The 140,526-nt window shown below is 42.6% G+C and overlaps 2 protein-coding genes across 18 annotated transcripts; one reads left to right on the top strand and one right to left on the bottom strand.

The window, feature by feature from the left end:
* Window positions 1–58,724: 58,724 nt before the first annotated feature.
* CAST (calpastatin) lies at window positions 58,725–120,237 on the top strand. Of its 13 annotated transcripts, XM_083403870.1 has the most exons (34): window positions 61,097–62,266; window positions 62,501–63,157; window positions 71,789–71,848; window positions 76,453–76,524; window positions 86,168–86,227; window positions 91,139–91,204; window positions 92,302–92,352; window positions 93,733–93,789; window positions 93,879–93,992; window positions 94,539–94,640; window positions 94,719–94,781; window positions 95,094–95,192; window positions 96,562–96,642; window positions 96,730–96,783; window positions 98,139–98,237; window positions 98,339–98,434; window positions 100,122–100,223; window positions 101,343–101,426; window positions 102,909–102,956; window positions 104,198–104,302; window positions 104,736–104,837; window positions 106,397–106,498; window positions 107,604–107,705; window positions 108,142–108,225; window positions 108,910–108,957; window positions 109,178–109,273; window positions 110,302–110,412; window positions 111,221–111,322; window positions 112,190–112,282; window positions 112,857–112,901; window positions 113,509–113,598; window positions 115,650–115,721; window positions 116,987–117,047; window positions 118,918–120,237. In XM_083403870.1, the coding sequence occupies exons 2-33, from the start codon at window positions 63,128–63,130 to the stop codon at window positions 117,035–117,037; spliced, it is 2,541 nt and encodes an 846-aa protein (XP_083259996.1). In that variant the 5' UTR covers window positions 61,097–62,266; window positions 62,501–63,127; the 3' UTR covers window positions 117,038–117,047; window positions 118,918–120,237. The 13 variants fall into 13 exon arrangements, with proteins under 13 accessions (XP_083259988.1, XP_083259999.1, XP_083259997.1 ...); XM_083403862.1 differs by lacking the exons at window positions 61,097–62,266; window positions 62,501–63,157 and adding an exon at window positions 58,725–59,080; XM_083403867.1 differs by lacking the exons at window positions 61,097–62,266; window positions 62,501–63,157 and adding an exon at window positions 58,770–59,080 and having other exon boundaries at window positions 98,342–98,434.
* ERAP1 (endoplasmic reticulum aminopeptidase 1) lies at window positions 116,878–138,945 on the bottom strand. 5 transcript variants are annotated; one of them, XM_083403845.1, is made up of 20 exons: window positions 138,497–138,945; window positions 136,531–137,079; window positions 135,986–136,124; window positions 135,412–135,546; window positions 133,875–133,995; window positions 133,560–133,714; window positions 133,320–133,433; window positions 131,046–131,177; window positions 130,512–130,643; window positions 130,286–130,363; window positions 129,132–129,289; window positions 128,373–128,452; window positions 127,882–128,065; window positions 125,798–125,954; window positions 124,928–125,112; window positions 123,667–123,828; window positions 122,197–122,337; window positions 122,023–122,104; window positions 121,327–121,512; window positions 116,878–117,014 (listed from the first exon to the last, which is right to left on the bottom strand). In XM_083403845.1, the coding sequence occupies exons 2-19, from the start codon at window positions 136,998–137,000 to the stop codon at window positions 121,351–121,353; spliced, it is 2,787 nt and encodes a 928-aa protein (XP_083259971.1). In that variant the 5' UTR covers window positions 137,001–137,079; window positions 138,497–138,945; the 3' UTR covers window positions 116,878–117,014; window positions 121,327–121,350. The 5 variants fall into 5 exon arrangements, with proteins under 5 accessions (XP_083259971.1, XP_083259973.1, XP_083259972.1 ...); XM_083403847.1 differs by having other exon boundaries at window positions 138,776–138,929; XM_083403846.1 differs by having other exon boundaries at window positions 138,456–138,815.
* Window positions 138,946–140,526: the final 1,581 nt, after the last annotated feature.

The following is a 140,526-nucleotide window of genomic DNA, read 5'->3' as shown; positions in this document are numbered from 1 at the left end:
TAGGTTTAGCTGTGGTGGTGGTGATGAACTGTCACCCTTTTGGCCTAGGAGTAGGATGACACATGGCACCACTTAATGCAAATTAGTTCATCCTAAAGGGTGCAATCCTATCCTCACTGTTTCATGGGTCAAGGGGAGTTGAAGTGAAATGGAGGCTGCTAATTCCTGTTGAAAGCCTGCAGAAATGCCCCTGTATGCTGTACAAAAAGTCCACGGAGCCCCTCCATTGGGAAAATTATTTCCCTGAATCCTAGGCTGAAAGTGGGCAGCATGAATGGAGGAACCCAACTACACCAGATCCTGGTCTCTCCATCCCATGAACTTGCCTGTGAACACAACAGAAATCATGCCAGGATGCCAGGACAGGGCATGGAGAGAGTTATTTCCCACCCTTTGACTCTGATGGGAGGGAACAAGGTTGGAAGAAGATTGCAGCACCCACCAAACTTTTCTGATGGTTCCCCCCGAAGGTAGTGGGAATGGTTTGGACTTGGGATGGAGTTCTGGGCCTGTGGATACTTAGCTATTGGATTTCTCAGAAAAGCTTATTTGGTAACGTAGTTTTGTACCATTTAGTATTTGCAGTTGTGGTGGTTAAATGATTAAAATGTGTGTGTGGGGGGGTGTTAAAGGGATTCAAACCACCATTTAGGATTGTTAGTCAGGGTAGTGGTTATTCTATTAGTCTTGTGAGAGAGAGAGAGAGAGAGAGAGAGAGAGAGAGAGAGAGAGAGAGAGAGGCAGGCCCAGGCAAGGACAAGACAGACACTAGTTTCTGGGCATATCAGAAAATCAGCTAGTAATAGGGAATATATATTTGCAGATGAAGTTAGGGGCACTGAGTATTATTTTTCTTCATTTACAACACAATCCTATGCATGCATAGTTAGAAGTAAGTCTCCAGTATATTTCATCGGAAAGCATAAATAAGATTACAGCATTAGTCACTGCACAAATCCATTATAATAATTTTAAACCTAAAAAATTAAGAAATATGTAATGATGGCCTTTTTCATTAGCATGGAATATTCCATGCAGCATACAAGGGATTTAAGGGTCTTTTTTTATTTTGGTACACTATAGAGGAAAGAAGATTGCCTTACTCATGCAAAACTTCCATGGCAGATTTCAATTCTTGGACATCAGTGGTCCAGAGCACTACTATTGTTACTATTAGTACTATTCATTTCATTTCTATACTGCTTTATGTTTTTAAGAAAAAGATATCCAAGTGGTTTGTAACCTACTTTAAAAGAGCAAATAAAACATTCCAGAATAAAACCTTACAAAAAATGAAATATAATCATATATAAATATATAAATAACAGGAAACTTAAATTACCTGAAAGTTTTCAAAATAAAACATTACAAAAGGAGGTCAAATATAGAAAACACATTTAAAACAGCATCATTAGCCAGAGAACAAAATATTATCTTAAACATACAACATAGGTCCATAGTCTAGGACCTTGGTGTTTGAATGAAGCAAAGGAAAACAAATATTCAACATACCAGGGTTAACACATGTCAAGTAATTAAGGTAATCATGTCTACTTTGGAATCAGTTTCCCTCAACGGCTGGTAAATGCTCTCTGCTCAGCAGCAGTATTCTCTGATGGGTAGCAAATCCATCAAAGGTTCTTTGTCAAAGTTTCCTTTCCAACATTATTGATTCCAACTCCTTGTCTCTCACGCATGCTAGAAAGGCAATGCTCAGTTTCCTGGGAGGGTAGATTACCGTATTTTTCGCTCTATAAGACGCACCAGACCACAAGACGCACCTAGTTTTTGGAGAAGGAAAACAAAAAAAATAATATTCTGAATCTCAGAAGCCAGAACAGCAAGAGGGATCGCTGCGCAGTGAGAGCAGCAATCCCTCTTGCTGTTCTGGCTTCTGGGATAGCTGCGCAGCCTGCATTCGCTCCATAAGATGCACACACATTTCCCCTTACTTTTTAGGAGGGAAAAAGTGAGTCTTATAGAGCAAAAAATACAGTATTTGCTTCCAGTGAGTGTCTAGCCATCACACTGGCAATGCTCTTGGTCTTGCAATGGAAGTTTAATCTGTGGCCAGAAACGGAACATTCCCTGCTCCTGCTGCTTTTCTTAAAAGCAAAGAGGGCCTCTGGTACTTGTTTCAGTATTACAATGACGGATAGTGGTGGTACCTTTTGTTCTCTCCCATGGGGCAAATAGCAACTTTGGGCATGTGTTGGTAGTGATTTTCATTGGGGAAAACAGCACAAGGGAAAGGGACCACTTCCTCTTGCTGTTTCAATTTCTTATCTGCCATTCATCCAGGGCAGGTTACTGTAATTTTTTAAAAAGCAATATTAAAAACAGTGTAAAACCAATTACAGTCACAAGACAGCTTGGGTCTTGAAAATGTATCTCCCAGATGTTAAAGGCCAGAGTAAAAAAATGAGTCTTCAGAATATGTGAGTCATCATAATGATGGTATCAGATGCTGCTATGTGGAGAGAGCCTTTCACAGCTTGGGGCTACCACAAAGAATGTCCTGTCCTAGTCTACCCCCTCAACTTCTGAGGGTAGTGTAACTACCAAGAGAGCCCCCTCTGCTGACGGTAACATCCAAGAGAGGGAAAGAGGCAGGTTCTCAGATATTTGGGGCCTTAGTCATTTAGGAATTTAACCACTAGTGTGAGCATCTTAAACTAGACACAATAATGAACTGGCAACTCGTTAATTACAGAAGCACACTGGCCACAATACAATCCCCTCTGCTATTAACCTAAAAAACCCCAAACACCTATGGAATTCCTGATCACAGATTTCCTGTGTCACTGTGAGCGGCACCCTTATTGGATTATATATTTTTGGCTACGCTGACAGTGATTTGTTTTATTTATGCCCACAGATAGATACAGCTATCACTTCTCTCCCCACTCTCTCTCACACAGCTAAATTGAGATGTGCTGGTGGATTCCTGGTGTCACCTCCTCTAGAGGAACTTACACTTCTGTTTTTTAAAAAAGACACAAATGCACCTCAGCTCCATGCTAAAAAAAATGGGAAAACGTTTGTTTTCTGAATACAAACAGAACGTTGCAGCATGAGACATGCCTTAAGTTAATGTAGGAAGAGCCTGCAGAGAATTGGAGGACTCTTAGACTGCTTACACATTACATGATATTCTGAATTCAATGCACTCTGAAATATAGTTTTTTCTTTCTACTTAGTCCCTGAGCCTACTTTATTACATATCTTATGTCCTTGAAAAGTCCTTTTTCATAAACTGAGTTCCATTCAAAATATGAAAAGCACAATGCAGATTCATCTTGCATTATTTCCTAGTGTGTCCCATTGAAAAAGTATGGGAGCAGTAACAGGTATATAGATCCATACCTATTTAATGACATTGTGGTTGGGTGTTTACCAAGATCACAGTTCTGAAAAACTTCTTCAATCAGCTGCACAGGGAGGAAAAGCCATGGATAACCAAATCAAAGAGAAGTTTTTCAAATGTTTATCCAGTAACAGCACCCACCCTTTTGCAGACATGCAACATTCTGTGATGAGAAAATCTACTCAGTTTTGCTGCAGATAGTTAAATGTGCACACTGTGCACATTCTGTAAAGGGACAGAAACATTATTCACTTCAACTAACACTGTAGTTGACGCAGTGTAGTTGACACTGTAGGGATGCGGGTGGTGCTGTGGTCTAAACCACTGAGCCTAGGGATTGCCGATTGGAAGGTTGGTGGTTCGAATCCCCGCGCCGGGGTGAGCTCCCATTGCTCGGTCCCTGCTCCTGCCAACCTAGCAGTTCAAAAGCATGTCAAAGTGCAAGTAGATAAATAGGTACCACTCTGGCGGGAAGGTAAATGGCATTTCTATGTGCTGCTCTGGTTTGCCACAAGCGGTTAGTCATGCTGGCCACATGAACCGGAAGCTGTACGCCGGCTCGCTTGGCCAGTAAAGCGAGATGAGCGCCTCAACCCCCGAGTCGTCTCTGACTGGACTTAACAGTCAGGGGTCCCTTTTCCTTTAACACTGGAGTGGATTAGCTCCAAAGTTGCCATGTGACACATGGAAGGGAGGAGTTTGGTTTGGGTGAAGAGTTCTAGGAATGGAGAGGAGGAAGGGAACCCTTCATTCCAACTTTCCCCTGCAGCCTCTCACATTACCTTCCACACATTCTCAGAGGGTTCTCCTGAGCAAGGCAGCAAGGAGATAAAGGTTGCAGGGAGAAGACGGGGAGAGCCAAGGCCTGAGAGAACGGGGCTTCAGTCGCAGAAGCCTGGATCCAATTCAGTGCCCAGATCACTGGATTATGTATATAATCGGATGCCTGTAGGTGGGAGCAAGTACATCATAAATGTGATGAATAGCGACATTGGCTATTAGCTCCCAACGTTTTTGACCTTTAAAGTTGTAAAAGGCTTGAATCCAAGTTATCTTCCCCTGTTAATATGTGAGCCTCCTGCTGTGCTTAGGCTTTGCTCCAAGTAGCATTATTTTTAAACCTCTGCTGGCAGGTCCATGCCTAAGCAGGTACAGGGCCCAGAACAAATCACACGGTGTGATCCTTCATTGCTTTCGCCTCCCCCTTATCTCTGCATGGGTGGGTTTTGGTCTGTCAAATTTCAGTGGTGCTCTGTGCGAGCCCAAAATTTGGCACTCCTTGCCTCTTGGCTTCTGTTCTGCTCAATTTACTATCTCATAATTGTGGCACCCTGCAGCCCCCCCCCCCCGAGAATCAGCACCCATTGCAGCAGAACTGGTTGCTCTGCCCTAAATCCGCACTGGTCTCTGCCCCCCCCTCCTCTTGAGGGCAATGGTGGCAGCAGGATCTCCTCTTCCTTACCGACTTTCCTTTTTGCTGTGGGAGGGTCATCACTTTAGTGGTGGGGGCCTCTTCCCTTCCCCCTACATCTGTGGTTCCCAACAGGGGGACAATTCAATTTTTAAGGGGGAGCAATTCACGAATGAGTTATTAACAGTTAAAGACCTTTTAGGCTTCCTCCACATGAATAGGAGTTCACTTTTTGAATAATAAAAATTATATATCACAGGGTGGGGGCATCAGGATTTTAGAGATGGCCAAAAAAAAAAAAAAAAAGGTTGGGAACCACTGACCTATATTCTTCCCTGCTTTGTTGCATGTTTAGTGCTACCAGAAACCTCTGCTCCCATTGTCTCCCTCCTTGCCTTCCTCTAGGACGGGATGAGGTGGGGAGGCTTGTCAACATGGTGAGGATATTGGTGTGGCTACTGGCACCTGGTTTGGTGCCCCCTCCCAAAACATGGGCTTTTTGATCTCCAATATTGACTTGGCCCATTGAGCTACGGTTTCATTCAGAAGTCCATTTTGGTTTCTCTTTTTTCTAATCTTCAGTTCACATCATTTTTCTTTTCTGTTTTTAATGAAAAAGAGGCCTTACGGAAATCTATCAGCATGTTAGTGTGAATTGCCCATATTATATATACTTCGTAGGCAATCTTTCCTAATATACACATTTTTTGCAAAGCAATTTCCCCTAATATAATGCATTATTGTATGTTGTTTTTACTAATATATGCATTTGTGTGCACACAATTACCCTAGTATATGCATTTTTGTATGCATTACTATATTGCAAAAGTGGAGAAGTGTGAATCTCAAAGGATGTCTGTGTCTGGTTTCACATATTCTAAAAATACAATTTTGGTAGACTTGCCTTTAAATTTAAACCAAATTGAATTTCCCTACCACAAACATGGAAAGAAGCCCTTATGCACCGTGTACTAGTAAAGGTAAAGGGACCCCTGACCATTAAATCCAGTCACGAACAACTCTGGGGTTGCAGCGCTCATCTCGCTTTACTGGCTGAGGGAGCCAGCGTTTGTCCGCAGCCAGCTTCCGGGTCATGTGGCCAGCATGACTAAGCTGCTTCTGGCAAACCAGAGCAGCGCACGGAAATGCCATTTACCTTCCTGCAGGAGCGGTACCTATTTATCTACTTGCACTTTGACGTGCTTTCAAACTGCTAGGTTGGCAGGAGCAGGGACCAAGCAATGGGAGCTCACCCCGTCGCGGGGATTCGAACCGTTACCTTCTGATCGGCAAGCCCTAGGCTCTGTGGTTTAGACCACAGCACCACCTGCGTCCCTTCGTGTACTATTACAAACCACCTAAGCTAGCATTTGATTTTTTTTGCTTCAGAAATAATGTCCCCAGACTCCTTTCCTGCTGCCTTCTTTATGACTGAATGTATAAACATAACCCACATAGCAGCATCAAGAGATGCATTTCTGTTCCATAAATGTTGCTGCACTGTTCTGAGCAATAGGTTTGTTTATGCTGTGGAATACCCAGTGGTATTGTCACTAAGCATATTCTACTGTAGAGTAACTGATGTTGTGGGTGGGAGGGGAAGGAATAATCACAGCACAATCCTATATATAGTCAGACTCGTCAGTTTGAGCATATTCCCAGGTAAGTAGATATAGGACTGCAGCCTAACGTGATTAGAATCCCAGTTCAATAGTAGAGTAAAATTAGATTCACAAAGGAGATGTTTGTGAGGTTAAAATGGAAGAAACAGGACTATAGTTCCTGAACTAAGAACTGTGAATCAAACATATTTTCTTTAGGGAGTGGATCCTGCAATATGGATCCAGTCTGCAGTGTACAGTCTAGCTAGACTTTTGTTAGTTGAAAAAACCTTCAAATATTTTGGAGAGATTTGACTCTCTCAACCTTCCATCACAAACTTGATTCCACCAACAACTTGTTCTAGGGCACAGAAATTTGGGCGGGTGCAGATGGCTTGGCAAGCAGAGGTGCTCACTTGACCTCCCAATAGGTGAGCTGCTACTGCTGCTTACTGAGAGGGGCAAGGCAGCAGTGAAGTCAGCGTGGTGCAAATGCACCAGCAGAGCAAATTCTGTGTTTCTGCCACTGCAAATGCACCACACCAACCTCCCCCACTGTTTTGCCTCACCTCTTCACACAGCAAGCAGCAGAAACTCACCTGCAAGTGCTTCATCACTCTGTCCACTACTGAATTCAAGGTACAGTGGTACCTCAGGTTAAGTACTTAATTCGTTCTGGAGGTCCGTACTTAACCTGAAATTGTTCTTAACCTGAAGCACCATTTTAGCTAATAGGGCCTCCTGCTGCTGCCGCACTGCCGGAGCATGATTTCTGTTCTCACCCTGAAGCAAAGTTCTTAACCTGAAGCACTATTTCTGGGTTAGCAGAGTCTGTAACCTGAAGCGTATGTAACCTGAAGTGTATGTAACCTGAGATACCACTGTATCTAGGTATTTCACCTCATTATATAGGTTTTTTCCCTATGTGGCCAAAGTGGATGAAATTTACAGACACAGGGGCCCTTCCAGAGTGACTTAAGGTTGCTAAATTGTTGGTGGGTACATCCAGAGGGTTTCATACCAAACACCTTTAAAGTTTGACCTGTCCATCAAAATGAAAGGCTCCGCCCCCCACTTTATCCATCCATCCCCTCTTGAGCTCTGGGTGTTTCCCCAGTAAGCTTGGTTTTCTTTTAGGCTGGGTGATGTGGGTGGCTGTATCTATTTCTAATTATTGAATCATCCACTGCCAGGAGCCCCTCTGCTCCTCATTCGCATATCCCTTGCATTCATCCCCCTCAAAAATGGGCATTCCTTGGAGTGATGCACTTCTGCTCCAAGCAAGTATTGAAGTTGACACCTTGGGAATGGGACATCTCTGTCATGTGCTCATCCATAGACCTCTCTGCTTCTCTCAGCTTCTCCAGGTCATCTACGCTGTCCTCAAGGCAGTCTTCTTTGACCTGCTCCCTGTCTTAATCATAGATGTATCCCACCCTACCTAGCTCTATCTGGAAAAGCCCTAATATATCAGAGTAGTGTCAGAATTATATAGTATGTTTTCTATGCTGAACACCAGTTACTAATGTGGGTGTTTCATTTCATTTTTATTTTTATTTTTTTAAAAAAAACAACCTACGATGCAGCATTTGAGTTTAATTTACTAAATCCAACGAAGAAGTACAGTAGATGAAAAACCTAATTGGTGACTGAACAGTTTTCAGCAGTTGCTCATTTACTATAACTATTTAAATACCTAAAAGGGCTATTCAGGCTAAATTTAATTCGTCTGCACGCTGAAGAACTCTTTAAAAACCTGAGCACTTTTCCTTTTTCTCCCCTTCTAGCACTCACATTCCCAAGTAATTGAAAGCTAATAAAAGAGAGTTTGTATGTGTAGGCAATCACAAAGAATATAGGAAACACCTGTTTTTACTTCCAATGACTGTCTGCAGGACTAATAGTGAGCGTTTATTTGGAGACGTTACATTAGCTTGTGTAATAGCGCATGACACGCTTTCAGTTTTACTGCAGGCAAACAGCAAACATAGCTAAGAGTATGTGAGTAAATGAAACACAAACATGTCCTCCAAGCCAGCCATGCAAATGAATGGAAGTATAATGACAGCATATATTACCTCCTCTGTCCACCGTGAGTTGGCAGGAAACAGTTGGTGAGCGACCCTCATTTTTCCATTCTTCACAACCTGTCTGCAGCTGTTTACCGAAACTCTCAGGTTAATTCAACCAAAAGGCAGGGATAGTGTGCAGGCAGGACTACATGAAACACACACACACACACACACACACACACAAGCATCTTTAGGGTAAAGAACAGCAAACTGAAAGGCAGCTGTTCTGCACAATGTTTCCCTTGCTCTTCCCTCCCCACCTTTAAATACAGCTCAATCTACTTTACAGCCATGCTAATGATAGCTGTTTATAATGGACAAAACCTCATGAGCATTTACTTAACCTAGAGCTGATTCATGCATCACAGTGGAGTGGCTTGGGGACACTCATAGCAGTTAGCAGCCAGCAGTTCCGGAAAACAATAAACCTGATATTGTCTCTTCCGGTTGTGTGCTGGTGTTGGTCTCTAAGCCACTGATAACAGATAGCACTAAGTACTAAATACACACACACACACACGTGTGTGTGTTAAAGCTATGGTTTCCCCAGTAGTGATGTATGGAAGTGAGAGCTGGACCATAAAGAAGGCTGATCGCCGAAGAATTGATGCTTTTGAATTATGGTGCTGGAGGAGACTCTTGAGAGTCCCATAGACTGCAAGAAGATCAAACCTATCCATTCTGAAGGAAATAAGCCCTGAGTGCTCACTGGAAGGACAAATCCTGAAGCTGAGGCTCCAATACTTTGGCTACCTCATGAGAAGAGAAGACTCCCTGGAAAAGACCCTGATGCAGGGAAAGATTGAGGCCACAAGGAGAAGGGGACGACAGAGGACAAGATAGTTGGACAGTGTTCTTGAAGCTACCAGCATGAGTTTGACCAAACTGTGAGAGACAGCGGAAGACAGGAGTGCCTGGTGTACTCTGGTCCACGGGTTCACAAAGAGTCGGACATGACTGAATGACTAAACAACAACTAAATACACTTTTTTAGGAAGTAAGACTCAGTTAACATAACCTCTGAGTACACTTCCTGAGTGTTGTGGCAATGTCACAAATGACCGGAGGCCTCAAAGCAGGGTAAGATGGTCATTTTAGTGATCAAATCTACCCAAAAGTGAATCTGGTTCTAAGTTTGGGATTTCTAAGTTTCAGTGAAAGTCAGTTCAGTTAGGGGTATGTATGTGTTCATTTTGTAACAAATGAAAAACTGATATGAAAGTTCAGTTTTCATTAGTTGTTAAGTGAATGCCAAAAATAATGAATAAATACAAAGGGACTCTATTGTCATTAGGCAAATAAAATGGAAGTTAAAATAATGCGTCCATCTCTGAGAAGGATGGATGGGGTAGGTATTTTAGATAGTCCTATCAGGTAACCTCATCAAAGAAGAAAAAGCTATGTAGTAGAACAACCAACGTTGTCTGCTTTAGATGTCTGTGCCCAGAAAGCAGATGAATCGCCTTAGAGAGCCACAAACACTTTTGAGCTAGAGCTCAACATTTTGAGCTCACCAGCTTGAAGCATGGCAGCAGAGCCAAGTTCATGATCAATATGCCAAGCTTACACTGATAAAGGAGACAAAGTCTGAGCATGGGCCAAGGTGATGTGATGAGAACCACAAGCACTACCTGAGCAGAGACAAGCAGTGAGGCCCACCCCTACTTCACAGCAGACATGCATTGGAATGTGCAGCAATTTGCTACCTTCCAAAGAAATGGGTTTTTATCTTATGGTAGGTTTACAACTGCTAGAGAACATTTGACTATTTAACAGAAAAGGGGGTTGAAAATGCACAGAACATGTATTTTAAAAAATCAAATAATTGTTTAGGAACCCTTCCTCCCCGCAATCCACATTAACCATCAACCTATATAAAATAAAACAAAAATGCAGCTGCTGTTTACTATTGGAAATTCAATTCCAGACCAGTGCCTAAAATCATACAAATGAATAATCCTCTTTAGCCTGGAAATACCTATGAGCTAGTTAATTGCCTCTCTCATCTTTGAAAAGAGCTATTATGTTCAGTGTGTTTTTCTAGGCTCTTTTCCACATGCTAATTCTTTTGTCTTTTGTTTGCTGTCTGTGGCATGTTTGAACAGAACTCCATTAACTGATCTGTTCCGTTCAATTAAAAGGATGAGCCCTGATTCAGGCTTCTGGGAAGAATCCTGTTTCAGTGTTTACTGTTCAAATAGTCTAAGATACATCTTCAAGATGAATTGAATTACAAAATTTATGATGCTTTATGGCTAGCTCGGGTTATATGCTTTTTGACCAAGAAAAGTCCAGTTGGCTTCTGATGCTTTTTGTCATTTTCAGTTGTAAATTATCTTTTTATTGGAAAAAGAAATAATAAAGAATAAATAAAAAGAAATAATAAATAAAGTTTCAGTGGATACATTTTCTCTTGCTTTCCTGATTCTGTCTTAGTGAAAGTGCTCTTTTCTTTTTTACAAAGTGAACTCCAAAAAATTAGGTGGTCTCTATGTTCATAACATGGTTAATGTAAGATATCAAAAAATATGTTCATAATCCTCATAATTCAGAGGGGACGCTACTTCATATGCGGTGGATCTGTAACAAAATTAAGAGCTTCTGCGACATGGTATATGAGGAGTTGAAAAAAATATTTAAACAAACTTTTGTAAAAAAAAAAAAAACAGAAGCATTTCTATAGGGCATAATAGATTCAGACATCGCAAATGAAAATAAGAGAATATTCCTTTATGCAACATCCGCAGCAAGAATACTAATTGCAAAAAAACCTGGAAAAGTGAAACACTACCAACAAAAAAAGAGTGCCAAGAGAGATTATTTGATTACCTTGAGTTGGCAAAAATGACGGATGCAATTAGGGGACAGTCTAAACAAAAATTTCAAAAAGAGTGGGGAAAGTACAGAGATTGTTTTTTTTAAAAAAAAAAAACACAGTACCTTCAAATTAAAACCTGGACTTGCTTCAAATATGTTTTGCAAAACAAAACAAGGTTTACAAATACATATGGAGAAGGGTAGAAAAGACGAAATGAGAAAGAAACAGTTTATCAAGTTTAAAATCAGACCGACATTGAGGAGGAAGTCTATTAGAATAGAATAAGAACTAAAGATTGAATAACATAAGTCCGTGTGCAGATACTTGTGGATTTATGGAAATATGTTTATCATTTATTTTGTGTTTTCTTTTGTAGTTTGTTTTCTAAGTGTTGTGTGTGTGTGTGTGCTGTAATAATAAGTTAATAAAAGCATTTACATAATCCACATCTACTGAGAACCTATTCAGCTATTCAGAAAAAGCAGTTTTAATGGTACTGTATGACTTCAGCATGTAGCTAGTCCATCACATATTTAAATGCCGTCAGACAATACAACTCCCTGCGCAGGGAAAGTGTGTGTGGCAAGGTGAGTGCATCCTGTCTGCCCTTTTCTCTGACAGATTGGCTTTTGATATGGGAAATATTGACACGTGCCGTTTTCTATGTGCATTTTCTAATAGGGAAGACCTCAAAAGATTATTCCACATGGAGGGATGCATAGATCAGTCAATTTAATGCCTGTGTCAGTTTTGCATGTGTACATTCATAAATCCTATTTCATTTCTAGTTTAATTCAATATATATGAAAATCCCTATATGTAGATGTCACATCTGTTTTATTTATTTTTAGCTACTGTTCATTTTGATCATCCTTTGTATATTTTATAAAACCTCTTCTTTTAATCAATAATTTTAATGGTTTAGTTCAGATTTTTGTAAACCACTTTTACAGTCAAGTGGAATATAATTTTCTTTAAGTCAATGAATCTCTATACAGTGGTACCTCGGGTTAAGTACTTAATTCGTTCTGGGGGTCCGTTCTTAACCTGAAACTGTTCTTAACCTGAAGCACCACTTTAGCTAATGGGGCCTCCTGCTGCTGCCATGCCGCTGGAGCACGATTTATGTTCTCATCCTGAAGCAAATTTCTTAACCTGAAGCACTATTTCTGGGTTAGCGGAGTCTGTAACCTGAAGCATCTGTAACCCGAGGTACCACTGTATATTGTCATTGCTGGCATCCATCTGTCTTGAGAGGAAATGGAGTGCATCTCGGGGAGCGAAGTCAAGTTACTGAGTTAGCAGCACTGAAGTAACCCCCAGGGTGCAAGCCTGGGCAGTTTATATGGAGGTCAACAACAGCAAGACCTCCCTCTCAGACAACAGGATCTCCTTCTCAGCCTTGCTGATGTGGTCCAAAGAAAAGCAGAGCAATACATTTGGAACCAGCTTGGCTGCAGGAGCTGCCAAAAGGAGGCTACAAGGACAAGGTGCCATCCAACTGTCTTAGGGACTCCACTCCAGATTTGTGTAGGGCTTACTCTTTAGCCTTTTCTTCTCCCAGATATATCCCACAAGGCAGAGCAGGTTTGGATTAGAGTTTTCCTTCTCCTAGATGGACTACCTTCCCAGGTTGATGAGCCCCATCTGGCCCTCACTTCCCTCTACAGAACACGCAGAAACCACCTTCTTGACCATTGGACCCACTGTTGGTCTCATCCACTCATCTTCGCATGTAGAAGTCCCTACCTCACTGTGGGTTTGTGGCCCTTCGGCTACCCTCACCTGGTTTAGCCAGCCAGTCAAGGCCGTTTCCGGGTTATGACTGCTACTGCATGCTGACAGCTTCTAGGAGCCACAGGTGAGAACTGAGTGCTGGGTGGAGACCAAAGGTGGACCAACTACCCCAGAAGGAGCACAGCATGTCCACCACCAGAGGTACTACCTTTTCTCTATGCCAAGGAGATGCTCTACCATTAAGCTACAGTCTTTGCCCAATAGAGAGAGCAAGGAAGGATTGAGGGGGCGAGGGAAAAGGTGGTTGATGATGATGTCATGGAACCTGCGTTCGGTTTACTGTCTAGCCTGATGAAGAGGTCTGACGAACTCAGAAATCTGCACACTATTTTGTGATGCTTTGGATGGCCTAGTAAAGGCTTTGGATTTTTTTTCCTTATGGGATAGCAGGGCTACCTTTGCTTTAGTATATATGTATGAAACTAGTGCCTATGCATAGATTGGAACCAAGCATGTGTGTGTGTGTGTGTGTGTGTGTGTGTGTTGCACAAATTTCTCACACAACTAGCTAAGGTGGATGATCCCTAACAAACACTTCTCGCTTCCAAATTTACTACGGCATACTTCTTATTCTGCAATGCTCCCCCCAAACCCCCCACCTATATGGAAATAATATCCCTGTTTCCTCAATAGAAACCTTAATCTCCCAAGAGTAGTAGCAGGTGATGGAGCAAAGATATCAAAGCACGGCTTTTCTATGGATTAAGCCGATGATTAATTCATAAAGCCTTATGGATGAAAGTTATTTCAGAAACAGGCTGAGCATTCAATGGCTGCAAATTCCTATTTGCACTCACCCGCACAAAGCAGATTGCAATGACTACAATCACCCCCATGGGAACAAATGCTTGCCCTATCAGAGAATGTGCTTGGCACCTATTGAATCACAAGTAAAGAGGCAAAGTGTCATGTTCAAGATGGCAAAGAAAGTTGTAATTTTCATGGGAAAGCTTGATAGGGGACTTTTCTAGCAGTGATCCTGGGGAAAATAACAAATCTGAAGCTAATGGGGTATTTCTTCACTCAGGGACGGACATTGGTAATATGCTGCCCTGTGTAGTGGCATTGCATGGGTTCAGACCCAGGTACAAAATTTGTTGCATGAACCTTGGCTATTTATTTCTTCAGATTATCTATAACCCACTCATCGCTGTTCACACAATTCCAAAATGAAGAACGTCAATGGAGCGACGTCTTACTTAAATGCAGCTTCATATAAAATCAAACAATATACAATCAACATAACTACATCAGTCAAGTGAGTATACCTTAATCAAAGCTTGGGCTGAATAGCCACATTTTCAGCAGGCATCAAGACGTCATTAGTGTGGGTGCTGGTTGCACCTGAGAAGGGAGAACATTTCAGAGCTAGGGTGCTACTATTGAGAATGCCCTCTCACAAATCACCACATGCTATGCGTCAGAGAACTTTGACACTGTAAGAGGGGAATCACCCAATGACCTCAAAATCTGGACAGGTGTATATGCAAGAAGGTGGCTTTCCAGATATCTGAGTCCCAAGCCTTGTACTTTCTGTCCATTCGAACATTCCTCCAGAGGCACCAACTTGTGAGGGAAACTGGGGGCGCCAACATTGTGTGTGTGAAGTGCTGGTGTTCTGTCAGGACCTCAGACAAGCTAGGTAGCAGAGCCAAATATGGTGACAGTGCAGTTTCAGTGGCCAGTGGCTGCTTCCCCACTCCTTCCCCTCCATGGCAGGAGGAGAAGAAGGAGCCGGCCACTGAAGTCACACCATGCTTGGCTCCATGCTTGCCCCTGACTTTTTTAAGCATTGGGGGCCTCCTCCTCAAAATATTGGGGGGGGGGGAGGGTTGGGCCCCCAGGCATTGGTGCCCCTGCATTCTTCCATGGTTTGTTGTGAAATGAGGGGGATGATCTCTTTGTGAGAAGGGCAGGGTTCAAATGGGAGTATACTTACTATTATGGAACAGAAGGCACAACTTGCAAGTTAAATAAATTGGAGTGACTTTCCCCGTCCCTTGTTAAAAGTATTTTCTTTTTAGGGTAGCAAGACGACAGCCTTAAAAACACAGTGTATGTTCTTCATTCTGTGACCTTACCAGGTAGCTCCTTGTCCTTTTCAAGTTGTTGCCCTACCAAACAACCTTCAGAGCTCAGAGCACTTTTTGACATTTCGAGTGAAGACTCCCTTCTGAACTTGCTAGCATCCTTTTAAAAACAACGCACAAGATGCATGTGACAGTTTGTATTCTGCTTTTCTAACTTAAAAGGAATCATCCATTCTTCATCTCATATTTAAGATTTCACCTTGAATGCCCTTGACCTTTTGCTTTCTGAACTTGGCACTCAGTGAAAAACAGGGGATGTCAAACAGAGACTTGTTTGGATTGGCAGGGGTGGGAAGGCCACCTGCCCACTAAAGCAGGGGAATTTCCAGGCTTATCCATAAACCTTAGAATTTATGAGCGCCTTCAGGCTATCAGCATTTTGGAATTTTATGCTTGCACTGGTGGATTTGTTGCACTATGGCGACAGAACACTTTAATCCAGTATCACCAGTATGCAACAAATCCACTTTTTAAAAACCCATTTTTTATTTATTTTTTTGCAATTTGAAAAATGATGGGAAACGCACTGAAAAGTGTAGGATAAGCTAGGTGAGGGTAGCCGATGGGACTCCAACCCTCAGTGAAGACAGGCTCAGGCAGATTGAGTGGATAACACCAATAGTGGGTCAAGATGGTAGTTTATGCACATGACGTAAAGGGAAGCGAGGGGCAAATGGGGCTCACCCACCTGGGAAGGTATCTTCCCACCACTAGCAGCTTTGACATCATGATCTGATGTCATGATGGTGTCAGATGACTGTTAGTTGGGCACACCTGTCCAAAGTTGACCTGTGGGATGGGGAGAGGGATCTGCTTCTCTGGCATGTTACTCACAGGGAACACACTGGTGGAGCAGAACCCAGCAGAATTGAACCTTCTGCTCATCAGCTGATGAGTGCAAAATGCAATCATGCTGGCTACAGTGGTCTGCTTCGCCACCCAGCCCATCATCAGCTGATACCATTCACTGATGTCAGGTGATGGACAGGTGGGTGTGGTTTGGGGATGTTGCCCTGTGGGCCAACTTGGACCCCCTGGTGAGCCAAAATTGGACCATGGGGACATAGGTTTTCCACCTGTGGACTGCTGGCAAGACTGTCAGTTTCCCAAGAGCCAATCAGGATGAATGCTCATTGTTGCATAAATAAATCAGAATGAATGTTCAATAAAGATCAGATATAATCTAACCACTCCCTAAAATTTGTGCATGAAAATCAGGATGAATACTGAGCAAACATCTGGAGGAGTAGAAATACTGAACTCAGAATATGCCCCCTTCTTTCTCTGCGTAGTGACACCTATTATTCCCACAGTCACAGGCATATGCAATTCCAATTGGTGTTTTTTAGGGGATGGAGGGCTGATGCAATGGCAGTAGCATAGCTAGGCAGGGGTAGCGGCAGCAGGGTCTGTAGGGTGTCATGGTGGTGTTATGATGGTTGTTGGGCTCAACAACTTTGGTCTGCCACTGGGGGTTGCTATGCTGCTGAGGAATGGCATCAGAAAGCTTGCTTCTATGAAGCCATTTTGCAGGGCTTGGTTCATAGTGTCATTTCATCCACTCTATGCTTCTTATTGGGTGGACTTAATCCAGCTACCACCACCTCCGTCCTTTTATGAATGAGATTCAATAGCCATGATCATCACAGCAATATTTAATAGCCATGATCTCCACAGCAATATTTTATTTACTCTGCAGTACCAAGGCCAGGCCAGCTGTCTCATTACATAATCTGATGAAATCTCTAAAGACAGAACAATTTGCATGAAATGTACATAGAAGCAGCCAATTTACATATAGCTCTAATTGCCAAGCAAAAAGTGTTGAAAAGGAATTGTCATTTTCACTGAACTTAGTATTCAGAACGTGTTGTCTGAATACATCAATTTCTTTGTATCTCCTGTTGTCTGATTTGGAGTTGTTCGCATAAACCAGTGTGGAAAGACGTCTTTAGAATACTTCTGGAATATGAATGAGTAATCCCTGTCAAGAATTATGTTTTTTTAACAACAAGAATTAAATTCAGGAGGGAATTTATGGTTGATGGTTGCATTCTTTTGGACGCCCATTTTTAAGCGATTACATGCAGGACTGAAATGTTTAGCTGATGAATAAGTTAGATGAATCAATTAAAAATTTTGAATTCACTTAAAAAGATGTTCCAGATTAATTGATCAGGAGCTATATTTATTTTTTAAATGCAGTACATATAAATACAGTTGTACATTGGTTCTCGAACGGAGCCCATTCTGGAAGTCCGTTTGACTTCTGAAAACGTTTGAAAACCAAGGCGCTGCTTCCGATTGGCTGCAGGAGCTTCCTGCACTCAATCAAAAGCCGCAGAAGCTGCATTGGATATTCAGCTTCCAAAAAAATGTTTGCAAACCAGAACACTCACAGGCAACAAGAAAGGAGGAAGACAACTCCAGTACCAATGAAGAGGTGAGCCAATTTGGGGAATCTTTTCATATTATTTTGGTGACAGCTGTGGGGTGGGTTTTAATGGGTATGGGATGATATATTAATTGCAATTTATTCCTCCAGGCACCCACATTTGTGAGGTCAACAATTTCAAAATTCCGCCCATGGCAGCAAAATTAAAAGCATAGGAATTAGGCTATAAAAGCTTGTTTTATAATGAAATAAGCTGCCCCCCTTCTTACCCCGCTTAACAAAGAATCAGGAAACAACTTGTAAAGTAACTTTAAAAATAACATTTACCTGCTTTATAATCATTCATTGTTTCACAGCAACAGTAGCAGTAAAAACTATTCAGGCAAAATACTTATATTTACATGCCTCAGGCATTTGCCTGAGCTAGTGCAAGTGGAGACATTTCTGCTTCCTTCGCTTGTCAAAGGAAAAGAGGAACATTAAATACTCTGTGCTCCTTCCTTTCCGGGATAAGAGGGGAAATGACATTGCACAGAGCCCACTCTACCACTCTATGGTCTGAGTATGTGTCATGCTAGCTAGCAAGAATATGCAGTTGTTAGATTTGGCTGCTAATCTCCCACTACAAGTAGCATATGCTATAGCTGGATCTAAGTAGCTCAGGCAAGCTTTGACTAGATAGGCAAGAGTTTTGTGGACTCTGTGCAGAACCAAAGGGACACATATGAAGGAGGTGGAGAAAACCGATGTGAGGGAACCGTAAACAGCTAGATGAAAACCATTGTGAAGGTTCCTTTTTATGATGAAATATGGAAAGCCACAATAGTGACCATTATTAAACGACCCATTTAACATAATCCTCTTTCGAGTCTGAATTTTATTTCTAAAGAAATCAGTATTCAACGCCGAGTTTATTTCTTAAGAAAACAGAAATGCATAGAAATTAGTTATTTTCAAAAGAGTTTTGGTGCCTGTCCTCCACTGAGGCATGAAGATAAAAGAAAAGAAACCTTGGCTGTTGAGTGACTCAGTGGCAGAAAAAAAGGTCTGCTTTAATGAGAGCTACCTGCTGAAGATTTATAAGCTATTCCAGCTATTATTCCTGGTCACCAATGTGCTGTAATCTCCTTCTAGAGCAATATAATTAGCACTGCGAAAGGAGTGACCTTTCTCGAGATCTTATTTTCCATTTTGCTAAAAATATCAGTGTGATCTTGGGTGCCTAGAGCACTTTCAAGCATGACAGAAAACAGCAAACTGACGCTCAGGAGGAAAGGGAAGATCGATGGGCAAACAGTTATTGCTGCAGCCCAATTGGAGGAGGGAGAAGAGAGCCAGCCTTCATATAATCATCTGGGGTGAGGTGTGGGAGCCAAGTATTTATTTATCTGTTACTCACATCATTTCTGTCTCATATCCTTGGCCTTTAAGGACTTTTATCTATTTTATCTCCAGATGGTTTGCATCGAAATGCAGTTCATCAGCTTTATGTGACAGCCAACCAGGGCAGGGTTTCAACCAGCATTTGGCAAGCTTCACACCTTACACTGAAGCAGGGCTGGCCTATCCATGAGGTGGGGAGTCACCTCAGATGGCAGAACCCCAAGAGACCATGTTTTCCCTCCACTCTGCCTGAGATGTTGAATCAACCTCTGGGGCATTGTATGGGAGAAAGAAAAAAAACATGGCAGCCACCTAGTGGTGTTTAGTACCCATTGAGGCTGGTAGGGTGCAGTGGCGTAGCGTGGGGGGTGCAGGGGGGGCCAGCCACACCGGGCGCAACATCTGGGGGTTAGGGGGCGCAAATCCACGGGTTAGGGGGAGCAAATTACTTGCCTTGCCCCGGGTGCTGACAACCCACACTATGCCACTGGTAGGGTGGAAGGAAAGGGACCCAAACAATTGATGGAGACAAAATTAATGGCAGGCCAAGCCAGTTCCTCCTTATTTTGTCTCCAATCTCCTCTCTGCTGAATTCTGCAAGAGGCAATCCTGAGTAAGGAGAAGGAAATTGACGACCATGGGCTGGTTGTAATGAAGAAGGCAGACAGGTGGCGACTGGCTGAGGGTAGGATGAGGTTAGTGGGGCAATGAACCATGGTTGCTGGTTTGTTTTGTAGTAGTGGTCATTTCCCCAAACACACTGTGCCTTTGAAGTATGTTAGATTCCTGCTCCCACATAGTATTCCAGACGTCAGCCCAACTTCTGAGGCATTGTTGAAAACATAATGTTAGAAGTATTGGGTGGTTGCTCGAGAGCAATCAGGCAATATGCTTCAATAGTCTGTTTTAAAAGGTTTATTATTGGTGATAAAAACCGTTAGAATGCTGAACGCCTCTATTCCGTGTCTTGCTCATTCACTTGCAGAATCTGAAAGTGGGCGGTCCTTAAACCTTCCCCAGCAGAGTAGTTTTTTGACGCCCAGTCTGCACCTCCCCTCTCAGCGTGAAAGCCTACTGCGCAAGGAAGGCGTGGGTAACGGAGGACCTCTCTCCTCCCCGCTTTGCTCAGGCAAGGTGTCCTGGCACCTCCTTGCATCCTCCGAGCCCTGCATCTCCCCTCCACTAGAGGCGTGGCTGCCTTCCTCCGCTGAGGAAGTGCTGCTTCCCACGATCTTTGGGGGCTCTCTGTAATCCATCCGGCTTTCCCCCTCTCGCCCCTGAGCCGATGGCAGTTCCCTGACACATAAATTACCTGGAATTGGGAAGGTTAAATTGAAGGGGATGAGATGGCAAGAGTGCATGATGTGCCTTGCCAACAACTGTTGAAGAATGCCATATAGTGGCACCAGTCAAATATATGCAGGAAGTAGATTATATTCTTTTAGGGGGACCCTGCTCTCTACTGTTTTGCAGCAGGGGCAGAGTGTTAAACCATTGGTCTTCAGCAGATGAGTTGGAACCCAGTACTAGGTCACAATCTGACATCTGTTAACTGCTCTGAGAGTTGTTAGACAACCCCTATTCCACACAGAGTGCTACAATTTCCAGAGTGGTTTAACAATCCACCCATCTTCCCAATGATTTCTGGGAAATGTAGTTCTCAGGGAGAAATGGGGGTCTCCTAATGACTCTCAGCACCCTTAACAAACTATAGTTCCTAGAATTTTGCTGGAGAAGCCAAGACTATTCAGAGTGGCATGATTCTGCTTTAAATTTAGATGGGGCCTAACTCTGAACATATTAATTATTGAGCATTAATGGCTATTAGTGCATTTGGGTTTTTTGGCTACAGGTAACCTCTGTTTGGCAAAATATGTGGAGGCCCAAAGTTAGGAGGTTTGTTAAAAACAACAACCACAGCCCTGCTCGACCCCCAGTCTCCCACACTGAGCAAAAGCAGCCTCTGCAATTTCCTTGCAATGACAGTCTGGCACTTCAGTTTGAAGTCTCCTTCCTTGTATGCAAAGGGAAATGGTACATGCAGAGTTCTTCAAAAGGTTGGCATTGCGAAATGTCACTGTGGCTCAAAGGGTAACCGACATTGATCATCCCGGCCAAGTGGGATTATGAAAATTTGCCTTCATCTTTTCAGTTAGAAAGAACAACTGCTCAAAGCAGTATTTGTAAATAAAAGGAAATTACATGTCTCCGAAAGAGGCAGATGATATGGGGGTCTCAGGTGAAATGCCATCTGCCCTGTCTCAAATAAGTTTGACAGCACTAGCTAAAAGACAAAGTGCTTTTATAGAGGTGGTCTATGCTCACAGCTGTGTGATGCATGGTTGTTTAATGGCTGCAATATTTTTTGATATTTTCATCTCAACCTGCTCAGTTTTTAATCATTGCAAGGGTAAGTGGATTTTTAATATATATTAAATTCCCTGAACATGGCACCTTATATCACAAACAATATATACTTGCATAATAGTTGCTCTCTGGGGCTGTGCCAACAGCTGGAGCTAGGCCAGTGGTGACAAATAATAGCTGTTGCTCCTTTAGACTCAATTAAGTTAATGTAGTATATCCGTTTGTGTGTTTACTTTTGTTGCCTTTGTACTGAGAGGCACCATCCTCTGTACCTACCCCCTGTATAATATTTTTATATCAGCTGATGAAACAGATCCAGGATGAAAAAAGGAGACTTGCCTCCAACTTGCCAAGGAACTGTAAACACATGGCAAAACACACTGCTCTGTATTGTCAGCCTATCTTTAGGCATTCAGTTACAAGAGGAAAGAGATGCTCGACACACCAGTGCATTAAGGAGTAGGGGGAATATAACCAGGATGGTGTGGTGGTTACAGCGTTGGGACTCAGAACTGGGAGACCAGAGTTCAAATCCCTACTCAGCCACAAATCTCACTGGAAGACTTGGCACCAGTCACTGTCTAGACCAGTGATGGCCAAACTTGGCCCTCCAGCTATTTTGGGACTACAATTCCAATCATCCCTGACCACTGGTCCTGTTAGCTAGGGATGATGGCAGCTGTAGTCCCAAAAGAGCTGGAGGGCCAAGTTTGGCGATCACTGGTCTAGACTAACATACTTCACAGGGGTGTTGGGAGTATAAAAGGAAGAGAGAGAGAGAAATAGGTACAACATCTTGAGTTCCTTGGAGGGAAGGTGGGATCGTCATCATCATTGTTATGTACTGAGTTGAATAGGATCCAAAAGGCAGCAGTCTGATTGGTCCTAGAACAATAGGATTCAGAATGCAGCAGTCTGATTGGTCCTAGAACAATAGGGTCCAGAATGCAGCAGTCTGATTGGTCCACAGGAGCCACCCAATCCAGCTCCAGGTGGAAGTGAATCTGCAACCTGATTGGCCTACAGGTGAATCCCGGAATTAGCCAATCATGTGGGGCCCATTGTGTAAATAATGTATTTAAGCTGACATTCTGGGGGAACTTCCATTCCTCATCACCACTATGAGCTGAATAAAGAGCATGAAATCCACTCTCAACTCCGAGTATATTTCAATCATCATCATCATCGAAAGGGACATGAGAAAAGACCTACTAGATCAGGCCACTGACATACCCTCCAACAGTCCCACTTTGAGCGGGACACCCTGCAATTAGATGCCCTCTGGCTTCTGTTTGAAATTCCAGATGTCCTGGTTCCTTCTCCTCTCCCTCATCCTTGGAAGCCTCCACCACCATGGCCTCCACCACGTGGCCTTTGCCAGCCCTGCCATACCCCTGGAAGTGGGCAGGGCACATCTGGAAGCACACTTTCAGAAGCGGACACACCACTTCCGGCGGCCACAGCAAGATCGAGGAGGCCGCAAGGAGACCAAGGAAGTGGCAGTGGAGAAGGAGGAGAGAGAGAGACGGCAAAGGTCAGGCAGTGGCAGGTGGGGGACGTGGCAGCAGCACGGGGCAGCAGTGGCAGGCAGGGGGAGGGGTGGCATGGTGCACATGGTGGGTGTGGCCTGGATTTGGGTGAGAAGATGTTGGAGAAGAGCACACCCTGGAGAAGAATATAGGTGCCTCATTATCCTCCAGTCAGAGAAGGAGCATGCTGGGAGGGCCAGGTTTTGGCAGGACACATACCTATTTCACTGGAGGGGCTGCATTTGAGGTGCTCAACTGAACCCCTAGCAACTCGCTCTGCTGCAATCTCATCTTAGCCAATATCTCTCTCTTTCTCTATTTCTCAGGAGCAAGAGGTGTTCGGGGAACAAGCAGACATGCAGAACAGGGTTTGGGGCCACAGTGAGTGGCAGAGCGATGTTTCTAACTCACTCCCTGGCAATATGGAAATATGCCCTGCCCTGCCCCTGAACTATGAACTTCCCCATCTGTCCAAAACAAAGGGACACAGCTAAACTCCCTGAGGTCCTCCTTTGCAGCCTCTGGCCAAATTGTGTCTTTGTGTCCTTGGAGATCAAGTACCATAAAGTAGCCTGTTGATTCTCAAACGTGCATTGCCTTTCTGCAATATTTTGCTAACAGCAAGTATGCTGTGCCATAGAGGTTTTGCCCACTATTGTAATGTTATGCTTCCTGATTCACTTGCCTGTGGTTGAAACACGCACGATCTATCAAGATAATGGTATGAGATTGTATTGTACTGCACTGTGAGTACTTGTCACACGGGTCATGTTGTGGAATCTCAATGTCTGCCATTATTCAAGGTCACTGATTCTTTCATAAGGATTGTTGTTAATGGCCGTTGCATGTCAAGGTCCCCAAGCCACCCCTCAAATAACTCACAACACACACATAATTTTTGTTTAAGGTTTTTGGCATAATTTTGGCCACAACTTTATTGAAATACATAAATGTGAGTGGTTGCTTAGGCATGGGTTAAGACTATCTGTCCGTCCCCCCCACCTGGGGACAGAACTGAGTTGCAGACACCAACGAAAGTCAGTAAGGGAAAATAATATTGGGGAGAAATGGAGCTGAGCCACAGGCCCTCACCTCTCCCCACATGCTCCCCAGGGCTTGCCGGCCCTAGCCCCATTCCAGAGATTCGGACGAAAAATTGGCAAGCCCCTGGATTCCTTTAACGGAATTCCCTTTCTGCAGCAACCTTGGAGGGGCAGGCCCAGCCAATCCTAACCCCTCCTCCAACCAATTGATAACCAATGCCTAACCACAACCTTACAAGTTGTGACGATTTGCTACGCAGTAGGCAAAAACCAAATGACCCAGCCAATCGGCCAGATGGACAAAATTCCTACCAGGCCCCTGCCCCAACGGCAGACGACCCCATGACAGGCATAGCAAGGTCAACGCAAAACCCATAAAATTAGGGTGGGGTGGGCGGGGGATCCGTTGCACACAGCAAAGAGAAAGCACCAGCAGCATGCACATGATTTAAAACCACTGATCCCTCCCACCAAATTGCAACATAGAATTTACCCCAGCAACCCAGCCATCCAATTGTTGCCACCGGCTTCCTTAGTAATCCTGCCTGGCAGCAGAGGGGTGGCCTGGCGGACCCCACCGCAACACGCGATCTCCATGAGGGAGAACACGCCCTGTGGGATTCATAGAGTCACAGAACTGTAGAGTTGGAAGGGACCAAAAGTGTCATCTAGCCCAATGCCCTGCAATGCAGGAATCTTTAGTCCAAGGTAGGACTTGAACCCACAACCCTAAGCTTTAAGAGTCTTATGCTCTACTAACTCAAAGGACCAGGTTTTTCCCCCTGAGGGTACTCAAGCGTACGCAGTACCAGCACCATTCCCGCAAATGTTAAAAATGTGGCCCTTACTATAACAACTTCATGGTGAGTACAGGCACCTATATGGATGGATGACAACTTTTTCAGAGACTTTTGATCATAGGAAGCACATAGAGAGCATTGTTGGCTGCCTACTCTCCACCTTAGAGCAGATTTATGCCACAAGGTGCCATAGGAAGGCACTGGACATAGTGAAAGATCCATCGCATCCTGGTCACTGTCTTTTTGAGCTCTTGCCGTCGGGACGGAGATACAGGACGATGAAGACAAGAACGAGCCGTCTTAAGAACAGCTTCTTCTCCAGAGCGATCTCGGCCCTGAATGGGAAGCCCGGACTTTGAAAGTCATCTAATCTCCCTTGCTGTATTTTACTATATTGTTTAATTAGTGTTTTTATGGAGCAGCCAAGTAATTTCGTTGTCCCCGAAGGGGGCAATGACAATAAAGATATTATTATTATTATTATTATTATTATTATTATTATTATTTATTAGATATTTTTTAAAAAAACTAACTATGGTCCCTGGGAGATGAGCTTCATGTTTAGCAACAAAGACAAGTCTAGGAATTCTGGCCGTTGCTCAGATTGTATTTCCTGTTTTCATCAGATACCAGTGTGTGGGTTTCATACTGATTTAATTTCAGCTCTTCTGATGTTCTGCAGACAGAGAGAAAGTATGCCAGTTTCAGCAATTGCCTCATTCCAGTGATAAAAATAATATATGCACCCAACCAGGACACAGTTTTGCCTCTCTTTGTAAACGTGATGTTTGTAAATGTCAGCAGTGGGAAATGTTGCCTTTTCTTTTTTAACATAAATGCTGCAATTTGAAAAAATTGTTCTAGTATTTTATGGTTTGTTGTTGTTGTTAAATTGTAAGAATGATTTCAAATGTAGCATCCCATATATAGCAACAGGTAGGTAGCCGTGTTGGTCTGATGCAGTCAAAATAAATAAAAAAATAGTCCAGTAGCACCTTAGAAACCAACTAAGTTTGTTCTGGCTATACAGTAAGCTTTTGTGTGCATGCAGAAGAAGTGTGCATGCACATGAAAGCTTATACCCAGAACAAATTTAGTTGGTCTCTAAGGTGCTAGTGGACAATTTTTTTTTGGTTTTTATTTATTTATTTCATATATAGCAAGTTATTAGACCATTTGAATGAAAGTAAACTCACACTAGCCTTCCTGTGTCTAGTGCATACACTAAGGTACAAAAAAAGATTGCTTCGTCTTGCAAACACACAGGTATCACCTAGGGAAAACATCAATTGAAGCATCTTTATTAACATGCTCTTCTAAGAAAGAAATAGATGGGGAAAGGCAAGGGGTTGTCAAGGAGTGCATCACCTAACCACAATATAACGAAAATCAAGATCTTCTTATACCAACCATTCAATATTTTCAGTGGAGAGGTTATCTATAGTAATATGTTTCAATGTTGAATGTGTAAGTATATGTCTAGAGACAATGGATAAAACAAACACCGCTAGATGTACTGCTGGATAATTGGTTGTTGGTTATTGGTTATTGTATTTGTTTGTTTAAAAACCAATAAAAAATTTGCGGGGTTTTTTTTTAAATATAGAGAGTGCAGGAAAAGGGATGATTCTATGAAGAAGGCCAGTGTGTTTCAATGCTACATGTGTCAGCTGCAGTGAGCCTTGGATTCCTCGTCCATTGCTCCCCTGTGCTTGGAACGAACTAGTTCAGTTGAACATAGTTGACCAAACTAGTTCAAAAATCTCCAAACTACACATGAAAGTAGTTCCTATAATCAGCAGTTGAACTAAAGGTGAATGATCACAGACCTGTTGTGGGAGTAGGAATAGAAAACTGGAGTGGGAGAATTGAATGGAATAGCTAGAATCCTGAACAGGAACACTCTACACCACAACATTTTGTTGTAGTGTAACAAATAATGTACAGTAATGCAATTGGACTTAACTGTCTGGGGTCCGTTACCTTTTTTAATGTAACTAATGTGTTCTGAACTCTTCCGATGAATGCACTATATTTGGCCCTGAATATTATGGGAAATTGTTCCATTAGGTTTGACATGAACCAAATCATAGCTCTGTGGATTTTCCACTCATGGAGTCTTTGTAGGCCCGATATTGCTGGAACAGAGTGACCCAGATGTGGTTTTTTAAAAGTCCGCTACTGTTATTATTAGTGACACATAGATGCAAATTACGAGCTAAGGGCTTTGGCAGTGGCAAAACACACCGTGATTTCATTATGTTGTGCACAGAGATTGACACATGGAGCTATTCCAGTTGTGTCAGGGTGTTACCTGTCTTTTGTGACGGTTGCATTCATTTGGCATAAAAGATGTGAAGCTGACTTCTTGAACCGAGGAGCTTGTAAGATAAAATATGCAGACATGATGCGAGCATGTACAAGGTGCCAGCAAGAGGTTTAATACATAGCAAAAAAATAGTGAGCCTGCGCGCAAAGTAGACGTGCTACCACTGAGCTACAGCTCTTGCCTAACATAGGAAGTCCATTCCACCCAGGCAGACCATTTCTGCCTCTAGCTCAGTATTGTCTTGTTCCAACTGCCAGCGGCTCTCCAAGGTTTCAGGCAGAGGTCTCTTTCAGCAGTGCAAATGCTCTTATCACTGAGCTATGGGGTTTCTACTGAGCTACAGGGTTACCAAACAGCAGACAAGGTATTGCACACTCCCAGTCTCCGAGCAATAAGAAGCCTGTGCTTACCCAGGGTTTGGTTTCCTTGGAATGAAGGTCAATGGAAACTGTGGTGTCTTTAGGATATGTGGTTTTGTTTACACATATATACCACTTGAGCATAGGATTTGAGGGGTGGTGGGAGGGGCTCATAGCATTACCACCACAAAAGATCTTGCTCATCCATTAGTGTTTCCAAGGAAGCCCCAGTTCATACCCTTGGGTCCATCACAGAGCAGATATGCCTCTGTTTCTCCAGCTTCGGCTTTCCTCTCTCTCTCTCTCCTTGACCTATTCATAGCTGTCAACCGTCCCTTATTTGACAGGAAACTCCCTTATCCCAGAGCCGTGTCCCTCTGCTGTCCCTTATTGATGATGTCCCTTAAATTTCCCGGGTTTCAAAGGAAGCAGCTCCTCTCTCTCCCTCCCTCCCTGCCAGCCAGGGAGGAGGGAGGCTCCAACTGTGTTGCTTGGCTGTGTTGCTCACCCAATAAGGAGTCTAAGAATGACTGGGGGGTGGAGCTTGCATGCCTTGTGCCGATCAAATTGGCTGCGTTGCCTGGGGACTCGCCTTTGCTCAGCGCTTCCCAGCGGAGAGGTGACGGTGGTTTTCCTTGCTGCATCCCCTTTGCCGGGTTGCTGCGCTGTGGGAACCACCGCTTGAGGCTTCATTTGGCAGCTGGCTGGGCTTTCTGCCTTTGGCTTGGAGGGGCTCAGAAGTTGAAGATACCTGTGCCCTGAAAATCCCTTATGTTGGCTGCTGATCCCTTACTTTCGAGGCTGCTGGTCCCTTATTTTCAAATCTGTAAGTTGACAGCTATGCCTATTGTTCCCTATTTAGGATGATGTGGCATCCAGCCAGGTGAGGGGTTGTGACTGGGGAAAATGCTGGCTCCCTTCTTGGAAAGTGCCATCACTTCGTTGTCATTATGGCTACGTGGCTCCCTTTTTTGAGATGCTGATGAGAGCACTTAACTGTCCAAAAGCCATTACCTTAACAAAGAAAATTGTCTGACTGGTTCGGTAGCCTTTTCTATTGGATTCTAAACCTCACTGGATACAGAATCACAGCCTGGAAACGATCCACAGGCATCATTCAAACTTACCCCAAACCCCATGACAATAAATATAAATTGATTGGCTTGAAATTATGTATTTTAGTGCTGGTTTTATTAATTGTATTCTATTTTCCTTTTGGACGTCTTAAATGTGTAATTACTAAAGCTTTTTTGCAAGCCATTTTAAGGTGCATTTACAAAAAGTCTGGTTGGGCAGGCTGAATGTGTGAAGTTTGGGACAACCAGGCCTGACATTTGCAAAAGGTTGTAGCTCGATCAAGAGAAATACTAAAAGTAATATACAGAACAGCATGCATAATCTCTTGGGCTTCTTCCATTTTCCCTTCCCGTCCATTTCAGCATGTAATCTGAATGCACCATGGTGCGAATGAGTGAATGGAAGTTGCCTGACTTGTTCCTTTATGAGGTTGGGCATAAAATAATAAGCAAGCCACCCACTGCAAATTTAATGAGGCAATTTGCTTCATGGATCATACCCAATAAATGACACAGAAATCATTTCTTTTCTACTGATGTGTTGTAAGACGTGACTCAAAGGAAAGTGATAGGGTCTGGTTAAGGGAAGTCTCAGTTGTTATATAATTTTTTTAGCAAATGGTTACGATTGCAAAAATAGATATTTTATTAAAAGTTTAACACGTCACATGCAATGATTGCAGCAAGTACATGTAGAAAGGGGAGGGAGCCGAAGATCTCCATCTCCACATTCTTTACTAGGGATCTAACTAGATGTTCTTGCCTAGCTAGCAGCCATGTCTTGGGTATTATCAGATGTGGTTGGTGATTTTCCTTGGGACCGCACATGTGGGGAATTTTAACAATTCCTGGCAAACATATCAATGAAAAATTGCTTCAACATGAGGAGCACCAATGGGAGCTTGGTTTCTAATGCAGATTGCTATAATGGGGAGGGGGATTTTCATTGGGATCACAGATGGGGAGGGAAGGATAAACCTCCCATCCTTGCAAGCTATGGTCCCACACCAAGTATGAAAGGGGAGAGGGGGGAAACCAGCTCTTTCTTCTACCTTGAGGGAAAAAATAAAGTGATGTAAAGGAACTAGAAGGGCAAACTCTGTGACTCTTATCACTTAAGTCTATGGCTGGCTGTTGGGACATGGAATCTTAGAGAACAGTTTGAGGTGGGGAACAAAAAGGAAAATGGAAGACATAGCAGACAGGGAATTGACAGCTTCTAGTAAGTATCCTGGAGAGAGTAAAAAAAACTTTGTGACATACTTTCCTCTCATGACGTCATAGTAGCATTCACATAATTTTGTCTCTGCTTATCTTAACAGGGATGTGATTCTGCTTTCATACAGGCTTAAAAGCAATGTTTTTTTTATATTTGGCTAAGAGAATCAGTTGTTTTAATGGTGTGTTGATAAAATCTCCACCACTCATTTCATTATTGTCAATTGCTGCTGAGGATCAATCAATCAATCAATCAGATAACTATCACTAATTGTATATTCCATAAGTTTTACATAAAACATAAAACAGACTTTTCCTCTCATGGCAGTTTTTATGAAGGCTGCAGTCCTAAGTATATGTTTGGCATGGAAAAGAGATTGAGAGGAGACATGATAAAGGTAATGGTAATGGTAAAGGTAAAGGTAAAGGGACCCCTGACCATTAGGTCCAGTCGTGGCCAACTCTGTGGTTGCGGCACTCATCTCGCTTTATTAGCCGAGGGAGCTGATGTACAGCTTCTGGGTCATGTGGCCAGCATGACTAAGCCGCTTCTGGCGAACCAGAGCAGCGCACGGAAATGCCGTTTACCTTCCCGCTGGAGCGGTACCTATTTATCTACTTGCCCTTTGAGGTGCTTTGGAACTGCTAGGTTGGCAGGAGAAGGGACCGAGTAACAGGAGCTCACCTCATCGTGGAGACTCGAACCGCCGACCTTCTGATCAGCAAGTCCTAGGCTCAAATATCTAAATAGCTGTCACATGGGAGATGGAGCAAGCTTGTTTCTCCTGCTCCAGAGGGTAGGACCGGAACCAATGGAATCAAGTTACAAGAAAGGAGATTCTGACTAAACATGCAGAAATACTTTATGACACTAAGAGCTCTTCTCAATGGAATGGTGTCCCTCTGGAGGTTGTGGACTCTCCTTCCTTGGAGGTTTGTAAGGAGAGGTTGGACAGTCATCTGTCTTGGATACTTTAGCTTAGATTCCTGCACTGCAAGAGGTTGGACTAGATGACCCCTAGTGTCCCTTCCAGCTCCATAATTCTATGATTCCATGTACCAGAAAGGAAGAAACTACCACTGACCCCTGTGGGTTTTATTTCAAAATTAAGATGCTCACAATAGTGTTATCACTCTCATGTAGTATTACAGGTTTCAGAAAGTCCATTGAGCTGGTGTGTTGCAATCCATCGATGGACAACTAAGGGTGAATTCGCCTGTGCATGTTTATAACTTGCAGATTGCAACAGTCCTATTCATTCATTCATCCATCCATCCATTCATTCATTCATTCATTCATTCATGGTGAATCCAGGTGGGCTTACAGTGGAGAGAGGGTGGAGGTACATGCAAAAGCTCTGTCTCCAGTATCTCACCAAGCTCTGGTCAAGCTCTGGTGCAAAAATCTGAAGAAGGATTCTAAGTGCATTAATATGAATGCATGCGTTGGAAAATCCTGAAAGCACAGAGTTTCCATTGGTGGAAGCATTTAGCTCTGAACACAGTTAGATCATCCCTGCATACCTTCACTCTCAACACGATTCGCACTTTAAGCCTGCAGACATTCACACAAACACATACATGGGACTGTGATGTTACCTACATGGGTCTAACAGCTGCCACATATCAAATATCACCAAATGGAGTTTTTAAATAACCTCATGTCATGCCAATAACAGTATTTTTCAAAGGACACAATTCCCCCAATTCAATTGTGAGTCACTGAGGAGATATCATCAGTTCTAAGAAAGGGTGAATGTATATATAGCAGATCAGAATCCTGAAGAAAGCCCACTTAAGTAAAATTATCTTCACCTCCTGTCTGAAAGCAGGAAATGAAAGATCCATGTAATCTCATTGTACCATGAATTCCTTGGTTCATTTAGAGACTTGCCAGGTTTAGATAATCCTAGGTTCAACTGTATAGTACTTTGTTCTGCTGTGGTTCTGGCCACCTGCTCTGTGTAAAAAAATAATAATATTTACTTCTTTGGATGCAATTCTGCACACACTTAACTGGACCAAGTCTTGCTGAGCTGTGTGGTGCTTGCTTCTGAAGAGACATGCAAAATGACTGCTGTGTAAGATGCAGCCTTTTTTTCAGCACACAGCTCTGTGGGGTTTACAGCATCTGTGATTTTTCAATAGAACTGTTAAGTGATCTGCCACAGTATTTCTGATGTCCATGGAATGGATCTCTGAAAGGAAGGGGACAGTTTTGGAAGAAACTAGTAAACTATTGTGTGCGTTCCAGTTTCTCAGAACATAATGGTCAAGTCTTGGGGTGGTAGCAGTGTGATGACCTGGCTTCCAGGTTGACTGCCTGTAAAGATCTATGACACTGGAACTATGTCATCACTTGCACCCTGTGACATCTTGCTTCTGCATTTGGTTAAGCTATGAAATATTGCCTTAACAGATTTTATTTTTTTACTTTTTTCATAAAACAAACCAGCAGTCGAGGACGTGATCTAAGATTTATAGAAGTGATTATCTTCTCACTTGCTGACGTAAATTTGCCTTCTGGAAAACCCAAGTTGTGTCTCAATATGCTGCTAATGAACAATGAGTCAGAGCAACTGATGATCTCTCCCTTTCCACAAGAGTTTTATAGTAATTGCAAATGCGAAATCATGGCAACTTCTATTCTGAGAGCTTTAGAAGGGAGGATCAGGACTCTCTTTGCTATTGCAGGCTCTTTGGCTTGACGGTTTTGAATGCTCTTCAGTAACGAGTTAATTTTTTCCGTTTGATGTGATAATGTAAGATCATTGCCACCACTGACATTTAGACTTGAGAATGGTTGTTGTTGTTTTTATTGTCTCGTGAACTGACAGTGCAGAATTCCTGGATGCTTAAGGGAAGCAACTTGTTGCATTTGACATATGCATTGCAGCAAAGCTCTTCTCAGGTGTTCAAATTGAATGCATAAAGAGCTTTAGTCGGGTAATGCACACAGGCTATCCTTCCAATGACCCTATCATCACAGGAGACCTTTGCGTGCTGAGCATGGAGGTCTGAGGCAGCTTCTATTGCATTCAGGTGAACCCTGTGCTGTCAGTTCCCAGGTGTTTGGAGACATTGAAACACTGGACACACTTGGAAGCCCCCTTCAGTTCATCTGTCTCAGTGCTCGGAGTGATGCGTCAGGGATGGGGACACTCAGATTGGGACACATACACCTAAACCCATAGATCAGAATTGCTGTGCATTTCTAATAAGTCTTATAGTAGCTCACTGCACCACCTGATGGCCATGAAAAATCCTAGAATTAATGCACTCTCGCTCTCGTCCTCCCTCCCCCTTCCAATATTATTCGTAATGTATTTTTGTGAGTTTGGGGGATTCCATGGTTGAAATAGCTAGGTCAGCTTCTTGGTAATGGCCCTAAGGTATGGGTCATTAATATACAAAAGGAAGCTGCTCTGTTCCAGAGGCCAAATGGGTGGGTCCCCTTCCTCACCTGGCTGCTAGTGAGAAGGACAAGAGCCTGTGTGAGAGAGCTGGGCTAGAAGCAGACTGCAGGCAAAAGCCTCAGTGAAAGAGAGAGAGAGAGATGCTTGATTTCTGCTTGAAGCTAGGTAAAAGGTAAAGGGACCCCTGACCATTAGGTCCAATTGTGGCCGACTCTGGGGTTGCGGCGCTCATCTCGCCTTATTGGCCGAGGAAGCCGGCGTACAGCTTCCGGGTCATGTGGCCAGCATGACTAAGCCGCTTCTGGTGACCCAGAGCAAAGCACGGAAACACCGTTTACCTTCCCGCCGGAGCGGTACCTATTTATCTACTTGCACTTTGACGTGCTTTCGAACTGCTAGGTTGGCAGGAGCAGGGACTGAGCGATGGGAGCTCACCCAGTCGCAGGGATTCGAACCGCCGACCTTCTGATTGGCAAGTCCTAGGCTCTGTGGTTTAACCCACAGTACCACGCTGTGATTATGGGAGCATCAAGATCAGGCATAGGCAAACTCAGCCCTCCAGTTGTTTTGGGACTACAGCTCCCACCATCCCTAGCTAACAGGACCAGTGGTCAGGGATGATGGGAGTTGTAGTCCCAAAACATCTGGAGGGCTGAGTTTGCCTATGCCTGATCAAGACCTTCTGAGGTATTAATGCTGCAAACCCCTCCATCACATACTCAGATTACATATGTGTGTCAATGAACCACATATCGTAAAAACACCACCATCTTTGCTGTGCCTCATTCCAAGGAAGCAGAACCCTGGGTAAGCGCCAGGAACCCCTGCAATACTGCACTGCTTGGAGATTGTACAACAGTACAATTAAAAAAGTTTCAGAGTTCAGGTATAGAATCTCAGCTGGGATCAGAAATCATCCTACCTTGCTTCTACCTGAGTTTTCAAAGAAACTGAGTTTACAAAACATTATCCCTAAAGGTTGACGGAACCAGCACCACCACCCCAATCTGAGGTGCAGGCCTGGGGGAAGGCACAAATATTACCTATCAGACTATGGCATATATGTGTGTGGTGACACGCGGCCGCTGTTGTGGCAAGGTCAAATGTGGGAGAAGCTTTCCGGCCTTCTCACACCACAGCACAAAGACTTACGGATTTTTTCACCCTTCCTCCTCGTCTCGCCCTCACTCCAGACACTTCCGAGTACTTGGGTCATGCAGAATGTAGTAATTTCTAATGCGGCTCTTGTGGTAAAGTGATTTTTTTCAGGGGTGGTGCCACACAGCTCCTTGCGAAGGATGCAAAGGACTCTAAGTATACCTCTGCTTGTGGCCATAGACTCATTGCGATTTACTGAGATGTCATTCATCAGTTGATCCTGTGGACCAGGTCGTTTGTAGCTTATCCTCTTACAACCACTATCCAAGTGCTGTAACTTGGACCTAAGTTCCACAGAAATCACTGGTGCAATAAACTGCGCTTCCTTTTTCAATTAAATCTTCGCTGGAACATATTTTTCCTCAGTTCGCATTTTTGAGATAGTCCTGATTCCTTCTTTACTGCTAAAATACTATTCCCTCATAGAACTGAGCTGCCTGCCTTTGGTGCTCTGATATTTTTCCATTTCCCATCTAGATTTATGTAAGCCTTCTTTATTATTAGAAGTACTTATGGGCATACTGGAATAGTATCCATCTGCATAAGGGTGCTCTGAATCATTTCATGACGTCTGTGTCAACAGTTGCCCCATCATCCACAGGAAGCAGCTGCACAATCAGGTGTGGGCAGGTGGTTGAGTCTACTCTGGCAGTGGGGAGAAACGACATCTGAAAGTACATTAGGTCCCTGCAGCTCGGAGAGAAACAGTGCAGCATCGCTTAAGGAAAATGGAATAAGGGGGATAATGGGAGATTCATTGTGCATGTAAACTGAAAAGCTTCCGAAAGGGAAGGAAATCATTTGGCATCAGCAGAAAGTACCGTAAATGTCATCAGAGAAATTACACATAAGTGCATAGGACAGAAGGTCATCTCAGTAAACTAAAATTCAAGTATAGCAATATTTACACATCACTACAGCTATTTGGGACTACAGCGCTCGTCATCCCTGACCATTGGCCATGGGGCTGATGCGAGTTGGAGTTCAACAACTCTCGTGGGTACCATATTGGGTGCTTCATGTTGGCTACCCCTGCGTGGACTCTGGGAAGCTGCCTGATTCAAAAACTCCATGCACCTGGGGAAATAAGCGTAAGAACAGCAAACATTGGAAAGAATGGCGATCATTTGGACAGTGGGATGGCTAATGGCACAGGCTTGTGAACACAGCAGGCCATAGGATCTAGTGAAATACACTTTAATGCGCTGTATCTCTGTTGCACCCATATAGGGAAAACTCCATGTGAACTCACGTTCCCATGATTTGTATTTATGAAACTGAAGCTGCGGTTGAGTGGCATATTGCCTGCTTACATTTGGCCTTGATGAGCACAGTAAAATTGTGGATGTAGTAATACTGCTCATTGCAACTGCTGGTCTGTAAAGTCCTCTGGGTCTGTCTGATTTATTTACAGACAGTTGGTTAGGCACATAATGAGAGAGAGACAAACACAGCTGCCTCTTTTCCAACAAACAAGCAATTTGCTCATCATCAGACTCAAATTCAAGGGTGGTGCATTAATTCTGAAATAATTGGCTTCTGTGATTTACATACACTTTTGGAGCTAATCCCATCACCTTCAGGTCAGATTGGGTAACGCAATTAGCATCCCTGCAAATTCTCCACAGTGAGGTACCCAGTTTGTGGATTCTTCAGAAGACCTACCTCAAAAATGGATAGGATCAATATTCTAAGGCCTTGGAAATTATGAAGCACCACAGGGCATTTCAAAATCCAAGGGATGACAATATTGGTAGCTACATCTCTGTTTTACAGAAGTAGTAAAAGTGAGGGGATTTTTAAAAAACAAAACAACCACCACCATTCTCTGTAGATGAGAAAAGAATTTGCATTCAAAAACTGTTAAATGGATGTGGGGCACAGGAATTTTGTCCTATTTACCTTCCTTTTGAGGTGATTGAGGGGTGTTTGCGAGTGTCCTTTTTTGCATTGTACGAATAATCTCATCTGCAGTCTCCACCCTGCAGGCTCCTGTTGGGATATGAGTACTACGCAGCTGTGAACAAGCAGCTGAATGTTTACATCACAGGATGGAGCTAACCGTGGGACGGGAAGCTCCAGGGATTTCACAGGGATTTGTTTCTTTGTGTAACATGAGACCTTCCTGTCGCTTGTGTGAAGGAAGTCTGAGTGAGTTGCTTGGAGAAGTCTGAGTGAACGGACATGTTTTTTGTACAGTTGTACAGTCAGAAATAAACTAGAGATGAAATAGACTTTCTGACTATCTTCTTTCTCCTGCTGGTATGCAAGGAAGAAGGGGGTGTGCACCTTTCACCCAGGGAGGTGTCGCCTATCAAGATCTTCCTGGACTGCCGGGATGCCAGCCAGGGTAGATCACCGGCAAACAAGCCCCTGGAGCCTGGGAGAGAGGCCAGCCTCTCCCGAGGGGGCTACTTTTCCAACAGCTCCCTGGGTGCCCATACTTCAGTTAAAGGCATCATGAGGTAACTTTTCCCCAGTCATGTGTGTGTGTGGTGGGACAGAGCCATGGAACTGCCCCTCCCCCCTGACACCAGTGCCTCTGCTGCTTACCCGGAAGAGGATGGAGTGGGGCAATGGTGAAGTTAGGGCTGTCTGGTTCCACATACAGTGGTGCCTCGCAAGACGATATTAATTCGTTCTGCGAGTTTTTTCGTTCTACGGGTTTTTTCGTCTTGAGAAGCACCACTGTGTATTGACGGTTTCCCATAAGAATGCATTGGCGGTTTTTTAAAAAAAGGCGCAAGACGTTTCGCCTTGCGAAGCAAGCCCATAGGGAAATCCGTCTTGCGAAGCAACTCAGAAAACGGAAAACTCTTTCGTCTTGCGAGTTTTTCGTCTTCCGAGGCATTCGTCTTGCGAGGTACCACTGTACGTAGGACTCTCAGCTTCTACTATTAGACAAATTACATTGTTAAAATAAATCATGCTTAAGTAAATGCACTTGCTTTCCATATCATTAGTGGCCTCCACTCTTCAATCTATGGAATGGGCACTTTAACAAGTGCAACATAATGTTCATTCCACATTTGTAAGAAATGAACTTTTTCCTGCGGCATTTCCCGCACTTTGGAACTCCCATAAAGCTGACATATATTATAATCTGCAATTATAACTGATTTAATTGCTATTAACAATTGATTTTTATATAATAATAATAATAATAATAATAATAATAATAATAATAATAATATATTTATATCACGCCCATCTGGTTGGGTTTCCCCCCAGACACTCTGGCCAGCTTCCAACAGAATATTATAAACACCAAACATTAAAAACTTCCCTAAACAGGGCTGCCTTTAGCTGTCTTCTAAAAGTCAAATAGTTGTTAATTTCCTTGATATCTGATGGGAGGGCGTTCCACAAGGCGGGTGCCACTACCAAGAATGCCCTCTGCTTGGTTCCCTGTAACCTCACTTCTCGCAGTGAGGGAACCACCAGAAGGTCCTCGGAACTGGACCTCAGTGTCCGGGCTGAACGACGGGGGTGGAGACGCTCCTTCAGGGATATTGGGTCATTTTATCTCCATTCTGATTTTTTAAAAACCTTTGTTGACATTTTCAATGTATGTTTTATATTCTTTATAAATTGCTTAGCGGTTTTCTTTACAATTAAGCAGTATACAAAACATCTGGAGGGCACAAGATTGGGGGATGCTTGCTGTGGCAAACATCAGTTCATGGGTGATTGGCAAAATGAAAGCTGTAACTGCTGTAAGTGATAAAACGCTTTGGAATTATGGTGTTGCAACTTGGATCAATGCAATGGTCTTTGGGGCAATGTGCCTGACCATATCATTCTTTTGCTAGAGAAGCTGAGGCTTTTTGACTCTCAGATAACACAAAATGGCTTATCTTTTGTCTACAAGGCATAGCAGATCAGACATTTGCTGCTTAATATCTCTTCCCATGTCAAGCAAATTTCCTTCTCAATTCAGTCTCAGTCAGGGGCATCATCTTGGTGGTGGGGCTGAGGGGTCAAGGGCACCCTCAAGGAGGGCTACCTCAATATTCAGCTGTGACGTATCACCTCAATATTCACCTCAATATTCAGTTGTGCAAGCATTTCACGTGGCGTGCTCACATCACTTGTACACGGCAAGTGCCCTGCCCTGATGCTCCTTAAGCAGAATATTTTTTTTTTAAGTATATTGGGGGGGGGGGTAAATAATCATATAAACTGCTGTAAGCATTGAAGTTTTCAGCAGTAACCATGTAAGATGAAACTACATTTACCATAAAGCAGACTAAGTAATGTGCTTGAAGAAAAAAATCAAAGCAGATTTTGCCGTAGGCTGCAGACTTGAAAGCTTGCAAACTCTTACCTGAAAAACATGGCTGAAGTGAAATAGATCACTTTTCTTGTTCATCCCAAAGAATGTAAGCTACAGAACATGACAACAGTGGCTTATTTTAAAATAATATAAATTGCAAAACTGATAGCTATTCCCCCAAAGCCTAATAACTTTCATGTAATAATTCAAATTTGATAAGTGTTGAGTTGGAAACTGTCAAATAGGCTGCATATTTTAACAAATGGATCATAGTTTCCTTTTCAATCAGATCCACAAAAGATACCGTTATGAATTAAACTAAAATAAGAGAATGTCAGAGAATGTCAGCCTAGCCATAGATCAGCGTTTCATTCTTCATAAATGACTCAGCTGGTAGCTATGGCAACTTCTCACTCGTATCATCACCACGTTAGCTGTGGCCTAGTTCTCATTGAGGCAGGAAATATTTGCCTGGGCAGTGCCACTTCAGACTGCAGGTGAGCTCTCACACAACTGCATGTTGCCCCACATGAAGACACGCCCCCGTCACTGTTTACAGCCCCCAGCCAAATCATGTATACAGTGGTACCTCGGGTTACATACGCTTCAGGTTACATACGCTTCAGGTTACACACTCCACTAACCCAGAAATAGTGCTTCAGGTTAAGAACTTTGCTTCAGGATAAGAACAGAAATCGGGCTCCAGCGGCGCGGCAGCAGCAGGAGGCCCCATTAGCTAAAGTGGTGCTTCAGGTTAAGAAGAGTTTCAGGTTAAGAACGGACCTCTGGAACGAATTAAGTACTTAACCCGAGGTACCACTGTATATATTACTGTAACTCAGGATGCCACATTTGACATCTGAGATGAAGTTGACTCTCCAGTCCATGAAAGTTTATGCCATAATATATTAGTTATGCTTTAAGTTGACACAAGTTTCAGCAGCTACATACACACCATATGTTTAAAGCACATCATTGCTCTCAAAGAATCATGGGAACTTTAGTTTGTTAATGGCTCTGGGAATCGTGGCTCTGAGGGATAAACTACAGTTCCCAGGATTCTTGGGGAGGGGAGCCATTTGCCTTAAATATATGTTGTGTATGTACCATGGGCACTGGCTCCAAGGGGCCAAGGCTCTTTTGGGCCCCTCAACCTTTTTTTGAGGCGGTCGGGGTCCCCCCCCCCATTGTTCAGGCTGGGCGCAGAGCTGCGTGTAGAGTGATGTCAGTACATCATACAATATCAGGACATTGTGTTGGGCCCCATCAATGTTCTTCCGAATGTGGTGCCTCTGGTATGTAGCCATTGTTGGTTTTCTGTGAAATCGACTAACATGGCTGCCCCTCTGAAAATTCTCACGTTAAAAGGATTCCTTGATGCAGAAAATTGCCAGCATGTGATATTCAGTCAAGTTCCACTAACTCAGCCTTTTTCAGTCTTTTGCCTCCATATACTGTTGAACTACAGCTCCTAATCATCCATGCCTCTTGCCTAAGCTGGCAGGGGTTGACGAGTCCAGCAACTGAGGACTCAAGGTCAAAGATGGCTGCTCTAACAAGTCATAACCTTTTCTGCCATAAACTGTACGTGACACAGTTTGAGAACTTGTAGAACTGTTGCATTCTGTGCTACGGTTTGCATAGGCATGAGATGAGGAGAAGAGGAGGTTAAGGGGTGATATGATAGCCATGTTCAAATATATAAAAGGATGTCACATAGAGGAGGGAGAAAGGTTGTTTTCTGCTGCTCCAGAGAAGCGGACACGGAGCAATGGATCCAAACTACAAGAAAGAAGATTCCACCTAAACATTAGGAAGAACTTCCTGACAGTAAGAGCTGTTCGACAGTGGAATTTGCTGCCAAGGAGTGTGGTGGAGTCTTCTTCTTTGGAGGTCTTTAAGCAGAGGCTTGACAACCATATGTCAGGAGTGGTTTGATGGTGGTTCCTGCTTGGCAGGGGGTTGGACTCGATGGCCCCGGTGGTCTCTTCCAACTCTATGATTCTATGCTTTGGTGACCTCTCTCTGAATTAATGATTTATTGTTTTGCAAGCCACATTGCGTCTTTGACAGAATAGCTGCTTCCTCCTAAAGGAGGAATAACATTTTCCTGTCTTGCTAAAGATCTGAATTTGTGCAACTTGTCTGACTTCAATGTAGAAACCACAAGCGAACTTGGGTCATGATGTAGAGTGATGTCAGGACATCATACAAACTCCAGCAGATATTTTGGATCAAGGTTGCTCAAGTTCAGCATCCAATCATTCTCTGCTGTTGGTCAGCCTCATTCCTGGCTAAAAAACCTTCAATTTACTAGAAACCTTTTCCTTCAACACATGTTTTGTTCTACAACATTGGACCCAGATGAAACTCCCTAGACCAGGGGTAGCCATTGTGGTGTTGTGGTCTCCAAATCCTACTAGCCTGGAACCTCAGCCATGTTGGCTGTTGTCAGGGAACTGCCATCGGCAGGACAGGAGGTGCAAAGGCTCTCTGAGGTAGAGAGAGACGTAACAGCTGAAGAGGGAACCAGTAGGGGGCGAACAGGAACGTCAAGGGAAGGAGAGTCGGAGGAATGGCTCAGAGACGCTTCCAGCGAAAACAGTGGGGAGGTCTCAGGACCTCCTATAGGGACACCCGTTCCTCGCCGGAAACTGTCACGCCGAGAGTCCAGAAGACGTGTTTCCGTTAAGGAGCTTTTATGTTGGAAACGTTTCCGAAAGCAACCACTTTCGGATTCTGCTAGCGATTGACGCAGCCATGCTGGAGGGGCTCCATCACAGGCAGAGGTTTGAGAACTTGTTCAAACTCTGAGGGACTTGCAGTTTACGCACAAGCAGCTCTTCATCCCATCACAGCAATCCGAAAGTCACCGAAAGCTAGCTTGTGCCAGGGAGAGGCATCATGAGCGAACCAGCCGGAACCGGAGGAGCAGGAGCAGCTGGAGGAGGTCCAAGCCTGGAGGAAAGGTACAGGACATTGGAGATCCAGCTTGCCTTGCAAACGGCGAGGCTGGAGGAGAGGAGGGCTCAGGATGCAGAAAGGGGGAAGGAGAAAACCACCCCGCTCACCAGAAAGATGCCAGGATTGGTGCAGAAATTTGGGGGGGACCCCAGAAACTATCATGCCTTTAGGACAGAGATGCAATACGCTCTCAATCTGCAATTTGATGACTTCCCTGATGAGGAATCGCGAGTGGCTTTTGTAATTAGCCATCTCGAATCAGGGGCGAAGGACTGGGTTAGACCCTTGATGGCAGGGAATAATGAGATCCTAAAGGACACGATGAAGTTTTTTCGTGCCATGGACCTGATGTTTTCCAGTGACATTGAGCAGGGAGTGGTGCGAAGGCAGTTAATGGCTTGCAAACAGGGAAACCGGTCTGTCCGTGAGTACTGGACTGAGTTTACTATGTTGATTCATAGATTGGGGTGGGACTTATCGACGGAGCCCATTCAGATGCTTTTCGAAAAAGGGCTCTCTTCGTCCTTAAAAGATGAACTTTCCCGGGCCCCCAGAGCGGAGTCTATGGACCAGCTGACTAAATCCGCGCTGGCCATAGGAGCGCGCCAGGAAGCGAGGGCTTTGGAGAAGAGGGAGGGAAAAGGAGAACGTTGGAGGGAGCTCCGCATTCCAGACATTCCAGAGCAGCCTTTCCCGCCGGCAGAGCCGATGGAAGTTGGAACAGCGCGGGCGCGCGCAGTTTCAAACCTCGGTGAAGGGCGGAAGAAGGAGGGAAAGAGCGCCAAGAAATGTTATCTCTGCCAACAGCCAGGACACTTTGCCAGAGTCTGTCCATGAAGAAAGGAATGGCAAGGCATGGCAGGAGCTGTTGGGGGAGAGGAGGAGGAAAGCAAGGAGCAAGTAAAAGCCAACGCCTGGCTGCCACCGTCGGGGCACAGCAGCCAGGCCCAAAAGCAGTGAAAGTGCCCTCACCAGAACCTCCCAGACCTGCTCTAGTGATAGAGGTGTTGCTAGAGCTGCCAAACGGACACCCCCTACAGATCAAGGCCCTTCTGGATTCAGGCAGCTCCTGTAATTTCATGAGTAAGGAGTTCGCAGCTGAGCACCAGATACAAACCCTACCCTTAAGTAAACCCCTGCAGGTGACCACGATTGACGGCAGAGAGCTGTTGGGAGGAGAAGTGAACCAACAGACAGTCCCTATGATAATGAGGGTGGCAAGGCACGCCGAGAGGATAGCGTTTAATGTGGCCACCTTGGGAGGAGCTCCCATCATTTTGGGGATGAGCTGGCTGGCACTACACGATCCTCTAGTGGGCTGGCATCAGAGGGTGGTCTCCTTTGGGTCAGCGCATTGCCTAGAACACTGCAAGCAGGGGAAGGATCCAGGGGGAGCCAGGCTCACCCTAGCTGGGATGGAGGTAATGAATAAAGGGGAGGTGCCTCCGCAATATGCAGATCTGAGCAACGTGTTTAGCGAAAGGGAAGCAGACAAACTGCCGCCGCATAGACCCTTTGACTGTCAAATCAACCTACTCCCTGGGGCTCAACTCCCAGTGGGCAAGCTGTACGCCATGTCAGACAGGGAGATGCAGGAGCTGAGGGAGTTCATTGACAAAAACCTGAAGCGAGGTTTCATCAGAGAGTCCCGAGCGGTGGGGGGCAGCCCAGTGTTTTTTGTGGACAAAAAAAACACAGATAAGCCGAGACTTGTAGTGGACTTCAGGTCCCTAAATGCCGTGTCGGAACCCCTGGCTTTTCCTATGCCCCGAATTGATGACATTCTGACCAGGGTGAGGAAGGGGAAGATTTTTACAAAACTGGACCTGCGGGGGGCGTACAATCTGATACGCATAAGGAAGGGGGATGAATGGAAGACCACCATGTTCACCCCTTTGGGAGCATTTGAATACCTCGTAATGCCCTTCGGTCTCCAAGCCGGCTCCGCATGTTTTCAAAGTTTTATCAACCACGTCTTGGGACCTTTGCTCTACAAGAATTGTGTGGCCTTTTTAGATGACGTGTTGGTGTATTCGGAAGATGAAGAGCAGCATGTGAAGGACGTGAGAGAAGTGTTGGGCCGGCTGCAAGCCAATCAGCTGTGGGTGAAACTGGAGAAGTGCCAGTTTCATGCCAAGGAGGTGGAATTCCTGGGGTACCGCTTGTCAGACAAAGGATTGGCCATGGATCCAGGCAAGGTCCAGGCGGTGCTGGAATGGAAGACACCGAAGACCAAGAAGGATGTGCAAAGATTCCTGGGGTTTGGGAACTTTTATCGGAAGTTCATCAAGAACTTTGCACACTTGACGGCGCCCATCACCGACTGCCTCAGTAGCAAGAAGAAATTTGTTTGGACGGCGGAGGCGGAGCGAGCTTTTGAAGAACTGAAAAGGGCTTTCGCCTCGGAAGAACAACTTCTGCATGTGGACCTACAGAAGCCCATGAGAGTGGAAACAGACGCGTCAGACCGAGCGGTAGGGGCGGTACTTCTTCAGCCGGGAAGGAATACGTCGGAGTGGAGACCGTGTGCCTTCTTCTCGAGGAAGCTGAATAAGTCCGAGCGGAACTACACGGTGTATGACAGGGAACTACTCGCCATTCACGAAGCGTTCCGGAGGTGGAGACATTTATTGATTGGGGCACAACACAAGGTGCAAGTGTGCACCGACCACAAGAATTTGGAGTATTGGAGAACAGCTCGAGTACTCAACCAACGACAAGTGAGATGGGCACAGGAATTTTCCAAATTCCACTTTGAGATTTGTTATGTACCAGGCCCAGAGAACGTCAGGGCGGACGCTCTCTCACGCAAACCAGAGTATTTGGAGGGGGAGGGGGCAATCGAAGAAAGACATGTCATTCCTGAGGACCGCTGGGTGTGTGGGGCGGCGCTGGTGGGGAGACGAGAACTGGTAGAGGAAACGGAAAATGACGAATATGCCCAAAATAAGCTCAGAGGTCTCAGGGGAGAGGGTGAGAGCCCGGAGGGTTTTGAGGAAAGAAACGGGGCATTGTATTAAAAGGGGCACTGTATATACCAGAAGGTGAATTGAGAGGGAGGGTACTCAAGCAGTTGCACGATAGTCCCACGGCGGGACATTTTGGACAACACAAGACCATGTGGATGGTCACCAGGGAATTTTGGTGGCCCAAGGTGAGGGAAGATGTAAAGGAGTATGTAAGAGGGTGTGACCAATGTCAGAGGGGCAAGGGGGAAAGAAGGGCGCCGGCAGGGTTATTAGAACCATTACCCACGCCAGAACGGCCTTGGGAGGCGGTATCAATAGATTTTATGACGGATCTGCCCAAATCCAAGGGGAAAACGGCCATCATGGTAGTAGTGGACCTGTTAACTAAGATGTGCCACTTTGTAGCATGTTCACATGCAGTCACAGCGGAAGAAACGGCGAAGTTGTTTGTAGAACACATCTTCAGGCTGCACGGCGCCCCCTTGAGGGTGATCTCAGACCGCGGCAAACAATTTACTTCCAGGTTCTGGAGGAAGCTCATGAGCTTGCTGCACGTGGAAGTCAATTTTTCGACTGCCCGGCACCCTGAAACTAACGGGCAGGCGGAAAGAGCAAATGGCATCCTCCAACAATATCTGAGGTGTTATGTCAATGACAGAGAGAATGATTGGGTCGAAAAGCTGGCGCTGGCAGAATTTGCCTACAACAATGCGGAGAATGTGTCCACAGGGATGAGCCCCTTTTTGGCTAATTACGGGTGTCACCCCAGGGCATTCCCAGGGGAGGGAGGCGAGAGATGGAGCGTCCCAGCGGCCGAACATTTTGTAGAAGAGATGGAAGCGATCCATCGTCAGCTTCAGCTCAACTTAGAAAGGGCCAAGGCACAATATAAGAAGCAGGCAGACAAGAACAGAAGGGAAGGTGAAACAATAAGGGTGGGGGATCAGGTGTGGCTGTCTACCCAAGGGTTGCCGTTCAAAGGGGGTTGTAAAAAATTAAGACCCAAGAGATTGGGACCCTTTGAGGTCATTCAGCAGGTCAACCCAGTGGCTTTCAAACTCCGGTTACCCAGCCACATGAAATTGCACCCAGTGTTCCACAGGTCGTTACTGTCACCGTACAAGGGGGGAGGTGAAGGGGAGTACACCAGGGGACCAGTCTTGGAAGAGAGGGAAAGCAGTAACCATGTAGCGGAAATCCTCGATTCCAGGTGGAAGGGCAATCAGGTGGAGTATTTGGTGGCGTGGGAAGGGGAACCGGAGTCAGAAAACACCTGGGTGACCGCAGAGGAGGTCAATGACGAGGTTTTAACAGAAACGTTCCACCAAAGATTCCCGAGGAAACCACAGCCGGTAGCAAGGTTTAGGAGGGAGTATTTCGGCACCACAGACGAGGAAGAGGAACTGGAAGGATTCGCAGAGTCGGAGTTGGAAGAAGGAACGGACTCAGATGACGAGGAGTACCGAGAGACTAGGAACAACAACAAGTGGAGTAAGGTGTTCGAAACTTCGGACGATGAGGAAGGTTCTTTCCGGGGTTTTACCTCCTCCCAACCCGTAGGGGAGGAGCCGGGAGGGGGTGAAGGGGGCCCTGGAGGGGAGGTGGATGTCAGGGAACTGCCATCGGCAGGACAGGAGGTGCAAAGGCTCTCTGAGGTAGAGAGAGACGTAACAGCTGAAGAGGGAACCAGTAGGGGGCGAACAGGAACGTCAAGGGAAGGAGAGTCGGAGGAATGGCTCAGAGACGCTTCCAGCGAAAACAGTGGGGAGGTCTCAGGACCTCCTATAGGGACACCCGTTCCTCGCCGGAAACTGTCACGCTGAGAGTCCAGAAGACGTGTTTCCGTTAAGGAGCTTTTATGTTGGAAACGTTTCCGAAAGCAACCACTTTCGGATTCTGCTAGCGATTGACGCAGCCATGCTGGAGGGGCTCCGTCACAGGCAGAGGTTTGAGAACTTGTTCAAACTCTGAGGGACTTGCAGCTTACGCACAAGCAGCTCTTCATCCCATCACAGCTGTGATGGAAGGTTGTTGGAGTCCCACACCAATATCGGCTGCCTGTGTCCTAGAGGCATCTTCCCTAGTTGACAGTAGAATAATAGAATCATAGAATTATGGAGCTGGAAGGGACACTAGGGGTCATCTAGTCCAACCTCTTGCAGTACAGGAATCTCAGCTAAAGCATTGGTGATAGATGGCCATCTAGCCTCTGCTTAAAAACCCTCCAAAGAAGGAGAGCCCACAACCTCCTAGAGGAGACCATTCCACTATTGAACAGGTCTTACTGTCAGAAAGTTTTTCCTGATGTTTATTCAGAATCTCCTTTCTTGTAACTTGAAGCCAAGAAAGGCGAATTCCAACTAAATATCAGGAAACACTTTCTGACAGTAAGTAGTGAATGGTGAACTGGCTTCATATTCATATTTGTCAATTTCCATTCAGGGTCAAAATATTTCAAGATGGAGAAGGATAAGAATGCTATCGTGAATTGTACCATCTTCTGCTGAATATTACAGCACCCTGATTGTTACAATAGGATTCCTGGAAATTATTGCTACTTTCTCTGTAGAACATCTCAAGCTAATGCAACCTGCTGGCTTTGCGTTTCACCTTGGTGACTGAACAGTTTCTCTGTTTCGCAAGAGAAATTGGGGCTGTCCTCTGGATTTAGGTAGAAAATACTTTTAAAATATGTCCATCCAAAACAGGGGTAGGCAACCTAAGGCCCGGGGGCCGGATGCGGCCCAATCGCCTTCTCAATCCAGCCTGTGGATGGTCCGGGAATCAGTGTGTTTTTACAGGAGTAGAATGTGTGCTTTTATTTAAAATGCATCTCTGGGTTATTTGTGGAGCATAGGAATTCGTTCATCCCCCCCCCCCCAAAAATATAGTCTGGCCTACCACATGGTCTGAGGGATGGTGGACCGGCCCATAGCTGAAAAAGGTTGCTGACCCCTGATCCAAAATGATCAGAGGCCATAACCATATATTAAGTGACAACAGGGGGCAGCAAGGCACTTGCTTTTTGCTGAAGGATTAACAGTATATCAGGTGAAGCTAGAATGAAACCATCTTGCATGAATTAATTGGGCTTTTAAAATAAAAAAGTAAATAAAAAGTGGAAGTAAACAGTTTGAATCCTAAGTGACAAGATAAATGGCGCTGTGTGACTGCAGCTGAATTCTAAAGTTTGGAGACCATGGTTTAAAATGTCTGGGTGAATCTCCTACCTGGAATTGGAGGATTTTGTTCATTCATTTATTAAAAATATTTGTGTACGGTGGTACCTCTGGTTACGTACTTAATTCATTCTGGAGGTCTGTTCTTAACCTGAAACTGTTCTTAACCTGAAGACCACTTTAGCTAATGGGGCCTCCCGCTGCTGCTGCACCGCCGGAGCACGATTCCTGTCTTCATCCTGAAGCAAAGTTCTTAACCCCAGGTACTATTTCTGGGTTAGCAGAGTCTGTAACCTGAAGCGTATGTAACCCGAGGTACCACTGTACTACCTTCCACATCAAAGAAATGGCAAGGTGGATTACAGCATAATAAAACAACATTCAGCAAATACAGCAAATAAAAAAGGCGTAGCATAACAATGAACAGAAGAAGAATAGAGTGAAAATAATAACCATATTACATACTGCTGCTATTCTAAAGGCCGTTTTGTTGGTTTTGTGGTATCTTTTGAAAGGGAAGCATATTTAACAAATAGTGTTACGAGTGTACAAAATAAAGGAAATTTTATTTTGGAACTTCTCTAAGCAGCATGCAAACAGCCAGCAGATGGCACCAGAATCCATTATTTCGCTTTAATTAGCAACTTCCCAGTTTTGTCTGGCGGGGAAGATTTGCATTCTGTTACTGAAGGTTATTTTTATTTCACTTCCCTTTTGGCGCTTCTGATTAACAGTGGTGCCACACTATTAGCATAATCTTTAATGTCCCGTGAATTTATGCATCCATGTCCATCCTACTACCATTGAGTAGAAGGCTGATTTCTAACGGCACAGCCCTTAGTACTATCCCAGCTTCTGAATTGGCTAGAGAACCCAGTGGTCAGGGTCACTAACAAAAAGAGGCTGTATTTATGGTAGGTAATCTTTCCTAGTAGTACACAGAAGAAAACTGAAATAAATGGCTAGCGGCAGGGCTGAGGGTAAATAAATGACTCACAGATTCTGGGGACAAAGGGAATCACATTTCAGCACAGCTGCCTCTAATGCTGTCGTGTAATGCACAGATAAGGTTCCAGGACAGTTGCACAGTGATCAGCACATACTATTCTGAAATACCTTTTTTGCTGGTATAACATGTTGAGGATCCGCCACTGTTTGATTGCTTCTTTATCCTAGAAGTGACGGGATCCCTGGAGACTATGCGGAAGCTGGCTTCTAGTTCCCAGTTCCTTAAAGTTCAAAACACTCCAGTATCAGAAAGCTGATTCCCTTGGTTCCACTACAGATGCTCAGGTGTTCCTCAGTAGAGACATTATTTTGGAAAGCCTTCTCTGCCCAAAGAAACTCAAAAGTATTGGTCTAGTAGTCCAACAGGCCTCTCCTCCTCCTCCTCCTCCTCCTCCTCCTCCTCCTTCTTCTTCTTCAGGATCTTCCATATCAAACTACTTAAAAGTGTAATTTAAACGGAAAGGTTGTATGAAGGTGGGGGAAATCCTTCTCAACAGGTAAGTCTGGTCTTATTAATATTATTGTATACTGGATGTTTCTGAGAAGGGACCATTAGAATACCCAACAAAGCAATTGACATGTTATAGGCAGCATCCATAAGTCGCAATATTACCTGTCAATCTCATTTTGCAGGAAAATGCTTTACTGATGAGCATGAAAGCAATTCATCTGTCAAGAGAAACCATAGCCTTGGAATACAATTATATGGAGAATGACAGTGAATAAAACAGGAACATATATCAGCCAAAAGACATCACCACCAGGCCCTTGTTAAGTGAACTTGCACATACCATGTTGGGAAGTTTGCCAGGCCCAAAATAGCAAATAATTGCCCTTCCCTTTCTGCACGATGGAAACTGGTGAAACATGAGACTTGACAGGATCAAGCCAAAAGGAATACAGTTCATGTGACATCTTTCTTTTTAAACCCAATCCAATCCTTTTGGGTTCTTCCCTCAGTAAGGTCCTTAGGCTGCAGTCTTATATGCAGAGAGACTGAGAGTATAGCATATGAACTGGATAGGACTTCCTTCTGTTTAGACACGAGTAGGATTGTGCTGTTAATTATACATCTGATATGAATGGATGAGTCTGGAAGAAAAGCAGTCAAAGTCCCAGCTGCAATTCATGAACCAATGAAGATGGGGCACTTTGATTTGTCCTCTGAAAAGAGCAAGTCTGGTGCAGTGTTTAGAGTTGGGGGACTAGGGTTCGAATCCCCATTCAGCCACAAATCTCACTGGGTGACCTTGGACCAGTCACAGTCCCTCAGACTGACCTACCTCACAGGGCTGTTTTGAAGATAAAATGGGGAGGAGAGAGCCACGTACACCACCCAGAGCTCCTTGGAGGGAAAAGTAGTATATAAATGTGCTAAATAAATAAACAAACCAAGATACAGCATTAATTGCACATAAGCAGCTACCGACTGGAAAGCTCAGGGACCAAGAAGATAAGAAATTCAGGAAAGAATCGGAAAAGTTTATAATTTATCTAGGAGACGACTGTAAGCAGGTGAAAACATTAGCTGGATTTTGACCTCACTTGTAAGGTAACGAACACTACGGACAATATGGATAGATATAAAATATAGATTATGAAATAATATACAGTTGAAAATGTTGACAATAGGATCCATGGAGGGGATGGGGGGGAAGCTTCAAGGTTCAGAGTAATCTCTTTATATGGATGCGCATTTGGTATGGTTTTAAATTTATATTTGTAAAATCAAATAAAAAAGATGTATATGTATATATATAAAATTGCACGTAAGCAGCTAACATGCCGTATCACCACCCTTTAAATACTTGCTGTGGATTGGGAAGGGGCCACAGAATTGGGTGTAGAAGAATTGTTGGAGAAGGCTTCCAACAAAAAGCATTCGTCTCATGAGTCCTACCTCTCCTTTGCAATATTTACCAATGTGCTACATTGCAGGGTTGCAGCTACTTTCTCAAACCGACGGACTTCCCACTGCCAGAGAATTCCTATGTGTGTTCCATCTGTCACCCACCTGTGCCAAGTAGATGAAATGTAGCAGCTCTTGAAATCCTAGAAGGAAGCAAACCGTCCTTCCCGGTTCTTCCTGCCTTGGCAACTGAAACAAGATACATAACAGCAGAAAACCAGAGAAAATAAAACACACACACACACACACACACACACACACACACTTTCAAGGCAATGTACAAATAAATAATAATAAAATAACAGAAGCAGCAGCATCAACATTCAGTTTCAAAGACAGACAAAAAATATCAATCAACCAATCAGTTTATTACAATCATAAACCAGAAGTACCCCCAAAAAATCTATACCTGTTAAAATTATGTCTTCTAGATCAGCATCATTACTCAGTTAAGAGTGGACTGAAGCATCCAAGCATTTAAAGCCTTAAAAGAAAAGTCCATAAGAATGAGCATCACTGAAAAGGCCCTGTCCCTTGTGCCCACCAGCCTGATGACCCTTACCTACAGGTCCTTGAAAATTGTCTCCATCAGAGCTATTTTTCTAGCTGCAAAAAAGAAGCCCTGGTCTCCATCATAGGCCCCAGGCAGATTCATACAGGTGCCATTTAGGGCCTTACATGTAATTAGCTGCATTTTAAATTGGTACCTGAAATGCACCAGCAACAGAATTGGTGCTATATGTTCGCAAGCAACCAAGGAGCCACTTGCTAAACCAGCTGAAGCTTTCAAGAAGTCTTGAAGGGCAGTCCCACATAGAATATGGTACAAGGAGTCTCATCTGGATGTAGCCAGGGCTTGAGTGACTGTTGCAAGGTCTGTTTTCTGTTGACATGAATGCTGATAAGCAAACCAGCTGATAAAAGGCACTCCTGGCAACTGTACCTTGATAGACAGTACTGTAACTTTTTATTTTATTTTTATGAATTCCTGGCAACTGCAACTGTATAGAGAAAACAATGCATAGTTTACAAAGAGAAAGTTGGAAGAAATAAAGTAATTATTTGGTTACAATAACCCAACACTGTCAGTTTGATGAATCCATATTTTGATTCTTGAGGACAGAGCAAGTCAGTGTCATGAAAGAAAACCACAATCAGGCAAAAATTGAAAATTGAATTGCAGTTTTAAATGGGAATATGTTTTCTAAAGTCTGCTTTTATGACCTTTTTTCACAAGGGGGTGCTAAAGCCTACTAGATGTCTTATAAAAGCATTATCATTTTCTGATTATGGTTCTTTTTTTAAAAAAAACAACAACCCTTTTTTAATCAGCCTCTGGCTTTTCGAGAGGCAAGCCAAGCATATTTCACCAGACTGTTTGTTGATGATTCAGAGGAGAGCTATGGCATGACTCATCGCTTCTGAAATCACAGCCTAAGGGAGGGGGAGCAACTGGCTTTTAAAATCACCCCATGGAGAAGCAACAATTCCTGCTTTTGCTGACAGGAAAACCAAGCATTGAATTGAATAAAGTAAGTGAGCTAAGTCAGGATACTCGCAGCTGGAATCTCTGCCACCAGATGATTTTCAGTATTTTAGAAAACAAAACAAAACAGCCAATTCACTCTATGAGATTAAAGGCCTGGAAAAAGGGAGAAGTAGAAGAATACCGTTGAAGAATACTACAGAAGCTAGATTTGAGGCTCAGTTACTTGAAGGTTAAAAGAAAGAAGAAGAGCCAGCAAACCTTTATTCTACTAATTCTTCAAAGGGGGCTGGGATGTCACAAACATTGTCAATTTGCCACATGCTTGCTGATTCATCGTTTGCAGGAACCGAATGCTGTTGATGAAAAGCATTGTTCTGTAATGTAAAGGTATACCCTCCAACATTTAACTGGTGGAAATAGGGACATCCTAAATTATTATTATTATATTTATACCCCACCCATCTGACTGGGTTTCCCCAGCCACTCTGGGCAGCTTCCAACAAATATAAAAACATTAGAAAAGATTAAACATTTTTTAAAATACCAGTGTGGTGTAGTGGTTAAGAGCGGTGGACTTGTAATCTGGGGAACCGGGTTCGATTCCCCGCTCCTCCACATGCAACTGCTGGGTGACCTTGGGCTAGTCACACTTCTCTGAAGTCTCTCAGCCCCACTCACCTCACAGAGTGTTTGTTGTGGGGGAGGAAGGGAAAGGAGAATGTTAGCCGCTTTGAGACTCCTTCAGGTAGTGATAAAGCGGGATATCAAATCCAAACTCTTCTTCTTCTTCTATACAGGGCTGCCTTCAGATGTCTTCTAAAGATTGTATAGTTAATTATCTCCTTGGCTCAGGAGTCACATAACTCCATACCCTCCAAAATTTTCCCTTTAGGGATGATCTAAAGAAAAGTGGGATATTGCACGGGCAGGGCTTCTGTAAATCCGGGACTGTCCCTGGAAAATAGGGGTCTGTAAAGGCAGCAGTTTTGTTGCACATTCCATTTGTTTCTTCTTTCTATTTTTCACATTCGCAGTGGACACCTGGTTTTTATCAGTGATTCTGCTTCAGTCCATAGTCTATTTTAAGGTGGTGGATCACGGAGGTTGCTTCCTTCAAGCTCATTAATTTATCTCAAAGCAATTAGCTTGATATGGAAGTGGCTGGGGAGCCCTTACAAAGTGGTCAGGCACTCCCTCCAGGTTGTAATGCCTGGAATTCAAACGGGCAACACCCAGCTTGTCATATTTAACTTCCTTTTACACTGTAGACTTAATTCTTTCTAACCAGTATCCACATGATTAAAATTAATTAATTTTTTTTTTTGTAAAAAATATGCATAATGTTAATCATGGTTTTGGCACCGGGAGCAAAGTCTCCCTGCATTGCACTCCCCTCCCCCGCCCCAGTTTTGGTCCTCTTGTGCTCCATCAAAACCACAAGCTAATGCTGTAATGTAAACATGATAAAGATTGCCTGAGATTGCTTAAGAGCCTAATTAGCTATATACGTAAATATTTTTTGCTTTTCCTTGCTAGTTGGGTATGTGAGATTGGGCGGAATTTGGTGCAAAAAACGTAGACCATTATAACAGTGCAATCCCATCTATATCTACTCAGAAGCCATTAATTTTAGAGGGGTTTATTACAAGGTAAGTGGGTGCAGGATTGATCCTAGAATGTCCCGCTTTTCCTTAGGATGCCCCTATTTTCCTTGGAGAAATGTTGGAGGGTATGGAGTTCTCTAACCCCTGAGCAGTCTAAAGGCAATCCTGTAGAGGAAAGTTTTTTTTAAAAAAAAAGTTTAATTTTTATATATGTTTTTATATATGTTGGAATCTGCCCAGAGTGGCTGAGGCAACCCAGTAAGATGCATGGAGTATAAATAGTAAAATTATTATTAGGGGACAAGACGTCGCTGTTTTCATCAGAGAAATGTTGGAGGGTATGAGACATGGCTACCATTCTGGAAAATGTTTAAATTTGTTTCAGTGAACTGTGATCAGAAAAATGCAGTTCAACTAAAATGACCTAAAATGAAGAATTTGGGATCCTGTGTCTGAGATCTGTTATTAAGTGTGTGTGTGTGTGTGTGTGTGTGTGTGTGTTTTTAATCCCTTGGTTCTTCCAGAAAAGTGCAATGAAAAGAATGCTTGATTCTTTTGCAGCATTTATAACAGGGAGTAGGATCCTTCATGTTGAACCCTCAGGAATGCAGTGCAGTCCTGTTAGACCTGTTGGCTGCTGATGCTCAGCTGTTGCTTACAATTAAAAGGCATACCTATTCGGAGAATTACATAAAGATCATTTATGTTTCGAATAAGACACACCCTTTCTTTTGTTGCATTCTCTTTACTTACTTTCTGAACACATGTTAAGTGCATGAGCTATGAGCTGAAAGTCCCCACTTCAGATCAGAACCACAAACTCAGAGTAGCAGGTTCCACCTTTAGCTATCTTTCTTCCTTCCTTCCTTCCTTCCTTCCTTCCTTCCTTCCTTCCTTCCTTCTTTCTTTCTTTCTTTCTTTCTTTCTTTCTTTCTTTCTTTCTTTCTTTCTTTCTTTTATTCTTTCTTTTGCTGCTCTGCTTTTCAATCCAGAGGATTTTCAGAGTTACTTACAACAATTAAAACCCACAAATAAAGTTATAAGAGTGGGTTTATAAAAAAAAAATGAATTAAACAGCTTTTTAATCACATACTAGTAAATTCAGGTTGCAGACTTAAAGATGATTTAGTACTCTTGTGCAACAAACCCACTTTCCTCTAAAACTGATCTTTTGCAAGAAGAAAAAAGACAGGAACTTTTTGATACAATGCTTGATTGTATCAAATGCTTGATACAATGCTATGTAACCATCTGGAAGCAACCAGAGGGTGTTTTTTATTAAAAAAAAAATCAAATCTAAAAGACTTGGGGAAATATGAAGGCTATCACTTGACATCAAAATATGTCAAACTTCTCCAGGGAGAGTATTTCAACATCAGGGCTTCACCACTGAAAAGGCTGCAATTTAGGTATAATAATGGGTGTAATCTGGGTATAATAATAATGGTTTACCTTACAAGGTGGATATGATACATTTGACACACATTGGAAGCTGCTACAAATGGTACAGGCACCCTCTGCACTCGAGAGACACATTGGGACACACATTTGGTGGAGATGGGTTTGTAAAAATAAAATAAAAAAGGCAACGTACAATATAGAGAGCCGCTTTATGGAAGTTAGCGGGAAAAGGATAGCTTGCTGCACTTCACAGTTTTGGACTCATATGTGTGGACTTTCTCATCAGTGCAGGGCCTGCACAAGCCGGTCACCATCCTGTTTCATGCTAGACAAAACTCTCTGACTCTTGCAATTGAACAATGTGTGCAAAGGGCAGCTACAGCCCTGGCATCTAAACCAGCTATCTTGTGATTTGTGATAGCATGACTGTTGTTATGCAGGCATTATGTTCAGTGCTCTTCATCCTTTTTCCAGGCGCCTTCTCTCTGAATTCTGCAGTGGCCAAGTAGGATTTGTGTCAGCACTGGAACCGTATGAGTGTGTGTCATAGTTGGCGTAATCATCGTCACTATTGTGAGCCCCTCGAGACTGACACACACACCCCTTCCCAAATGTATTCTTCAGCATGTCATTGGAACAATAATAGGGCATTAGTGTTGATTTATACGGTACCATTCATACATCATTATGCTTTATTAGTTGTTCTGCAATGCCTCTTTGGTGCTACCGCATTATTGCCACTCTTGCACCGTAGCACAACCAAGGCAATAAAATAAATAAACCGAAACACCTGCGGTTTTTTAAAAAAAGAAGGTACGAGAAATGAAGCTGCAGGTCTGCCGCAAAACTTTTGCAGGTGCAAAAAGAAATGAAAATGGCACAATAAAAAGGATATTTGGAGGGACCTTGTGTTTAACCATGCTTGAAGTGGGAATTGCTTGGGTGGGCTCACTTTCCATATTAGTGGTGAAATTCTGGGCTAAATACATAGTTAAGGCACAGATGGCATAGTCAAAGCACAAGGGCAATTTAAACACTCAAAAGCAAATAAATGTGTAATCAAGCAATTCCGGCTCTTGGCAGCTAACATTTTAATGCCACACCATGTTGTGAGGGAGTAAAAAGATCAGAATCCTACCACCAGTTTCATAGGTGGATCCATTAGCGAGTACGATATTTTAATCTCACAGATGATTTAATGCTGTAGGCTCATATTTCCATGGTTTATTAGGTTTATATCTGGACAGATTTGTACATTTCACTTTCTTTTACTAGCAGCTTATTAGCTTATTTATTTATTCACGCCCAAGTTCAAACTATTTTGGCAACAGTACTGAAATGTTCTAAACAAGCATACATTTGGGTTGAAATTGCACTTAAAGCACAATCCTACACATGTCTACTCAGGAGCAAGTCCCACTGAGTTCAACAGGGCTTATTTCCAGGTGTGTACACTAAGATTTTGGCCCTTTCTTCTTATATTCTTCCTTTACTGTGGTGGCATACCCAGGACTTCACTCCCAGACCCTCCAAGTGCCCCTATTTTCCAGGGATAGCCCCAGATTTACAGAAGCCATCCTAGTTTCTGATTTGACCCCAGAATGTCCCACTTTTCCTTAAAGGTAAAGGTAAAGGTACCCCTGCCCGTACGGGCCAGTCTTGACAGACTCTAGGGTTGTGCGCCCATCTCACTCAAGAGGCCGGGGGCCAGCGCTGTCCGGAGACACTTCTGGGTCACGTGGCCACTGTGACATCGCTGCTCTGGCGAGCCAGAGCCACACACGGAAACACTGTTTACCTTCCCGCTAGTAAGCGGTCCCTATTTATCTACTTGCACCCGGGAGTGCTTTCGAACTGCTAGGTTGGCAGGCGCTGGGACCGAACAGCGGGAGCGCACCCCGCCGCGGGGATTCGAACCGTCGACCTTTCGATCGGCAAGCCCTAGGCGCTAAGGCTTTTACCCACAGCACCACCCATGTCCCTACCACTTTTCCTTAGGACGTCCCTATTTGCATCAGAGAAATGTTGGAGGGTATGGAGTTATGTGAACCCCCGAGCCAAGGAGAAAAGTAACTATGCAACCTTCAGAAGGCACAGCCCTGCATAGGGAAGTTTTATAAATGTTTAATTATGTTGTTATATATGTTGGAAGCTACCCAGGGTATGCTCCATCTGGTATGCAGGCTGAGACCCTACCTGCCCGCAGACTGTTTTTCCAGAGTGGTGCATGCTCTAGTTATCGCCCACTTGGACTACTGCAATGCGCTCTACTTGGGGCTACCTTTGAAGGTGACCCGGAAACTACAACTAATCCAGAATGCGGCAGCTAGACTGGTGACTTGGAGCAGCCGCCGAGACAATATAACACTGGTCCTGAGAGATTTGCATTGGCTCCCAGTACATTTCTGAGCACAATTCAAAGTGTTGGTGCTGACCTTTAAAGCCCTAAATGGCCTCGGTCCTGTATACCTGAAGGAGCATCTCCACCCCCATCCTTCAGCCTGGACACTGAGGTCCAGCTCTGAGGGCCTTCTGGCGGTTCCCTCATTGCGAGAAGTGAGGTTACAGGGAACCAGGAAGAGGGCCTTCTAGGTAGTGGCCAAGGGAACGCCCTCCCAGCAGATGTCAAGGCAATAAGCAACTACCGGTATCTTACTTTTAAAAGACATCTGAAGGCGGCCCTGTTTAGGGAAGTTTTTAATGTTTGATACTGTATTGTGTTTTAATATTCTGTTGGAAGCTGCCCAGAGTGGCTGGGAAAACCCAGCCAGATGGGCAGTGTATAAATAAATTATTATTACTATTGTTGTTATTGTTATTATCCCAGTCAGATTGGTGGGGTATAAATAATAAAATTATGATGATGATGAAATAGGACATCCCTATTTTTATCAGAGAAATTTAGGAGGGTATGCACTCCCCCATCCAGGCACCGATCTGGTCCAGACTTGTGTGGCTTCAGGAAGCAGTGGCTTCCTTTATTTGTGCAAACATATCTGGTAGGTTTTATTCTGCTGAAAAATATTAAGCTTCTGGTGGGCGAGGCACATTTTTATCTTGCTTGAACTGAGCCAAGTCTTATCATGTAGGAGGACGACTGGCTGGGCTAGAAGTTCAACCCCCAGATGTTTTGGCCTATGATTTCCATCTTCTGGGCTCTTTGAAAGTTGCTTTGCAGTTTGCTACCATTGCCCCTTTCAAGAAGTGGCCAGGGAACTTTCCTGTTCTTTTTTCTTTTCTTACAGAAGTTTTTATTAAAGATTTCTTAGTTTACAAAAATAAGTGCATTGTCTCTTTTTTCAAGTTGCTTTTCTACAGATCAGTTTCGTTTGTTGCGAGATATTAGCGTTACATACAGTGTTCGGTTAGGAAGAAAAGGGGGGAAGGGGGGGAATGGACAAACTAGGGAGCACCCAAATGCTCTGGCTAATACACCACCATTTACATGCCCTCTTAAACAATCCAGTAGTAAAATCAGCAGCAACTAGGCCCTCGACAACCTTCGAACTTTCCTGTTTTGAGGCTGAGGTTTCGTCTTTGCCCGACGGAAACAAACTCTCTCCAAAGTAGCAAGAAAGTGGGATCGTCTTCTTCCTCGCTCTGCCTGAGAGAACTGCGCTCAGTTCAAACAAGATAAAAATGTAGCCTCGCCCAGCCGGGTCAGGAGTCTCAGCTGAACGTCTTAGCCAGCGAACGAAACAAAACAAACTCGCCACCGAGTCTCTTTCGTCGAGCTTCGCTCCCCTCCCTTCTCCACAAACAACCGAAGCCGAGAGCTTTTTTTCGGTTGCTTGTTGCTAAAGCGGCGGCTGCAGGAAGAGGAGGGACCTAGCGGTGCCTGGCTTTTGGCACCACCGGGGGGGTGGCCGTCGGAAAAGCTGCTTCATAGCCGCCCGGACCCTGCCCGCTTCGCTCGCCTTCCCTCTGGCGGGAGTTGTCATTGCCTCGTCCTCGCGCCACAGAGGACGTGAGGGGGGGAACAAACCCACCCGCCTGTCAACATGTCCCAGCCGCAGAAAGGCAAGAAAACTCCCGCCAAAGAAGGCAGATCCGTAAGTAGCGGCGCGGGCGGAGAGGAAGGCGAGCGAGCAGACGGCCTGGGAGCGAGTCTGTCAGACGAAGTTCCCAGTGGTTGTTTTAATTGGTGTTTTTTCTTGCCGCGGGGCAAGAGGCTGAGGGAGAGAAGCGGGCTGGGGGCGGGCTGAGGAATGTGCCCCACGGCGCCCTGTGGGGCTGAGGCAGAAGGAGAGGAGACAAGCGAGAGCAGTGGGTGGGGCTGGGTGGGACGAGGTGGCGGCAGCAGCGGCGCAAGTGAGGGAGCTCTGTACGCGCGCGCAAGGTTGGCGCAACTCGCCCGTTGCCCCTTCAGACGCAGCCCCTGAGGGAGAGGGTAGGCCCGGGAGTCTGCCCCACACTCGCCCCCAGGAACATGGCAGTCCTGAGAGAAGGTGACAGTTCCCCTCCTTCCTTGTGGGGCGTATTTCGGAGAGGGCCGCCCACCGACAGACGGCTAACATTCTCGCTCCGGCCCCGGGAAGAGACGCAGCGCGTGTCTTATCTGCGCGTCTCGGCTCGGGACTAGAGGTCCGGGCAGAGCTTGGCAGAGTTGTCCCCCGCGAGGGATTGTGGGGCGCGAGCGAGCGGTCTTCCTCCCCGTCGTATCATGGCGGGTGGAGATTAAAGCTCAGGGCGCCTCCCTTAGGCTCTGGGTGTGTGAGGCTCGCTCGGTGACTAACCATTTCTGGACAAATTCCAGAGGGGGTAGCCCTTGTTAGTCTGTTGAGGCGGTGACAATGGCTGTATTGTGCTATTTTTAAAATAAATAAAAAGGAACAATTCGGTTCCAGTCCGTGAAAGTTTATGCCACACCAAAATGTTAGTCTTAAAAATGGCACAAAGATGTGCTGGTTCTTCTCTGCAGTTGGTAAACTGAAGGGGTCAGACTTGCCCTGAGGCCCTGCTTTCGGATTTGGAAATCTTGCCTACTAATCCCAGGCGCAAGCGGGCTGGCTCTGGCTGCTCTATTGGGAGGCACTCTGTATGTGCTCAGAAGCATTTGTCGTCAGTGTTGTATATGGGCTCTTGGATACCCCATAAGGGAAAAGGGTATATTTTTATTTACAACATCAGCATAATCATGCATCCCAGGACCAAACATGGGCCCTGAAAATGTGTTGCTGGCTGTAAGCAAGCTCACTTGGTAGAGCGTAAGACTCTTAACCTCAGGGTTGTGGGTTCAAGTCCCATGTTGGGTGAAAGAGTCCTGTATTGCAGGGAGTTGGACTAGATGATCTTTGTGGTCCCAACTCTACAAATCTATGATGGGTGATGTAAGCAGCTTACTAGGATCCCTCCAGACCGTATGTATTTTGCATTCAAGCACATTCAAGAGATTCAGACATCATGTGAAATTTAAGTTGTGGCAATTAAAGTAGATTGAATGTCCCCGTTGTGCTAGTGCAACAAAACTATTCTTAAAAAAGAGGTTTCTGAGGTTAGCAAACTGATAGGGTACTACAATGAACTGAACTGAAATGTGTGGAATGATTAACAGGAAGAAATCCTCCACAAGCAAATCAGGATGGATGTTCATTGTCATGAAGCCTCTGCACAAACAAATCAGAATGAATGCTCAATAAAAAAAACCTGGTATAGTCCAAGTGCCACAAAAGCTTTGTGAATCAGGGTGAACGTTCAATAAATAAGTGATCTGGAGGAGTCCCTAGAGTGATAGATACAGCAATCCAATTGAGGCCTAAGGAGTTGGGGCAAGAGATTGTCCAGGGCATTTTCTTGAAGAAATAAGGGGAAATGATATGTCTTGGGCAATAACTCTTCACTTTCAAAACAACCAGGGAGAGTTTAAAGTTTAGAGCTGCTCCTCCTATAACCAAGGAAGAGCTGTAGCTCAGGGGTAGAACATCTGGCTTTGCATGTAGAACAGGCATAGGCCAACACGGCCCTCCAGATGTTTTGGGACTACAACTCCCATGATTCCTAGCTAACAGGACCAGTGATCAGGGATGATGGGAATTGTAGTCTCAAAACATCTGGAGGGCCGAGTTTGCCTATGCCTGATGTACAAGGTTCCAGGTTCAATCCCTAGATAGCATTGGTTAAGACTCTGAAGAGGTTCTGCCAACAGTGCTGAGCTGCATGGATCAATGGTCTGAGTCAGAGCCTGCTTAGAACATTATTGTTAAGGCAAGCCTATTCAGACAAGCTGATGTTCTTCAATGTTTTTTTTACCCTTATTTTTAATTATTTTAAAACTGTTCTAATGGTCTTTAACTGTGTTTATTTATAATTTTACTATTTCTTGTAAACCACCTAGTGGCTTTATTGCAATCAAGTTGTACATAAATTCTGTTAAATAACTTCGTTTAAGAAAAATAAGCAAGGCAGCTGCTTGTGTTTCTGTAGAACAGCAGATGGCAGCCTGGCGTAGCTCAGTTCAGCATTTAATTTGAGACCAGTGTCTAAAGCCACAGCTCAGTCCCAGCCCTTCCCTGTCTGCAATAAAGCCAATCCTCAGCATTCCCTGTCTCTGCCAACTTTCCCTGGTGACCAAGTCCGCTACCGAGTTCTGCAGTTGCCAGCTGGTGTGAACAACCCTTCTCTTTCTCATAATGCCCCCTCCTTCATTTTGTCCATATTATTAGTTGCAATTCACCCCTCACCCAGTGTGTGTGTGGGGGGGGGAATAAAACACTTGGGGACAATGTTGCAGTGAGGTTAAACCCAACCTACTCTGGACCTGAATGATATAAAACCCCTCCCTCCACACACAAAAAGCATTTCATTTACCTCTGACCATGGACTTAGCCAGGATTTATTGGGGGGGCAGGATTTATGTTATTTGATTATTGATTGGGGGAGCAGATGCCCACCCCCACTCCCCTGGCTACGCTCATGCATCTGGCCATGTGCAGAGTGCCTTTCCTTAGTTGTGGGCTGCCAACATGATCCCATGCAACTGGGAAACAGAATAGGTGAAGCTCTCCCTGGTTAGTAGAAGGAGAAAAGGACAGAGCCATTTCCTTCCTTCTGAAAGAAATCGGTTTGGTGAGAGGAAAGGAAACGCTGGGACCTGCCTGCCCACTATGAATTAGGCCGGGGGGGGGGGGCATGAAATCCTACCTCAGGCCACACTCAAAATTTACAGTTCACACCATACATTCTCAAAATTTCACTCCCAAAATTTCGGGAACTGTAGCTTACAACTAAAAACTACAGTGGTACCTCGGGTTACATACACTTCAGGTTACAAACGCTTCAGGTTACAGACTCCGCTAACCCAGAAATATTAGCTCGGGTTAAGAACTTTGCTTCAGGGTGAGAAGAGAAATCGTGCAGCAGCAGCAGCAGCAGAAGGCCCCATTAGCTAAAGTGGTGCTTCAGGTTAAGAAAAGTTTCAGGTTAACAGACCTCCAGAACGAATTAAGTTCTTAACCCGAGGTACCACTGTACAGTTTAACAAACTACAGTTCCTGTGATTTGGGGATGTGTGCTTCAAATGTATGGTGTGATTTGGCTTGTTTGGCTCTCTGTACAGTACTTCTGCTTCGTTTTATTTGGCATCTGTTGCTTTATTTTCTCGTATTTAAATATGAATAAAATCTATTATTGCGGGGAGGGGGGGAGATGTATGGTTTGTACTTAGCCCAGGGCTCAGGCAGCACAGCCAGCACCAGGGAGGTCCCACTACAGGTTCTGTACCCTGAAGGCGAACAGAGCACGCCCTTGCTCGTCACTAGCCGCAGATCTTCCCTCTCCCCCCGGAACTTATGCGCTCCAAGCCCGCTGTGGGTTAACTTTGTGCCACTGCCGCCAAACCCAAAGGAGCAGCCGCAACAGGCGCAAGCACCCCCACCCCACCCCCGCCTCGCCCTTTCTGGCTTCCCCTCCTGTGGAGGGGCGGGGCCGATGGCAACAAGGACCAGGCTACGCCCCTTTCCCCCCTCCGCCAACCTGCCCCGCCCTAGTAGAGGAAGCAATGCAATCCAGCCACTCGTAGCTGAGTTTGTGAGCGCGCAGTTGGTGCTACTGAAGCTGAAGTTTGGAGGGATCGATCGGAGAGGAGGAAGCAGGAACCCAGGATGGCTTTTGCAAGCTGGTGGTATGCGACGGTAAATAAGAGGGATGTCCTGTGATTGTTTGCTGTGGGTTTTGTGCTGTTTCTTTTTGGTCTTCACGCTGCTGCCTGTGTATAGATCTTGTCAGGGAGTGTCAGTCATCATGGGCAATTGTGTAGATAAAGGGTGAATGGAGGGGAAAGCTCAGCTGGAGAGCTTAAGTGCACACCTATGCGCAGGTTACGCCAGGTATGCGTTTTCCCACAGAACAGGAAACTTCACCCACTTATGGTATGCGGAGGAGAGTAGCTCGCAGGATTCCATTGCAGCATTTTTCGCTTTAAAACGTGGGGAGCTTTTGGGGCGTCAGAACAGAGGGAAAGTGGAACTGGTTCGGAAGACCTGGGGAATAAGTCTTTTGTGCATGGTTTTTGGTTTTGGTTTTTTTGCCTGGAATGTAATAAAGTAGACCATGGACAATTTGTTTAGTCCAATACTTCCTCATGCTTGTCAAGAATGATCTGTTGGCACTCATGACATTGGATGGTTTGAGAGAATGGCATATGAATCTTTTAGGAAATTATTGGTAGTTTCAGGGTTTTTAATGTGTGCTAATATTGTGACAAGTCAGGCTTTAATATTCCTTCTTATTATGCTGACTAGACATACAATCCACAGCTAATTAAAATTAATGACAGGTCTTCTAAGCATGCTGTCCTAAGCCCACTTACCTGAGCGTAAATGCTATTGAATTCATTTGGATGTTCTTCTGAGTAGACATGATTAGAATTGTAGTGGAACTTTTGTGACTGTATTATTGCAAAGTTTTATAGATCTTTTTAAAAAAATCAGTTTTCTTCCCCCGCCCTCAGTAATTTTTCTAATTGGAAAAGGGATTTAATTGGGAAAGGTTCATTTTTCTGATGCTAAAATGACAGTAGTAGGCTTTACTGCATTATTGGAAAAGAGTTTAGCATTTCACTTAAAAAAAAAAAAAGTTCCTGGCTTTAAGAGCTTTACTTTTTAATGGTATTTCTGGCTTGAGGGCACCTCCTAAAATAAATCACAACTGTTTGAAGTTTGACAGTTCCCATCACACAAGATCATCTCAAGTAAACCTGCAATTACTAAAAAAAAGAAAGAAACCAAAACAGCCATCCCTTCAATTTGCTGACCTTGAAAATTCTAGTGGATAGTTGTAAAATTGCAGAAAAGGGGTGGTGGCGGAATAATACACCCTGGGAGATCTGTGGGCAGAAGCAGGTAGCTACATTCATACAGTGATAGTTATCTGGATCCCAATTGACTGACAGTATGTCAATGTCTTAGTAGAAATGCAGTAGGGCCACTAGACTCAATATAAGGAAATGTGGTGGTATAAATATTCTAAACAAATAGGTATTTCATGTAACTGGTTGTGTGCAGCTGCAGGTGAGTTGCGGTCACATGTAACAGTGGGGGTTGCTTAGGTTGGAGAACAAAATATGTGCCCATTATTGGAGCCATAAAAGGTAAAGGTAAAGGTACCCCTGCCCATACAGGCCAGTCTTGCCAGACTCTAGGGTTGTGCGCCCATCTCACTCAAGAGGCCGGGGGCCAGCGCTGTCCGGAGACACTTCCAGGTCACGTGGCCAGCGTGACATCGCTGCTCTGGAGAGCCAGAGCCGCACACGGAAATGCCGTTTACCTTCCCACTAGTAAGCGGTCCCTATTTATCTACTTGCACCCGGGAGTGCTTTCAAACTGCTAGGTTGGCAGGCGCTGGGACCGAACAATGGGAGTGCACCCCGCCGCGGGGATTCGAACCGCCAACCTTTCGATCGGCAAGCCCTAGGCGCTGAGGCTTTTACCCACAGCGCCACCCGCGTCCCAATTGGAGCCATAACTGAGAAATAAAAGCGATTGATTGCATTACTCAACACAGATGCATTTGTAGCACAGTTCTTCCTCAGAAGTAAGACCTATTCAATTCAGTTGGGGCTTAATCCCATTTCTGGATCAAGACTGCAGCCCTAACCTCCTTAACCTGGGAGCAAGCCCCAATGAATCCAGTAGGACTTGTGAGTGGACATGTTTAGGATTTGATTGCAAGTCCTGCTGATTCAGATAATTTGGGATAGGGCTGCAGATTTAGTAACTTTATCCGATTCATGCAAAATATTCAAATTTCCACAGGGTGTTTTTGGGAGGGTTCCCATGACCCACAAGCTATATCTGGCCCATTGCTTAATTTTATCTGGACTTTGGTTTCCATCTTTGGAAACGTAGAATTGGCCAGCTCTCTGCTAGCCCAGTTTGTACTTTCAAATCTCTCCTTAGGTGGTAGGTTGGCCAGCCTCCCTCCTGAGAAAGGATGCATTTGAAAGCAGAGACCAGATTGGCCAACATCTGGCCCAGTTGATGCTTTGAAACATACACCAGGCAGCAACTCAGCATTGGACAGCCTCCCACCTGAAGGGAGCTTTGAAAGTAATCTCTGGCTTATAGCATGGGCGTAGCCAGGATTTTTGTTGGGGAGGGCAGGCTTTTGTTAGGGGGAGGAAAACCTCAGTTAAGTATTTTTATTGATTTTTATTTAGTGGGGGGGCAGCTGTCCCTTGGCTATACCCATGGCTTATAGCAGGACTGACCCACACATTCAGTTCGGAATGTACTAAGAGGATAGAAAAAAGGATCCCCCATTGCTAGAGGGAATTGATTAGGATATGCATACTTTTAATTCAATTAATATTAATTTTCTTTCTCAGTTCCTGTTTTAGCTTAACATCTGAATCAATTAGCTGCTATTAGCAGGTGTAGATGAAAGGTAGTTGGTATTCTTAATTAGACTTGGGAATTCAAGTAGAAGCATAATGAAGCAGCTGTGGATTGTCATATACAGATTGTGCTTATGGGCATGTTGATGGTAAGAACCACCCACGGAGTCTTTGCGCATAAAAAGAGTTGAACCCAACGCCTCTTGTTAGCTCTAAATTCTCCAGGCAGACAACTGAAGTAAACAATCATTTTTCTTGCATGTTCTGGAGTATTATTTTTTCCAGGAACGCGGTATAAACTTTGGGCTTCTAGTTTTGCAATCAATATGTCTTTAAATGAAACAGTAAGAATACACAGTCCTTTTCAAAACCACACATTATGCGTTTGTGTACAGACAAATCTCCAAGGCTTGGCACAATGTGGCTGGCCTGCTACTGTGCCATAGACCTCCAGTCAACCTCTTTATCTCACTTGTGTCTCGGTTATGAGAAATGACATAACTTGCAAGTTTAGCATCCCAGTATGTAAAACAAAGGTCTCTTGAGTCCTAACTGGCTACCAGTGCTACCACTGAAAACCAAACATTCTGCCAGCAATCCACAGGTAAATGAATAATAAAGTGTCTGGCAAGGCCATCAAAGTCAGGTAATCATGGGTGCTCAAGATTGTATTAAGATCTTGTGCTTAATCTACTTCAGCAGCATAATGTTAATTGCAGGGACTAAATGTAGGCCATTACAGGGCCATTCCTGCTGGTAGGTAGGGTAGGGTGGCTCACTCATGGGGCTGATGCTGTGTTTGTATGTGTCACATGGCTGTCCTGCACTTTTCCCCAACCAACTTGTTGCCCTCTAGCATTGTGGAGTATGCTATCCCATTGCCAATCACATGCAAGTGCAGTTGGCGCCTCTATACTGAATGAAGACACACCAATGCTTTTTTCATTGGGCAGCATCATAGTCTTGGGATGGTCCTGCTGTTCATATGGTTTGTGTGTTAAACAACCACACATACCAAAAGGGTTGTGACAGATATACACCTGGGCCATTTTGATTGGTTTTAAGTGACTTATTAAATGCAAACAGGATAAAATGAACAAGATAAGATACCCCTTTTTCCAAGGCAGAAGCACCCGAACTCTCATGTTGCATATAAAGGAATCTGTGGTTCTCCAGAAGTTGTTGGGCTTCAGCTCTCATCAGTCACAGCCAGCATAGCCAATGGTAGGGGATGATGGGAACTGGAAGTCAGCAATATTGGAAAGGCCACAGATTCTTCATCTCTCCTATAAACGGGGCAGTCAGATAGCCAACCAGTTGTGTGCTTTTATCAGCAAAGCTTCAAACTGATACCATTTGTGGGCTAATACACAGCAATAATTTTCAGAATCTGGAGTATGTGATATTGCACATATGTGCTCATGCACAGCGGATGAAGCACGGCATAACATTTATTTGCTTCCAGAAACTGGATGCAAATTGCAGGTGTATCTTGTATTTATTGTATCTTGTATCTATTGTATCTTTACTGTATCTTGTATTTATACATTGCTGTGTGTTATATCCTGGCCAAATAGAAACATTGCATGGCTACATAATGGCAAATGTGTGCTATACCAAATGCCTCAGTATCTGAAAATTACTGCTACATACAAGTCAACAAAGGATGAACTCAGTCATGAAAAAAGTGAAGGACTGGCATGAACAGTTCTGGTATGCACCATACTAATAGCAATGTTTCTTTGTAGTCCACTAAACGATACAAAATTGCATTTTTGTGCCTTCTGTTAGTTTGCAAGCAACGTTGTAATAGCTCCACATTTAAAAATACTGCTTTTATTTATTTAATAGCTCCCTTTTGATTCCTCCCTCCAAATTTTCCAATCTAACCACCATTTTTTAAATTATTTTTATTTTTATTTACTGGGGCTGGAAATACAGAGAATAAAATATTTTGTTAGGATCCAAGCCAATGTTCTGTAATTAGGCTTCTATGAACAGGAAACAAATCCATCTATAGCAGTGTATGGGAGAGACATTGATTCCCTCCAGTAGCACTGCTTATTCTGCTCCAGAGGGGCCCCCAACTCTTTGGAGCAGATTTTTAGGGGGTACAAGTGCCTGAAGGAAGCCCCCCCTGCTTCCACTGGCCGGAGCATCGTATAAGTGAAACTCTACTTGGGATGCTCCTGTCATCAGAAGCAAACACAGATTTTGTGGAATGAGAAGGCTGTCCATGGATCCAAGTTCTGATAAAGATGTTCAGCTATGTGGGTGAGGTAATACTTTATGTACAGTGTCCATTGACATTTGAACTTTCCTTCATCTCTTGCTGTGGGACACTTCTCTTTCAACACACCTTCAAAGTTGAGTTTGTTTTCCCATTTGGCATCTGTATTGGACTGGAAAGTTATTTTATATATGCAGTTATTGTTTTTGTTGCTTTATATTGTCAATGTTTTATGTGTAATCCCCCCCCCCCGATGCCTCATAGAAAGTGATTTATAAATCTGTTGTTGTTGTTGTTGTTGTTGTTAACATCTCATCACAAGGGATGTCTTCATGTGTCTGCTCTGAAGATAATAGAAGTCAATGAGAGAAATCTTGAACATGTTCCAAATACATTTTCGCTTCTGTCTTTACAGAGGTCTGTGCCTCCCAGTTTATGAGGCTTACCTTGACTGATCAAGGAGTCAGAGCTGACAGGTGTGGCCATGAAAGAACATGCTTTTATGGCATTTCAGTCTGCTTCATTGAACGCTATTGTTCATGCTTGTGAAGAAAATTGAAAACGCTGTTCACTGGAATGTCGTGTTCAAAAGCTATCCAACTTTAGCCTCTCAAAGTTTTCTTTTGATTTGCTGTGGTTTTACAAGCTAAGAAATTACTTGTACTCTTTAGACTGTTGTTAATACCTCTCCATTTATTTGGGTATGTTAAGAAAGTGTGGTTCTAGTTAAACATCAGGTACTACTTTTGGTACAGTAATAACATCAATAGCCAGATAAATGTTGGACTTTGGATTTGTGCCGCCGCCTTTGCATTGATTCTCCACCCAAAGAAAATACAGGTTCAAGTTTCAAAATTCTGTGACTGAATGCAGCACCTTCCTATAGCTGTATGCTGCTCTTTAGATAGAAATCTTACTTACATTGGTGGGAAAGCTGTGTTACATCTGTGACAATGTATGACTCTTTAGAATTTTTATAGCTGGATCATAGTGATGTAGAATGACTGACTTAGGGCTAGTTCACACATGCATCTCCAGCAGTTATTGACTGTAGCGTCATGCAATGACTTGGATTTATGAATGAGCCACCACAGACTCATCACCAATAATAGACCCATCACCTAAGGTTCACTCTAAGTTTATTACTGTCCAATGGAGATAGTTCAGTTGTCTCGTTTAGAGGCATCAAATGGTAACATATCAAGTGGTGTATATGTGAACAAGCCTCACAAAATAGTTCCTTAAATGAAAAGCTCTTTAGGCAAGCATGGTGCACTGGAAGAGGAAGTGAATATGTTTCTCACGTAAGAGCCAATGTAGCATTGTGCTTATATTCTATGACTAGTACAAGGAAGACCAAGGTTCAAATTCTGGATCAACCACTGGACAAGCTTGCCCAAAGTCAGGCAATATATTCCACTGATGTAGTGAGGATAAAGCAGTATTGTACTTGTTGGGTATATATGCAATAAAACAAGATGTAGGGGTGTAAAGATGCAGCATCAATGGATGGTCTTGGATATACCAACTGGAATTCTTGGTTGGATGGGTTTGTGTGCATGCAGAAGATCAAGTATGTTTATGGCATGATTTCACAAAGTTTTAAAAGTGCTAGTTCAAAAGCAAATGCAAACACCTTGTGAAATATTAATACCTAAAATAGTGTGCTTTATAGAGGCGTACACATGCTGCAAGCTATTTCCTCCTTTTAATTAGAGCATTAGGTGCTGGTTTAGCTGATTAGAGAGTTAAGCACATAATTCCTGAAATGTGTGCTTCGCAGGAAAAGCATTCATGCAAGGGGAGATACTATCTCCTGTGGAATGAAGTCTCCATTATATGCACAGGACTGTTGAAGTGACACAATATAAAGCCCTCTGTGGTTATATGTTTTGTATTATAGAAATGCTGCATCTTACACACTGTATCCTATATCATTCTCAGCACCAGAACAGTTACAGGCAAATACAGTGCAATTTATTTGCAAGATTGCAAATGGTAGATGTGTAAACTGTACCGTACAATTTTTTGTAGAACTTCAGTTTGTTGGACTGATATAGTAGATTTATTATAGTAGATTAGTATGATTGTTTTTGCTGTCAGGTAGCCTCTTTTTTCATAGGGACGCGGGTGGCGCTGTAGGTTAAACCACAGAACCTAGGACTTGCCGATCAGAAGGCAGTTCGAATCCCCGCGACGGGGTGAGCTCCCGTTGCTTGGTCCCTGCTCCTGCCAACCTAGCAGTTCGAAAGCACATCAAAGTGCAAGTAGATAAATAGGTACCGCTCTGGCGGGAAGGTAAATGGCGTTTCCGTGCGCTGCTCTGGTTCGCCAGAAGCGGCTTAGTCATGCTAGCCACATGACCCGGAAGCTGTACACCAGCTTCCTCAGCCAATAAAGTGAGATGAGCGCCGCAACCCCAGAGGCGGTCATGATTGGACCTAATGGTCAGGGGTCCTTTTACCTAGCCTCTTTTTTCACATGAAGCTACATCACTAAGGATGTGCAATGGGGTAGAGCAGCAGCACCTTTCATTCAGTAGGGATGAGATGAAGAAGAGGTAAAATTGGGGGTGGGGGGAGAGATCCAAGGTTGGCAGCAGAGGCCGTGCTGGTGTGCACACACCACCGGGCTGCTACCAACTTAACTCTTCTTTAATCTTGCTGCCACTGCACCTGTCCCATCCCTCTCCAGGTGAGCAAGCAGCAGTGCCACACGGTGCCTCCCCTGTGCATCACCTCTGGGTCACACAGTGGATGCGCCTGCTTAGTTAGGATGTACATTTCTTGGCAAGCTATGTGCCTGATGATTATCTTAGTGTGTGAGCTGCCTCATACAGGTTAAGAGGACCTTTCAAGTATCCTGGTCCCATGCCATATAACTCATGAATGGGGAGCCCTGAGGTTCTCCATAAGTTGTTGGGCCTTCAACTTGCATCAGCCTCAACCTCCATGTACAGTGATCAGGGATGATGGGGAGTTGTGGCTCAACAACTTTTGGAGACACACAACTGTCATCATTCCTGACCACTGGCCATGCAGAACTACAATTCCCCATCATCACTGATGTAAGCCTCTAGGGGTCATGACCAGTGGTTTGTGCAGTGTGGTGTAGTGGTTAAGAGTGGTAGACTCGTAATCTGGTGAACCGGGTTCGCTTCCCTGCTCCTCCACACGCAGCTGCGGGGTGACCTTGGGCCAGTCACACTTCTTTGAAGTCTCTCAGCCCCACTCACCTCACAGAATGTTTGTTGTGGGGGAGGAAGGGAAAGGAGAATGTTAGCCACTTTGAGACTCCTTTGGGTAGTGATAAAGCGGGATATCAAATCCAAACTCCTCCTCCTTCACACCATCCCTGCACTCCTTCCTTTTTGGCACACCATGACTGAATAATTTTAAACTAACTACAGTTTCCTGTTATTTCCTACCTAGGAGACTAGGGGTACCAGGATTTTGAGTGAATTTGGATCTTAAACAAATTTAAAACTGTGTTTTCAGATCTTGACCTGTTCAAAACATAGTGACCATAGGCTTTGGATTCACATGGTATAGAAAGGGATATTTCTTTGCAAGAAATAGAAGTCCAAAGTTTTAGTGGGTGTGGAGAGAAATAGGTTTGTACTTCATGGGTCACGGCCAATATCTTGGCTGTAATCATTTGTTTGCTTTAATTTACAGTTTGTCTTTATGTTTCCTACAGCGTGGGCCTAAAAATGCAAGTGGATCATCGGGAGATAAAAAAGGAGCGGAAGCAGTAGAGGTAACTATAAAACATTATGTTTTTATTACTATGATTATGTTACAGTAATGAATTTTGACCAAAATCATTGTGCTAGTCAAGGCAGCTAACAAACTCAAAATGCATAAATAATTCCTATTTTTCTGTGTGCAATGACTTCTAATTGCTATTCTAAAATTTTTTTACTGGTGAAGGCTCTCACAGCTCACTGTTTGCTTAGATTTCATGATTTGAAAATAGCAACAAGTAATATTGCTTTGTTTGCCATAATTTAGAGGATCAAAGGAGTGATGAAGCACTACATAAATATTTGCAGCCCAGTATCTGTAACTGAACCCAGTTGTAATTTCAATAGTGTGGGAAGGAAACATAGTGTGGGGGAGAGCGAGGAAGCTGAGAGGTACAACAGAGCAAACTGCTTTGTTTAATGATTCCTACCTAGAGCGCTGTAACAGGATTCTCTCAATTCAGAAGAGCAGCAATCTGACATTTCAGCCACACCAGCCATCATGTCACCTAAATCTCTGAGACTTCCTGACTAAATGGCAATTTGCTTGTAACGTGATCTCTTCTGCCTTTCATTAGACAGATGAGTAGATATTGTATTGCCTGGAGAACAAGGGCTGCTGTAATGCATCTCCTCTGACTTTGTCAACTCAATCCTTTCATCGTCTAAGTTTTTTTTCAGCCTACCTGCATAAAGCAGGGTGTTGTGCTGTGTTGAATTCCGAGTTCCTGAAGACACAGAAACTGGAAATGCATGAATAACTGTTTATAGACAGTGGGTGGAATTGAATGTAGGGCTATGGCGATATTTCCGTCAGTGTAAGCATTTTAGCTTGCCGAGCTGAAATCCCATTGCACGATTGGAAGTCCTTGTGTGGACTTTTGTTGGCAGTACTCATTAGTTGAGTCCGGCTTAATAGGTTCTATGTTTCCAGCTAAGTCATGCTCACAGTAGACCTGCAAGTCCACTGATTTCAATGGGTCTACCCAGTGTACGGATATGACTATTATGTTGGCATATCATGGACAAAGTACCATTGTATTGTACTTTCAAAGAAGAAAATCCTGAGAGCTTAATTATGAAAACAACTTGACACACTTGCATTTCCATTGTATTGAACATACATAAGTATAAGAAAGCTATCAAACATTACTAGGAATCATTACTGGCCCCAATCCAGGAAGGAGAGACAACAATAAGAGGCTACACAGCCACTGGAGACCTTCCACTCCCTGCTCTAAGTTGAGATTAGTGTTCTCGGTTAAGGAATGGGCACATTCAGCATCTTTCTAACTTAGCCATTTCTGCCTACCTTTTCTATCTCCTCATTCTGCACTGTCAAAGTGGATAATCCACTGGTAGGTGGCATGTGCACAGAGTAGCAGTAATATACATGCACTGTAGGTACTTCCTTTTCTGTGTCAAGTTTTGAATGCCTTGCCTTGAACATTGCTTACTTCCAAGGAGGAGTTTGGCACTATCTACTTGTCTGAATAACATTGGCTCCTGAACCAATCTTCCCTGCATCATGCCAATTTTTACTCCTTGATTTGGAAACTGCACAATTTGTGGTAATGGTGGTGGGAGTAAAAGGGCAAAACAATTCTGGTTGGAACATTTCTATTCCAGGGCCCTTGCTGAAAGGCCAGCATGAGTGTTCCTACTTCAAAATAAGTTTGAGCCCAGTTCTTCTAGGAAGGTGTGCATTCATAATATTATTTCTATGCAATTTTCTATTCTCTTAAAATGTCAAACTTTGAATGAATGACTAGCATCCCAAACTAACATTTACAGGCAGGAGTGCCAGTTGGCCCTGAGACTGTGCGTGCCCAGGGCTGTGGGTGCCATGCAGTGTGCATGGCCCTGGTGCTGAAATTTCTGGGTGCCCAGCCTCTTCATGGGGATTTTGTGGGTGCTCAGGCACCCAGGGCCCCAGGGAGCTGGCACCTATGTTTGCAGGATTATATATCCATGGCATCACTCTCAGCAGTCTCATGAACAATACAACTGGTTCAGCCTGTATGTTTCACTGGCCTGGCATCTTCCCCTCATACTCCCAAAATTGGCTAAATTCTACCCCATTACTAAATTTAGGATTATGAGGAGTCTGCCCCCCAAAATCATAACAGTATTATAGCACTTAATATACCACCTTTCAGTAGAAATGCACAGAGTGGCTTGCATAAGAGATGTCTTTTTGGAGTTAGCATCTGTTGGTTACCGGACAATTCGTTTATTTGGTTTATATCCCACCTTTTCATCCAAGGAACTCAAGGTGGCCTACATGCATCTATCTCCTCATTTAATTCCAACTACCCTTTGTGGTACTTTAGGCTGAGACCTTGACTGGCCCAAGGCTACCCAGCGAGCTTCATATTGTTGTGGCATCATTCATCACATCATTAATAGACACAGTCCTCAAATTGGTCATTAACTATAAGATACTAGGAGAATGGGTGCTACATCATTTCTATGACGCTGTTTGTAGTGTGTTAGATGTTTTTTTCTGATATATGCAATCTTACAGAGAAGATTATATATATATAAATAATTTATGTAATGCATAGTATATGGCCCAGCCAATGCATAGTATATGGTCCAGCTAATACTAAGCACTTCTAAGCTAGGAATGACTACCTGCACTGGTTAAAGAGATCATTAATGCCTCTTTGAGGGAGTGGTGCTATCTTTACTGATGGAGGCCATGGGTGATGTGCTGTCTACTGTCTCACTTGACTAGAGCAACTTGGAAAATCTCCAGTTCAGATTGGAAGCACAAGTCACGGACATGTGTCAGCTGTTTTTGTTACACTCTAAAACATCATCTGGGACGTTTGATGTTGTTACAGTGTTAGTATATTATTTACTATTCTTGGGGAAAGCTCCAAGCATTCCTGGGTTAAATAGATTTCTTAAGGCTGTTTCACACTACGTTTGGATGGAAATTGTTTGGCAGGTATTATTATTATTATTATTATTTATACCCTGCCCATCTGGCTGGGTTTCCGGAGCCATTCTGGGCATATCTTACAGCATATCTAAAAACATAAAACATCAAGCATTAAAAACTTCCTGATACAGGGCTGCCTTGTTATTAATTTGATTTATTCACCCTAAGGTCCCAGGGTGGGTCACAACAGTTTGAAATAGAACATTAAAAACAATTTGAAGCAGCTTACAACCACAAAAATAGGGTGTGTCCTAAAAATATACATCTTAAGGAGATTCTTCATGAGCTAGGGACCAATATGTATATCATGGAAATGTTTGGAGAAGGGCAACTCTTTGTGTTAACTTGACACCCAGTGTGAAAAACCACCAGCTCAGCCTGGTCTCATTGACATGTTTGAATTCTTGAATGAGATAGTAACTAAGTGACTCCAAGGTTTTCATGCAGGTTGGAGAGAAGGGTTTAAAAAATATTGTGACCAGAGGATAAATTGCCTACATGTGTGTCAGCAGTCTGCAGATCTGCCTGCCTGTTTTCATATTAAGATGCTGGAACTTTGACAGAGAAGGGCAATTAATTAATTAATTAATTAATTAATTATGTTTGCATTGACTTTTTGCACCATTCTTAGTTTTCATCTTTCAATCCATCCTGTGTTATTAATATAGGAGAAAATTTGTATTTATAATAAAAGGCTAAAAGCCAGGAGAAGCTCCTTGTACTTGATTGTCAAGGCAATGTCCTGTTTATAGAGACCTACTTATTTAAAGAGCCGGCCCATTTGAGAGCATTTCAGGTGTAGTATTAACAGTGGCGCACTTTCGGTTTTCTGTGCCCCCCACCACTTGTGCTCCATTCTACGCCACCCTAAAACTGCCTCTGGTATCACCTATTATTTGCCATGATGTCAGGCATCATTTGCTGATGCAATCATTTCCCCTTCCAACCTGCTTGCAACCATGGTTTTCAATCCATTACCAGAAGTTGTACATATTGCTTGTTTTATGTTGCTATGGCCGTTGGCTAATGCGAATAAAGTTTACCTATCCGTCACCAGAAGTCCCTGCCATGGTTTGCTGATTTTTTCCAATTATGACAACCCCTTGGTTAATACTAAAAAGGAAATCGAAAGGGGAGGACACATCTCATTCACAGTCTGTGCATCACCTGTTTAAGCTGACTATAAGGTGAGCAGAGCACAAATCTTTGCATCCCTTCCCAGGGCAGGTCTTTATCCAGGGTAACGGCAGAGTTGTTATTCAGGAAAGGACATAGCTCAGTGATAGAGCGTCTGCTTTGCATGCAGAAGGTCTCATGTTCAATCCCTGGTATCTCCATGTAGGACTGGGAATGTTCCCTGCCTGGAGAGTCACTGCCAGTTGGTGTAGTGATACTTAACTCGAAGGACCAATGGTCTGATTCGGTTTAAGGCAGTTTTCTATGTTCCTATTTATATTCATACTTTCACATGATACCCAAAGATTGCTAATGAGTGAATTAAAGTAATTGCACTTTAGTAAACTGCTGACTACAAATCAGTACATCATCAACATGGCAAGGAAAAAAGCTCTGAAAATAGGATGCAACATCTATCTTTATTGAAGATTTTCCCTACAGCATTAGTGTTTTACTTTTAAATTAATATTTCGATTTTTTTTTGTCTTGTAGAAGAAACCTGAAAGTGCTAGCCTTACTGAATCTCCTAAAACACAAACAAGTGGGACATCTTCCATCAGTAAGGTAACTTGAGTGGTTATAGAACTGTTCGTCATATTCCTGGAAGCATGACCGGCAAATGCTTTACTAATTATCTAATCTTGAATGTTTATGCTGGTGTCATCTGTCTTTAAATTGACTGTGGGTTCTTATATTGTTGACAGATTGTTGGAAGCTGACTTTGGAGGGTTTGAACCTAAAATGTGGCTCATACATATTTTAAATTAATAATATAGATGAGTGGTATATCAGTCAACTGAAACTTCAATGTTCTCAGTGATTCAGCCACTTTAAGTGTGCGTTTTAAGGCTATGTGCATTGGATTCATATGAATCCTGAAGTGTAATGAAATGCCTCAGAGGGATCTTCTGCCTCCCTGAGGTGAATCAGGATCTGTACAAGTCAATCCAACAATGATTTAAGAATGCTGTAGTCAAGTTATTAAAATCAGTGCCCTATTCAACAGAATGAGTAGGAGGGCCTTGTGGATATTTGGCATATCAGAGGCAAAGCAGAATCTCTGGAAGGGAGCACAGAAGTTAAAACAGTGGGCCCTGAAGTGAGTTGTGATGCCTTGACAATACAGGTGTCACCCCTCCTCCACTCCCCACAAAAGGCTGCAGACAGGCTTCTGCTGAAACTGAAAGTAATGTCTCTTAAATTTGCCATAATGATGGTGAAGCAATAGGAGAAGGGCGAGCAAACACCAGAGTGGAGATTTTCTGTCAAATTGCCCATGAAACACAAGAGAAGATTAAGGTAAAGGTACCCCTGACCATTAGGTCCAGTCGTGACCGACTCTGGGGTTGCAGCGCTCATCTCGCTCTATGGGCCGAGGGAGCCGGCGTTTGTCCGCAGACAGCTTCCGGGTCATGTGGCCAGCATGACTAAGCCGCTTCTGGTGAACCAGAGCAGCGCACAGAAACGCTGTTTACCTTCCCGCTGGAGTGGTACCTATTTATCTACTTGTACTTTGACGTGCTTTCGAACTGCTAGGTTGGCAGGAGCAGGGGCCGAGCAACAGGAGCTCACCCCGTCGTGGGGATTCGAACCACCGACCTTCTGATCAGCAAGTCCTAGGCTCTGTGGTTTAACCCACAGCGCCACCCGCGTCCCTAGAGAAGAGAAGATTAAGCAAGTCTTTTTTTCTTTTTCTTTTTTACCCCTTCCAAAACTGTAATGGCTGTTCCTGTGGGAAAATGACAAATTACAGAATGATGTCTGCCACGAGGATTTATGCCTCTGGAAGGTGTGACCTTACCTGCAAATTTCATCAAATTTCACCCCAAAATAAAAAGGGGTTTAGACATTTCCTTAAAAAATAAAATAAATCAAAGGTATCTAGCACAAAGTGCCTTGGTCTATCTGTCTCTAATTTGGTAGGCTTTATTGACTCTGGAGGGGAAAATATGCCTGCAGATTAAATGCATGCATGTCAGAAGAAAAAAATGGTTTATAACCATTGCTGAATTTCCCAAAAGCAAAGTGGCCAGCAGATTGGCAGACAGCGTGGACTTGGACAGACCCTGAGATAAATCGGGTACCTAGAAAGTGCTTTGACGAAAGCTCCAAATCAGGGTCCAAATGAAATCATGTGGCTGACGTACACCAATTGCCTGCATGTATAAAATATCTGAATGAAAACTGCAGACTTTTGTGTTAAATTCTAAGGTGCTATGATGGGTTCTGGGTATCTCACAGCACTGTGAGGAATCTAGCATCATGTTAATCCCTTGAAAACGTCCTGCACTGAGATCATCATAAAACATGCATGCATGTGCAGCTATGTTTTACCTATTGGTTTCCAGGCACAGTTCAAAGCCGTAGTAGTAAGCCTCCTCCCATGTCTGCTTACCTGTTCACTAAACTCAAGGAGGAAGGTCATAGTGGAAGCGTTCTTGGGTGGTGGGCCAAGGAAGGTGGCTTTCTCAGTGACTGCACCAACATTGTAGAATGGTTCGCCCAATGAGGTTCATATGGCCTCCTTCTGAGTGTTTTCTTGTAATTCATGAAGACTTTTTTAATGTGCCAGATTGAAGTGATTTTACTGAAGGCTGTGTTCTGTTTCGAGTTTTTATTGTTGTGCTCCTCTGATTTTAATTATTGTGAGTTGACTTGGTTGGGAGGGGTTGGTGAAGCAGGCTGGTAATGCAGAGCTGCCACAATGGCATCACTGCCATTTACCTGGATGGTGTCAGGGCAGGGTGGTGGCAAGGCTGGGGTTATGCGGACAAATTGGTGTCAACACCAGTTGGCACTTTCCTAATGGATGAGATTTCCAGAAGTTTAGCTGAGCCATTAATGCAGCTTGTTCAGTGTTTATCTATTTCACATATATTGTGTTATAAGGGGAAATATTTATTTTTCGAGTGGTGGCGAAATACCTGTAGGAAACTATCATATTGGATCTACCTTTTCTGTTATTTTCCACCCTGACTGCTAGCAGCTCTCCAGATTGTGGTTTTTGCCTGCTCTTCTAGCTAAGATTATTTTAAGTGGAATGTCTGGGGTGGACCACGGGAGCTTCTGCACATGAAGTATGCACTCTGCAAGTGTGCTATGGTTTGTTCCCATCTATATATTATGCATATAGTAAAGAAAACCTGAAGCACTCCAGCTCCTATAAGCTGTTGTTCTTGTCTAAGTTTTTAATTTGTTCCCTGGCTCTTAACACTTTTATGTGCAGCAATAAAATATTGTCTGATAAAGAGAATAATAGATCTTCTATACAGTGCACACTAAAATGGCTTTATTGCTATATAGAATTCAAAAACAACATTTTGAAAATATCGTTCTCTTCCTCTCTGTATTCTGGATTAAGAGAAATTGCCAAACAAATTTCAATATGCAAATAATTTGTTTTTTAAAAAATATTCAGAATAGTTTCAAAAGATATGTGGTACATTGTTGTTGGTGGTTTCATATAACAGTGTTAACATGCTGAATATTTATTTAGAAATCAAGCTAGAAAAAGTCATATTAGGAAGAGTTTCAAAGATTTTTGTGCCCACAGATTCTTCCTGGTGAATAAACAGGAGCCGTGAAAGGGCTGCCTTAACTGGTTTTTGTAATGCATTTATATGTTATAGAGCGGTCTTCAGGCTATATGCCAGGCACCCCCAAACTCAGCCCTCCAGATGTTTAGAGGCTACAACTCCCATCATCCCTAGCCAACAGGTCCAGTGGTCAGGGATGATGGGAGTTATAGCCCCAAATATCTAGAGGGCTGAGTTTGGGGGTGCCTGCTATATGCCTTTCCCAGTTTGGTTAAACAAAATCCCCTGCCAGTAGGTTATTAGTACTCCCACTTCAAGCTTCCTTGTTCCTTTGGTAGCTTTTTAAAAATAATAATCAGAAAATTCAGATAAATTTCAATAAAACTTGGTACAGTAATTCAGTTTTGTCTACTGTCTTAACTACAAGCCACATAAGTAAAGCACCCGCATTTGACTTTGACAGCAATTCCTGTTCCATTTTGGCAAAGCCTTCTGCCTGTCCCCACCTTCCTTGTGAGGATCTCTCAAGTTTATTTGAATATTCATAGGAGGTGGAGCAACTGAGCCTGCAGACTGAGTGTGTCTGCTTGTGCTGTTCGGATTGGTCGTGCCATCTTCACTGCCATGGGTTTGTTCCAGGGGCTGTGTTAAAACTGAAACCATGGCTAGAACTGATACAAACTGAAATGAAAGCAAGCTTGCGATAAGGATCCAGTGTGTTCTGTTTACTTAGAGCTTGGGAAGGAACATACCAGCTGCCTGGAGTGAGTACTCTTTTTCCGGGATGTTTTTTTGCTACTGTCAGTACTGCGGTCTAACTGCGTTGCGTACTTCCTGCTTTCTTTTGCTTCTCCAACCCTGCAATGCTCTGTACTGCAGAACATGAACTGCTGAATTAGTTAGTGTTGTGCTTAGTAAGTGGGCTGGGGCATTTTATTTCTGGAGTCGCAGAGTTTTACATCTCTTACTCTTGCTTTCTAGCCCTGAGAAGAATAGGCTTTTCTGCAAGGGGCTGCTGACTATCTGGCGTGTTTTTATCAGAAAGGGTGTTGTGAAAGCAGTGACTTGTAAGATCTTAGCAAAATCTCGAGAGTAAGATCTTTATGGCTATAGATCTAATGATTCATAATCTTTTTTTTAAAATTAAAAAACCCCTGAATTGACTGTCATAAGCTCACAATGGTGTCTTACAAATTTGGTGTGTCATTGCTGACTGTCTCTTCAGTGTATATTTGGAACCTGTGTAATTCAGGGTGTGGTGATCTGTACAGGATATCTCTCTCTGTTCAGGCATGTCCAGGTAACTATTGTCTCTACCAACCCAAAGGTGGTGTTTGCTTAATATTATATGTATATTATTCCATAACAATGAAGCTGAATGACTAAAGCTGTTGCTAAGCTAACAAGAGTAGGAAAATGTTTCCGCCCAACCCCTGAAATTATAAACAATCCCCCCCTTAATGTTTTAGAAAACAATTATTTTCAGTTTTGGGGTTTGGAGTTAATTGGCTGAGTTAAACTTCAATCCTAAGCATTCTTACCTGGGAATAGGTCCCACTCAACTCAGTAGAATGTTGAAGCTGAAACTTTCTATATGATGTCTCTCCTCCAGGAAGTGATTTCTTCCATGGTGCTGAAGGTTGAAATCAGGAGGCTTATAATGACAGGCTTGAGTATGCCCATTTATGTATTATGAACCAACCCCGTCCAAGCTGGGATCTAGCTTATCATGTACTCTACTAATCATCACTACCACTGCTCTTTCACTCAAATCACACCTGGCAATATGTGTGGCAACTAGGAGGCCAAGGCATCCATTGAAATGTCATCATTTTCTGTGCTCTGCACAGTTCCACCACCATCTTCAGCAGTGGAAAAGCTCTCTTGTTTAAGAAAAGGCAGCAGGGAAGAAAACTCTCTGCTGACACCTCTTATAATTATAGAACTGTAGCGATGTAAGGGATCCCAAGGGTCATCTAGTCCAACCTTCTGTAATGCGGTATACCAGAAGGAACATCTCCCTCCCCACCCAATGTTCAGCCTGGATACTGAGGTCCAGCTCTGAGTGCCTTCTGAGAATTTTCTCAATGTGAGAAGTGAGGTTACAAGGAACCAGGCAGAGGGCCTTCTCGGTAGTGGCCTCCCATCAGATACCAAGGAAATAAACAACTATCTGACTTTTAAAAGACATCTGAAGGCAGCCCTGTTTAGGGAAGTTGTTAATGTTTGATGCTATATCGTGTTTTTAATGTTCTGTTGGGAGCCGCCCAGATTGGCTGGGGAGGCCTGGCCAGATGGGCGTGGTATAAGTAATAAATAATTATTATTACTTTGTTGTTGATGATGATGCAGGAGTCTGAACTAAAGCCATGACAGATGACCACCCAACTTCTGTTTAAAAACCTCCCATGAAGGAAAGCCCACAACCTCCTGAGGGAGTCCGTTCTACTGTCAAACACCTCCCACCATCAGAAAGTACTTCCTGATGTTTAGTCAGAATCTCCCTTCTTGTAACTTGAATCCGTTGGTTCAGGTCTTACCTTCTGGAGCAAGAGAAAACAAACTTGCTCCATGTGACAGCCCTTTGGATATTTGAATATGGCTATCATATCTCTCTTATAAATGTTATGCCCCTGCCCTCCTTCAAAAATGACTCTTGTTTTAATTTTCCCCTCATCTCCCTACACCAAGTTATGGGAAATGCCCATTTTCCTGCGGGCCAAATAGCTTCATGAAACTTGGAGGTTTTAGATATGTGCTTTTTGGATAACTAGCTCCAGAGCATGGGTATAGGGCAATTCAGTGACAATTTGGCTATTTCCTCCAGTTATCTTTGTGGTGATGACCTTGACACCACATGGTAGCTGTCATTTTCCTGAACCTCTGAGTGCATGTTGAGTATGCACTTTGGGTGTTTAGCAAATAGGACTTGTTAGGGAGTTGGTGGCCTGAACTGGGAACCACACTACTTTTATGCTGGGCCATAGTCCATGGTCTGTGTACCACACTCTTGGGCTCCTCTTCAGACGTAGTAGGCATATTCAATCTGGGGCATTGCCCCAAAGACCGACAGGCAGTAATCCTCTGGATTGGTCAGGTTTGGTATAAATAGTAGGAGCCTGATCTTCTATTGCCTCTTGATCAACACAGTAATGCCTTTTGCTTGCTACTCTTTAGGCTCCTACTTCCAGCTCAAGACTCTGATCTCTAGGCAGTGTTCAAAATTAGCCAGGTGCCAGGCACATTTTGCACCTGCTTTTCAACTGCTTCTGACCAAGTGAAAATGCCTGGGTGCCAGGGTGGCACCTAACATCTTCACCATCTGAGGATCATTGGATCTGGACTGTTTTCACACACCAGTACACCATCCTGTAGAATTCTATATTTTATCTGCACAATGAGAATGAATTTCTGGAACCAAAATGGTTTTTCTGTGCAGCCTAAGCAGGAGCAGTCACCATTAAGAAAAAGAGGTCAGAATAGGCCATTGTTTATGTGGACTGCCCCTGGATCAAGTGACTTTTCTTCTTTAACTTCTCAAAGCTCTTAAGTTAGCTCAAGGTTGCCATCTGAACTCACCAGATGTTTAACTGAGAATCAATCACTGTCAGTCCATCATTTTGAAAAATAAGATTTTAGAGCTGTCTTGCCCAAAAATGCAACTAGACATTCCATTTTGGTGCCTCGCTGAGAGAAGCCAAGTAACAGGGAACCAGGCAGAAGGGCTTCTCGGTAGTGGCACCCACCCTGTGGAACGCCCTCCCACCAGATGTCAAAGAGAAAAACTACCACCAGACTTTTAGAAGACATCTGAAGGCAGCCCTGTTTAGGGAAGCTTTTAATGTCTAATAGACTATTGTATTTTAATATTCTGTTGGAAGCTGCCCAGAGTGGCTGGGGAAACCCAGCCAGATGGGTGGGGTATAAATTATTATTATTATTATTATTATTATTATTATTATTATTATTATTATTATTTTATTATTATTATTTTATTATTATTTATTATGGCTTCAACCTTGGTGTAAGGAACCATTTGACATCTAGCTTATATATCTAAGTATATAATACTGTCTCTAGGAAGCTAAGGTAGAGAGAAACCCTCCAGGTCAAGATTCAGGTGTGACTTATGCCTGCCTTACCTATACTTTGAAGATTCACTGTGAAGCATTTTTTATTCTTTACTACAGCTATTTTAATATTCTATAGTGGTGCTCTGATTTTATCATGAAAATATCCACACTGTGGTTTTGTTCCTGCTGTGTTTTTGAAATCTGAAATTTCTCTCTCTTCTTTTTTCAGTAGAGCCAGGCAGTTCACAATTCACAATTCTTTTATTATAAACTGGGTGTGCCTCTGGTCAAACACGCTACAATCTCTCCCAAGTTCTGTTTAGCTATGAATCATACAGTTATTACCGGTTACCAGGCAACTCTTTTCATATTTGTTTCCAAGCCCAACATATGTATTCACATGGTTCATCAGTGGCAAAACTTTGCTTGTTTATGAACTCAGATAGTGGTAAAAAGCTTTTTTATTTTTTAATGGCTGCTTGATAAATATTTGAAAGGAAAATAGCAGAGGAAAGAAAGACATCACTGCAGCATTAGATGTGTACAATGTAAATGTTATTATTGTCTCCTTGCAGTCTTTGTGACAGATTAAATTTCCCTTGGCCACACTCTTGCCATTTCTTCCTAAGGGTTTTATTACATGTGGTGCTGAAAAACTAAATTGTGATCATTCTCAGTTTAAATAAAAAGTTCCCTCTAGTTTCATGTTCAGTTTCAAACCTGCTCTGTTTATAGTCCAGTTGAAGAACTGATACATAATCAATATAGCTGCTGATCCCATCAAACCATCCTTCTGTGAGTCTTTACAAGCGTAAGAGAGATTGTTATGTAGAGGGGAAGGTTTATCCTTTCTCCCCCAGCCATGACTGGAATTAAAATTGTCCTCCTCCATGCTTAAGAAGCCTTAGCCTATTATATTGTTTTCCCTGGGTATCTCATCTCCAGTCTAAGGAGTTTGCCATGAGCTGCTGTTCTCTTTCCATGATTACTGCTTTGATCTCAACACCTCACTGGCTCTTTTTAAAATTTTTATTTCACACTTCCCTATGGTCCCTCTGATGTTTATTTGCTGCTCTGGAACCCCACAGGGCTGTTTTACACCCACTTGGGGACTGACAGTTTGCTTCCCCAAGTCCTGGAATCCAATTGCCTCAAATCTGGCAGTTTGAGTAGGGTAGGTATGGGACTTGCTTATAAGGCAAGGGTGGTGGCAGCCTCTTCCAGATGCATGTTTACTTCATGACAATAATGAATGTGACTCATTTTAAAGAGGCTTGGAACAGATACTTGTCCTGTATCCAGGAGGAGGAAGACTTTGTACAAGTAACTTGATTATGTGAAGGTGGCTTACTGCAGAATGAAAGTATGACTTCATTGCCTAGCATTTACTTGTTGGAAAAATATAGGTGGATAATATAGTCAAATTACATAGTGAAAGCCTTTTGGCATGCCATTCAGAATCTATTGAAGTTGAGTCCATCACTGAAGACATGTAGTTAACAATAGAATATCTGCTTGACACATTTTATGCAATGAGGGTGCAAAAGAAAATGGTTTTTCGAATTTGGTAAAACAGAAAATTTAAATAAGGGACCTGTTCCATGTGGCTCCTATGTAAATGTAAAATTCTGAGTTTGGACTTGCCAGAGCTTACAACCACTTATTTCAAATGATAGCTCAGTTAGTAGAGCGTGAGCCCCATGTTAGGTAAAAGATTCTGGCACTGCCGGGGTTTGGACTAGATGATCCTCGTGGTTCCTTCTAACTCTACAGTTCTGTAATTCTGAGTTTTAATGTTTTCTTTGGGCCAGCTCTGGAAAGCTTGGATTAAGATGGGATTGTTAGCCTGGTTTTTTCCAATAAATAATTTTGACAGTATAATGACTCTTAAAGAGATAATTATAAGCACAAATGCATCTTTGGTTTCAGTACATCATTAACCTTCATATTGAAGAAAGGTGGGAGGGCAGGTTAATAGCTTAACATTAATTGGTTTTGTAAGCAGCCTGTAATAATTGCTGTTCTGTGCCCTTTCATTTCTCTGAAGTCTAGCAATGTTAGTTTGCCCCTATTAAGAGATTATCAAAATGTAATCCACCCTTGAACAACTCGCTTAGTATTATCAATTTCATTTCATTCTATTGGTTATCTGTAACCCACTTTTCATTCCAGAAGGAAACCAAACATGGCTAATAAAAAACATCTGTGTCTGATATAAGCACTCCAGGTTCTTCTGACTATTCAAGCTTCTACTTGTTTATAGCACATTCCCCCCCCCAAAAAAAACCCTTTGCACTTTAGTTCAGTCCTACCACTAATGAATGAGTATGTTACATCTTGTTTAATCTTGTAACGAGTCTATGGAATTTTGGTTATTTGTGTATTTGTGTACAACTCCCCATTCATTATATGCTGTGTGCAATTTGTGGGGGAAAGGATCAGTGTTCACATCTATCAATGAACATCCAAGATCAATGAGAGCTTTGGGATACAGATTTGCAACGCTGTATTGGGATGGAATTATAAAATATATAAAAATAGTTAACTCCCATTGGTGGGCAATTAATTCACATCCTTTTTTTTTTTTGCACATTGTAGGCTCAGTCTTCTTCCACGGTTTCCTCAAAGGCACCCACTATGAAGCCTTCTGAAACAAAGGTATGTCTTCTGAAAAAGGATAAGCAAGTGTCCATTTATACCAGTCTGATTCTGTGCTACTTTTACAGCAGCTGTTGTTATAATAAATTGCTATGAGATCTTTTTCCATCTCTGAGCACTTATAAGTGAGTGCAAGTTGCTGACTGACCCAAGAAGTAGGTTTTAACACAAGAGTTTAACACTACTAGTGTACTATCAGTGTAAACCTCCATCAAAATGGTTTATATGAGCAAGTAATAAATGTTAACAGTGCTTAAGAACTGTTGTGGAGAGCAATTCTGTTTGTGATCACATATCATTGGCTGTATGGAAATGGCACCTCTTATTCAACCAATTCTTACTGATATGATTTCAGCGCTTGGATTTGAATGGAATGTCCACAATCAGTTTCTCTAAAACAACAACAGCATATAGGTGATGCTAATCGTTTTTATGTGTCAGGTGAAATTATACGTCTCAATTTGCTCATATGTGCATAACTGATAGGCAATCTTTATTCCTTTGCAATTAATAGTGTTTAGTCATATATGCAACTCCCTAGACAACATTCCTTCTTTCAAGAGAGGATAGTAGTGAGTTGAAATTGTCATTGCTTAAGAGAGGGAAAACTTTCCCAGGTAGGTCAGTAATTGATCGTGTAAAATTGCATGTTCTATTTTACCTCCTCATCCCCATAACCTTGATTCCTAAATTTTTCATTTTCTGACTTCATCAAATCCTTCAGCAGGCTAACCACATAAAAACAAGTCTATCTCATTCTGCCTGTTATGTAATCACTCCCATTGTTGCAGAATTCAACCAGGCTCAAATACTGCCTCTACCAGCACATAGAACAATTCACAATAAAATAAAAACTTATAGAGGTTTTTAAGATATCCAATTGCTTCAATCAATTTTTAAAGCAATGAAATCCACATAACTAAGAGACATCAACTGATACATAGTGTGGACTGGGTTGGGGAACCTGAGACCCAGGGCCTCCAGCTCTCTCTGTCTGGAGCATAAGACTTTCTCCAGGCTACACCTGCCATGGGTGCTTTTGGCTGACTGGAATATGTCCTGAGCTGTGATAGCACCCTTTGCTTGCCTGGTTGGGAGAGATGTATGTAGAAAACTTGTGTGTGGTTGGAATATACCGTATTTTTCACTCTATAAGACACACCCGACCATAAGACACACCTAGTTTTTAGAGGAGGAAAACAAGAAAAGCCAGCAAGAGCCACACACACGCTTGCTCGGCGTGGCTCTTTAAAGATAGAGCAGCTCTTGCTGGCTTTTCTGGGAGGTGGGAGAAGGGACTGACTGGCTGCCCTCTGTCCCTTCTCCCACCTCCCTGAAAAGCCAGAGCAAGCTGCGCAGCTATCTGTGAAGCCAGCATAGCAAGAGGGAGAACTGCGCAACGCCTCTTGTTGTGCTGCCTTCCTAGCGAAGCAGGATGAGGGACGGAAGGGAGCCTTATGGAGCCCCTTCTGTCCCTCATCCTGCTTCGCTGGGAAGCCAGCAGACCAAGAGGCGCTGCGCAGCTCTCCCTCTCACTGTGCTGGCTTCAGCGATAGCTGCGCAGCCTGCATTCACTCCATAAGATGCACACACATTTCCCCTTACTTTTTAGGAGGAAAAAAGTGTGTCTTATGGAGCGAAAAATATGGTAGTTTACTGCACCAAGGTAAGAATCACATTACTTGATCTATCTGGTTTTGCCTTTGGTTACACCCTCCACCAGCATGTGGCTCCTAAAAGCCACATAGTGTGGACTGGGGATGCAGCCCTCCAGCTGAAAAAGGTCCCCTACTCCTGGTCTAGAGTATTTAGCTTGTATTAACTTGCTTACTTGGCAGTTATAAATCACGTTTCTGTTAAGGCAGGTTTGTCACGACTTGTCAGTGTAAGCCAAACTCTGAGAGAGCTGGTCTTGCGGTCTGGTGTTCACCTTCATGGGACTGGCACTCAAGTGCTCATATAAATAGGCAAAGTGGGCATCCTATTTATAGATTCAAATGACTACTAGAAGCACTTGGCACGTTCCTTACCTTGTTAGAGAGGGCGCCAAAAACCCAGCTCTAGAAATGCAGAACCTGTTTTTGCACACAATTTAGATCAGACTAGAAATGTTCTGCTCTTCTCTTGTGAACAAAATAAATGATCGCTCCTCCTCTTTCCTATGTGTGAATTGTACCTGTGTGATACCTTTGCTTAATGTAGCAAGAAGAGGAGTCACAGAGGAATATAGAGGTGGTTCAGTCAGGCCTTCAAAGCGCCTATTAATAATCATTTCTGCAAAATTTAAATCACCCAGTCACCTTTGAAATTACATGGTAAACTAAAGTTCTGTGCATTCTGCTTAGGGTAGTGTTGCAATTTGGAATGAGGGATATCTGCTTACTTCTTAGATCTCTGTCTTTCATATCTCTGAAACTTGTTGAAACAAAAAAGGGGTGTGCCTTTTCCTCATATTCCTTTTGCCTTGATCTACCTGATGGGGAGTTGCCTTACTAAAGAGCAAGACTTTAGATAAGGAGGTTATCAATGCTTGTTGGAGAAGAAGTGGTGGAAAATCATTCTTAACTGCTCTAGCTTCCTTGATTGCAGGAAGAGAGAGCATTAATCCTTTTGCTTCCCTGCTGCTATATGTTTCAGTAATTGCTTTTCTGCCTAACCCAGAAGTGGGTCTCTTTTACAGTGAAGTGTTACATGAATGGCATGAAGAAAATGTATAGGAAGCTGCCATTTGCTATTATCAAACAGCAGCTTCCCATGCCATAAAACCCCTTTGAAAACTGAAGGGAAGCTTATTGATATGGCATTGTGGTCTCCTTTTCAAAAGGAAAAAAAGTCATTGATCCCACAGGGAATCCTCAAGCCCCTTGGGTGTACCTAAAAGAGATCTCTTAATCTGAGCCACCAATATATATACAGTATGTATGTTCAGGTCTGTTTCACATTTTTATCCTCATGGCTCAGGTACAGAAGCACATATAATTGTGAGCAGATTTTGTGTTAAAATGGGACCCTTTCTGTCCTCAGACTGCAAGTAAGTGTAAAGGGACCCCTGACCATTAGGTCCAGTTGTAGCCGACTCTGGGGTTGCGGCGCTCATCTCGCTTTATTGGCCGAGGGAGCCGGTGTACAGCTTCCAGGTCATGTGGCCAGCATGACTAAGCCACTTCTGGCGAATCAGAGCAGCACACGGAAACGCCGTTTACCTTCCCGCCAGAGCGGTACCTATTTATCTACTTGCACTTTGACGTGCTTTCGAACTGCTAGGTTGGCAGGAGCAGGGACCGAGCAATGGGAGCTCACCCCGTTGCAGGGATTCGAACCGCTGACCTTCTGATCGGCGAGTCCTAGGCTCTGTGGTTTAACCCACAGTGCCACCCGCATCCCTGCCTCAGACTGCAAGTACCACTGGCCTATTCCCAGTCCTATTCTTCTTCTGTCTTTCCCACTCAACCCATTTCTTTTCTCCATGAGCTGGATCCTTTCTGAATTTTAAACTTGAGTTCCATCCACAATTATATTGAAAATCTCTTAGCATTACTCACACAACACAACAAGGGCTGGAAAAAGAATAGATTTGGTTTCCAGGACAGCTACATTGGATAAAGCAAGGGGATCTCTCCCATGCTTTTCAGATGGGTGCCACACTTTGGAGCAATGCCCACATGGCCTCTGGCAGTGAAAAAATGGTACCCCCACTTCACCCCACTCCCTCTGCTCCTGTAGCTTTAAGGTGCAATTTGTGCTGGTTGGCTAAGAAGTGAAGGCCATTAGTGCAACTGAGTTCAGAAAGAGGCAGCTTAATAGAAAAGAGAACGAGGATGGGAAGCGACAAAAAGAAGCTGCAAATCCAGCTGAAGGATCATCTGCTGAATATCTTTTCACAGCTCCGCTCTTGCAATGCATAATATTACATAAAACAATCAGTCAGCATATGTCCTGTTCTCTAACAGTGTTATCCTGTTTACCCAGAAGTCCTTTTTAGTTTCCTGGAACATAGTTTCTTTCTAGTAAGTGTGCAGAGCATTGCAACCTACTAACTCAAGCCAGTGATGCAGCATAAACGCTACATGGAAAGGCTATGCTCGATTCAGTTCCATTGTTTTCCTCTCTTGCTTTGATGTGTTTTATGGCTGTAAACCTTCTGTGCAGAATAGGAAGCTGGAAAAGACATTGTTCTAACTGGTACCTAAGTTCAGTGTTACTTTTAATGCAAGCGCAACACTTACTTAACCTTCACAACTGTTGGCAGTTGTTAATTTTTTGGATGCTGGTTACCTGTATGTTCTGGGGAGGAAAGAGAGTTGGGGAGAGGTGAACAGAGAAATAGCCCTGCCATGTGTTTCCATACCTTTCCAATACAAGTCTCTCTAGGTCAGTGTGACTTTTAAAGAATATGGCTAAAGCCGAGTAGGAAGCTGACTCAGACAATTAGTCCATCTAGCTCAGTATTTTCAACACAGATCGGCAGTAGCTTTCCAGGATTTTAGGCAGGAGTCTCTTCCAACCCTCTCTGCAGCTGCCAGGAACTGAACCTGGGAATTTTTGTATGGCAAGGCTGTGTCCTACCAATAAGCCTTTCACCAAAGGGGAAAGTTTTCACCATTACAAGGAATACATGGGTACATATGGTGTCCAGACATGCACCTGCTAATTCCTGTAACGTGCACCTGTGCTGGAAACGAGGGTGGAACACATGTTGCCATGGAAGCTCTTATTACTGAAAATGTCGTGTTTAAAAATTCAACCTTTTGTAAAATAAAACACTTCCTCAGAAAGCCTTTAAAAAGGAAAGGCAATTTTCTTTTCAGTGCTTTATGCTCTAAAACAGCCTCCCCTGTTTTTGAAACACATTTCCTTGGCATGCCTTACACAATTTCTGTAAGCACCCTGAGTTTGTGCTCTCAATATTAGGCTTCTTCAAGCCAGCAAAAGGCCAGTGGAGTGGAATCCCACAAAAGGAAACGAAACAAGAAGCAGGTGAAAAGAGATTGGTTTTTGTGTGTGCGTTTGAAAATAACACCAGCTACACCAGCAGCATGTGCACATTCATCAGTCTTGAACTAATAAACTTCATTTTGTGTCTGTCTTTAGTTGCATATAGTCATGCTGCAATCTTTCCCAAAGCATACAGTCTGCCATGGAAATAAACCATCAAACGTAATTTCATTTGTGTCCTTGTTCTTGTGGCGTCACAGTATGCAAACTACTAGCTAGAGATGCGTGGTGGCTAATATCCATGTAGTGGTCGAACTTCACTATTGGAGAACTATATGGATACAGCTATAGCAGACTTGTTTGGGCTACAAGACAAACAGAAAACCTAGGATTTCCTGCTCTTACTTTGTGTTTATAATGGTCTTGCGTACTTATAAAATGTGTGCCTGTGTGGCTTGTGTGTGTGTGTATAGGCACTAGAGAAATGCTTCAAGTCAAATTTTAGAATGATAGCTAATCCAGAGTGAAACATGTAACACTTGAGTTGAAGTGAGCAATTTACAGCTGTGTTGCTTGTGTTCCTTGAAAGCTTTAAAAAGCGCTTGTTGGTTCAATGATAGTAAAGCTGCTCCCGAGGTTTCACTTGTTAGAAATTCTCTCTCCTGACTGGGAATTCTCTCCCCTCTCTTTCCATTCTAATCCACCATTTAAATTGCTCTTCCCACATAATTCCTCAACACTTGGATTTTATAATTCCTTAACTGTCTGCCTGTTTATATGCTCTGCTTCATTTCATTCCGCTAGCTTCACGGTTAATAAGCAATTTTGTGCCACACAAGAGTTAAGAATTCATTGGTCAATTAAAATACGGCTTTCAAAAAAGCCTCATGGGAGTCATAGTTTTTTTTTTTTTTACTCCTTAGCTATGGGTTCAAAATATTGCAATCCCTATCAGTAACAGCTCTCAAGGGTTTGTTCTGCTGTAGCCAATGAATGTCCCTGAGGGAGGAAAGTCCATTTCATCAACTTCTGTTCATGCTGTTTCTGCTTGTAAATATTGTTGCATTCTAAGGGATATCAATTTATTTTTAATGTAATAATTGGCTTTTCCGTTTGACATTGTTCTGTTCATATTGTAGGCAGCCCAAAAAGCCAAAGCAGAAGCTGAAAAAGCAGCACAGTTAGCTAAGGTAAGGTAACATGCAATTTATGTTTTGAATTGCTGTGTCCTGAACTACTATCTCATAAGCATTTACATATGTGATGAAGCTTGCTTGTTTGACTAATCATTATTTGTTTTAAACAAAAGTTCTGGGTTTCATAATCTATAAGGTTTAATTCAGGGCCTTCTGAATGTGTTATCAGTCTATTGGGTTGCTTTCAATGGGATGTTGTAATGCCTATTCTGCAACTTACAATAACTCTGAAAAAGAAAATAGTGGCTTTCTGACAGTAGCAGCTTGCACAGTTGACTATCCCTGCCCATTTCCCATTTCCGCACAGTGTCAAAGGAAAGCAGCCTGAAATTAAGTTGCACTGAAATCAGTGGAGATTACACTTAGTTCCTAGATGCATTTTAATAAGAGTAAATGAGCTCTTAGGAAAAAGCAGGATATAAAACAAGAGGAATAAATAGCTTCCATTATGCACTTAATCTGGTATAAACAAAAATGGTTTGTAAACTATGTATCAGTAAATGAGCTTGCATTAGCACAGTGGCTGTTAGTTTTTAGGAACATTGCCTGTGCAAATGCATGTCCACAAGGATGTCAGTAAGGGGGGGGGGGAGACAGCAGCACCAGGAGAGCAAATGATGCAAAGACCCTCCCCACAATCGGGGAATTAAGAGTTAGAATACAAGTCCCATAGTTACTGGGCACAAAATGAGTTGCACAGTATCACTTAAAACCATGGCGAAACCTGCACATATCACTTCTACCTAGAAATAATGAGGCAGAGGCAGTCCATCCTATGATTCCGGTGGGTGTATTTTGATCCTTCAGGAAGACTTGTCAGATGAAGGAGAGGTGGGCTGCAAGTCAGTGCAGCTTCAGTCAAAGGCTTGCTTGCAGGGTCTGTGCCCATCCCGGATTCATTCAGATTTTGACATTCAGACGGGGTGTTTACTTCACCAAGCACCCCTAATTTTAATGCAGTTGTGCTCACAGACATGTGATACAAATACAACTTTCGGATTTTTGGACAACGTTCAGGCTTGTACGTTGTGGGCTTGTGGTCAGGGTGCAGCCTGACTCCCTCCTTTGGCAATCTTTACAAAACTTTAGTTATGGTTGCCATCAATTTTTAATTTGATCTTAATTAATTTTTTAGAATGTTTTATAATGTTGTACTATTTTAGTGGTGTTAGCCGCCCTGAGCCCGGCTTCGGCTGGGGAGGGCGGGATATAAATAAAATTTATTATTATTTATTATTGTATTGTTCCGTCACAGCGAAAATACTTTTGACTATTACTTTCTTCATTGTGCAGACTAGTTTATTTACATTTTTTCTGTAACTGTTTGTTTACATTTAAATGTGATCAATTATATTGCTATCTCTTTTCACACAGCCAGATGATTCTCAGTCTAAACGTTCATCAGAAGAGAAGCAAAAAGAACCTGGAGGGGTAATTTTTATTTTACTTACTGGGAGATATAATTCTTTACAATGCAAATTTATGTAAGGGCATTCACCTTTTTATGTGTGTACATGTAGGCAAAAAGCCAAAGCAAACCTGTAGTGGAACCTAAGCAATCAAGTACTGGAAAAGTACCCTCTGGTCAGATTGACAAGACAACAACACAGCTGACATCCAAAGAAGAACCAAAGGTAAAATAGAAGCAGAAAACCCTTCTTCAGAAAGCTTTTGAGTGACACTCCCAAGGTTAGGTATCTAAAGTGTTTGCCCCAAAGGATGGGACAAAAATTGAATAAAACCCAACTTTAACTGGACCAATGCATGGCTTAATACCATTTTATCATCATAAATAAGTTGAATAAATGATTTGCATTTTTCCTGCTTTTTTCTAGTTATAAATTAAAATACTGTAATACATAAATACACGTGGATGTTTTTGTTTTTCTTTGCAGTAAAATAATCACAGAACATTAATATAGTTCCCTGTAAGTGTTGAATAAAATGTGATTTCTTATAGATCTTTTTTTTTTTTTTTTTTGCAAGGCTGACTTCGTAATGTCTGGCTATATGTGTGTTTTCCCATGTTCAGCTTCCCAGCTGTCATGCAATTAAAACTCCAGGAAGGGAAAACATCATGTCCACGCTGCAACATAGTTTTGTGTAGGTTGTAGTTGGGCTGCCTTAAAATATTAATGGCAAAGTTTCATCTGGACCTCTCTAATTTTTCTCCACTTAAGGCTAAACCTGATGACAAGTCATTGCCCACCAAGGCAGCTGTTGCAGCTGCTGGCACAGCTGGAGCAGTAGCAGCTGCAGGCTTGACTGTTGCAGCTGCAGAGGTAAGTTTAGTGTTTGGCATTAATCGGATGCAAATGTAATCCTATGCTTAGTTCTCAGAAATGCATTCTTATTTGCAGACTAAAGAAGGCAAATTGCCAGCCCCAGCCCCAGCTGCTGCAGAAAGTAAACCAGCTGAAAAGGTAAGCAACAGTTCATTTGCTGTCTAGTTAGATCAGTGATGGCCAAACTTGGCCCTCCAGCTGTTTTGGGACTACAACTCCCATCATCCCTGACCACTGGTCCTGTTAGCTAGGGATGATGGGAGTTGTAGTCCCAAAACAGCTGGAGGGCCAAGTTTGGCCATCACTGAGTTAGATCACTTCACAGAATCATAGAGTTGGGCGGGACCAGGAGTGTCATCTAGCCCAACCCCTTGCAATGCAGGAATGCTTTTTGCTGAATTTGGGAGGGACCTGAAGTGCCATGTACTTCATAAAAATCTTTTTTTCTAGTCTGACATAGATGCTGCCTTAGATGATTTAATCGATACCCTTGGAGGTCCTGAAGAAAACGAGCCACCTACACCTGAATATACTGGACCAACAGTTTCGGTATAAGATCTCCTGTATTTAAAGAGCCTTATTTATTAGGCCTGTGTTTGTGAGCTTATTTGTTTTGGTAGCAGTAGCCTTTTTTGCATATGAATTTGTACTTCAAATCATTAGTGAATTTGATCTGAATTGTACATTATAGGATTAGACAGATTCATGGAGGACAAGGCTACAAGTGGCTATTAGGCACTGCTATTTTTGTAGAAATAGAGGTGCTGGAGCTCACCATGAACTTCTCCCTTGTTCTCTTAGAATGGTAATGGTACCCACCTGAGAGGTGCTGGAACTGAGCTCTGGTGAGCTCTGGCTGGAAAAAAAGCCCCGCTGGTAGCCATGATGTCTTATGTTAAACCTCCACTGTTGGGGAGGCAGAGGATGCCTAAGAATGAACAACAGCTCTGAGCTTATCCTTAGCAGGGAACTGCAATTTGTTCTAAAGTGAAAGCAGAAGCTCTCTTCCTCTCCTTCTCTCACACATGGAAAAGTGGTGAAGGAGGCGCATACAAGCCTGAGGCTCATGCCGTCTTATTCGAAAACATCTAAAACACAGTTTAGAATGGATGGCTGGTTGCCTGGACTGGACCTCTCCCTTTCTTTTCCTGTTGTTGAGAATTATGTTATCTTCATTCTCACCATAAACTGGGCTCGAAGCCTAGATTGTCACTGGATCTCTCCATTTTCCAACTTCTAAATTTAGAAAAAATGCGTAATGTGTTTGCAAAAACAGCAAGATTTGTAGAAGTCATTTCAGCAATTCTTTAAAAAGCACCTAAATCAAGGGAACCCAGTTAGGGCCAAACTTGAAAACACATATTGGGATTTAACATGCAGTTGTTGTTTTTTGTTTTTTAAAATACACTAGCAGTAGCTGGCTTGGGACCTGATAATTTTCCAGATTGGGTATAGAGGGGAAGTGTAACTCTTTATTCCCACTGAGGAGGGAATGTGTGAGCTTCAGACTCCTGCAATCTTGTTCATGGTAATCTAAACCAGTCATCCCCATCCTTGTGCTTCCCAGATGTTTTGGATTATAATTCCCATCATCCTCAACCAGCATGGCTAATGGTCAGGCATGACTGGGAGTTGTAATCCAAAACTTCTTGAGGGCACCAGCTTGGGGAAAGCTGATCTAAACTATGGTTCACTGCTTGTGAACCTGCATGGTTTATATTTTTAACCATGTTTTTGAATGAATTGTTGTTGTTTTTTGCAGCAACTAGTAAGTTTAGGTGGTTAACAAATATTAAATATTTGAATGTTATTGCTCTCTGTTTTTTGTAGTACATCATAATCTTATATGAATGAATTGTATATATTTATACATTAGCCATTGATTTAAAGAGTCAACAATATTTTTTACATGATGCAGGACCCAATGTCTTCCTTATATATAGAAGAGCTGGGTAAACGGGAGAGCACAATTCCTCCAGAGTACAGAAAACTCCTCGAGGTAAGTAGTAAAACCAAAACTGTGCCTTGGATGCTTTCTCTACTGCACATTAGTTGCAGTACTCATTCACAAAACTTTGTTTTTCAGGGTAAAGGAGATGGCAAAGCAGTTCCCCCACCAGTGGCAGTAGGAGAATCTCAGGTATGGTTTATTTATTTGTCACAAAGTGTGAAAATGGAAAATTTATTACTGGTTTTTGAAGATATGCCTAGTTCTTTATAAACTTTGCATTGTAATCAATGGATGGATGGATGGTGGTTTTACTCAGAGTAGACCTGTTAACAGACTGAACTTAGCCATGTTAATTAATTTCATTGGGTCAATTCTGAGAAAAACCTAGCTGAATATCACCCTAAATTACTTACGCTTTAGTCCCATTGAAATCAGTTAGTAATGACCTACATGTGCCAATGACACGGGATACCTCCAACACATTGTGTGCTGTACTGTTGCACTTGATTAGTCTTGGTATTGTTGATATATAAAGGTTTAAATGGTTTAACTACAACTGTGCAGGCTTAATTGGCTTCTAGTATACAGCTGTGGTTAATGTATGGCCAATGCTAAAATCTCTTCATTTGATTTATGCTGAAGTCAGTAGCTAGACTCTAGAAATTGATAGATGTTGCATGCAATAGATATTTATGCTAGTTGATTCACCACAACATGTAAAGGTAAAGAGACCCCTGACCATCAGGTCCAGTCATGGCCAACTCTGGGATCGCGGCGCTCATCTCGCTTTACTGGCCGAGGGAGCCGGTGTACAGTTTCCAGGTCATGTGGCCAGCATGACTAAGCCACTTCTGGCGAACCAGAGCAGCGCACGGAAACGCCGTTTACCTTCCCGCCAGAGCGGTACCTATTTATCTACTTGCACTTTGATGTGCTTTCAAACTGCTAGGTTGGCAGGAGCAGGGACTAAGCAATGGGAGCTCACCCCGTCAGTCCCTGAATCAAGGGATCAATATCTGGATCCAGATCATAATCTGCTATTTGTCCATTGCTGATGCAGACTGCCACAGGGCAGAATTGCAAACAACTGATAGAGTCAGTTTAGAATAGTCATTCAGAATAGTTTGTAATTCTGCAGTTCCCTTAGCAGATTTGTGTGTGTTGCAGACACAAATCATCTGCAAAATCCTCCTGTTTCTATAAGCAGTCTCCCCATCAAGAGGTAGATTGTCAGCTCTTGACTGGAGATGGCAACCTGTTTTTCTAAAAAATCCAGGGCATAAATATATTTATGTGAGGAGAGTGATTCTCACTCCAGTGTCTGTTCTTCTGCCCCATTTCCCTTTCTGCTGCTACTTCAGGACTGGGAAAATAAGCCACTGTAACTTCCACAGAGTTGCCAAAGTAAGAGGTGGTGTATTTAGCTCAGGATTTGACAACACTACAGCACAGCTCTGCATCCATAAATGTGCAAATGCCCCCAAACTGTAAGCTGCTGTTGGGCAAATGGTTAAAAGTGTAACCCAGTTTGTGTTTTCATTTAGCCAACAATGACAGATGATGACCTTGCAGATGCTCTGTCATCTGATTTTACTTGCAGTGCTGTAACATCTGCTGGAGAGAAGAAAGACTTGCCAAAAGAGGTACCGATTTTGCTATCTTTTTGAAAGGGCCTCTTTATTAGACATACAATCTGACTCCTGTGAAAAACTCAACACATTTAAATTGTTTCATGTTTTAAAAGAAGCCTGCAGAAGAAGGTGAACTCCTACAAGCACAGTCTGCAAGTTCGATCAGCAGTTCAGCTCCTCCGAAAGAAAAGAAAGCCAGAGTGGAAGAGGTATAAATTAAGTACTCTGATCCCCTACCCCACTGAAATAACCCCACAGAACCTGCTATCCTAAAATAGTATTACAAAGTTATAGAGAGAGAAAGGGTGAGCATGCAAAGACTCCCTGGGCTCCAAATAAATTATATATGCTCAGACTGTAATATAAGAGTCAGTGCTAAACCTTGTTGTTTTGTAAAAAGGTATTTAAGCTTTTGAAGACTGGGCTGCAACCTATTGGAGGAAGGTACGTTTCTATTAAGAAACCACCTGCCTGCCTGCATCCCCCTTCTTTACTTCAGCATCCCCCTTTGTCCAATGGCCAAGATGCCTTTAAAATCTGGGAGATGATGATGGTACGTTTGCGCATAAGATTCCAGGTGTGCACACTCTTGTGGATTGGAAACAGTTATTGATTTAAAAGTTTCACCTTTTTACGAATCAATTACTCATTCTGAAATAACTTCAGTTTGGCTGCTATTGTGAAATTATTTGGAACAGTACAGATTAGAAGCTTTTGAACCTTTGGGTACGCAGCCTGAATCTGTAGTTAAAAAGTTCCAAACTAAAATACACTGCAAAAATGAAATATAGCCCTCATTGTGGTCATAAGTAGCCTTTTAAACAAATGTGATGGTTAGGGATTCAAAATGTTACCTATGCTGTATTGGCTGTTTGAGTCAGGATGTGATTTAACTTCCTTTGTTGATCTAAAACAGGCATCCCCAACCTTTGGCCCTCCAGATGTTTTGGACTACAATCCCCATAATCCCTGACCACTGATCCTGTGAGCTAGGGATCATGGGAGTTGTAGGCCAAAACATCTGGAGGGCCGCAGGTTGGGGGTGCCTGCTCTAAGAGGCGGTTTTTCCTTCCTGACAAATGAATGCTCCCTTGCTTTTCCTGGATGCTGGCTTGGCTTCTGTTTTTACTTTCTGCTTGAGTAAGGTATCACTGCATATAGCCTTTCCATTGCCTACTGATATTAAGGATATTGGATGAGCTTAACACTATATTATTTGTTTTGAAATACTGTTATCCTGCCTTCAAAGGTTAAAACTTCCTTGAGGTGGTTTGCAGAAGCCAAACAAACAGAATACATTTTATTTCTCATATATGCATTTTAAAAAGCCACATTCACCTGCTGCCTCCAGATATTGGAGAATATTAAGCATTAAGTAGCTGGAAATAACACCCAGTCAATTTATTTACCTGAAGTTAGACAGCAGTCCAACAACCTATAGGTGATTTAGTTAAATGGGAATTTGTATCAGTGGACTTTCTCCATATAGTGTCATTTTCTTTGTCTGAGTTCACCGCTGTTGGACCACAAATAAAATACTTGGATCAAGTTTCAAGACCCAGAGATGGATTTAGTAGTGGCAAAATGCACAAGCCTCAGTCGTTCTGGTTTACTTACAATTTAGCCTCAACTACAGAAAAGCTAGATTCCCACAGATATGGTGTTTGAAGTGGCTTGACATGTTGCCCAATAGCTGAAGAATACACAGCTTACCCTCCTACACTGCAATGTTTTAGACAGAGTGTCTAGATTACAGTATCCTGCTGTTTAAGGATGCCAGATTCATCAGTGTACTGCCGTAACTGGAGTCCTAATGATCTCAGTATATATTGCATCTATCATGAGACATATGCTGTTTTTATAGCCCATGGTCATTTTTATCACTTTGCGATGCAGGCAGCCCTTAGTGACAGCGCCTTGGATGCTCTTGTGGATACGCTTGGCATGCCAGAACCGGAACCGGAAGTAGACCTTAGCTCCATTGTGGAAGTGGAAGAGGTATTATTCACACTGCAAAATCTTGCAAAACAAGCCAGGAAAAAATACTGCTTTGGCTGCTGCTAGCAGAAACCTTTGAAAGCACTTTGAATTCTATGGTAGTAGTAGCTAGTGGCCTGCTTCTTTTCTGAACTACAATGTAGCTTCATCAATGTGGGAATGTGTGAGAACGACTGGGAAGACTTCTTTTAACAAGCAGTTTTGCAGGACTGTATGACCTTTTTTAAAAAATAAAACATCCCCAAGGCTGCAATCTTGCGCACATCTAATTGGTAATGAGCCCAGCTGGGCAAGGCAAGACTTGCTCCTGAGTAAATATAATAGGATTGGGTGGCAAGTGAATCAATTGCTGTATAAATAACTAGTACATGATTGATACCACTTAAATTCTTGAAACTATGTAGACATGCATAAATTGTGGATGACCCTTGGGGTCCTTTCCAACGCTACAATTCTAGGATTCTGTGCCCCATTGACTTCAGTGTGTTAAATGCATGATGAAAATGTTGCTTGTGATAGTAATTCAGCTGAAAAATGCTTAAATTTGGCTGGATTACTCTCTTCAGATGTGTAGCAAAAGCAACAGGAAATATGCAAAAAGTGCTATAAAGGAATACTTTAATTCACAGAAATTGCCCAATGCATTTTAAGTTTAGCCTAGTTATTTCTTCAAGCTTTTATAGTTCCTATAAAAGAAATAAGGGTTCTTTCTTAGTTAATCTTGATAAACAGAGCTGACAAGGCTAGAAATGTATTGGGCCACTTCAGATAAAATGTGTTTTTAGTAGTACTCTCAGGATCCTCCACCTCTGCCCCTGAATAAATGTTACAGATACAGTACCTATAACATTTCTTTTGCATCTGTAATATGTATGCATGCTATTTTATTTAGTTTAGGAAAAAGGAAAAATATAGATTCAAAAATTATGAGTTGCCTGCAGGAGAAATGGGGGTTGGAGGAAGCAGAAATATGCCAAATATGAAGGGGGGGTGTATGCACAGAAATATGTTTAAAATTTAACACGTTTCTACGGCACAATCACCCTGACTTCCAGCTTGCTTGCAAAAGATCCAGCAATGCAATTCAAGTGTTGACATGTTGTGATTCTTTCTATTCAGCCAAAGGCCAAAGAAAGGAAGGAGAAGAAACCTGGTGAACGCGACGATACAATCCCTCCTGAGTACAGATTAAAACCAGAATTGGTAAAGTTCTCATCTCTACTTTTCATTGCATATGCTATAAAATCTCAGATTTTACCATACTGAGCCCATGTTAAGAAAAATCGAAAAACATTAGCTCTTTCAGCTCTCTGTACTCCCTGCTGGCTATGATCCAGCAGCAGCAAGCTAGAGCTAGAAAGCCCTCTCCTCCAATTATTTAAATGTATCTTCTGTTGTCCACCTGCAGATCAGAGTATTGCAAGTGAATGCTTTTGAAGGCAGTTTAGAAACTGCAACTAATGCAGAATCCCATGTGCAGATGGTTGACTGGGACCAGATAGTCTGAATGCATAAAACTGATTCTATCCCAGCTAATTCAGCTATCAGTTAGTTTCTGCTATCAATTCACAGTGCTGATTTCTACAGCCTTCTACATTTTAGGATCAATATAACTTAGAGCAGAGATTTTCAACCTTTTTAAGTCCACAGCTCCTTTGACAAACTATATTCTTTCTGCAGCACCCTTGTGAGGCTCAGGAGCCCAGTTACGTCACCCCTTGCCTGCAGAGCTGGCAGCCTCTCACCCTTTTTTTGAACACCCTCCCTTGTGGAGCGTTCCCTCAGCCGCTGCCTCCTCTCCCCTCTCCTTGGGAGTCCTCCAGGCAGCCGTTGCTGCTACCCCTGGTCTCTGAGCTGCCCCTCTGCCCCAAAGAGAGGTGTCTCCTCACACTGCCCCACAAGGGCCTGGGACTTATCTGTCTATTTCCAACAGCAAGGGCTGGCGGACAGGTGGACAGGGCTCCCTTACCCACTTGGTTGTTTACTCCAAGGTTGCCTCAGCTCCTGGCCACCAGCACCCCCTGACCAGCCCCAGAGGCACCATTTTGCCTGGGTAGCTTGTAGCCAAGGCTGCTGCAACAAACAGCTGTGCAAGCCTTTGGGAGGCAGAGATGCGAGAGGGCATCAGAGGAGGAAGGGAAGGAAAGAAGGACAGAGGCCACGGTTGCCAGTGGGCCTCCATGACCATCATCCAAGGATGCCATGGCACACTGGTTGAAAACCACTGCCTTAGAGAGTGCTTTTCCCCATATGAACCTACTTGGGTCCTGCAATTGTGTGTGTCTGAGGGAGGTGAGGATAGAAGCATCTGATCATTTTCACATTAGAAGAGTGATGATTTCTTAGCTACTCCTTACATGTATTTTCAAAAGGTAGCCAAGGAAATGTGAAACCAGAAATAATCACTACATTGTATGTAGTTTCTTCTCTTCCTTCAGCCTGAGTTATTCTTTTGGCTCAGCATTCTTAGCTAGTCTTATAAGTGGAATTGCAAAATGGAATATGTTCAGTGGAGAAACTCTGGGGATATCCCCCCCCCCCCCATTGCAGGGACTATTTGGATCCCTCTGGAGTAAATCTATATATTGAGCATTTAAATAAAACAACAACAACTATGTAGAGTATCTTAAAGTTGGTGCAGTGTAAATGGCAAAGTTAACAATAATTCTGCCTGCTTATTTTTAGGATAAAGATGGGAAGCCCTTGTTGCCAAAGCCTGAAGAAAAAGCAAAGGTTCTTAAGTGTTTCTATTTGTTTTACTTTCCTTCACCTGTATTGTAAATAAATGATGAAGCTGAACTTTTACATATTATTTTCCTGTGATTTCATAATGCCTGAGATAAAGGGAAGCATAGTAAGCTTCAAAAGGCAGTTTTTAACACAGATGGTTTACTTAATATTTGGGATCAGTGCAAAATGAATATTTGAATTCAGAGGCACATTTTGTGTTGTTTTAAATTGATTCCTCTTTTGCTATTTTAGCATTGTGGCACAAATGCCTGTTGCTCAATTACTGAAGACAATTCAGCCAATTATCTTTGTCTCAGTGTTTAAACACTTACTTTGCTTTATGGCAGGAGTATCCAATGCAGTGTCCTTAAGATGTTGTTAGACTGCAACTCCCATCATCCTTTGCCATTGGCTATGTTTGCTGCAGCTGATGAGAATTTGAGTCCCAACAACATCTGAAGGGTGCCACATTGGTGACTCCTGTTTTGCGGTATAATTATGCAGGCATACTCCTGTTTTGTGTTTCATAGATATAAAATAGTTCTAGTACAGCTGAGTCAAATCAAAGGTTGGGTGTTCTTTCTGAAAACATTATATACATGCACACATGCTGCAGCAGCCTTTATGCTCCTAACTTTATCAGGTGATCTTTTCTGCCAGCTTGTGCAGTGTTAGCTAACCTGTTTAGGGGGTGGACTGAATCCCCAGAGAGAGGAGAGCCAAGATTCCCTCTTTCTCCCTACAATTACAGGTGGTCAGTATCACACTGACCTCCTGCTATTTCTGCTGTGTATGCAGATTCAAATCCATTGTAAAAGAAGTGCAAGCATGCCATGGAGGCCCTGTAATCTGAGTTCCAGCTGCCCAACCACCATTTTCTTCATCTCAAGTTTCCTCTATTGTATTCTAACAACAACAACAACAACAACAAATTTATTATTTATATCCCGTCCATCTGGTTGGGTTTCCCAAGCCACTCTGGGTGGCTCCCAATAGAATAATAAAAACACAATAAAACATCAAACATTAAAAAATTCCCTAAACAGGGCCGCCTCCAGATGTCTTCTGAAAGTCAGATAGTTGTTTATTTCCTTGACATCTGATGGGAGGGCATTCCACAGAGTGGCTGCCACTACCGAGAAGGCCCTCTGATAATTGATAAATGCCACTTCTTATGTCTGTTCTTTATTTTATCAGCAACACAGTTCCGGTCTTCCTCTCATTTTTTGTTTTTGTTTTTACAGCCTCTTAGCGATTCTGACCTAGCTGATGAATTTTCAAAAGATTTTGCCTGTCCCACTCCTCCCGCAGAAATACCCAAACCATCTACACCTGCTGATGTGCCTAAGGTGAGTTTACTTTGCTTAGAAAACCTGCCTTAAAATTCAAACTCTTTCATTGCATTGGATGCAGAGAATTAAAGGTGAAATAAGCTTAATTCAGGTATAGCATTTCCGTTCCTCCTTTCCTCCCTCATATTCCTCCCCATGTGTCACTTGTGTACTTAGTGTGATGGCAAGGTGAAAATGTGGGTTGGGAACATACCAGGGGCTAGGGCTGGTGGTGTGCAAAGCCACACAAGGGTTGAGAGTTATATCAGCTGCTTAATATAAGGCCATGGGAGGTGTGCACAAAGATGGGGGGTGGGCCATCCATGCTGTGGTCTCCTGTGAAGCCCACCTACTCATTGGGAACGGAGGTTTAGGTGCTACAATTTCCGCTGTTCTCAAGCTAATAATAGATACCAGTTTTCAAAACCCATTAGTTGCTGTTTTCTTTCAGAAGCCAGAAGCTGCTGAGCCCCCCAAAACTCCCAAAGAAAATGTGGCCACATCCCCTGCAGTTCCTTCAGTGCAACCTTCAGCTCCATCAGGAGCTTCTACAGTGAGTAGCTTCTTATGGATCCAAAGCCAAGCCCATATTTTGGGGGCACCAACCATGCCTGCGTATGTCACTCTGTAGCACTGAATGACTCTGTGTCTGCCTTGTGGAAGTTACGTTTTGAGGTGCTACAGAGCACTGTTTGGTCCCCAATGCTTTTTAACAGCTAAACGAACCTGTTGGGAGATTTGAAGCATGATATCTACAGTATATTGATGACACTTGGCTTGATTTCCATGTAACAGGCCTGGATGTGCAAGTCCTGAGCTATCATCTGGATGCAGTTTTGGGCTAGCCGGGGGCCACTAAACTGGAACTGAATCCTACCAAGACAGATGCCCTGTGGATGGGTGGCTTTCAGGTCCAGGAAACTGACCACTTGCCTGTTCTGAAGTCACATTCCCTTTGAAGGAGGAAGTTCGTAGTCTAGGGCAGGGTTTCCCAAACTTGGGTCACTAGCTGTTTTTGGACTACAACTCCCCTCATCCCTAGCTAGCAGGACCCAATAGTCAGGGATGATGGGAATTGTAGTCCAAAACCAGCTAGTGACCCAATTTTGGGAAACCCTGATCTAGGGATACTTAGCGAGGTAGCTGGTAAAATGTGGGTTGAACGAAGTAACTGTTCGGTGGATTTGTAGCTGGTTGACTGTCCGAACCCATAGCATTCTCATTAATGGGGTTCCTCATTAATGTGTGGTGTAGTGGTTAAGAGCGGTAGTCTCGTAATCTGGGAAACTGGGTTCGCGTCTCCGCTCCTCCACATGCAGCTGCTGGGTGACCTTGGGCCAGTCACACTTCTTTGAAGTCTCTCAGCCCCACTCACCTCACAGAGTGTTTGTTGTGGGGGAGGAAGGGAAAGGAGAATGTTAGCCACTTTGAGACTCCTTTGGGTAGTGATAAAGCGGGATATCAAATCCAAACTCCTCCTCCTCTTCTTCTTCTTCTTCTTCTTCTTCTTCTACTTCTTCTTCATCCTGGAAAAATGTGACTAGTGGGATGGCACAGGGTTCTGTCCTGGGCCTGTTGTTCAACATCTTTATAAACAACTTGGATGAAGGAATTGAGGGGATGTTTATCAAATTTGTGTGGCCCTCTAGCAGCTATGGTGGCTCATGTACCAGATGTAACATATTTAGCATTAACTCTGGCAGTATATACTTGATTCTGACCAATATGACCAGTATACAGTGGTACCTCAGGTTACAGACGCTTCAGGTTACAGACTCCACTAACCCAAAAATAGTACCTCGGGTTAAGAACTTGGCTTCAGGATGAGAACATAAATCGTGCGGCAGTGGCAGGAGGCCCCATTTAGCTAAAGTGGTACCTCAGGTTAAGAACAGTTTCAGGTTAAGAACAGACCTGCAGAACGAATTAAGTTCTTAACCCGAGGTACCACTGTATACTTGATTCTGATGGATATTTTGCTCTAGGAGGCTTAGTTTGGTTAACGCTAAATACATCACTTCTGGTAAATGAGCTACCATAGCCGCTACAGGGCTGTGCAAATATGTGTCCTGGGCTTTTTAGACTCATCTTGTTCCTGCTATCTTATTTCAGAAGCCCTCAGCAGCTGAATCCAAAAAGATTTCAACAGAAGAAGTGGTGTCCGCTGCTGCTGCTCCTTCTGTGGCATCTTCAGCTCCCTCAGTAACTTCTCCAGTGAGTAACCATTTGTGAAGGTCAACAAAGGTTCAAGTGCTACTTACAAAAAAATTAGAATGGCTGATTTTGCAGGGATTTCTTAACACATATGCACTGCACATTGCTTAAAACTGTTGGTACAAAATTGTTTGCCATTACTTACTTTTATTTGGGGTATTTAGATTGTAGGTTTTCCCTTCCTTTGCTCATTAACTGTTGGATGTGTTTAACTATTATGAGTGCAGCCTGCTAATGGGAACTCTTAAAGTCCCATTGAACTTAAAAGAACCTTGTGTGAAAGTAGATCTTCATTTTAAGTGGGCCAAGCTAGCAAAGATTCCATGTGGATTTTGCCAGTGCACAAAACAGAAAACTAATTTATAAATATGAAAAAGTTCTGCACTAAGGTACTTAGGCTATCCTAAGCAGACAGTTACTCAATAGCAGTCCGTGCTGTCAGGCAAAGCCACCCTGTTGACTTGGATGGTGCTGGGACAGGGGGAATATGATGACAAGGGTAGAGCTCTGTCAGTCCAATGGAGAGGGAAAACTGGTCTGGCTCCACCGGTGTACTTGCACAGTCCCAACCCAGTCCTGTCCATGTAAGCTGGTATCAAGAAGGTGGTTCTGTGGCTCCACACAACCACATGGGCCACTCCTGCAGTCAGTTAATCATATTAATACTGCTTTGTAGAATGCTGTCCCCAGGGAAGTTCAGCTAGTGCCTTCATTATACACCTTTGGGGGCCAGGTGAAGACATTCCTCTTTAACCAGACCTTTGGCTGATTGACATCCAATGCCCCTTAAAATGTGTTGTGGAAGGGGGGGGGATTATTGGTTTGTTCTTGTTTGTATTATGTATTTTGTGGTTTTTATATTGTAATTTTATGTTGTGAACTGTCCTGAGAACTATGGGCATAGAATGGTATGCAAAACAACAACAACAACAAAAACAACAACAAAAAATAAATAAGTGAATCACCTCCCATAAAACTAATACTTGGGTGGTTAAGTTTTAATAAATGTATTTGTCAGCCACTCCATCATTTGCACTCTTAAGAATATTGCTTCAAACATTGTTTTCCAAAGCACTAAGCTGATTTAAAATAATATTATTTCTAGACTTCACAGGTACCTGATGAAGCCCTGGAAGCCTTATCTGGCAGTCTAGGAAAAGTGGAGCCTCAACCAGAAGAAAAGAAGCCTGCCGTGGATAAAGTGAAGGTAATAAAATGATCAGAGTCCAGGGGCGTATCAAACATCTATCTATCTGTGTGTAACTATTGGGTCTCTCTTACTTTCTCTTGGGGGAAGGGTACCAAATTGTTACAGAACCCTGAATTTCTGGCACTCCTGGGGGTCTGATCTCATAGGAGGCAGTCATTTCTCATGGCAGGAAATAGGAAGTCCACAGAATGCAAACTGGACTTACAACTAATTTTTTGGAATACCAGTAAGTACAGTAAGTAGGCAGTTCCAGTAATCTGTGTTTTAGTTGATTGCAACTTTAATTATAAATAAATAAATAAATAAATAAATAAATTGGCATATACACTTTCATATGCTTCTATGCTACATGTACTACTATGAAACCAAATGACTGAGAAAAGTCTCTCTTTATACATGTTTTGAGAGCTTTCATTTCCCCCTGCTCATCCAGGAGAAAGCAAAACAAGAGGAACGTGAGAAACTTGGAGAAGATGAAGAAACCATTCCTCCTGATTATAGATTAACTGAAGCAAAGGTGATTGATTTTTCACTTGTTGCATGATCTTTTAATTCAAATTAATTGGATGAGCAGCATCCCAATAATTGCATGTAATTGTACACCTTAGGTACAAGATACAAAACATTTTGTGTCAATGAGTGAGGGGGAGGGCGAGCGTGGTGTTCAGTTTTTCAGGAAATTGTTCATAGAATAATCAGCAAAGTCCCAGCCCTACTCTAGTCTATTCTCTTAGCAACAGAGATTGTCATGCTTGGATGAAGCAGGAATTAAATATAGAGCCCTAGGCCATGGAGGGCACACCCATGATTGGGGGCAGTGCAGTTGATCCATCTAATATTCATAAGTAGGCAGACAGCTGCATTTTACTGTAACTGAAGCTCCGCCATCAACTTCAGAGGCAGCACTGCGTAAATCACACACCATATGAGTGTTACAAAGCTGCTTGGAGGTTACAAAAGAATGGAGCAGTGTAGCAAGAACCCCTCTATTCATGATGAGTGGGTCCTATCTAGGACAGGCAGCTGGTTAAAAGTGCAGGAACATGCTTATCAAAAAACATAAGAGTCCAAAAACACTTTCAGGATTTCAACTGTTCCGATCGGTTAGTGTTGCATTTTATACATAATGGTACTGCGTCAAATTCAGTCACCCGTCATAGCTCATTTGTAGCAGTTAACCAGTGTCATATTTTCTCTGCAGGATAAAGATGGGAAGCCACTTTTACCAAAACCTCAAGAAAAACCTCAGGTTGGTAAAAAAAAATGCTTCTAACAGGCTATTTTACATTTTTTTAAATAAAGTTTACGAAGCACAAAATTTATTACAACCAGAGACTGGACAAATGGTTGGCATATTCCTTCTACGTTTCCAACAAAAAACTGAGGAAAAAGTAATAAAGTGTTTGGTTTCCAGTTAGTTTTCAAGAATAAAATGAAACATTTGTTCTAATATATATATTTATTTCTAGCCCTTGAGTGAAAGCGAACTTATTGATGCTCTGTCAGAAGGGTTTTCTAGTTCTTCAGCACCAACGTCAAAGGCTGCCCCAACAGCTGCACCCCAGGTATGTCATGTGTCTCTGTGTAAAAAAGACTTTATTTAACTTTTAGACATAGTGAGAGACAGTTACATACAAAGAATCATAGAATTGTTGAGTCATCTAGTCCAGCCCCCTGCAATACAGGAATCTGAACTAAAGCATCCATGACAGATGGCGATCCACCCTATGTTTAAAAACCTCCACCACCTTCTGAGTGCCTTCCAAACAGGGTTTACTGTCAGAAAGTTCTTCCTGATACGCTCATTGTAAGCAATGCACACACATTCTTGCTTTGCTGTTATTTAATTACGCTTGTCAAAACCACCAGTGGTAGATATTCTCACAAAATGACTTTGACTATCCTGGAAGGTCTCTTCTCTTTGCACCCAGTACTTAGGAGGTTGGTGGTGCCTGTAAGGAGAAGAAACACGCCTGACACGTGGCAAGCTTCTATGAAGGTGTGCTGTAGACGCAGTGCAGAGTGGTTTCAGAATACAGTGGTGCCTCGCAAGACGAAAAGAATCCGTTCCGCGAGTCTCTTCGTCTTGCGGTTTTTTTTGTCTTGCGAAGCAAGCCCATTAGCGGCTTAGCGGTTTAGCGGCTATTAAAGGCTTAAGGGATTAGCGGATTAGCTGCTAAAAGGCTATTAGCGGCTTAGCGGGCTTAGTGGATCAGCTAATAAGCGGCTTAGCGATCAGCTGTTAAGCGGCTTAGCGGCTTGGGGAAAAGGGGGGAGGGGAAAAACCCCCGCAGGAACTCGCAAGACGTTTTCGTCTTGCGAAGCAAGCCCATAGCAAATTTGTTTTGCGAAGCACCTCCAAAACGGAAAACCCTTTCGTCTAGCGGGTTTTCCGTCTTGCAAGGCATTCGTCTTGCGGGGCACCACTGTACCGATCTGAGCAAACTGTATGGGATGCAGAGCACATGGCAGTGAGCTGACTGTAGCCCAAAATGATGTGGACCCAGTGTGAAACAGATACCTGGTTCCTGCCATCTGATTATCCTTCACTGTCTTCTGGCATGTGTTTATGAACCCATTGTTTTTATTGTAGAAACCTACAGGTGCTGGCAAACCTGCTGTTGCACCTACTGAAGAAGTGATCTCTTCTGCTTCTGCTTCTGCAGTCCATTCATCGGCTCCTCCGCCACCAGCAGCTACCCCAGTAAGCAGAATAATATTTCCTACCTGCATTAGTTTCTGTGACCAAAGCCACAGTTAATTTTCCCTTTAAAAATGCTTAGCCTCCTTATCGCTTAAAGGCTTGTTGATTATAGGAACGTAGGAGCTGCCTTATTCCAAGTCAGATCATTGGTCCAGCAAGTTCAGTGTGGTCTACAGCAGCCTTAACCAACTTGGTGCCTTTAAGATGTTTTGGACTACAGTCATGGGAGTTGTGGTCCAAAATCGCTGGAAAGCACCAGGTTGATGGAGACTAGTCTTCAGTGACAGACAAAAACTCTCCAGGGATTCAGACAGTCTTTCCAACCCTACCTGGAGATTTCAAGGACTGAATCTGAGACCTTGTTCATATAAAGGTGCAGCCATGTCCCTCAATTGTATTTTGGAGTTCAAAATGTCTTTGGAAAGATCTGTGCATATAACCATCTTTGGAACAAGAATTGTCATTTTTATATGGGATGCTATTTTTCCATTTTAAGGTAGAGTGGCTAGCCTCTTAACTGCTTTTAGTAATGTTGAATCATAGTTTGAGGCTAATCAAATTTGTTTTACAGAGAGGTATAAAACAGTTATAGGTTGAGGTATACTGGAAGCCAAAGTTGCTTGCTTGCAGCTGAATGGTTTGGTTTTTTTGCCTGGCTATGCATATTTTGTAACTTTCCAAAGTTTTTTGAGTGCTCTGAAGTTAACTTTCTATCATGCTGACTAAAGCAACTCTGATACCTTTGACGTTTTTTATTTCTGAGATTGCATGTGGCATATTTTGTTTTTGCTCTTCTCAAATCTGTTAGGGTAGGAAAGAACTTGATGATGCTGCAGATCTTCTCGCAGATTCATTGGGGCAAAGAGAACCTGACCCAGATGAAAACAAACCACTTGTTGATAAAATAAAGGTGAGAAAAGTGTTTGCCCCCCCCCCGCGCAGTACAGCTGCCTTGACATGGTTGTGGGTACCATATTCATCTCCCAAATCTGCATAGGAAGCTGAAAGAACTGAGCCGGGTGGTGGTGGTTTTGGTTTGTTTGCTTTGGGGGCTAGGGGTTCAGTCTATGGCTTTCAAGGTCACCCCCTCACCATTGCTATCCCACCATACTACCTCCCTTGTCTTTTGCAACACTTGAGGGCAGAGTGAGGGTCTTCTTATTTCTGCATATTGTACAAGGTATATTTAGCTATGAAAGCAGGGGTCTATGCAGGGTATTTTTTGCATTTCAGGAGGTCCCCTTTCATGGAAAGTGTTTCGTGGCTTCAGTTGAACTGAATTTGCTTTCTGTTAGTGTGACAAGTATTTTTTTAATTGCCAAAGGACGTGTGTAAATATAATAAACCTCTATTTTTGCAGCGTTCTTTCTGTCTTTGGATTGTTTTTCATAAAGTGCAGCCTGTTCACAAATAAGCAGGGAGGCGGGGGGAATCATTATTATGTATTCAATTTATATCAGCCCTTCCTTCTGAGGTAGCCCAGGGCAGCAAACATTGCAATGATAAAATGTTAAAAATAAGTTGTTACTACACAAATTGCTATTTTGTGTTTAGTTCTCATAGGGAAGCTCTAATGGGCTATGTTACTTTTTACAAAAATTGGTGTGATAATTGTGTTCATTTTGGGGGTTTGTTTCATGGTTGGTTTTTTTCAAAATTTATGGCAACTTTTTTTTTTGTATTTTCTACAATTTGAGGACAAGTTTAGATAGTGTGTTCTTTGGGTTGAGCTTTCCAGAAAAATTAAGAACATGACCTCCTGTTGTTGCTTTTACAGGAAAAGGCTAAATCTGAGCATAGAGACAAACTTGGAGAGAAAGATGAAACAATTCCTCCTGATTATAGGCATCTTCTTGACTCGGGTGAGAAGGTAAGCTAATCCTTTCTGAATCCAAATTCATCTATACCAGGGTGGGGGACCTGTGGTCCTCCTGACGGTTTTGAGTCTTATCTCCCACCAGCCCTGGCCTTTGGCCATTCTTGTTTGGGGTGATGGGAGATGGAGTCCAGCAACTTCTGGAGAGTCAGCGTTTCCGCACCCCTAATCTATATTGATAGATTTTGCACATATATATTTATCATGTCATGTCATATATCATATCATAGTTCATCTATGCTCTTCATTCAAAGAACCCAGGGTGGTTTACAATATAAAATATATGTTGAGGGCCACATTTTACCATAACATAAGTGAGGAACCAATGGATCTTATGTAGTCAAGTCCCCATGTTCTTTTAATGTGCCTTATAAAATAAAGTCAGTAAAATCAACAATGATACATTTTATAATGCACGTTTTAAAACCTGGCTTTATTTTGAAAAGGTTTAGGCTAACTGGTTTAACATAAGATGTTTATCTCTTTTTATAGGTAATTTTAAATTTTGTAGGATGCAAATCCTTAAATAAATAAATAAATAAATAAATGCTGCTTTTTGTTGTTGAAGGGGAAGCCAACAGGCAAGGATGCTGAGAAACCCAAAGAACAAAAGGTAAGAAGGACCTGCTCTTAGCTAAATGCTATTACTTGCCTGTGGGTTGCATTTACGTAGCTATTTGGAAGAGGGCTGTTCCGCTATAAAGGCTCCCAGAGTGGCTTACATAAAATGAGTATCAAACAAGATAATCCCCACGAGCAGGATTACCAACTAAAAGGCAAAACACAAAAGGAAAGAAGAATGGGAGAGGAGAGGAAAGAAAACTTGAGCCCTAATTTTTAAAGTTACAAATTTATTATAATGGCAACTTGAATGAAAACCAAATGAAATGGTTTTTCTGAAAAGCAGATGAAGTAGCCCACCTTTATACCTGTCCCTCTGCTCCACGCTGTTGTTCTAACTCAATTCATCCTACTTGTGGCCAATGAAGGACTAATATAGACCTCAAAAAAAGAGAGCTGTACAATGATAATTCAGAAAAGGTTCCTTATTTTAATGGCACCTGCTGATTTGGTGGCACTTATAGTAGAAGCTTAAAATTCTTTTTTGGGCGTAGAACCAACAATTTAACCATTGGAAATGGGAGGCTATGTTTAAGTAAGGCACTTATTTTCCATATCACTAAATACTCACATTTTTAAACTATTATTTTTTATTGCAGAAGCCAGCTGATGACTCGGCAGCTATTGATGCCCTTTCAGGGGACTTTGATCATTGTGGGAAACCTCCTGTTTCTCAGCCTTCAACAAAGGTGAGGAGGCCCATTTTGCTAAAACTAGTGTTTCTCATTTTTAAGATGCTCCTTAAATCACCAAGTAAGCATAAGTGAAGGCAAAGATTGCAACAACAACCAACAGGCTTTTATGCATGCTACTAAAACCCCAACTGGTTGCAAATAGGCAACTGACAAATGAGATTCCTGCTTTTTTATTTGCAGTTCAATTGCTCTGAGCAAAATAGTTCTGGCGCTGCTCTGAAGATGCACAGTATTGATTGGCCTGGTTAATACATTGTTTTAAAAAATATAGTCACCCCTTCTCGTTTCCACTTTCTGCATATGACTTTGCTCAAGAGTGACATCTACCTGTAGATGCTCTTGCATTTTCTTTTCTGTCTTGCAGAATTTTACTTTCCCACTGCCTTGTTGTTTCAGGAGTTTGGGCTTTGGCCTCCTTAAGGAACGAAGACTTTATTACATCTTAAAACTGGTCTGTGTTTCTACAGGCAAAAACTCTTTTGACTCATTCAGCATTGCTACTTCTGTTGGCAGCCTTGCCCTTGCTCTTAACAGGACTGCCACAAAGAGGTTGTTCTGAGGTTGATTCCACTTGGGTTTATAAGGCTTTGAATGTAATGTAAAGAGTTTCTCTAGAAAAGGGAGACGTTATGCTGCTTTTATCCAAAGATTTCAGAAATAATCAGCTTATTCATTTCATGGAGGTTACCCTCTTTGGAGCATTAGCCGGAGTTTCTTAAAGGCCAATATAATGAAAGTGTTAAATGCCCCTTAATTACATCCATGCAGATAATTATGTTAAATCTTGGGTTTAAACCTGAATTTTACTGGCACTCATTAACCACTTGAATGTGAATCCTAGAACTCCTCCAGTTTCCATCTCTCCATTGGACCCCCCAAAATAATGGTTGGCTCCATTTCACATTTCCCTCTACCCTTTTTGGCACATATCTTATGCTTGCTAAAACTGTAAACTCTTGTGACATTTAAAGACCTTTTCTCACAATAAAGCTGTCTCAAGCATGGACATATTTATGGAGCTGCCTCTCTTACCACTCAAAGGGCCAGTTGTTGTTTTTTTGTAGAAGGCAGCCTGTTTGTCTCCAACACAATGGTGAATATGCATAATTCTTCCAGGTGTCTTTTTCTGTGCCCATCCATTGAAACGACTAGACCTTATTCCAGAGTGTAAGATGAGTTTATCCCATGAACAGTATATATGAAATGGTATCATCTACCTACTCTATATGTTGAACTGGCAGAAAGTCTCATTATCTTTTTTGGCAGGAATAAAACCAGCTTTGGTGTGACGGGCAATTTTAATTGGGAAACAGTATGTAGGGTACAAGGGGGTGGAGAATAAGTTACTTTCTCCTCAGACCGTTTTCCACTTGTGATTACAGTCTCAGTAGCTGTATAAAAGATAGTGTCTCCTTAAAAGAACCATGGAACTATATGGAACACACAGTTTTGCCCTTAAAAGTAAAGGGACCCCTGACCATTAGGTCCAGTCGTGACTGACTCTGGGGTTGCGGCGCTCATCTCGCTTTATTGGCCGAGGGAGCCGGCGTACAGCTTCCGGGTCATGTGGCCAGTATGACGAAGCCACTTCTGGCGAACCAGAGCAGCGCACGGAAACACCGTTTACCTTCCCGCCGGAGCGGTACCTATTTATCTACTTGCACTTTGACATGCTTTCGAACTGCTAGGATGGCAGGAGCAGGGACCGAGCAACGGGAGCTCACCCCATTGTGGGGATTCAAACCGCCGACCTTCTAATCAGCAAGTCCTAGGCTCTGTGGTTTAACCCACAGCGCCACCCACATCCCTTGTTTTGCTCTTAAAGTTTTGCCCTTAGAGAGTGGCTAGTTTTAGGGTGGTTACCCCACCATGCTTACTGCTGCCTGGGTGTGCAGCATTTCCAGATTATTCATGTTATCCCAATTGATCCACTTTGTGTGGCTCTCGCAGAAGTAACACTTTGCTCGAAAAATCTTTTACCAAACTCTTTCAGACTCAGGTGTGTTTTAATCCAAATATTCATGAGGTTTTTCTCTCTGGTATAGGATGAAAAAACAAAAGATGCTGCCACATCAAAAGCAGCTAGAAAAGATGAAAAGAAATCCAAATCCAGAAAGGTAAGAAATTGTTGATTAGAAAGATGAATTTTTGCAGAGTGTAGTTAGACTAGCCACAGCCCATTTTATAAACTTCAGGCATTTCTGAGACACTCTGCACAATTCCTCAACACTTGTCTTCCGCATCTACTGCAAGCCAGGAGGCTTGTCCTCCTTTTCCACCATCACTGGAATAGAAATCTTCACAAAGCTGTTGTTGTGCATTCTTGGAAGGATTTGAGAATAGGGAAGGGAATGAAGACAGGTGGGAACATCGGTAGGAGAATTCTGGGTAGGCATGTTCTGTCCTAAGAGGTATAGAGCACATACCCTCATGGTATATTCCAACTCTCTCACTGTATGTTGTGCGAGTGCCAAACTGAGGACCAAGATTTCTATGACTTCCCCCTAATCTGTGGCATTTTAGCCACAAAGCATCTGTTTTGCAGGACCTTAGATCCACTGTTATTTCACTGTAAATGTAAACTGCCTGCTGTTCCTGTGTTAGGCTCTTGTACAGTGATGTACAACATGATTATGCACCCTGTTTCACCTTTGTTAATCCTAACTGATTAATGATCAGAGCTGTGTTCAAGTGTAAAAAAATTGTGATTGAATAGTGGAAATAAACACCCAATTTGAAGGCCAGTTACACATGCAGTTGTACTCGAGGCTACATTGAAGGATGTATGCCACAAATAACCATCAAAGATCATGTAAGTCATCTTATGACTATAATCACTGCACAGTGATCATGAATGTAGCCATTCATTTTAAATGTCAAACTATGTGTTATATAGGGTGTCCAACATTTGTGGCACAGAGGAAGATTGGGATGCGCAACTCTTTCTCCCTTCCTGCATTTCCCCCAATCTAGAATTGTGGGCCTCCTGGTGGTGGTTAGTGTGCATTTGTGTGTAGAAAACTTATACCTGTATTCCCCTCTCTCTCTCAAACTGACAGCATCTTTCACAGGGAGGTAGTGCTTCAATCAGAAACAATTGAAGGAAGGGAGCATTCAGCTTGTTATGATCAAATGCTGGCTCTCTCCAGGGATGCATGAAAATAAAAACAAAACTTCAGAAAAGCCATTCATGTGTCTCCTGTGTAGTTTTTAGCCCTCTCAAATGTGTGTCTCTCCACTTCCTTATTCATGATAAACACATTGATTTCAAGCTTTGTTTTACTTAAATGGCTGTGTTTTATTTCAAATATTTATTCACGGTGTTTGTTATGTGACCTCAGCATTCCAGCCAATAACATGGTTGTTACTTTTTTCCATTAAGGCAAAGGAGCAGTCTTCCAGCGCAAAATCTGAGAAACAGAAAAAGAGTTAAATGTTACCAGGTAAGAACTGTTCGACTTAATCATGCAAATTTGTGTGCATCCTTTATGCATGAAGAATGAATTGATTTTTCTGAAAATATGTGTTTCCACTCCCTTCCATTGTGCACCCAGCAGAGATTTGTGCATTTTGGTTCCTCCACCTTTGGGTTCTCCCCCAGGCCCACTGGCAACACTGCCCTGTAAGAGGGTTAGAAGCTGTTTCAGGTTACAGTTGCCTGTTTAGCTCTAAGGTACCCCATCCCTTATTCCTGGAGTCAGTATAGGCCGAGATAGCTTGTTTGTGAGGCTTCACATCTACCAAACTCCTAATGTGTGGACTGACCCACAATATTTATATACTGCATGTGCAGAGCTGTTTTCTACATAGAATATTCTAAGTGCAGTTCAACCAAGAAACCGACTGACTATTGGTTGGTTGCACTTTAGATTAGTAAAAGCTCTGAGTATGCTTGTGTTTCACACTGCACCTGGCATGCTAAATTGTCCTTCAAACAGTATATTCAAAATTACTTTTGCATTTAGCAAAACATGAGAAGCATGCATCTTTAATGTGAAATATGCATTATATATGGGTAAAGCATCTTTGTAAAGTACCTTTAAAATGTTGGAATGGCTCCAGAAAAAGGACACCAGCATTTATTATTGAAATACTTTTTGAAAAATAAATGCATGAGATTTCACATACTGTTAAGTAGCAGGAATTCTATCAATTGGTATTAATTTTCCCAAGAGCTCTGAAAATTAAAATACCAGCTCTAAAAAACAAGGGTCTAAAAATGTAAGTTTTCTTGCATTTCATGGTCATGTCAAGAGAGTTGAATCTGGATCAAAGTTGGCTTTGGATCCTGCACATCCCTCTCTTTTCCTCTTCCTGCTGCAGAGGCTTTCATGGCAGCTCCGAGGGGCTTTGAGACCTCTCTCAGAGAACATCCTATGGGTCCTTGGAAGATCCTTCACCTATTTCATGCTTGTATACAGAATTGCTGCTTTGTGCTTCAGTTGCAGCCTCTAGTGCCTCTCCTTTTTTGAGAGAGAGAGAAGTTTCTTGCTTTGGCAGCACCTGTTTTCCGCTTGAGGCAAGCAACCACCATCAGAGTGAGCAAATTACATTGCATAGGGCAGCCAAGGGGATCCGATACTTGTACTTGTTGTTGTTGTTTAGTCATTCAGTCGTGTCCGACTCTTCGTGACCCCATGGACCAGAGCACGCCAGGCACTCCTGTCTTCCACTGCCACCCGCAGTTTGGTCAGATTCATGTTTGTAGCTTCGAGAACACTGTCTAACCATCTCGTCCTCGGTCGTCCCCTTCTCCTTGTGCCCTCCATCTTTCCCAACATCAGGGTCTTTTCCAGGGAGTCTTCTCTTCTCATGAGGTAGCCAAAGTATTGGAGCCTCAACTTCACGATCTGTCCTTCCAGTGAGCACTCGGGGCTGATTTCCTTAAGAATGGATGCGTTTTATCTTCTTGCAGTCCATGGGACTCTCAAGAGTCTCCTCCAGCACCATAATTCAAAAGTGTCAATTCTTCGGTGATCAGCCTTCTTTATGGTCCAGCTCAATAAATACAGACACACAGGGCTCATCCCAATTTCCTTTTGCAATGTGCTTTCCAGGCACTCTGCACTTTCTAAGTCTGCGCCTGAGCGGGGGGTTTTTTTTTGTCCTCCTGCTTTCCCAGGAAAATCTACCGATTACCACTGAATCAGAACAAATTGCGAGGAAGTTTGCATGAGCCCACAGATAGACCATGCTGGTGGTTTCAACTTGCATATTTATTTTTTGTTGGGAACCTGCTGAATTCTGTTTTATGAGATAACGTTTCCTCCCCTTACTGGCTAAATAATGTGCTCTCTTTTCCTCTCTGTCTAGGCTTTTCATCGCTAATGCAAAAAAGTCTTCGTTTTGCTGGTGGATAGCTGCACTTGAACAAAAAAGAAAAAAGAAAGAAGAAGCTATTTTGCAGAAGCAAGATAGTCTCCCGGGTGGTTTTTGTATCATGGTATTTGGATATAATGGCATGGGAGGCATGAATCTTACTATTTTCAAGGATGACCTTTTTCCATTTATTTTACTGTCTCTTATTTTGTAATTTTCTTCAGTTGTGAGAGGGAACGGACGCTTTATATTTGTAAGAAAAGTATTTCTACGGATTTAATAGCAATGCAAAAAGAAAAAAAAGTCTGCAAATTTTGCACATAATCTACACATAGTGCCTGCAAATCTCAGCAGCATTCAGAAAAGCTGTGGTTTGGTTTTTGGTTTTTTTAGTATAATGAATGCTCTAAATATTCTGGAATATAATGCGTTTTGGCTATCATCTGCCTGCGGGTATTCCTTTTGAAGAATAGTTAGTGAGAAGTGAGTAATCAGTTGCTAAGATTTAAACGTGGGAGAAGAGTAGAAGCGATTGTTTCTCAGTCCTTGGCTTCTAATAACATAGTATTCAATATGAACAGTGCCGCTAGTATTTTCATTTGAAACCTTGAGTTCTGATTGTGACCACCTGTCAGTGGCTTGCAGAAAGGGCATAATATTGCATCTGAATTGCTATTGCATAGGGGTACTCCAGAAAGGATGCACATAGGACTCCAATATGTTCCTATAAGTTACACTGGTATAGCTCCCCTCACCCCACCCCCAGAATCCAGATTACACAGCTTGTTTCTGATGTATAAATTCACATCACAGCTGAATACAGAGGTGCTTTGTGAACTAATTTGGATGCAATGCTTGCTCAACTTCCATGTTTTATTCCCCACCCCCCTTTTTGGTATTCCTTGCAGTGAGAAAAGCTATGGCTCCAACAGCAGGTTCTGATATGCTTTGCATTATGAGTAGCAATTTTTTTATTGACTTTTGGAGTAAGGTGCTACTCCTGGTTTGGTCAAGTCTGCTTCCAGGTAGCTAGTTCTCTAGACTACCATGGTCAAATATATAAGCCGCAGCCTGCGAGGAATATCAACTGTGCAAGCCCCTTTGAACTGCATGGGAGTTACACAGGAGCGTGGCCACTTTCTGCCATCGCTCTTACTTACTTCAAAAGGAGCAAGCGCAGGAGATGTTCCTCTGGGGACATCAGAATTTTGACTGTCCTTGACAATCTAATGTTAAATACCAGACTGTTTTTGAAAGTCTGTACTAAGATTGCCTGTCACACTAATAAAGTTTTAGAATGTATTACCTTGTAAACTGTATTTGTGAACTGTGTCCTTATTATTGCCATTGTGAGACAAGAACACTGGCTGTGGCTAGAAGAAGGTACCTTTTACAGGCTTCCACCAAACCAAAAGACCTTTTCTATCCCAATGCAGCAGTGCTGCACACTCAGTTATTGGACCCTTGATACAGAATTGTAGAGTTGTAAGGGGCTACAAGGGGCATCTGGTTCAACCTCCTGCAATGTAGGGATCTTTCGCTCAAACCCACAACACTGGAATTAAGAGTCTTATGCTCTTTTCTCGATCGCTGAACTATTGGGTGCTTTAAAATTTCACGTATGTTCAGCAGAGCTGGGAATGGGCTCTCGAACATAGTGCAACTTATTTTACTGGATCTTGTAGTTTACGGCTGCGTCTGGAAGAATGGCTTCTCATTAAGGGGGGCAAGCCTTAGGCTTGCATGCTCCCACTCCCACCCACTGTCTCCTCTGGGGCAGTCATCAGATCAGAAGTACTTGTTTCAGTTAAATACTGTGCAGTATTGTCTGAGACTGTGGTCTGAAACGGACAGCTGCATAAACTGCAGTTAAGACTTAACCTTACCTTATCTGAGTTCAGAAATAATGCAAAAGTGGACCTATGGAATCAAAAGGTCCTGATCCTCTGTAGGTGAAGTAATGGATGTTACTTGCTACAGTATAGTTGGCAACATTCCAGCTATGGAAAAGTCAGATTTTCTACATCCCTACACACAGATATCTCTCCTTCCTCCATCCACGCAAGCAAGAGGCATAATCAGTTCTAGGACGTGTTTCAGTCACACACAAGCATTTGAGAAGGGAAATGGCCTAGGAGGAGTCCCAGACTCTAGTTAGAGAGGCATAAAGACCTGGTCTAAGAGAGGTCCAATTTTCACCACTCCTGTTGTAAATGCATAACTTGACATGCATGCAAGGCCTTAATGCTATTTCCTCCACTTTGGAAGTATATTTCATATTTTCCAACCTCTGTCATTAGAATAAGCTCAAATATATGTACTAATCAGCGTTCCAGTTTTTAGAATTTTATAAAAACTTACGTTTACGAAAGTAGCATTTTTCATATCTTTTCAAGAACTTACCATTCTTCATTCTGAAATCGTGCTTCATGCAGAGTTCCACATTCCGCTTTTGGTGTGTAACCATTCCTTGATTTTTTCAAGGTTCTTATCCACCCACTGAATATTTTCTTCAATGGTTTCTATTGCTTGGTAGACAGCACGGAGCTCTGAAACTTTTTTGCCTTGGGAGTTGAAGAAACTTTTTACCTGTTGAGTAAAAATAAATAAATACCACAATAAATTCTTGTATTATTCCCATTATCTTCAATGGGATTTGAAAAAAGAAAAAACGTTGTAGGAGACTGCATCCTATTCTTCCTGTACCAATGCCACTAACTGTACAGCCTGGATTTAGTCATAAGAGATTCTCAGTCATGGAGCCATAAAGAAAAGAAATGTGCCTGTCGTCCAAATTGTACATGAATTACAAGTGTTTTCAAAGGCCTTTTGCTTCAGATTTACTAAGAGATAATATAAATGGAAGCAGAACAGCATATGAGCAGTTAAGTATCATAAATGTCTCATGCATTTATATGTTGGGTTCCAAGAACCTATAATAATACAATTTGTCAGTTTTTTGATGTCCATTTTGCTTTAAACAACTGCTGCTGCTGCTACACTTTGCCTTGAGATGCATGTGTGAAAAGCAATTAATTTTTAAAAAATGAAATCATGGAGTCTCACGGACATATAATGCAGGTTGCGAGATATGCTTACTTCTTCAAGTTGCTCCCTTGTGGAATATTGATTTGTCAATCCAGTAACCAGGTGTGCAATGGTATTCGAACCAAGTTCAAACCTATGCAAACAGAAGAAGTGCGTGAAGTAAATATTTTTATATTAGAAATAAAATAAACAGGAGTACAAGGAGCGATCATATTTAAAACTTACTTTTTTACAAATGTCTGCCAATTCTGCTTTAGAAACTTCCAGGCTAACTGATAACCCTCAGGGTTCCTTCCAACAGAGACAACAATATACGGAAGATCCTGCATTTTTATTAAGTCATCCTGTAAACCTTGCTCCATTAACCTAAACAAAGAAAAGAAACCTCGGTGTGAGGAAACAAGGAAATAATATTATTATCTTAATAGGAACAGGAAAACTCGAGTACGAATAAATGGAACACAGTGTAATGTCTATTTGATTTCATACCCTTAGCTTTCGCTGCAGAGAGATTATTCTTCATTTCCCCCAAGCATCCTCTCATATAGTCAGCATGGAAAGAAGAAAAGGTGCTGAAAGGGGGTACTGTGCCACACGCAGGAATAATAATGATAATAATAATAATTTCTATATGTCGCTCATCTGACTGGGTTGCCTCGGCCACTCTGGGTGGCTTCCAACAAATTACAAAACCACAATAAAACATCAAACATAGAAAACCTCCAGATACAGGGCTGCCTTCAGATGTTTATTTCCTTGACATATCACAAGGCAGGCACAATTACTGAGAAGGCTCTCCGCCTGGTTCCCTGTAACCTCACTTCTCGCAATGAGGGAACCGCCAGAAGGCCTTCGAAGCTAGATTTTGGGCTGAAAGATGGGGGTATACTGGGCTGAGGCTGTTTCTTCCCTAGTTACAATATGTGGAAGAGCCTATGGGCCATAGAGAAGTTTGATTGAAAAGCTGAAATGGGGAAAATCTATATCAAAGGGGAAAATTAACTATTCAGATTCATCTCTTCTGTGCTGTGGGGAAGGGTTCTTTCTCTTTGAAATCTTTGGCGAAGACGAGCAGTGGGAGACAGAACGCTCAGAACGCACCCAGACCTAAAAGAATGAAAAAGCTGGCCTGCAGCTGAAGATCAGACACCACTTGTTCACTTTTGTCTCCTGCACCTCACCTAAAAATCTGATCTGCCCTGCCTTACCCCGTTCCAGCTTCTAATTCCATAGGAAAAGCCACAATGTGAAACAACATTTATATGCTTCAAGCCAGTGCAGATGAACAAAATGTGCAACTGGTGTGTGCACTGACCTTTTAACTGTGAGACACTTCGTTCCAATCCAATGTTACAATGTTGTTGTTTCTTGTTGCATTGCAATGCTTAAGAGATGATGAAAATATGGGTGGCTGTGGCCTTGCATTTACAACATCTCTCTTTTAATTTAAAGCCGTTCATGTTTCCAGAGAATACAGTCATACCTCATGTTGCGTCTGCTTCAGGTTACGTCTTTTCAAGTTGCGTCCCGCAGCAACCCGGAAGTACCAGAATGGTTACTTCCGGGTTTCGCCACTCGCACAGGCACAGAAGCGCTAAATTGTGCTGCGCGCAGACGCGGCCCTTCTGGATGCGAACACTTTGATGTGCCTCCGGGACAGATTATGTTCGCAACTCGAGGTTCCACTGTACTCACCATTCAAGCTTCTCCTTATTTGGGCTTAGGCTGAGAACAGATTCAATTATCCTTTTATCAGTATTAAATTTGGGCAGATTGTGTTTGCTGAAAAGGAAGTCCCAGCCTTCGTCCGTCTGTGCTCCAACAGCATATACCGCAAACTTGATGTCATTGGGCAAACTGCAACAAATGGAGGCTTCAGGTTAGTTCTGATCTCTTAGTGTTGGTTTCTTATGTGGAATGGAATCTCTCAGGAGGTTGTGGACTCTCCTTCAATGGAGGCTTATAAGCAGAGGTTGGAGGACCACCTCTTTTGGATGCTTTAGCTGAGATTCCTGCATTGCAGGGGGTTGGACTAGATGACCCTGTGACGTTAACATATGAGAGTGCTGGAGGTGAAATAGTTAAACAGGTTAACCAATCAGAACCCAGGGGGTGGAGTCAGAGGGACTATAAAACCAGCTCTGGGAGGGGCAAAGGGGGAGTTCATTGGGAGTTGGGTGGTTGGTTGGAGTGGGAGTGAATTGGGATAGTGTCTGTGGGTAGGTTGAGTTAGTGTAGCGAAATAAGCTGAGTCAGGAACAGTTAGGACCTGGGAAGACAAGTAAATATCTGAGAGGTGGTTTAGTGAGTGAGAGCAAGTAGCGGAAGATATAGGTCTGGCTAGGCACCCCATGATTGTAATTGACTGAGATCGTTTATGAAACCACATGCTTGTTAAACTGCAATAAATTAACAGAAGTTTATGTTCCAATTTAATGCTGACTGGACTCAGTATTTTACCAGGTAGGGCCTGGGTGGTGCCAGCGAGAAATAAAGTGGTGGCACAGGGATCAATAGACGGTGAAACATCCGGGAACCCTGTGTGATTGCCACAGACCCTTGCAATCCCTTCCAACTCTGCGATTCTATTACTCCATGTCTGGATTCAATTGCAAATTACTACTCAAGTCAGACTGCCTCATCTCAAGAATCATTGAAAAGGCAAATTCACAGGTAATAGCAAATTTCCTCTATCCAGTGATTTCATGCTCTCCCACCCAGCTGGACTGAGCAGCCACAACACAGCGACTTCCCTGGTTTTAGTTACAGGTAGGTAGCTGTGTTGGTCTGCTGTAGTCAAAATAAAATTTAAAAAATTACTGGAAGGATTTTTTTTATTTCCCTGGTTTTGTATGCTAAATTGGGGTGGCGTTACAGCATTTAAGTTGCCACGATGCATGTTTTTGCCCTGTGAAGCCTGAAGATGCTATGCTGCTTACAAAAGAGAAACACGTACTGGAAATTTCCATCGGAGTCCTTCCACTTTGTATAGAACTCTTTTGCTTTGTCCACACACGGTTGGTACTTTCGTACGCAAGCAAACCCCAGAAGTCTGTTCCGAAGTATTCGCTCTGTCTCTGTCCCAGCATCGTCCCAAGACTGTTTGTCAATCATGTTTTTCATTAGATTGACTATGTATCCCTAGAGTGATTTCACAAACATACAAAAAAACATACATGTGAAATCAATTTTTTAACCAAATCTGTTAAAAACTGTATATATAAGCAGAATGAGAAAGGCAATTACACACACACAAAATGTACTTCCATGGCTGAAGGAAGCAGTTGTTTAATAACCAAACTGAAACACAATGGAACAATAAATGATTTAAGTATGTATCATAATTAACCACCTGAAATTCTGATTATAAAACACATGCACACAGGAGCTAATAGTTTCAAGGCAGCTTCATATCTATGTTCCAGAAAAACAACAACCTACATAAATGGGAACCCTGCTCCCTTGCATCATGGTGAACTTTTTCTTTAAAAAAAGAAGCATGCATCATATTAAAATAAAATCATAACATATTAACCTTATCTAATTTCCAATTGCTTTAAACAGGTGCTGTTTGCTGTTTCTTTAAATACTAACAGTTATTGTTTGGCTTCTTTCCATTAATGACATGCTGATCGTACACTCTATATTGTGATGGATGCTGCCTCTACTGACTCTCGCATCCCGTGAGAATCAAAATAATAAAGCAGCTTCCTTTCATTCTACAGTACAACACATATACATTCATAAAATTATTGCCAATAACCACAGTATGTGAGCTGACAGCCTGCAAGTATTGATGGCTATTTTTCAGTCTTCCCCTTCTTACCTTTAATTGATTATCTATGTCTTTCATGTCCCTCTTCTCCGTAAGTTTGTACAAAGGTATCAGCTCACCCAATCCTTCAAGCAGGGGAGTAATTTCAGTTTCATGTTGTAGGTATATTGTTAAATCAAGAGCTTTAGTAATTGACAGCTTTTCGGCACTGTGGGAAACAAAGTGTCAGTAATAACACATTAAAATATTTGTTAAAGGGGCTGAACCATTCAGTGTATAGAGTTTTTTCATTTTTAATACATATTAGCAACACTAATCTTAGTGTTTTCCTTTTTAACAGCTAATGTTATGAATGAAACCTTCCGGAATTTTTGCACCCCGCAATGGCAAACGGTGCAAAAGCAAAACATGGTTTGGAGTGTTGAACTTCTGCAGCTGTCCGCATGTTGTGTTATATACACTGAGTTCAGGAAAGTGTAGCAATATGATAATACATTAAAACTGCCAGCAGCTGATCCACTGTTGAGTGTATCATGAAGAGATTTCAGCAGCAACGTTGCTTATTATCTGTCTTGCCAGGCTTCTCTGTCTTGCATACTTCCTACTCTATCCTATACATCCTAGATTTATTCGTGCTTTTTACCAGGTTTTGTGGTCTTCCTGAATTAACCCAGCTTTGCAATCCTGCCCACAGGTCATCAGAACAGTACTGATCTGCATGCATGTGCTCTCTCTCTCTCTCTCATGAAGGCCAGCCCCCTTCTTAACCAACAATAGTTCCTGTCTCTGGCTATGTATTTTTTTAGTACATTTATACCCCACTATTCTTCCAACATGGAACTGAAGTTGGTATACATGGAGCTCTCAAGACAGTCTCCCATCCAGACACTGACCAGACCCAGCCCTGCTTAGCAAAGCAAGCTGGCTGTATCAGATATCCTCAGCTCTGGGACCTCAACCAAGGGCTGCTGCCGGAATAGGGAACAAATTACTTTGCTAAATAGGCACCTTCCCTGCTGCCGTTCATTATCATGTGCTGTCTCAGAGATGTACATTAGCTGACACAACATATTCATTACAAGATGTATACACAACTTGTGCACATTGAACTTGTGTGCATTCAAGCTTTACGCACAAGGCAAAGAAATAGAAAGGGGGCAGAAGAGGGGTGGCGCTCCAGGGAAAATGACTTTGGAAATGCCACCTGCCATTGAACCCAATGCATTTTGACTACACACAATTTCAGCTTTAGGAATGTAACCACCACAAAAGTTGTGAGCTTGCTGTATTTCTGCAATATACTCCCCCTCCCCAATGTGGATCAAGGGAAAGTATCAACAGACACTTTGTTGCAGGTATTGTTTGTACTCGGAAGAAATATTTTCGTTATAAAGTAGGATGGGAGCATCCTATAAATCTCTTGTAATGGCTGTGCCAAATACCATGAGGCCAATTTCTAGGGGAAAGGCCTGTGTCTAAGAAGGCTATAAACACGTATGTGCTCATTCCTTATGCTAGCAAAAAGTGTAGTGACGTCTGTAAAAGATTGGTTCAAGACGACATTGTGTCAATGGGCAAGAACTAGGAGAGCTATTATATTTTATTGGAACAGGAAGCAGTATTTAATTCTGAGATGATGATGATGATAATAATAATAATAATAATAATAATAATAATAATAATAATATTTATTTATATTATCATTATTATTATTACTATTAATACCCCGCCCATGTGGCTGGGCTTCCCCAGCCACTCTGGGCAGCTTCCAAAAAAATATTAAAATACTGTAATACATCAAACATTAAAAGCTTCCCTAAACAGGGCTGCCTTCAGATGTCTTCTAAAAGTCTGGTAGTTGTTGTTCTCTTTGACATCTGGTGGGAGATCTCAAGCTCTTATCTTTTCTAACTCTCACTGTCTCAGTACTACCACAACTCTCCCATTATTCACCCAGGAATGGCCTAAGCAACGTCACTGGGGAAGCTCTGGATTTCTAATTTTGCAAATGATACAGGAGTGTCTCTCTCATTTTATTATGTGATGAAGTAGTGTTATCTGTATTACTGTTGTATAGAACAAAAATGGCACGTTGCTTACCAAAGAGATATTTAGTGTGTACTATCATACTTTACCTCACCATCTGGAATACACTATTGATGAGACTTGCTCTATCATTGCTGCTAATTGCTTTATGGTTTTCTTTCAAAAGGCGAATTAGGGCATCCCATCCGTCATCTCCATAGTGCACAATATAATAACCATTCATTCCAACATTAAATTTTATCCACTCCACTTCTTCTGGGAGAATGATGTCATCTACAGACAAAATATATCACAACCTTGTATTTTTCTGCCCAGCAGTACTTGACTCATTTCATTTACAGTTATCAGCCACAGATAAATAACTGATTAGTAATAGTTAAAATTGCTTAAAAACCTAGCCTTAATGTCTACTGCACAGCTGCTTTGTGGATAAAAACTTCTGTGTGTCTTATAGGGACTAAAGAAATGGATAGCTTGGAACAACTGTATCTTCTTAATTCTTATAATCTTCCATAATAAAATTATTTAAGCTTGAAAACATAATTGTGCTTCTTACCCATTTGAATTCAGTCAAACATACCTGTTTTAGTTGTCAGCAAAAACTTCTGAACTTCAGCACATTTGCTGGTAATATACGTTAATGGAACATGCCACAGATTCCTGCAGTAAAATCGATGGTGATTAGCTGATTGTTTCAACAGCCTGTATGAACACATATCTAAGCTGACCACTGAGCTGTATGACTGGGAGGATGTAAAGAGGGGTTTCTTGTTGAGAGTTCTACGGCTGCAAGGTCTGTTTTCACACACTTAAAAGCAAACCTACATTTCCAGAGATGGTTAATGATTCCTGCCATATTAACTCTCTACTATGAGTACCTATCTTTAAGAAAATGCTTTTGTTTCCTTAAGGCTTTGCCATCAGTCACATGTGCTCTCAAAGAAATGTAACAAGTGAAATTCCCTACAGGACAAAATTAAACCAGTCTCCAGTTTAGAGATTGTAACTTTCTCTCACTTAGAAAGTCTAGCATGCCCTCAGCTGATTTATTTGTATGATGTAAAAGAATATTCAATATGATTTTTCAAAATTATTATTATTATTATTATTATTATTATTATTATTATTATTATTTATACCCCGCCCATCTGGCTGGGTTTCCCCAGCCACTCAGGGTGGTTTCCAACAAAAGATTTAAAAATACATTAAAATGTCAGACATTAAAAACTTGCCTAAATACTAACTAGTTAAGAAATCACAGTGCAATCTGCATTATTTATTTATTTTTATAATTAAATGTTAGCCAGTGGTGGAGCTTCACTTGCTCCTTTGCCATTACCCGGTTGGTGCAGAAGAACTAGAAGCCTTCACATAGTGCTCTTGGTCTACATGGACTTTCTTCCCTTCTAATGTCACAGTTACCACTGGGAATCCTTTCTGCAGTGTCCAAGTGTCCATCATGGTCTTCACATCATGAAGCCCATTTTGGGTCCAGTGCTATAAATCAGGGACAAAAATATGAAATGAGATGCTAGGAGATGCTGCTCACTGGGCAGTAGCAGCAAAGAGAGTCTTATCTGTATGACTTTCCATAGTTAACAATAGTGTGGGGTGACATTTTTGGCGTAGGGCAGAGAAACATTTAAGAATGAAAGTATATGGTTTCCTGTAACATTAAAATGGTGACAAAACCCAGTTCCATTTTTGCATCAATGCTAACCACACAAAGAATAAAGCTGGTTGGAGGTGGGATCTGATTTCCACTGAAGTACAGGTTTCGAACAATTCAGAAAGATTGCAAGGTTCAGCTATGATAAGAAACCATAGTTTCTGGCTACATCTATGAGTTGCAGAGATCCTTTCCCCTCTTTCACACGTGCAGGATCATGGAGAACTCTCACTTCCGGTTTTAAACTAAGCAGTTCTGCATGACGTCTGAAGCTGATGAACTGTGGTTTGTTTAAAGCAGTAGTGGCCAAACTTGGCCCTCCAGCTGTTTTTGGACTACAACTCCCATCATCCCTAGCTAACAGGAACAGTGGTCAGGGATGATGGGAACTGTAGTCCCAAAACAGCTGGAGAGCCAAGTTTGGCCACCACTGGTTTAAAGTATGGTTTTAGAACAACCTATCTCAAACCAGTGTTCAATCATGCCTTCTTCCTAACCATAGTTTAAATAAACTACAGCTCACTGTCTCTGGATTTAACTGAGAATTGCAGATTGCTTAAAATCAGCAGAAAGAGATTCCAATCTCTTCCTCGTGGGTATGAAAGGGAGACAGAGGCTCATCATAACTTGTTCATGTAGAAGGAAACCATTAATGTAGAGCAGGAGGTTCTGATGCTTTCTCCTAAGTAACAGATTCCTTGGTCTCTGAATATCAGTTAAGTGTTATGCACCCTCACTCGTGGAAAGGGTGGCTACTCCCTCTTTAGTAAGAAATTTATAAATTTCTAAACAGAAATACAGTACGCAATAAAACACAAACTCACGGAAGTTGAGATTGTCTCCTGGCTTCTGCCACAAACCCCATCATTTTGTCCTCGACCTGCTGCTTCTGCAGGGCAGACCTAGCAACGAAACTCAGAAATTAGGTACCTAAGGCTTCAAAACATGTGCAACAATACCGCTCAAAGAGCAATTCTGGCTAGCAATGCTTTGATAATTATGACATTGCTCACTAAGTATGCTGGTAGAAAACGTGCAAGAAATACTTACACCTGACAAGCTGTTCCACAAATCTTTGTTTTCTGTGTTCTGATAGCTGAATTGTGACAGATATTTTGTAATTCCAGCTCTAAACACTTCCGGGCTGATATAATGCAGTAGCATATTTAGAAGACAAGCACCCTGAAAAGAGGGGAGTGAAACGATAAATTCTACACTTGCTTTATCAATGTCTGCTTATCTACATCTGGAGCAAAAAGATGTTCAGGTGCTCTGATTAGGACACTCCTAAGCCCTAATCTTTCATAAAGTTCTCATCTTTGGGTTCTGGCTTTTATGTTAGATTTTTGTCCATATAAATTAAAACAAATGCTACAGAACATATTCATTATGTGTTTGATGGTTGAGGGAAGGAGTGCATTTACACAGAATAAAATAAATAGTGTAATGAACTGTGCATAAGGGCAAAAAGGTGGGTCGATATGCTCAAAATATTAGGACACATGGAGCCCCTGAGAGCTTATAAGAATCTCATCAGAACTAAGGAAAGAATACATAAATAAGATTTTTTTTTTTTAATTTTACCTTCTCATAGGAAACACTATCAAACATTTCTCGAATCTGAGATGGATCTTCAGCAGGGGTCGATATAGGATGTGAAGAATTTAAGGCGTCTACCTCCATAACAGAGAAATAATTGTTTAAAAAATGATCTTCCTAATAAAAGAAAAACAAAGTACTTGTTTAATAGGGTTTGAAGGTCACTTTTAAAATTTACTTGTCATTTTTCAGAGGTTTTACATAAAGTTAACAAAACCAAAGAACTACAATTATCAACTCAGGAGATACCATCACCTTTGTAATAATAACAATTCATTATACCATTATAATGGTAGTCATTTGTATAAATTTGGGGTAGCGGGAGAATGGGTGTCATGAAAGACTTAGGAACTGGTCTTCTGTTTTCTGGTGAATTTGTAAAGGCAATTAAGTTCCACCACTCTCTAGCAAGTGTCCTTGTGTTTTACCGTTCTTGCAAGTCTTAACTTGTGTGTTAGTTGTTTTAGTGTGTCATTTAAAAGTATAGCTGAAAAGCTATCAGTGTTTTTACTTAATTTCGATGACAAAAATATTTGTACTCTTTATTAATTAATTAGCAGATTGATATCCTGCCTTTCCATCATTTGGCGACTGCTTTTTGATTTTGAAACATAGCATGTACCTAAGCATGCAAGTTTGTGAATTAAAAGAAAAATAAATTTTGAAACCCCCGCCCCAAAATTACCTGACTGATTTTCAGAGGGGGTAAACTTGTTAGTCTGTTTCACAAAGAAGAAGGAGTTTAGTGGCACCTTAAAGATTAATACTTATTATACCATAGGCTTTTTTGTGCTAGAGTTCCTTTTATAACGGGGTCCTCAAACTTTTTAAACAGGGGGCCAGTTCACGGTCCCTCCAGTGGCGTAGCGTGGGGGGTGCAGGGGGTGCCGGCCGCACTGGGCGCAACATCTGGGGGTTAGGGTTAGGGGGCGCAAATCCATGGGTTAGGGGGCGCAAATTACTTGCCTTGCCCCGGGTGCTGACAACCCACGCTACGCCACTGGGTCCCTCAGACACTGTTGGGGGGAGGGCTATAGTTTGAAAAAAATATGAATGAATTCCTATGCACACTGCACATATTTTATTTGTGGTGCACAAAAAACAGGAAAAACAACACAATATTTAAAATGAAGAATGATTTTAATCAACATAAACTTATAAGTATTTCAATGGGAAGTATGGGCCTGCTTTTGGCTAATGAGATGGTCGTTAGATGGATATCTAAATAAGGGAATGCGCAGCGCCGGATATCGCATCGACACAGATGCAGAAAATTGAGTCTGCTCAGACGCAGAAAATGATCCAACCCACGGAGGGGGCTCTGAGGCAGTGAACCAGCCCAGGCAAGGTAAGCCTTGCCAGCTCCTGGCCTAGAGCGAGTGAGTGAGCGCTGAACAGGGAGGAGGGCCGAGGAGACCCTCACACCCTCACACCCTTTCCCCCGCCTCCTCTGTGCTAGGGGTGGTGGTGGTGCTGCCGCCCTCCGAGGCCATAGACCCGTTAAGACAGCGGTGGATTCTGCAGCTGCCGGGTTGGGCCGGGTTCAGGACCCTGCGAACCATAGTTTGAGGACCCCTGCTTTATACGTGCATGAAGTGTTATCCTAAATTGGCAGGAATATACGCATACACGTGTAATATATATATAGAGAGAGGAAAAATGTAAGCAGTGAAATCAGGGGAAAATGAAATCTGAAAAATATTGACAATGACAATTATGTTAAAGTGGATGTAAAACCATTACAGTGATGTATTTTTGTTAAACAATTATAGGCCGTTCACACATCAGCGTTGATGACAGCACACACATCCTGACATTGGCAAGCTAATTGTCACTTGTAGTGGGATAAATACATGTTATCTCAATTCTGGTGACTGAAGTGCTACCCTATTAAGAATGTTATTTCACCTGTCACCTGAAACAAGGTAGCAGCTTTTATCTCAAATTAGCTTGCCAATGCCAGGATGCTTATTTGCCCAAGAGGGACATGTCCTTTATCAGTCTCCCAGCCCTGAAACTCATGCTGCCCCCATGCCCCACCCCATATACATGAATAGCAGTATACGACTTGTGGTCCAGGGTGTCTGGAGTTATGGACAAGAATCTTTTCAGGTTATTGTTGCTGGTTTGACTTATTTCCAATAATAATAATAATAATAATAATAATAATAATAAATAATTCTATAATCTTCAGCGAGCAATCAACATTGATTTTAAGAAACATTTTAGTATTATAAAAACTGGAATGTTAATACTCACAACTTTCAGTTCTGGGTGGGTAACATTTACAGACACAAATTCCATATAATTTGCAAATCCTTCATTGAGCCAGAGATCATTCCACCATTCCATGGTGACTAGATTTCCAAACCACTGCAAGAGAAAACATCTGATAGCAGAGATTTTCAACTGTTTTAAACTCTGGTGCCTTCATTACACTGAAGAATCCACTGACTAGCGCAGCTATCAAGTTCATGTATAAAATTAGTGATAACTTACCTGGTGAGCAAGTTCATGGGCTATAATCAAGGTAGTTCCAAGTCTACTTGACGCTGAGGATTTTTCAGGATCGTATAACAAAGCAGATTCCCTGAATGTAATCAATCCCCAATTTTCCATTGCACCAGACTGAAAATCGGGAATAGCTGCAAGGTCTGCAAATACATTTTGAAAAAGTTGTCTCTCATACCTGCTCACTCCATTTATAAATTCACAAGTCAACTTTGAAAGTAAACATATACATAGGTATGTTTCGTTTGCATGTATGTGTAACTTAGACCAACATTTCTATCTAGAGTAAAGTAGCGAGTTTACCTTGCTTAGGCAGAGGATATGGAATGCTAAAATATCCCTCATAGAAGTCTAACAGTTTTACTGCTGCATCCAAGGCATAATCCAGTTGGTTGATCACATGTGGTACAGCATATACTGAAACCTAAAATCATTACCAACAACAAAACACAAACATTGATGAATTCTGAACTCCAACTTAAGAAAATATAAAAGATAATTAATTTGTTAACACCTTAAAATGAGAGTAAAGTTGAAAGGTATCCAACATTTGATTTAGCTTTTCCTACCTTCTGTGCATAGGTAAACTCCTGTAAAAACCAATGGCAGAGGATATGTTTCTTAGGAAGACATAGTCCTGATCCATTCAAATTAAAGGACTCCGAAGGTGGATCTTAATTTAGCAAAAAATACACTAACAATGGCAGTGAAAGTATCTATATCTTATACTTATATAATTTTAACCTTGTCAAACCCTGGAATCAAGGAAATTTTATTTTGTGGAGGTTGCTTGTGGAGATTCTGACTAAGGATCAGGCAGAACTTTCTGACGGTAAGAGCTGTTCAACAGTGGAATGGTCTCCCTCGGGAGGTGATGCTCTCTCCTTCCTTAGAGGTTTTTAAGCATAGGTTGGGTGGCTATCAACTGCAGAAAGTTGAGCTAGATGACCCTCAGGCATGGCCGTGGCCAAGTGGGGGCAGGGGAGCAGTTGGCTCCCCTAGATCAAGTAAAACAATAGAAATACTGACCAATCATATTGGTTCTACCCTGCCCCCCAAGTCCTGCTCCCCTAACAAAGTCGTGCCACTCCCTAACAAAATTCTTGGCTATGCCCATGCCCTCAGGGCACTTTCCAAATCAACAATTCCGTGATTCTATAGGGAAGAGCCACTGTGGTGGGTAGAGAGTTGAATTTGGACAGGGACCAAGTTCAAATGTTTGCTTAGAAATGAAGTACACAGGACTACCCTGGGGCAGTGGCTGTATGTATCTCATACTAAGCTACCTCATGGTGTTTTAGCGCAGATAAACTGAAAGTCTAACTAGGAAAGATGAAGTGCCCTGTGACTGCCTTTATTATTTTTTTTTAATTTAAAGGCACATTATCTCATTATCCAGATGCTCAGTCTTTTTTGCAACTGCATGTACTCAAGCTTTTTAATTTTTATCCCAGCAGTTTAGAAAATTAAGCATTACTGGTACACATTTCTACCAACAAATGTAAACAGCTGTGCAATGGCTGCTATCCATATAACTGATGCTTAACAAATGGAGCACGACCAGTGCAAGTCTAAACTTTTGCTTCTTATAGCATTGTAATAGAAGTTTTGAGAACTACTGAAAAAATATTTCAAATTCTATAGGGTTGGATCCAGAGTTAGTCACAACCAATTTAAGCACCATTGATTTCAATGGATCTACTCTAAGTATGACTAAGTCTAGCTCTAACCCATAATAATTTCTTTAAAACCTTTCTAGGCTCTAATTCCTTTAAAAATTGAAACTGCTACAATTTTAAAATATCAATATGCAACACTTCAGTTGATATGAAAAGTTTACCTTAATTCCACTGGAAGTCATCTTGGAAACGGATTTGAAATCTGAAACAATGAAGGCCACTAGGTAAGTGCTCATCTTTACAGTGACATCAAAACGGTCTTCAATGAGCTGCCCTCCAATGTTTACGGATTCCACCTAAAAAAATGTAAAAACTATTACATTTCAGCTCTAGCTCTGAAGTACATTCATTACTTCTGGTCTTGCGCGCGCGCACACATACACACACTATATATTATCTCCCTCATAGCTCTTTTAAGGCTTAAATGCTACAATCTCCATTTCACAGTTGCAAACCTACATCTAAGAAGAAGCTAGAAACAGATCAGTTAAGAAGGGCAACCTAGCAGGAGGGAATTGCCCCCTATTTCTAGCCCTACTCAAACAGACTTACACTTTTCCAGCACATGAATATATTCATTTTTAAATTCTGCTTTGCTTTCTTATGTGAGCACCAAAAGTGAACACAACATGAGCACAAACTCCTATGAGATGTGGTTTATAGTGTACAACTGTAATGTTTTCTATGTTACTTTGCTCAACTAGGCAGATCAAAGAATACAAAGTATACACCTACAATGGGCATATTGGATAGTGCAAGATGTTTCGGTTCTCTTATGATCTTAATAGAAAATTTAGCTTTGAATGCAGGCTCATCAAAGCAAGGGAAAGCCATACGTGCAGCTGTTGCTTCAAACTGTGTTGCTGCAAGCACCCTGGAATTAAGAAAAAGAATACATGACATATATGCTTTGTTAGTAGTACAGTACATAGTAGTACAGTAAAAATATTCAAAGATGAACATTTCACCTAATGAATAGAAATCAGCTTGCATTTCTTCGTTGAAGAAAGAGATATTTAAAAAACTTTTAACAGTGTATTAAGAAGCAGATTCCATTATGCTAATGAAATTTACTTTGATATAAATATGCATATTACTGCAACCTAAAGGTGCTTCCAGACAGGTATTTAATGTGGGATTGGAGCTCCTCACATATGCAAGTTTTTTGCGTGTGTTTTGCAATTCTATATGACACAAACTTTATAAACACAGAAGCAATGAATCATAGGAAACAGGAAGGTCAAAAAGATACATACAAATCTAAATGAAAATAGACTTACCTTACTTCTCCTTCTGGAGTTCTATATGAGCTTTTATAGAATCCATGAAAACTGTCTGAGAGATTAGCAGAATACTCAATGCTAATAATGTACTTGTGCTCAATTTGCAGTGGTTCAGTAGCAACGAGTGCAATCTGTTCATATGGTGGGTATTCTAAAACAGTCACTTCTTTATCAGCATCAGGGGATTCTGTTGCTCCTTGGATGGTAGCTTTGGTGATCTGGAGATATTTGCTGTGCAGGATGACTGAGCTAGTTTGTTCTGTTACCATAATCTCTATTTTGGCCAGTCCAGTAAAAGTTAAAGTGGTGAGATTTGGATGAATAAGAAGATCATAATGAACTGGGACGACATGCTTGGGAAGCCTACTTTTATTCCAAGGAAATTGATTACTTCCACCTCCAGTGCTTGAATCTGTTGTTTGGCTCAAAAATGGAACAAGACTTAAAATGACTAGCAATAGAAACATTTTCAGCTTCTTCAAGGCAACTGTATAATCTGGAAGCAGCAATCTCAGTGTCAGGCTGTTATTGTATCCAGTGACAAATCTAATAAAGAAACATTATTAAATTAATAGAAAAACCTTTTAAAACCTCTTTGACTACCACCTATGGCTTTCCCTATCAATGCAATCTTTTGTGTCAGAAAAACATCAACAGTGCAGAATTCCATGCACTTTGGATTTATAAAGTGGAGACTGAAGGAGCACTTCCATTGCATCATACATGTCTTATTCAACTGCTCTGATCTGCAGAACTTGCCCTTCTACAAATGCCATGATGATGTCTGTTCTGCATTTGCAAGAAACTGAACTTCTAGTGTGGTGGCACCTATACTTTGATACTCCCTGCCTATTGAAAGTAGAGGCAGGTGCCTTTGCTACATTATTTCAGACGTCTACGGAAAACTTTTCATTTTAGCAAGCTTACCCAGATATGTAACTAGCACTGTGTATACCCCATACTGTACATTTAAGAAACAATAATGGAAAGCACCACTGCACCCCAAAGTCTAAGAACTGTAGTTTGCTAAGCTGCTGGGAATTGCAGCTTTGAGGGGTAAACAACAATTCCCAAGATTCTTTGGGGGAAGACATGGGCTATGAATTTGCTTTCAAAGTTTGGTGTGTGCACAGCCTAAGTCATCTTATGTTCGTTAAAAAAAAGTTTTTACAGATTTTCACATAGACCACACAGAGCGTTGTGATAATCTGTAAAACTTTCAAAATAAATAAAATATGCATAGCGGGTAGGTGCACAAGTCTAAGGCTTGTTTCTGCAGCCCCATATGCCAAGCGCTCAGTCCCAGGGATACACATGGAACCCCTTGGGGCAGACTAGAAGCCAGTAGTTCTTGGTCTGTCCTCATTTTACTGCCAACTAATTCCACCAAAGCGAGCTGGACTTTTAGCACGATGGGGGGTGGGGTGGAGGAGAAGCAACTTTTCCTCAACTCCAGGTCGAGTTTTAATTTTCGGCCATTTTTGTCGTTGCGGCTGCCTACTTATTCCACAGCTCAAGCACCTGAGCTTCCCCCTGACCACCCCCTCAAGATTCCTGGGAACTGTAGTTTCAAGGTGCTGGGAAAACATGGCTCCCTGTGAAGGGGTAAACTACAATTCCCATGATTCCGTTGGGGAGAAAACATGTGTTGCGGGCTGCGGGCGAATCCCTGGACTATGACGGTGAAAGGTACAGGGGTGGGGTAGGGGCGACGCACGCGGCCAGGCCCCTCCGACACCTTGCCCCCAAACCCGGCCTGGGCCTCCTGCGCTGCGCCTCAAAAAAGGGGGCGAGGCGGCGGCCTGCTGAGGGTGAGCATGCGCAGTGGAGCGTTCTTGCTCCTACTGCGAAAAGAGGTGCGGGCCAAAGCTAGGCCCCTTGGGCGGAGAGGCCTCCGCCTTCCCTTATCCCGCGAGCGGTACCTGCTCTCCCGGCTCCCGCAGCGCTGGCGCGGCCCCCGTACCTATTCGGAGGAAGGGAGCGTGAGGAGGCCTCCGCCGCAGCCCCTGCCTCTTCGTTTCCCTCAGAGCCGGGGAGTGAAAGCGAAAGCGAGTTTCTCCCCTCGCTACGCGTCTCGGTGTCGCGGGGACTTTAGCGGATCTCCGCCTCTGGCGCCCTTTTGCCCAGCGGCAGGAGCCTTTGCACCAGGGCGAGGAAGCGGCGTCTGCAAGCCCCGTTGTATACCGTTAATTTATATATACGACGTCGAGGAAGCAAATCTATTTTATCCGCGCCGGTGCACCTGCTTCTGAAGCATATCGTCCCAACGTTACAAACTTGGCTGGCGAAAGATCAGCTTCCTGCTCGAGCAGGTTTTGAGTTTCTCAAAAAAAAAAGGGGAAATGTACCCAAGCAAAGTACCCAAGCAAAACACTCCCCCCCCCTTTTTTTTGCGTTCACAGCAGCAGCCTTAAGATAGTCCCTTATTTGTAGAGAGCCTATGATTAGTTTTGTTGTGGCCCCGTGTTGGACGTACAGTATGTTCCTTACTGCTTGTTTGAAATGGTTCAATTGTATTGCATGGTTTTATGATCAGGCTGTTTTCCCTGGATACATTTGGGAGGAAAAGTAAGCTATAAGCAGTGTTTTTAGGGGAAAAAGGGAAAGGTTTTGGTACTTACCATGAAGTTGTTACATAATATAACAACAACTACTACTACTACTACTACTACTACTTATTATTTGGTTTCCCCAGCCACCCTGGGCTGCTCCCAACAGAATATTAAAAACACAATAAAACATCAAACATTAATAACTTCCCCAAACAGGGCTGCCTTCAGATGTCTTCTAAAAGTCAGTAAGTGCCATACTTCTAACATTTGAAAAAACTGCTGGTACTTTGCACCCTTGAGAACCCCGATAAGAAAAAGCACTGGATACTATTATTCTGAATATCCAGCAGTGAATGGGATATGGTGACTCTATTTTGTAGTTCTTGATCACATTTCTATTTTCTTCCGATGAGCTCAAGACTACGTGGCTCTCCCCCTTCCTATTTTATCACAATAATCCTGTGACAGGCGATGCTGAGAAATAGAGCAACTAGGACCAGGTCGCTTGGAGCTTCACGAGTAAGGATTTGAACCTGGATCTTTCCCGTCCTACTCTGACACAAACTAATACATCATACTGGCTCTCTAGCGCCCATTATTTTTAAATTGGCTCTGGCACAATTAAAATGTTAGGGAGTCCGCAAATGGGCAAAAGGCTGCTATTTTCCTTCAAACCAAGTTAATGTCACCAAGAGTGGCTGGGGAAAACCAGCCGGATTGGTGGGGTATAAATAATGAAATTATTATTATTATTATTATTATTCCAACATTTGAAGGGGGTGGGGTGAGTGCAGAGAGAGAGACACAGTGCATTTGAACCTTCTCCGTCCCTCCTAGTATTTTTCACTGGCAGTGGGAGCTGAAATGGGGTGTATCTGCAGTACAGAGCCATAAACTCCTATGCTCCAGCTTCTTGCATGACTGCAAACTCTTTTCAGAAGCTGAGAAGTCAGCAAAGGCTGCTTTGAGACTGTTACTATTTTGTGGGTAGTATTTAAAGTGGATTTGACGTTCTTGCACAACAAATCTGCTCCCCATCTCTCTCCAAAAGCAGATTTTTATTTTTTATTTTTGGTAAGAATGAATCTTCAAAAAGCAGTGAACATAGAAAACTCCTGCAAGCTTTGAGCAAACAAATGGGGATGAATGCTCAGTGAATAGGACATTTGGAAGCAATCACAGCCCTACCACTTCCTCTTGTGTGTTGAAATATCTGTCAGGATTCCACAAGATACCCAAACAAGAAATTTATTTATTTATTTATTAAATTTCTATATCATCCTTCATCCAAGAATCACAGGGCGCTTTACAACATAAAAAACACAAAAATACATAACATGGTAACAAACCAATACAACCTTCCCGCCCCCACCTCCCACATTCACAGTTTAAAAGGTCCCAGATTGTTTAATTAGACATCCAGGAAAAAAGGAATGTTTTT

This window comes from Podarcis tiliguerta, assembly GCF_965153285.1.
Source record: "Podarcis tiliguerta genome assembly, chromosome: 11".
Classification (NCBI taxonomy): Eukaryota; Metazoa; Chordata; class Lepidosauria; order Squamata; family Lacertidae; genus Podarcis; species Podarcis tiliguerta.
Note: the sequence above shows the minus strand (reverse complement) of the source record. Positions and strands in the feature narration are given on the sequence as shown.

Coding starts and splice junctions, on each gene's coding strand:
- ERAP1 (XM_083403845.1), bottom strand. CDS start 137,000: ATGTTTCTATTGCTAGTCATTTTAAGTCTTGTTCCATTTTTGAGCCAA. Junction 133,715..133,874: donor ATATCCTCTGCCTAAGCAAG/GTAAACTCGCTA, acceptor ATGTATTTGCAG/ACCTTGCAGCTATTCCCGAT. Junction 133,434..133,559: donor CCCATGAACTTGCTCACCAG/GTAAGTTATCAC, acceptor TTTCTCTTGCAG/TGGTTTGGAAATCTAGTCAC.
- CAST (XM_083403862.1), top strand. CDS start 59,030: ATGTCCCAGCCGCAGAAAGGCAAGAAAACTCCCGCCAAAGAAGGCAGA. Junction 110,413..111,220: donor CGCCACCAGCAGCTACCCCA/GTAAGCAGAATA, acceptor CAAATCTGTTAG/GGTAGGAAAGAACTTGATGA. Junction 112,283..112,856: donor TTCTTGACTCGGGTGAGAAG/GTAAGCTAATCC, acceptor TTGTTGTTGAAG/GGGAAGCCAACAGGCAAGGA.